We start from the raw sequence: 102,401 nt of genomic DNA on the forward strand, positions 1-102,401 counted from the left end.
AAAGTTAAAAATTTTGAGAAAAAGGCTCTTTTAATATACAATAAGCTAAAACATCATGTGATGAGATTGCAAAACTTTTAGTTATTGATATTATTTATCAACTGAACTTTAAATCATATTGAAAAAAACGAGTTCAATAGTATTGTAAAGCTTCAACAACTGAACGTGATGTTCGTAAGTGAATTTGTTACAAAATTAAATACATTTTTTTTCAATTTTGTTCTTTTTTTTCGTTTTACGTGGCATTTTTCAGAAAAAGAAAAAATCTAAATCAGAAAAAAAATGAGAAAAAGGGCTTAACTATATATAAACGTAAACTACGTTGGTACGGATGATAAACTACATTTTATAGCTACAGTTCCATCGCTGAAAAATATTTGTATATGTAACATGACCATTAAATGTTTTGAAATTTAAAAAAAAATTACGATCATGTCTGAATGACATAATTAGATTCAAAATGTATTTTATATGGCTAACATTGCAGATGTACATAGAAATTGACTATCAATTGAATTATGATAAAAACCCTTTTAAATAATTATCTGATGTTTGATGTAATCTTCTACCTGGTGGTTTTATATTGACGGATTAGTGATTGCCTTACTCCACATCTACACAAAAAGGCTACTGATCGCTACTTCGCGGCGATAATGGTTTAAAAAATATGCTAAATAACGATAGTTGAAAATATCTGAACTCTATAGAATTGTACTGACTGTAAGTGCACTGTTTTAATACGTTTGTCTCGTGACTTTATATATTTTCTCCGTTTTTTTTTATGATTACCTGTTGAAATAATTAATATGGGGACGAAGTCCCCTATTACAGTGGAAAATTCAATAAAAAAAAATAAAAAAAAAAAAATCGGGAAAATTTCCAGAATTTTTCATTGTACTAATGAACTCAAAATCGTTCAATTTTTTTTTTTTTGTCGCGTTTTTTAATTTCCGGATCTGCGCAGAACACATAACTCTACTTCCTTCTTCCGGTCTTGTTGTCGTGAGACTTTGATAAGTCTAGTAAAATATAAGAACTCAAGGAACACAATGCCAATATTTCATTTTTAATCATTCTTTGTCTTTGATATGAATAAACGTTAGGCCTACAGTACCTAATGCATTGCGTTTCTATGTTTACATTGAACATGACGTCATAACTTAAATAACGTCACAAGTAAAATCCCTAACAACAGAACCAAAATCGGAAACGTTACGGTATTTCCGTATCTTTTTTTTAACAAATATTTAAATTACAAAAAAAATAATTTAAACAAACTTCGTCCCCATTCACAGGTAATGCCTGCCTCATATTAAGCTGCATTTTTATGCTTATCAATTTTTGATCGAACTGTAGTAAGAAAACTTCTGTAAAATATATTTATTTATCGATTATATGTATTTCCCTTATAAATAATTGTGAACTATAACCAGTTCTACGCTCTAAAGATTTTAACATTAAAAAGGTAGTTCAATACAATGGGACTGTTTTTCCATGTGATAAATCATGTGAGCTTTTAAATTGTAAAAATGGCGATTCACTGGTTGTTGATATTCTTTTGTTGCATAGGATTACATTTTAGTAGTGCAAAATATACTCCTGATTGGGAGTCTTTGGATTCAAGACCTTTACCTAAATGGTATGACGAAACCAAATTTGGAATTTTCATAACTTGGGGTGTTTTTGCTGTTCCAAGTTTCTCCTCTGAATGGTTTTGGCCACACTGGAAGTCAAAAAACCCAAATCATGATATTGTAAATTTCATGAAAAGGAATTACCGACCTGATTTTACGTATGCTGACTTTGCTGCAGACTTCACAGCAGAATTTTTCGATCCAGATGAATGGGCAGATATATTCAAAGCATCTGGAGCAGGGTAAGACGTAATCTCATAATGTGGGAAATACAGAAATATCATCGACTTAATAGGCATGAAAAAACCGCTATCAGTTGTATAGCATATACATTTAAAGTACAGCTTAACTGGGCATCAACAACATGTAAAAGAGGATATGAAAAAAAAAGTTTTTGAAATTTTGAATAACTTTCTCAAACTTGTATTCTGTATTTCATCCAAACTTGGACACAAAAAAGGCAACAGTAGTATACCGCTGTTCGAAAGTCATAAATCGCTTGATAGAAAACAAATCCGGGTTACAAAATAAAACTGAGGTAAACACATCAAATATAAAAGGAAAACAACGAAACAACAGAAACACTTAAGTGCAACAAAAAATCAAAGCGACAGAAGCTTGTTTATGATCATAAGATAGTACCCAGAAGTAAAGTAAAACAAAATATCCTGTATATCCGTATTTTACTTATAAATGGACTTTTTCTGCAATTAATTAACATTATCGCTATTTTACGAAATTGCCTTTGATCTTACAGACTTATAACTTTCTTTCTCATTACAGTTGAGTGATATGAAAAATTATTGCTTGAAACTAAGGGAGCATGTGCCCGTTGTCAATGAAAAGTAAAATCACAAAAATACTGAACTTAGAGGAAAATCAATTCGGAAAGTTCATAATAGCATGGCAAAATCATATAACAAAACGCATCTAAAACGAATGGACAAGAACTGTCATATTCCTGACTTGGAAAATGCATTTTCAAATGTAGAAAATGGTGGATTAAACCTGGTTTTATAGCGCTAACCCTCTCACTTTAACAACGTCGTCATATGTAAAATAGCGATAAACAGATTTTTATTGTTCATCTCAACTCGGTTGCTTATCTTACTTTCGCCGTACCGACTCAAGGAAATTACTGTATCTAGAGGAATATTTTTAATAACATTCCCCCCATTTTTGTTGAGCCTGCGACTAAAAGCAAAAGTAGGCGAGACACTGGGTCTTTCGGAACCTTTACACATTTCTTTTTTTACTGTTTTTACAAAACTTCAACTTATAACCAACTTCCAACGCCATGGATCAAAAAAAAGAAAAAGACCTACAGTACACAAAACACTAAATACTGATCAAAACAAACCCCATCAAATATTTGGCGGGATTGTAGTAACGAGATTTGGAAAATATCCGTCGTGGCCGTTGATTTGAAAAAAGATTTAAATACTATGTTGTTTAAATCTATGGTAAAAATGTATTTTTTGCGATTTTTAGATATGTTGTTTTTACAACTAAACATGGTGGAGGATTCCCCAACTGGCCATCGTCTCATTCTTTTAACTGGAATGCAAAAGCAGTAGGACCAAACAGAGACATTGTTGGTAGGAAAACGCTTCTTTATGGTATAACCAGAAGACATGTCAATATATCTAGTAGATATAAGAAGATGTTGTATGAGTACCAATGAAACAAACAACTCTCCATTCAAGTCACAATTTGTAAAAGAAAAACAATTATAGGTCAAAGTACGGTCTTCAACACGGAGTCTTGGCTCACACCGACCAGTAAGCTATAAAGGGCTCCAAAATATGACTAGTGTAAAACCATTCAAACAAGAAAACCGGTGTCCTAAATAGATACCGACCTTTACCCTTACCCGAAACAATAGTGTAACAGTACAACATATAAAGACACACTATAAATATCAATTGAAAAGGCTTAACTCAATTAAAAGACATATAAACTAAGTGAACGTACACTTAATGAATAAACTTGATCTATGACACAAGGTAAATACAAAATCAATAAAGAAAGGGGTGGATAGATAAAGGCAACAGTAGTATACCGCTGTGAAAAGTTAGATGATTACAAAAAGTAAACCATTACCTTGAACAAATAACCTTGCCGCCATATAGAAAATTGTAAGCAGGTTAAAGAAAATAATTTTGTTGTCAGGTGGAGCACGAAAAATATTTTGTATCTATTACAAAATAAATAATTTTGTTGTTCATAGTACGAGAAGCAGAAGTTTGTATGTCCCACATGTTGTATCTTCACATTAAGCTGTAATCAGGTTAGAAGAGCCTGCGTCGATAATTATTTGATAGAGGGCAATTCCAATTACACCAAAACAAAAGGCCGGATAACAAAGTTATAAATTTAGGCTATAGGTATCCTTCAATGCATTATTGTTTACGAAAAATTACATAATGTTCATAACTGCATCAACATAGTCTTCAAACGCAATGTATAGCGTATAATAACATTTTGATTTAATGGTTATGTGTAAAGTTGTTGATAAATTTTTCAATTATACCATAAAGACTCTTTATATATTCAAACTGCATTCGGTTCAGCAATAGGAGAAATAGGTCCAAACTCTTTCACTGAAATTAACAATCAAATGTTATCGTATGTTGTTACTAGAATACGAATCCAATACAAAAAAAGCGTTAAGTTATTATGTCCGACCTAAGTGCATTATGTTTTGGTCTGTGCGTACGTTCATTGGTTCGTCCGTCCATTCGTCCGTCTGTTCATCCGTCAGTCCGTCTATCCTCCTATTTTTTTATGAGTCCAATCAAATTGAAACTTAGTACACATATTCCCTATGATATGATAGATTTTTGACGGTCCACTGAAAATATGAAATGATAGAGCGAGTACGACATCCGTGTACTATAGACACATTCTTTTTTTTATATGTTTTTTACATTCAGGAAATTGGTGAAGATGGCATATCTTTGATACCACACCTTAATACCGACTATCGGTTCTGCAGCTGCAATAGGTAACACAGATGAACATCTGATGACAAGATTTGAAAATGTATTGCTTAACAATATTAATCAGAACAGCCGAAAACTAACTTGATGTACACGATAAAACTATCTATTGTTTTAATGGCAATCGGAATCACAGTTCCTATATATTTTTTTCCAAAATTTAAATAGTATAACCCTTAATTATAAGGTATAAAGTCTACAGCTGACATGTGATTTCTAGCGCTGCAGATATAAAGTATAACGCTTACAACAGGAGATATTTAAAGAATATAATTGTTATTTTCAGGCGATTTGGCTGAAGCGATAAGAAACAGAACGGATATAAAGTTTGGAACATACTATTGTCTTTCAGAATGGTTTAATCCACTCTATCTAAAAGATAGGGATTCAAATTTCACTACCACGGATTTTGTAAAGGTATATTATATTATTGTGTCTTTATGTAAGTGGTTATCTTAGGTACAAGGATTGTAATTTAATAAGCCAGACGCGCGTTTCGTCTACACAAGAGTCATCAGTGACTCTCAGATACAATAGTTATAAAGCCAAACAAGTACAAAGTTGAAGAGCATATATAAGATTTATGTTTCATATAACAAAACAATAAGCGTGTATGAAGGGCATACAACGAATGTACAAATTCCCTTAAGCATGATTATACATTTATATGGGTTGCTAAACCAAGTAATGTTGCATTTCGACCATCAAGCTCTCTATTAAAATTCAGTCTGAAAACTTGGTATCATAATGACTCCATTCTGCATGGGCATGTGATTTGTTTCAGTACCTTTTTAAAAAGCATACGCCCCCCAATGGTTTAAAGTTCAAGCAAATCAAGTCATTCTGTAATTATTCAGGGCAATATTAACCTTTGTGTTTTATTTTATAAAACTATTCATCTTATCAAACTAATCTTTTATACTTTTTTTTAAGACAAAAGCCATGCCAGACCTTTATGAATTAGTAAGCAAATATAAGCCAGAAATTGTATGGGCAGACACGGTGGATAATTTAGGACCTGCCTCATACTGGACATCAAAAGAATTTCTTGCTTGGTTGTACAACGAAAGGTAATCTTAAAATCTTGACTCCTCATTGGTTATTATGAAATGTGTTTACGCTTGGTTTATAATGACCATTCATTCTTATGTTTCACCTCATTTAACCTTGGCTATGCAGATAAATGTGATAATATAGCTCTTAACTTTTCAACGTATTTATTCATACATTACTTTCAAATATTTGGATTTTAACGTTCCTTTTAAAGGTAAACATAGAAAAATGCGTCGGACGCAATACATTTTAAATTTATTTCCATTTGTTATAATGACCATAACAAAAGTAAAAACAAATATGTTGTATTGGGAAGGTATAAATCATACTCTATAAAACTGATTCAACCAACAATTCTATTTGAAACTCACAAAATCATTTGTAACCGAAATTTGAAAAAATGACTGGGACAGTTTGCTATTACGATGAATGTTCTTGTATTGAAGATACAAAGATGTCTGAAACCGCATAAATGTCATTTAAACATTTACGCCATCAGTGATTTACTTTTTTATTTGATATTCAAAAGGGGCGTGTGTGCAGACCATAAATTGATTAACCCCCTTTTTCCATGTCTGTACGTAGTAAATCAAGTCTGGTTCATTGTTGATGTTTCTTGTTCGTACTAAAAAAATTCCAGATGATTCCGGGTGGTTGTGGTGGTTGTTGTTGTCTGTGGTATTGTCAATACTGCTTTGGATCCCTTTTTTCAATTTTTCACTCGTTTATCTTATCGAATTTGATGCGACTGTCATACGAGTAAGAGGTTCAGCTAGCTGTAAAACCAAGTTATCCCACCATTTTCTACTTTTGAAAATGCCTGTACCACGTCAGGAATATGACAGTTATTGTCCATTCGTTTGGTGTGTTTTATCATTTGATTTTGCCCTTTGATTAGGGACTTTCCGTTTTGAATTTTCCTCGGAGTTCAGTATTTTTGTGATTTTACTTTTTACTTACAGTCCAGTTAAGGATACTGTTGTTACAAATGACCGATGGTGTCAAGAATGTTTTTGTAAACATGGAGGCTTCAAGACCTGTTCAGATAGATTCAATCCAGGTTAGTGTTTATATGGTAATTGTGACTGTTTTATCTCAGTTTTTTGGCAGATAGTATCGGTACACATGTATCATGGTGCTACGAGTGTAAATTCCAACTAGAAATGTTGCCGTTCGGTAGGATTGCACTGCAAAAACATAATATTTTGTCAATGAGGGGTGAGTGGTGTTTAAATATTTGACAAAAGGAAACGAAATATGGAATCCAATAGCTTTCTTCAATACCAACAGCAATAGTGATATTGAAGAATAAAAAAAACGCAGGTAGGAAAAATGCATTTTTAATTTTAGTTTCTTGTGTATAATTCGGAGTTTAGTATGACGTCCATTATCACTTTACTAGTATACATATTTTTAAGGGGCCAGCTGAAAACCGCCTCCTGGTGCGGGAGTTTCTCGCTACATTAAAGACCCATTGGTGGCCTTCGGCTGTTGCCTGCTCTATGGTCGGGTTGTTGTCGCTTTGACACATTCTCCATTTCCTTTCTCAATTTTATATCGTATAGTCGGCTATAAAAGGCCCGACTTAACAATACTTTTTTCCTGTTTTGTATAAATTATCTTACGAAACATAAGTATAAGTTGTTGCAATTTCTGTTTTTCGATGTTACTAAAAGAGGGGCGAATAAACCTAGAGAGACAGTCAAACTAACATATAATTAGATATAGATAAATACAAAGAACTAATTATAATGCACCGTATACAAATTAATTGAATATGGTCATTTTAAAATTTTCTTTTGTTCAACTTTTAGGTGTTTTACAGAAATTCAAATGGGAAAATTGTATGACAATAGACACACACTCATGGGGATACCGCAGAAATTCTAACATCGATGCCTATCTGAGTGTTCATGATATCATTTCAACTTTTGCATCAACAATCAGGCAAGTAAAATATCTCCATGGCCAGATTGTAAGCAATTGTTCACTTGTGAAAACTAAATGTTTGCGGTTGATTAAAGATGCATTTACTAGTTATCTGGACTCCGCTCACCATTACTTTTTTATTAGCGGTTCTAACGAGTGTAGTCTATGGACAAACTTTGTAACAAATGGAAACCAGATAAACTTAAGGCTCACAGATGTCGACATAGGCGGGTTATCATGAAAGTACTGATTCAATGAAATACAACGTCTTAACTCACATTTTAAAAGGTTTTTAACACTTGTCCATTAATAGGCATTCATTTAAACACAACCATAATCATAGACAAAGCGTGTCGCTGTGCAAAAACTCATCGACATATTTGAGAATATATATTCATATATTGTACGACGCTAGATTAAAACTGACGAGGAAAGGTAACACACAGCCACCGAAAGCTTAAGAATAAAAAATTTGCGAAAGCAAATTTACAGATCTAACATTGTTGGGTTGATGTTTAGACGATTTGTATATACATATATTTATACAGTCATATAAGTCCTCATAGTTGTGATATTTGAATTAGAAGAGTTATAACAAAAATACTTAATGCAATAGTTGTTAGCAAAATAAACATCACTTTTGTTAACCTTAAACACCAGCCGTAGAACTCAAAATAACACAATTGTACATTCATCAACAGACTTTCGATATAACCAACATTTATAAACTGACCATTGTTAATTAAAGCTCATAAATATAACAACGTCCCACCATTGATAAATGTTAGATTAGTCTTTTCCGTTCTAAGTATTTATTTTGGGTTCCTTGGTGGTGATGTTGCATTTATTACTTTTCCAGAGATATTAGTTCTTATTTTGTACGATATATTTGACAGAAGCATCTCAGAATTCAAGTATCATTATAGTCGTTACTGCTTTTAGCTTTAATGTTTATCATTGACCTTCTATTTGTGTGTGATCAGGGAAACATATGGGAAATAACATGGATAGGAACAAATAGAACATCGTCATAATCAATGCGAAATGGGAAAGCATATGACGCAGCATTTTTTAAAATTCTATCGTGTTACCGTATTCGAATTTTATCATTCGCATCTTATATTTCATTATTTAATACATTTTATAATGTATAAGTATTTTTTTCAATTAAAAAATATCTCTGATTTCCTTTAATGATAGTTGTGGTGGTAACATGCTGATGAATGTAGGACCAACAAAAGAAGGGAAAATCATGCCAATATTTGAAGAAAGACTACGTCAGTTTGGCCAATGGCTGAAGGTCAATGGAGAGGGAGTTTATAGTACGGTCCCATGGAGTCATCAGAAAGATACAGTAACCAAAAATATTTGGTATAAGTATTATCAAATTTCACTACACAAAAATAAAAAAAGCGTCATATTAAATATAAATTTTACTGGTTTGTTCCTACTTTTATGGCACCCAAATGATTGTTTAAATTGAAAAAAAAAATATATATTCAATTAATTGTAAAAAAAACCACAGCAGGATAAAAGCGATTGTTTTGTAAAGTAGTATAAAAATAAATGAGTAGAAAGTAAAATCACAAAAATACTGAACTCAGAGGAAAATCCAATCGTAAAGTCCATAATCACATGGCAAAATCAAATGACAAAACACATAAAAAACGAATGGACAAGAACTGTCATATTCCTGACTTGGTACAGGCATTTTCGAATGTAGAAAATGGTGGATTGAACCTGGTTTATAGTAGATTATTGGTGCTCTGTATAAATAAAATACTTGATATTTGATTAAACGAATCTCTTAAATATGTTACTTTTACAGGTATACTAAACGGACAATGGAGAGTGAGGGAACTGTGGTTTATGCATTTCTTCTTTCTTGGCCTACAGACGCACTTCTAAATTTAGGGGCACCGATCCCACCACAACAAACAGAAGTCAGCATGCTCGGTTACCCAGACAAATTTATCTGGAAAGCTGGTCCAGGAGGCAAAGGAATTCATGTCACCATACCAATTATACCGTGGAATAAACTACCGTGCGAATGGGCATGGGTACTTAAACTAACACATATATCAAATTAGACTTTAAATTTATTTGATGATTGATTTGAAAAGGTCTAATCATAACTTTAATCTAGAAGCGTGTGTGAACATTGGGTGCAGGTCACTCTTACATTGTTAACCGAAGATACCTTTGGGTTACCATTTTTAATCTCGGATATATCATACCAAATGTACCCTCAGCATGCTGATCACATATGTGCGCACAAACCTCAAAGTGTATTTGTTTTCATGATCAGAGTGTCTTCTTCAGCAAAACACTGCAAAGCTACTTCCAGAAATTTTTCAATTTAGTTACATGTCTGACTCGTCATATCAATTCAAATTGCACTAAATCTTTTCAACGTAGATCTGCTGATTTTAATTTAAAAAAATGACATCAAATCTGAAGTGGTGGCGATGGAAGTAATGAAATAATGGCGATATAATATAATATCCTAGTGTTTTTGGTATTTACAAATAATTTTGTTCTATCTGTAAAATTTGCTCTAGGTCCGTTTCGTCTAATGAAGAAATATTAAGATCAAATTTTTGTTTTTTTTGTTTTTTGTTTTTTTGTTGTTTTTTTTTGTTGTTAAAAAAAAAAAAAAAAGATCAAAATTCGAAAAAAAACAAACTTTGAGAGCATACATAACAGATTGAATTTAAAAAATAAATGATATAAACAAGTCTGTTTACAACCTTCAACAATGTGAAAAAAACTACTGTTTAGTCAGCTTCAAATGTGAAACGTTTCAATTTATGAAAAAACAAATATGAAAGAGAGGCGAACGATACCAAAGGAACATTAAAACGCTTAGTTAAAAATAAACTGACAACGCCATTACAAAAATAGAAAAACAGGCAAACAGACAAACAACAGTACACAAAACACAAAACTCAACATAGGAAACTAAGACTAAATAACACGAATTTAACCCCACTAATCACTGGAGGTGATCTCAGGTGCTCATGCAGGACAAACAGATCCTGCTCACCATGTGGCAGAACGTGTTGCTCATGTTAGTACAAACCGGTAATAAGTCTATATCGGCAAATCACATTCTGGGATAATGGAACGGGATTGTAGTTACAACATGTGGAATATATTCGCTATTATCTGTGAAACGGATATTATATAACGGTCAACCAACTGATGATGGCGGCTGTACAATTTGCGATGATAAATATAACAGACATGAACCAACGATAAACACTAAATTACAGGCTCATTACTTAGCACAGACACCTACAGAATTTGGCGGGGTTGAACACAAAATAAGAACATAAGTTACTAAAGAATTAATTCACTAGATCGGTACTTAGCACGGAGAAAAAGACAATAGATACAACCACCGACATATTATTGTACTAGCAATTACTACAAGCTAGTTCAAAGTCAATTACAACTTATAAGTAAATCATGTAAGTTTCAATCTAAAGTATCAACCAGTACACATCTTACAGATTAAGTGCAAAGCTATCAAAAACTGTCTGAGAAAGGCATGAGCGTGTGTAATGTCACACTATATTTAAGTAGACAGTAGACTAGTATACAGGATATAATGAAGGGTAAAAAAGCAATGCGTTATATTGATCAGCCTTAGGAAAAAACGTATTCATTGGAGCAATCAGTTTATGTATACTTAAAAGGTTTGAGACGAAGCCTGTTTGTAATATACAGTCAGCTGACAGATTATGTGATGAGATTATCAAATTTTGGAGTATTGATATTGATTATCAACTTAATTTTAGTCACCATAATAAAAAAAAAAAACGTTTATTGTAAAGATTCTCTCCAACTGTACTGATCTGAATGTTCGAAAGTGTATTGGTTGATATATTACGAAATTAAATTATTTTATTTCATCTCAATCTAAATTTTTAGCTTTTTGCGCAGAATTATTTTGCAACAATAGCGCTTCTAATTTGTAATAATGCGGAAAGGGCTTAACAATTTATAAACGAAGATTCGTTACGTATGATTAACTACATGAAAGAGATACAGTTCCATCAATGAATGTTAGACCCATGGGTAGCATGCCTGTTGAATGGTTTCAAATTTCTTTTAGCGTGTTACCATTTAGTTGTATACAAAGATTGTAAATATTTACTGACACTGCAGATATGCCTAGATCTTGAACATCAACTTATTATAAGAACTCTTTTAAATATTCAGCAGGGGTTTTATGGAATCATCTACCTGGAGATTTTAGAAAAAATGCTTTTATACGATAGTCAAAAATATTTTAAACTATGGAATAGTATTTACTGCAAGTGCAATGTTTTTGCAGCTTATTAATAATTTTTGTTAAATTCATATCTATTAAGATCATATCAATCATAAATCTTTATCATTTTTTCACTTTTAATCAGCTTTCTAATCATGATTAGCTGCAAAATAAATATTTGGTTTTGATTTAATATTTAGCTTATTTCTAATTAATATTAACATGGTGAATCTAAATACGTCATGTGTTTTGTTTAACTTATTTCATTTGATTGTATTGTTGAGCCTTGTATGTCGATTAAAAGATCAGAAGAGCTTGTATTTATCATATGAGTACACCTTTTTGTAGACTAAACGCGCGTCTGGCGTATATACAAAATTGAGTCCTGCTATCTATGATGAGTTTATTTACTACCACTGGGTCGATGCCACTGCTGGTGGAGATTTATTTCCCCGAGGGTATCACCAGCCCAGTAGTCAGCACTTTTTGTGATGACATGAATTATCATTGATATGGTTTTTACAAAATTTAGAATTTTTGAAATACTAAGGCTTTTCTTTCTCAGGCATAGATTACCTTAGCTGGATTTGGCAAAACTTTTAGGAATTTTGATCCTCAGTGCTCTTCAATTTCGTACTTTATTTGGCCTTTTTAACTTTTTCGGATTCGAGCGTCACTGATGAGTCTTTTGTAGACGAAACGCGCGTCTGGCGTATATACAAAATTTAGTCCTGGTATCTATGATGAGTTTATTTACAAACATTCTATACACGAAATATGTTTATTCAAAATGTTTTTGTACCTGAGAAACAGACGTAACCATGACACGTAACATTGACTAATAAACCCTGAATATAATGTCAAAGCCATACGAACCCTGCCAGACCAATATGTCAAATATGCCATCAATCAAAAATGGTTGTTTTGATAGTATGACGTCAATTATCACTGAAGGGGCCAGCTGTAGCACGCCTCCGTGTGTGGGATTATCGCGCTGTGTTGAAGGCGTATTGGTTGTTTGGTCAGGTTGTTGTCTCTTTGACACATTCCCCATTTCCATTCTCGCTTTAGTTTACCTATTGCTTCTCGTATCAGATAAAAGAACAAAACCCATGAAAGCTTAACATTGACCAATGAGTCATGAAAACGAGGTTAAGGTCTGATAAAAGCTACCAGACAGTACATGGTAATTGGATAAATAGTATGCAATTGTATGGTATCTTTCGCCCCTCTTACATAGTTCTACTTATTTTTAAAGAATTAACTCTCTTAGGTGTTCTGTTGCGTCTTCTTGTCAATTTCGTCGCTCATGTGGGTAGCATTGCAATGAACAATGAAAATGAGGTTAAAATCAGATGAACCATACCATACCTGATAGACATGTACATCTTACAATCGATCTATGCATTAAATATATATTTGACCTATTGCTTATAGTATCGACTGAACAAACTAAACTATGAAAAAGTTAACATTAAACATGAAAATGAGGTCACGATCAGATGATACCTGCCAGACATACCTTCTTGCACATCTTGCAATCCCTCCATACAATAAATAAAGTTGACCTATTGCTTATAGTTTAATAAAAAACAAGAATGTGTCCCTAGTACACGGATGCCCCATCCGCACTATCATTTTCTATGTTCAGTGGACCATGAAAATGGGGTTAAATCTCTAATTTGGAATTAAAATTAGAAAGATCATATCATACAGAACATATATACTAAGTTTCAAGTTGATTAGACTTCAACTTCATCAAAAACTACCTCGACCAAAAACTTTAACCTGAAGCGGGACAGACGGACGAACGGACGAACGAACGAACAGACGGACGGACGCACAGACCAGAAAACATAATGCCCATAAATGGGGCATAAAAAAGACCAAAAACACATAAAATCAACGCTGAGCAATGCACCGTGAAAATGAGGTCAAGGTTTAATAAAATATGCGAGACTGACAAGTACATCATAAAATATTTCCACACATTAAATATATATGAACTATTATATAGTATTAAAAAAAATCAAAATACAAAAACTATTCAGTATATGGATATGGATAGTAAACTGTACATTGATAATTATTCATTAAACAGATATGGATAGTAAACTCCAAATTGCTAGAAATAAAAGAAATAGTAATGCCAATATTAGAAATGTTAATAATGTTATACAAATAGACAGGAAATACGAAACAGATTTGAACAATAATTATAAACAAAGTTTTAATCTGCTAAGTCAAACTGAGTTCTTGTAATTAACCATGGATAACGCCGCCGGACAAATTCTATTCAGTATACGGATATGGATAGTAAACTGCAAATTGATAATTATTCATTATACAGATATGGATAGTAAATTGCTCATTGCTAGAAATAAAAGAAATATTAATGTCAATATTAGAAATGTTAATAATCAAAACAACCTTAAAAACAGTATTGTCGAGATATGGAGACACCTTCTTTTATTTAATTTAGTAACTAATACATTTAGACAATATACAATAATGTACAGACAAATATTTATGCACTAACAACATAGATTAATTTCACAAAGAAAATATATAAACTGAGATTCAAATGCGTCAATTCATCACAGACAAATTGTTTCAAGTATACATGGTGCACGGAAAAGAATGAATGGAATAAATATTGGCAGGGCAAAAACACAAAATAAGTGCAACAATGAAACATTATAACTAGATGTGTCAAAGCGACACGAATGGCCCCGTCCCAAAAAGTTGAAAAATCTGCAATTTCACTATTAACACATGTGGACACAAACATGATGGTAGTCTCACAAAAATCAGATCAAAATCTGGAGGCGTATAGAAAAAAAATCTGTATAACGGTGATTTTCAATAATTTATCAAAGTCCAAAGCCCGTAATTTCAGCAAAAATTAGCGGAACGGAACGAAAATTAAACTTGACCTGTAACATCATGGTTAACTCACATACCAAAAATCATCACAATATCTGAAGGTGTTTAGAAAAAAAGTCCGTATATCTGTGATTTTCAAAAATTTCTCAAAGTTCAAAGCCTGTATTTTCGTCAAAAGTTAGTGGAGCGGAATGAAACTTAAACTTGACCTGTAACTCATCATGGTTAACTCACATACTAAAAATCATACCAATATCTGAAGGCGTTTAGAAAAAAACGCCGTATAATGGTTTGTTGCGGAATGGCGGAATGACGGGGCCATAAAAATATATTCAACATCATGGTTTAAAAAGAAAATATGTTATCCATTTTACTTTTCAATCGAAAAAGTTTTGTAATCTTGATGTGACAAAAGAGTTTCATGAAAGCACTATGGTAAACAAAGTCATGATTTAAAGACTTGTATTATGCTCTTATGGCAATTGTTGTTTATGGCACACGTACATTGACATGATTACACATATCCTAACCAAGCATCATACACACCTTATAGTTTAATTTGTTATGTGAGTTAGCTTAAGAAGCCATGCCCATCCGCATGGTAGTTTGTTCCACGGTATAATTGGTATAGTGACAATAATTCCTTGGCCTGCTGTGCCAGCTTTCCAGATAAATTTGTCTGGGTAACCGAGCATGCTGACCTCTGTCTGTTGTGAAGGGATCGGTGCTCCTAATTTCAAAACTTCGTCTGTTGGCCAAGAAAGAAGAAATACATAAACTACAGTTCCCTCACTCTCCATTTCCCGTTTAGTATACCTGTAAAAGCAACATATCTAAGAGATTCATTCAATCATAAATCAAGTGTATCATTCATGCAGAGACAAAAGATTTACTCATTTATTTTTTAGTATTTTACGATGCGCATGCAATTGCTTTTTTTAAACACTATTCAAAATATTTTAATTCAACAATCATTTGGTTGCCAGCAGGGAAGGAATAAACCAGTAAAAAATATATTCAACATCTCGAAATATAAAAAAGAAAGGCTTTTAATAGAAGACATATATACCACAACAGGCGTGGAGGAACTTTGATTGCGACGTCGGAATTGGGCTTTTGATTTTAAGGGAATTCGCGGTTTACACTTATCGGGTCTCTGAAATAAATGATGTTTTTTTCTTGAGGATCCGGAAAGAATGATTTTTTTCCGGGAAGTCTGGATTCAGCTATTCTTTATTTTTCTTTCAGGAATTCGGAATGGTAACTGCTCCCGCTATATATATCGATCCTCTAATTTCCCCCATTTTACAGTTCTGTTACTCCTTTTTGTCTTGCTAAAATTGATCAATGTATTCCAATGAATATTCAAGTCGTTAATTTGTCTTTTGTATTTCTTGTTCTCTTTTATGTAGTACAATTTAATAATACTTATACCATATATTTTTGGTTACTGTATCATTCTGATGACTCCATGGAACCGTTCCGTAAACTCCCTCTCCATTTATCTTCAACCATTGGCCAAACTGACGGAGTCTTTCTTCAAATATTGGCATGATTTTACCTTCTTTTGTTGGCCCTACATTCATCAGCATGTTACCACCGCAACTACCACAAAAGGAAGATTTAGTCATTTTATAAAATTGAAAAATTACTTCCAAAAGATCATTACAAAACGTCTCATTTAACGAGGTTAAAAGTGCAGATAACAACAGCTGAAGGCAGTATAACATGACAGACTTTTTTTCATAAAACCCATGATGGTAATGATGATGTTCGTTTGTTCCTATCTTTGGTGTTTAAATTTCTCATTGAATTCCTTAAGCACACTTGTAAAAAAAACCGCTTCAGCCAAACAAGCATTACAAATTAAAGTAAGATATATAAAAAACTAAAATAAGTGCCCCATGACCATCAAGACACTCAAATCAAATAAATGGATAGGAAAAGTCACTCGCTTTAGTTCAACATTCATCAAAAGTTCTAATAGTTATCAGTGGAAAAGAATGGCTGAAAACTATTGCAGTATATGCAATCATAAATTTGTTAAAACGTATACTTTATAATTTCAAATATCACAATTATGAGGACTTCTTCTGGAAGTATTATTCAAAAAAGCAGATACTGTTGATAATAAATTGAAAAAAGATGAGAACCTGCCATTTATATATACTCTTTAACATGTCGGTGTGATTTTCAACAACCAAACATTCTCCATGACTGTCGTTGTTTTTAATTGTTTATTATTTAAAGGTCAGATGTAAAAAAAAAAAACTTAAAAATATGATTAAAGATCTTGTATTTTATATAATCAGTAATTTCATAATTGCCTGTCAATTTGTCTTCATATGGACATGTGCGCCTTATGTATATTTGGTTTTCTATTGTTATAAAGTTTATGGTCCAAAGACTACATTTTGAAACATATAAGAAATAGTAAATGGTAATCGGAGTCCAGATAAGTAGTAACAGTCTAGTCATGGTGATATTTTACTTGCCTGATTGTAGACGCAAAAGTTGAAATGATATCATGAACACTCAGATAGTCTTCGATGTTGGAATTTCTGCGATATCCCCAAGACCTTCTGTCTATTGTCATGCAATTTTCCCATTTAAATTTCTGTAATACACCTGAAAGTTGAATAAGAGAGCTTAAAAAAAATACCGGAATCATTGAATTAGTTTTATGCTTGATATTTAGTTGTTTATATCTATTAATCTCTAATAAGAAGGATTGCAACACAGACATTGCAACAACTTATATTAATCCTTTATATTTCATTATTTGTCTGCTACATTAAGATGTTAAGATTGGACTTAAAGAAACAAATCTAACTACTCCACAGACTCAACATTAACCAATGAATCAATAAACAAGTATACGGTCATGTGAGTGCCTTTTATAGTCGACTGTACTGTATGGGTTTGTTTCATTGTTGAGGGCCGTACGATCGCCTATTATTGCATATCTAAACTTCTTTTGAGTTCATAATTGCTGTACCCATATTTTTACTATTTTATTTATTATGTCTGTTTAGTTCACGCATCATTGTAAATATAACGGAATTTGATGAGACTATCATCAAAGTGAGAAGGTTAGCGCTATAAAACCGGGTTTAATCCACCATTTTCTACATTTGAAAATGTCTGTACCAAGTCAGGAATATGACAGTTATTGTCCATTCGTTTTTGATGTGTTTTGTTATTTGATTTTGCCATGTGATTATGGACTTTCCGATTAGATTTTCCTCTAAGTTCAGTATTTTTGTGAATTTACTTTTTTTTATATAAGTTTCCATAACTACACGTTATACCATAAAAGCAATAACCCTGTGAATCGATAAGTCATTTGCATCAGGCTAGGAAAATTGTCCTTGAAATTGAAGCAGCAATATTACAATCGAGGAAATAACCATACACACTAAAACAAGAGTGCACACGCTGAAATGTCTCGGCTTCTTTACTAATCATTGATATTATGTTGATAGACCTAAATATAAAGCTTTATTACAACTGTCACATAAACTCAACATTAACCAAGAAAACAAAACATTGATCAATGAACCATGAAAATGAGGTCAAGGTCAGATGAACCATGCCAGCAGGCAGACATGTACAGCTAACAATTCTTCAATACAACAAATATAGTTGACTTATTGCTTATAAATTAAGAAAAACAGAGCAAAACACAAACACTTAACACTTAGCAATGGACCGTGAAAATGAGGTCAAGGTCAAATAAAACCTGCGTAACAGACATATAGATCAAAAAATATTTCCATACACCAAATATAGTTGACCTAATGCATAAAGTATTTGAAAAATAGACCAAAACTCAAAAACTTAACTTTGACCACTGAACCATGAAAATGAGGTCAAGGTCAGATGACACCTGTCAGTTAGACATGTACACCTTACAATCATTCCATACACCAAATATAGAAGACCTATTGCATAAAGTATAAGAAAAACAGACCAAAACACAAAAACTTAACTATAACCACTGAACCATGAAAATGAGGTCAAGGTCAAATGACACCTGCCATTTGGACATGTACACCTTACAGTCCTTCCATACACCGAATATACTAGCCCTATTGCTTATAGTATCTGAGATATGGACTTGACCACCAAAACTTAACCTTGTTCACTGATCCATGAAATGAGGTCGAGGTCAAGTGAAAACTGTCTGACGGGCATGAGGACCTTGCAAGGTACGCACATACCAAATATAGTTATCCAATTACTTATAATAAGAGAGAAATTAACATTACAAAAAATCTGAACTTTTTTTTCAAGTAGTCACTGAACCATGAAAATGAGGTCAAGGACATTGGACATGTGACTGACGGAAAGTTCGTAACATGAGGCATCTATATACAAAGTATGAAGCATACAGGTCTTCTAACTTCTAAAATATAAAGTTTTTAAGAAGTTAGCTAACGCCGCCGCCGTAGCCGCCGCCGCCGGATCACTATCCCTATGTCGAGCTTTCTGCAACAAAAGTTGCAGGCTCGACAAAAAGGACGAAAAGACGAACAAGTAATAAAACACTACCGTTTGGTCTCTTCTGCTTCCCTTTTCAATATATCATTAAGAATATTTTCAATTTTTTTTATGGGATCCGCAAATGTTACATTGATGAGGTTGATCTTGTATCAAATGATACTCTCTCACTTTATTAAAAGAGGGGCGAAAGATACCAGAGGGACAGTCAAACTCGTAAATCTAAAATAAACTGACAACACCATGGCTTAAAAAGAAAAAAGACAAGCAGACAAATAATAGTACACAAGACACAACATAGAAAACTTAAGACTAAGCAACACGAACGTCAGTACTTGCCGTCAGATAAGGGTCACGCGAACTTGGTTGACCTTGACTATGATAATTCAAATAAAAAGCGAAATTTTCGTCATATATATCATCCGTATTATAAGTATGCGAACTTAACTAGTTTAAATATATCATCCTTGTGAACCAGATATGTCCACGCAAATCAATTTAACGGATGTCTTACAATACATTTACTCAATGAGTTATGATATATAAGCTCTTTTTAAAAGTTAGAAATTTTCAAATAGTTTGGTCTAGAGCATCACTGAAGTGACATTTATTGTCGGAATGCGCTTCTGTTGCAGGCAAATTGGTACCGTAATGTTATAAGTTTTTTGTTTAAACAAAAGACATATTTACAATACGTTGATTAATGATATAGCAGCCAAAACAACACACACCCAAATATATCTAGGGATCAACATTGTGTGCTCAACGATAGAAACAGTGTTTATATCATATTTTAAGTTCTGAATTGCCTTGCTTTGGGATTGCCTAGGTCAGTATCTCAACAACTATGTAATGGTCACGTTTGCTTAAGAACTGTAGAGAACAAACTCGTCTGGAAGGAGTCATCTTATTGTAGTCTCATTTGCATAAAACTGGAATTTAAAGTATTTTAATTTAGTACCTGTCAGTTTCCTGGTTTGTTTATCAAGAATTAATAATAATAGTTGTTGATATGAAGAATTTTATTTTCTTGACCTTTAGACTTCTCATACTTATTGCGTTGTGTTCTGTATGCTAACTAATGAATGTCTTCTGGTTTGTATTATGAAGATGCTTTGTTAATTACGGAGAGTATGGGAGGAATTATTATTTTGTATTTTTATAATTTCAAATTTCATTTATGAGTTCGACAGCCTCCCATGCTACGATTACAATGTCTTATATTTATCAAATATTAGTTTTTGTCAACTTGATATGAAGAAAACGGTTTTCCATTTCGAGATTTTTCTGACGATGTTTCCACTGATGAGTCTTATGTAGACGAAACGCAAGACTGGCGTATTAAATTATAATCCTGGTACCTTTGATAACTATTTCGACAACATCTTAAACGTTTTTGATTCAATATCATCATTGCTGTTGGTGTTCGAAATCCTATTGAATTTCAAATTCTATTTCCTTTTGTCAGATGTGCATCCCCTCCTCTCAAATTATTTAATAGAAACTAATTGCTTTTGCAATGCACGCATACCAAACAACAGCATTTTTAGTTGCAATTACTCTGATTATCCATGTGTAACGATGCTCTGCCAATGAAAATGAAATATCTGTCCTCATCATCATTGTCTACTAACCTGGATTGAATTTATCTGTACATGTCTTGTAGCTACCATGTTTGCATTTACAATCTGGGCCCCATCGATCATTTGTAACAACAGTATCCTTCATTGGACTGTAAGTAAATAAGTAGAAAATAGATAACAGAAATCTCAAGAAATATTGACAATACTATTGACTACACAAACCACCGCAGGAACGATGAAACCGAAATATTTGAAGAAATATTGCTCATCATAGATACCAGGTATAAAATTTTGTGCTCCACTTGCGCGTTGAGAAGATGGGGATGATCTCATTAATCTGCAAAATCAAGGTTAAAAACGGTGATGCAGTAAAATGAATTATCAGCAGAAAATAATTGGACACAAATATTTCACAATAACCAATGAGAAGTAAAGAATAAACATTACCTTTCATTGAACAACCAAGCAAGAAATTCTTTAGCAGTCCAGTATGAGGAAGGTCCCATATCATCAACCATATCAGCCCATACAATGTCTGGTTTATAATTACGTACTAGTTCATACAGGTCTGGCATGGTCTTTGTCTTAAAACACATGAAAGATTGGCTTGATATAACCATAAGTTTTATAATTGAAACAAAAAGATTGATATTGACTTTATTAACACACAACGGCTTTTCTTATGTTCGCATTTTAATCTTAATGAGAAAAAAATCGAAGTTATATGATTTAGGTAGAGAAAGTGAGAAACAATTGACATGCCAGTATGGAAGCATTATTATGAAGCCAATGTTTCAGACTGCAAATTTGTGGAGAGCTTGCCTTTTTCGGTCCCAGTACTTAAAATCGTATAATAGATTAACAATGAATGAGGTTGTTAAATTTGATTCATGCCTTTTTGTGCTTCCTTGTTACATATTTTTTATAGTGATTTTATATAACACAATATTCACTGGTGTACACTTATTTTTTTTACATTTTTGCCTACTATGTCTGTTTGTTTTGTTAACGCATTGTCATTAAAATGGAATTTGATTCGACTGTCATACAAGTGAGAGGTTTAGCTAGCTATAAAACAGTTCATTCCAAAATTTCCTACATAAGAAAATGCCTGTACCAATTCAGGAATATGACAGCTGTTATCCATTCTTTTGATGTGTTTGAGCTTTTGATTTTGCCATTTGATTAGGGACTTTCCGTTTTGAATTTTCCTCGGAGTTCAGTATTTTTATGATTTTTCTTTTTGCTGGTAGAAATGCAAATTTGCTTGGTTTAGCAACCCATATAGATGCTATATCTTGCTGAATAGAATATGCACCTACGTTGTATGCACTTTATTAACTAACGCTTATTGTATAAAACATCAATCTTATATCCACAAGTCAAACAATACTGGAACATACCTTTACAAAATTCTGGGTGGTGAAATTCGACTCCTTATCTTTGAGATAAAGTGGATTAAACCATTCTGATAGACAGTAGTATGTTCCAAACTTTATATCCGTTCTGTTTCGTATCGCTTCAGCCAAATCGCCTAAAAATAACAAATAAAGTCTTAGTGGCAGCGTAATACTTTATTTTGCACATGAGTTTTCATCTTTAGTGCTATAGTTTACATTTTAAGATTTATACTTTACATCTTCAGCGTTGGACTTGACATCTGTATGGGGTTAATATCCCCTAATATACAAATACTCTTTCTACAACAATATGGCTTCTTTTGTGAACACACCGGAGATAACTAAGTAAATATCCAGGATTAAGTGATCTACATGTAACTAACGGCTGGGTATTGTTAATTCCATCATATGTGTATTTCAGTGGAACAATGGGAATTGCAATTCGAGAATCTACATAACACTCCCTGTGGTTGGAGTTACCTTCTTTGAATAAAAAGTTTTGAATAAAGCCACCACTATATAACCTGCATTAATGGTATAGTGAATCTAGTAGTTGTATGGTTTGAAAAAATTAGACAAAAACCAAACGACATAAATTTTCAAAAGACATTTATAAATAAATGTATGAAATATGGCAATTTCTTCCTCGGCCCGTTTAGAAAATGTTTTGAATGATTTGTTCAAACACTATTACCGTCTATCACTACGGCAGAAACAATAGGATATGCGATTATTAAAAGGAGGTTTCCAATCCCGGATAAATTTGGGCTTCCAACCCCCGGCCCCCTTCCCAACTTGATACGCTTCTGCATCTGCAGTACCGAAAGCCGATAATAGGGTATGGTATCAAAAATCTGACATCGCCACCAATTTCCTAAATTAAGTCAAAAACAAAAAAAAGATTAAATAAACGCTTTTTATCTTGGATTTATATTCTCGTAATAAAATACAATATCATTCGAATGTGTACTGTTTTTGAACCGAATGCATTTTGATTATATAAAGATTATTTATGGTGCTATTGAAACATTAATCAACAACTTTACAGATACCCATTAAATCAAAATATTATTGTCCGCTATATATATATGTTGCTTTTGAAGACTATGCAACTTTGAACATTATGTAAGTTTTAGTGAAAAAAAATGTATAGAAGGACACCTTCAGCCAAAATGAATAACTTTGTAGTGAAAACGGTGAAGGGAAAACATCTCGGATTATTGTTTGGTTTAATTGGAATAGTCCTTTGTCAATGTTATTCCAAACTCATGCTCTTCAAACGGGATTCCTGCGATGTGAAGATACTACTTATGGGATACTAGTATTTTATAGATTTATAGAAATGTTTTCTGGTTTTACAATAAGATCCGTTTAAATACCTACCTACAATGTCTCTGTTAGGTCCAACTGCTTTTGCATTCCAGTTAAACGAATGAGAGGATGGCCAGTTTGGGAATCCTCCACCATGTTTAGTTGTAAAAACAATATATCTAAAAATTGAAAAAGGGCATTTTTACTTTAGATTTAAACAATATAGTATTTCAATCTTTTTTTCAAATTAACGTCCACGACGGATATGTTCCAATTGTCGTTACAACAATGTGGTCCCAATTCCCCCGAATGTGACCTATAGCGTTAGATTTATCGCCTGGTTTGTTGTTACACAAGTAACACGACTGATGCCACCAGTAGAGCAGGGTCTGTTCAACCTTTTGGAGCACCTGAGATCACCCCAAATGGTGCTCGTATTGATCAGTCTTTGTTTGCTATGTTGTATCATGTATACTGTTGGTCTTTTTTCTTTTATAGCAATGGCGTTGTCAGTTTTCTACCTTAATAATTTGCAGTTTAGTAATAAACAGTAGGAAACTGTAAAAAAAAAATAGTGGATTGCCAATGAAGATCTATGCGCAAAATACCTAAGAACCCATAAATCGGTTAACAAAAGGTTGAACATTTCAACCGAGATAATTTAATAACGATATTGACTTTAGTCGAGTATATTTCTGTATTTCCCACATTATGAGATTACATCTTACCCTGCTCCTGATGCTTTAAATATATCTGCCCATTCATCTGGATTGAAAAATTCTGCAGTGAAATCTGCAGCAAAGTCAGCATAGGTAAAATCAGGTCGGTAATTCCTTTTCATGAAATTTACAATATCTCGATTTGGGTGTTTTGCCTTCCAGTGTGGCCAAAACCATTCAGAGGAGAAACTTGGAACAGCAAAAACACCCCATGTTATGAAAATTCCAAATTTGGTTTCGTCATACCATTTTGGTAACGGTCTTGAATCCAAAGAGGCCCAATCAGGAGTATATTTTGCACTACTACAATGTAATCCTATGCAACAAATGAATATCAACAACCAGTGAATCGCCATTTTTTACAATTTAAAAGCTCACATGATTTATCACATGCAAAACAGTCCCTTTATATCGTACTACCTTTTTTATTTAAAAATCTATAGAGCGTAGAATTGGTTATATTTCAATCACATTTTTGTACGGGAAGAAACTAATCGATAAATAAATGTATTTTAAAATATTTTCCTTAATACAGTTTGATCAAACATTGATAAGTATGTAACATGCAACATGATTCCTTATTTCTAAAGATAATTATAAAGAAAACCGGAGAAAATTTGGCTTGATATAACCATCATAAGTTTTATAATTGAAACAAAAAGATTGATATTGACTTTATTAACACACTTGGTTGTTCAATGAAAGGTAATGTTTATTCTTTAAAGTCATGAGACAAACGCATTCAAATAATATAAATACTAATAATGAATGATTATAATTAAGCTTTATTTATAGTCGACATAGTTTAGAACTTGTATTTTATCTGGCAAGACTAAACTGACCGTAACCTTATTTCTATGGTTCATTGGTCAATATTCAATATTCGTAATATGCTTTGATACTCTTATCAAATTGGCTCAGTAACACTATTAGGTGTATGGTATTAGCATGATTGTAAAATGTACATGTGCATGTCTGTCTAGCAGGGTTTTATCCGACAGTGGCCTTATTTTCTGGCTCATTGATAATGTATATGTGATATTTACAGTAAAACCTTCATATTCATACTTTAGACAAAAATCCAATCGTCGAAGAAGGCGAGACATGTCAGCGTGTGCACTTTTGGTATAATGATAGCGTGATATTTGTAGAAAATCTTTAAATTACAGACTTCAATCATGTTTCAATCATTGATGCACGCGAGACATGCCAGCGTGTGATCTCTTGGTAAATAGTTATCAAAGGTACCAGGCTTATAATTTAATCATGACGCCAGACGCGCGTTTCGTCTACATAAGACTCATCAGTGACGATCAGATCAAAATAGTTATAAAACAAAACAAGTAAAGTTGATGTGCATTGAGGACACAAAATTCCAAAATTTGTGAAAAATACGGCTAAGGTAATTTATGCCTGGGATAAGGTAACTGTTTATGTGATATTTGTAGTAAAATCTTTATAGACTTCAATCATATTTCAATTATTGAAGCACGCAAGACATGTCAGCGTATGTGTGAGCCAAAATTTGATCCTGTGAAAAAAGTTCCAGTGGAACTAATATCACAGGAAATATGTTCTGGGAGAACTTTTTTCACAGATGATTTTTATATAATTTGTTCCATCTCTATGAAATAAGTTCCACACTTTACTGTGAAATAAGAACCAGGTTGGTGAAATTTGTTCCTAACCTAGTGAAATAAGTTCCGGAATTATGAGATTTGTTGCTTACCTGGTGAAATAAATTCTTGGTTTGTGAGATTTGTTCCTCACCTTGTGAAATAAGTTCCTTTTCTGTGAAATATGTTTCACTGGTAAAACAAGTTATCTTATATACTGAGTATTTGTCATCAGTGAGCTTAAAGTTATTAGTGCATAATAAAAATAAGTAGTATATTAATAATATAATAAGTAAAAAGTGAAATCATCTATTTTGGGTCCTGTGGAATAGGTTTGAGCGGAACTCATTCATTGATTTCTATACAATGTTCTTTTAAAACTAATATTACAGGAACTTATTTAACATTTTTTAAAACTCTAAAATTGTATAGTCTAAATACAATCTAATTAAAAACCGATCTCTCATCGCTCCCGTATTCTGATATGTCGCGTTGGAGATCGGTTTTTAATTAGATTGGTCTAAATATTATTGGAACAAAATTCATGGAGCTATCATTTTTGATCTGGAACTTATTTCACATTTGGGCATAAAATTAGTTCTGGAACAAATTTTACATTGCTGGAACATATTTTCCGTGAAATAAATTCCGGCGGAACATATTTCCTATGAACAAATGTCACCGGCGCCGGAACATGTTTTTTGGTTACATATGCACTCTTGTTGTACAAGTAGACCCAAAACACGGTTAACAAATCATTCCTTTTTCATTAATCCTTGTACTATTTTTCCAAAGGAATAAGTGCAGATACATTTTTTCTAGATCGAAACTATTGTAAAATTGCAATTCAATCATACGAATGTAACAATAATAGCTCAAATGACAATAAGTAGTATTGAAATTTTGTGTACTATTTGTGTTATTTTGGTTTTATACTCGTGTTCGTTCGTTAACGTTCTTAAATTTCGATTATCATATTTTTATTAGTGTACAAATAGAACGAAATTCAAAACAGTGTAGCTGTGGCCATTGATTGACACATTAAATTCATCCATTGACTGGGACAATTTACATGAACGTTTATCTGTAACGACCACTGTTCACGACGTACCTACGATAGACATTTAAACTGTGGGGTCACCAAAGGTTTCTTAACGCCTTTAATTATAAAATAATTCAAAAAATTAATCAGGAATAACCTTTATGTTTTGATTTATATAATTGATATAAATCAAAACACCGTGTTATTTCTGATTAGTTTTTCGAATTACTTTATTAAGGTGTTGAGAACCTTTGGTGACCCCATAGTTTAAGTGTCTTTAAAAAGTACATAGTGAGCAGTGGTCGTTACATACAAACGTTCCCCTAAATTGTCCCAGTCAATGGATTAATTTAATGTGTCAATCAATGGCCACAGCCACACTGTTTTGAATTTCATTCTAGAAATGTTTTGAGAGTGCGGATTGATAGATATAATACCTATTGATATTCTTTTTATTACTAAAAATAAAAGAATAAAAAAGGGGGACGGTATATGATTTTAATATAACAACACATTAAAAGGCATCTCTAAAATACAACAAAATAACATAAATTCTAATATGTATAGCCTACGTCTCTTAATCAATAAAATATTTGAAAATGATCAGAATTTCCATTTCATTGATAATGTATTCTTTTGGTTTATTCTAAAGAAATCGATGCCGAGACAGAAGTAGGCATGATCCTTCTCGAAAACGGCAGCCTGCATGTTTATTTAGAAGAAGGGTACGAGTATTCTTGCTCTTAAAACCCCGTTTATATCGAATTACCGGTCAAATAAAGTGTTCTCAATATGCCTAGTATTTTTGACCATCAAAACAATTTTGGATTCGTCTACTCAGTCTCAAAATATTGTCAGACACAAAGACAACCCACGGGCACGGGTACTTGTTTTCTATCCATGACAAGATCTTCTATCCCTATATACTCGTAACATATAGGGATATATAATCAAATTTAAGATCTTATAAATATGTATCGTCCAATATTGGTTTATATCAGTAGGCAAAAGCCAGACTATCCCATCCCGGAATAGAAAATGCCTGAAATGTTCAGAATACCTTATTACTGTTGACACGACATGTACAATATATTATTTGTAAATACATAAAGCAACTTTCGATTTGACAATAAAATTATACATCTAGTCGAGTATATAAAAGATCACAATATGGGTTTCACCTGATCTCACCTGTAAAGTTTAAATACTTGATTTCTCGAGCTTGATTTATACGTTATTTTATATCAAACAATTTTATTGTTATGACTGTGTGCATTTTAGTGTAGAATTACAACGAAATATTCATGTGAAGTTTTATTGGATTGTTACATGTAATTTATACGTGTGTATCGGTAATGCTATTTATACTTAAAGATGGTTAATGCTGTTTACAAATAAACGGATCGTGATCATCTTTACATATTCTCAGGGATGTCGTTAAAACAATTGGCAATTTACATATTTTGTATACAAGCTTATTCTGCAAAATACACACCGAACTGGAAATCTTTAGATTCTAGACCTTTACCGCCATGGTACGATGAAGCTAAATTTGGTATATTTATCCATTGGGGTGTATTTTCAGTTCCAAGTTTTCATTCGGAATGGTTTTGGAATTATTGGAAACTGCAGAAAATACCAGATGTGGTATCTTATATGGACAAGAATTATTCACCGGATTTTACATATGCTGACTTTGCTTCACAGTTTACTGTGGAGTTTTTCAACCCACGGGAGTGGGCGGATATTTTACAGGCCTCGGGCGCACGGTAAGTCAGCCCATGACAAATTAAAAAAACCAAAACAAGATGATTATGATATCAATATTAAATTTCAAGTGTTAACTTAAACCATACTTACCCTTCATATTAATGACAAGACATGTAGCCCGATTATGCATGTAATATTTGCCACTGGACGTTTAGCAATCAACAATCTATCGATCGTCCTGAATGGACAAAATGAATTGTATTTGTTTTATATTGGACACTCAGAGAGGTGGGTTCAATGGATTAATTTAAATAAATTAATAATAGTTCTTTCAATCTTGGGCTTTATAAATATTTTGATATGAGCGTCACTGATGAGTCTTATGTAGACGAAACGAGCGTCTGGCGTACTAAATTATAATCCTGGTACCTTTGATAACTATTGACCAAGACTTTACAATATCTCAACTCCTTGTGGGTACTTTTAAAGTTATATCGATCATTTGACGCTATAAAGACATATTAAAATATGAAATTAAATACGAAAATACAATTAAATTAAATAAGCTAGCTTCAAGCATCTTTTTATCATGCAGTTTATTTTTATTTTTAGTTATTATATATGACGGCAGAACTTATTTATTAGTATATTTTTTCAGATATGTTGTCCTTACCAGCAAACACTGCGAAGGTTTTACTAACTGGCCATCAAACTATTCTTTTAACTGGAACTCCAATGCCACGGGTCCTAATAGAGATTTAGTTGGTAAGCGAACTTTTAAGCTCCTCCATTACAAGCCAATTGTTAATAAGCAGTAATCAATGTTAATATAAAAAAGAAGATGTGGTATGATTGCCAATGAGACAACACTTCACACTTAAGAGACCAATTGACACAGAAATTAACAGCTATAGAACAACGTACGGCCTTCAACAATGAGCAACGCCCATACCGGAGGGTCAGCTTTTAAACGTCCCGAAATCACTAATTTAAAACAATTTAAACGTACAAATGCATACAAACAAACAACTATTCAACAACAGGAAAATGTAAGATTTGTTTGCACTGTTGATCAGTTATTGTACATGTAATCCGGTTATAGCTTGATAAAAACACCCAGACGACAATTTATGCATTGAATTGTTTCCATTTCAGGCGAATTTTCAAGTGCCATTCGAGAAAAAACGAATTTGAAATTAGGATTATACCACTGTCTTTCTGAATGGTTTAATCCACTTTACCTCAGTGACAAGGAAGCCAATTTTACAACAAACGATTTTGTGAAGGTATTTTTCTCATTCTTATAGAGTTATGTGTGGTAAGATGCTATAAACTAAGTATGTAACCTACACACTCATGTGTTAAGTTATACAAATAAAATGTTTGTCTCTCTGTACCACCTCAATGAGATGAATCTCTACCTGACATTTCTTACACATATATATTTTCCTCTTACATTCTCATAAAAAGCAAAATACTTCATTTTTTTTTTTTACAAACGTGCAGGTTCTATCAACATGCTTCATTATTTATAACAAGTTTTATTTGGCGAAAGACAATCACATTGGAACCTTTTATAGCTGACAATGAAAGCAAGTCTAGTAACCGCTATTTATATACTGTCCGTCCAAAATATTTTGAACAGTACACTTTCGTCAAAGTTTGCTTGGCTTCTATGAAAAGGAACGTTTTTATATTTGATCTGGTGCTTTATAATGATGAGTTGTAACAATTTTTAGAAATGCCGTGTAGTAGCTACTTCCTGCTTTGCCAATTCTTTGAAATTTTGCAACACTCATTGTAGACGGATATTTATATTTGGTCTAGAGCTTGATAAGATTGAGTTATAGCGTGTAAGCAATTCTTACATCTGCTTTACATCTACTTCCTGTTTGCTGATATATATAGTTTGAAATTTTACAACACTCATTACATTGTGCATGGAATATTTTCGTCAACCATTTCTCGGCTTCTATGGAAGCGAATAATTTCATATTTGCCCATTAGGATCATGTAAATTCTGTTCCATATAAGACCATACAGAGGCGGATTTAGGGGGGGGCAGGGGGCCCGGCCCCCCCTTTTGGGAAAAAATTTGGTTGCTTATATAGGGAATCATTGAAGCGTGACTGGAGCGGGCCCCCTCTTAGGTCAGTCAGTGGGCCCCCACTTATGTAAATTTCTGGATCCGCAACTGCCATATAATGATCCATTTCTTTTAGTGCAGAAGTTTATTTTTCTCATTTGTTTAATTTAGTTTAAGATCATGCCCGAGCTTTATGAACTGGTCAGTAAATATAAACCAGAGTTGCTTTGGTCTGATTTATGTGAGAAAAAAGGGCCTGCATCCTATTGGACATCAAGGGAATTTCTTACATGGCTGTACAACGAAAGGTGAGAGCTAAAGTCTAAATATGTTAATGTAATCAATAATGGGGTTTTACTGATCTTATGTTTATATTTTACGATTTGAAATGCATGCATGAATGTTAAATATTTCTTTCCTCTCTATTGTGTAATATTCATTAATTGCACATTCAAACAGGATGCTCTATTTTGTTTGCAGTGCAACTGATGAGTCTTATTTAGACAGACAGTTCCTAAGGAATAAAACTAACCTTTTCTTGAAATATATCAAGTAACGCTTATTTGGATTTGGATCCTATTCATCTGTATTATAGTGCAGCGTTCAATTTTTTTAACTTGACATATCACTGAAGTTAACATGTAATTTAACATGTGAAAACTCAAAGCTACTTTAGTATATAACACAGTAAGTGTATCAGTAAATAAAGGCAACAGTAGTTTCGAGAGTAGTATACCGGAGTTTAAAAGTCATAAATCGATTGAGTGAAGAAAACAAATCATAGGTTACAAACTAAAACCGAGGGAGCTCATTAATTATAAGAGGAAAACAAAGGAACAACATGAACACTGAAGTGCAACAAAAAACAAACACAAACACACATAGAAAAGAACTATTTGAAAACAACGGTCATATCCCTGACTAGGTTCAGGACATATTAAGAAAAATTGGCGGGTTGAATTTTATTTTATGGCTAGCCAAACCTCCCGCTTAACTAAACGTGCTATTATTCCTTTAATTGGTTTTAGTGGATACATTTTTGCAGGGTGATAAAAATGTGTAAAAAAACCATGATTAATTTTAAAACAATGTTTTTTTTTAAAATAAACTGTTTCAGTCCAGTGAAAGAGACAGTTGTAACTAATGACCGTTGGTGTGATGTTTGTTTGTGTAAACATGGCGGATATCACACCTGCACAGACAGATACAATCCAGGTGTGTACTATAAATCATGTTTTAATCTACATCACTTTGAAACAGCCCCAACCATACCCCCCCCCCCCACCCCCCCCCCCCCACCCCCTGTAAACATGGCGGATGTCACACCTGCACAGACGGATACAACCTAGGTGTGAACTATAAACCATATATATGAATCCACATCACTTTGAAACAGCCCCAACAATACCCCCCCCCCCCCACCCTGTAAACATGGCGGATGCCACACATGCACAGACAGATATAACCCAGGTGTGTACCATAATGAAGAGATTTATTTTATATAGTATATGTATTTTTTTTTTTTTGCTTAAAGATGTATAGTAAAATTTTCATCACTTGTCGTCCGTCGTCCGTCGTCTGTTGTCCGTCGTCGTTAACTTTTACAAAAATCTTCTCCTCTGAAACTACTGGGCAAAATTTAACCAAATTTGTCCACAATCATCATTGGGTATCTATATTAAAAAAATGTGTCCGGTGACCCGGCCAAACAACCAAGATGGCCATCATGGCTAAAAGTAGAACATAGGGATAAAATGTAGATTTTGACTTATATCTCTGAAACCAAAGCATTTAGAGCAAATCTGACAGGGGAAAATTGTTTTTCAGGTTAATATCTATATGCCCTGCAATTTTTCAGATGAATCGGACAACTTGTTGTTTGGTTGCTGTCCCTGAATTGGTAATTTTAAGAAAATTTTGCAGCTTTTGGTTATTATCTTGAATATGATTATAGATAGAGATAAACTGCAAACAGCAATAATGTACAGCAAAGTTAGACCAAAATATAAGCAACATCACCTTAAGGAGTTATTGCCCTTTATAGTAATTGTTTACAATTTTCAAAAATTTTTACAAGATATTTTGCACTGTAACTACTGGGCCAAGTTCATTTTAGATAGAGAAAATTGTTAGCAGCAAGAATTTCAATAAAGTACGATCTACAACCATATCACCATCACCAAAAAACAATTTTGTTATGAATCCATCTGTATCCTTTGTTTAAAATGCACATAGACCAAGATGAGCGACACAGGCTCTTTATAGTCTCTAGTTCTTTTAACAGTATATATACAAGAAATTTCCCTTTTCCATTAATTTTGTGTCATTTTTATGCTTAAACACGTACTGTATAAATCTGAAAGCTGTCAACAAAGAATTCTTGACCTGTCGCCATTTTTTTCGAACTATTTAAACTTTCAAATAATTAAAAAACAACAACAAAAGAGTGCATCTTATGAATATAGATTTAAAGTTATATGATTTAAAGTTATATATACCTACTTAGAAAAACATTCATTCTTCTGCATACTTAAACATGTAAACGCATCTCATCATTATAACAAATATTTAACCTAACATAAGTAGTCCCCTACCGACGAAGTCGAAGTGGACTTGAGGTTTGCACTCCGTCTGTCTGTCCGTCTGTCTGTCTGTCTATCCATCCGTCAGTCCGGCAAATCAGTTTTCCACACTTTTATTCTTCGTCCTTGAAGATATTGTTTATTTTTGAAAGCTTAGTTTGTCCTAATGTAATTACAGGTACATTGCAGAAGCATAAATGGGAGAACTGTATGACAATAGATCAGAGGTCATGGGGATATCGTAGAAATGCAAATATTGAAGATTACCTATCTGTGCATGAGATTATTACAACTTTCGCATCGACAATCAGGTAATTATTAATCTAATCTGGCCTTTACAAATAATAATTACAAAAAAGTATTGTAGACAACTGCATTTTATAGACTACACTTTGATTATAACTTTTATTATATCATCTTGCTGTTAAATTCTTTTTTTAAAAACAAAATGTATGATACAAAAAAAGTGCATGTCTTTTTAAGTGTATTTTTTAAGAGTACGCACAACAAAGGTAACGTGTTTATATGCAGGATGTGGAGAAGGGTTTAAATACTCATTGATGTAGATACCATATATCAAACAGCATAGAACGTAAAATGAGTACCATTATAAATAATCATAGATACCAGGATGGCAATTTTATATGTGCACAAGACGCGCGTTTCGTCTACAAAAGACTTGTAAGTGCCGCTCGAATAAAAAAAATGTAAAAAGGCCAAATAAAGATCAAAATTGAAGAGCATTGAGGACCAAAATTTCCTAAAAATTTTGCCAAATACAGTTTAGCTAATATTTTTCTGAGGTAGAAAAGCCTTTAAGTTAGTTTTTCAAAAATTCAATGCTTTGAAAACAGTTAATTTATAATTATGAACATATCAATGATAACTCAAGTCAATACAAAAGCGCTGGGCTGGACTGGTGATACCCTCAGGAAATTAAAACCTAGATACCAGGACTGAAATTTTATATTTGCGCCTGACGATAAAAGAGATAATACAAACACACGCTGATTACCCCCCCCCCCCCCCCCAAGATGAACAGAGGCACTATTCCAAAGTGCAAGTGCAAACAGATAACACATATAATAAGACAGATACTGAAAATGGATAAAAACAAAAAACACACAAATGTACCCTGGAGAAATAAATCAAAAGACATATGTATTTTTAGTTGTGGTGGTAACATGTTAATGAATATTGGTCCAACCAAAGATGGAATAATTATGCCAATATTTGAAGAAAGACTTCGACAGTTTGGTAGCTGGCTGAAAGTTAATGAGGAGGCTGTATATGGAACTGTGCCATGGAGTCATCAGAAGGATAGTTTGACCAAAGATATTTGGTATGGTAGAACGTGTTCATTATCAATGATGAATATACGTATTCATTGTTCATTTTAAACTATGTAATTTAGGATTCAGTGAAAATTAGGTGTTATCAATTTTGGAATATCACGATATGTAAAAAAAGTGGGTTAAATAAACTCATCATAGATACCAGGACTAAGTTTTGTATATATGTCAGACGCGCGTTTCGTCTACAAAAGACCCATCAGTGACGCTCGAATCCAAAAAAGTTAAAAAGGCCAAATAAAGTACGAAGTTGAAGAGCATTGAGGACCAAAATACATGTTGACAGCATACCTGACACTAGACGGAGTGACTACGGATCGCTTTGAAAATATATGAAATATTGATAGATAGTCGTCTCCGTCTCATCTTCTACCAATCAGTCAATAAATTTGATTATATTGAATTATCAGTTATAATTCATAAAAAAATATCAAATTAAAATTAAGACAACAACGTGTTGAAGATATGATATCTATCCGATTGAATTCAAAATTCAGTACATTAGTTAAGCCTCGGTCACACCTTACCGGATAGCTCGAACGGACGCCTAACGGATAACTTTTTTTCAATCCGTTAGACGTCCGTCCATATCCGTTGCATGTCCGTTAAGCGTCCGTTTTATCCGTTGCATGTCCGTTAAGCGTCCGTTTTATCCGTCGACGTCCGTTCTGTCCGGTGGAAAATTTTGAGCATGTTCAAAACTTTGAACGGACGTCTAACGGATAAAATGTCCGTTGAACGTCCGTTAGACGTCCGTTAGACGTCCGTTTTGTACGGTACTCGTCCGTTTCGTTTCCGTTTTGTATCCGTTACGTGTCCGTTATACATCCGTTGGAGGTCTGGCAGATAAATTCACCAACGGACTTCTAACGGACGTCTAACGGATAAAACGGATGAGAAACGGACTTCTAACGGACGTATAACGGACATAACGGATGATGAACGGATCTGAAACGGATAAAATTGATGCCAATTGAAAATTTCTCGTCAGAAATGCCAAAAATATTTCTTAAGGTTCATGAATTCTTATTATTCATAATCGATCCTAGAGTAAGGGCACATCTTCACAATCAATCAGCTGTTAAACTTATTCAGGTCAGACACTACCCTTTAGCGGCATTTTGAAGAACAAACAAAAACCAGTTACACAGAACTTTGACAAATAGATTTGCTTTCATTATATTGCATGTTTTTTCAGTTTTGTTTGGTAGGATTTGCATGATTTTTTATGTGATAGTCGGTTAAAAAGTTCATCAGAGCTCATGTTTTGTCTGTTATTATGTATATATATGCCGACTCGAAATAAAATCAACTTACTTAATTACTTAACTAGAACATTTTCAATATTAATGCGATTGACATGTATTATTATTGTCGCCTTTAATTTTTTCGTATATCTTGTTTATCCGTTTTATCCGGTACGCTTCCGTTAGGTGTCCGTTTTATGCGGTACTCGTCCGTTGGATGTACGTTCGACATCCGTTCTGTCCGTTACGTCTCCGTTTCTCGTCCGTTGCATATCCGTTGCATGTCCGTTATGCATTCGTTAGGCGTCCGTTTTAGTTGGTCAGTACATCAACGGACGCCCAACGGATAACAATTTTGTCAACGGACAACTTTTATTTTCATCCGTTAGGCGTCCGTTCGTCTTATCCGGTAAGGTGTGACCGAGGCTTTAAAAATAATGACGTTCCATAGCTTATTACTAAATTCAGCATTTAGTACTGATGATGAATCTCGGTTATCGGATTTCATGTCATTCAACTAAATAATTTATGCCATCATATTTCAGCTTCACACATAACTATATTTCAACTATATTTTCGAATGTTGAAGTTGATGCGTTCGGGAACATTTTTCGAATTAAACGTAGGCAAGAAAATTAGACAAAAGCTATTCTCGAAATTCTGGAAATTCTAGATTAATATATGACCTTTCCGATATTCTCCGAACTTTGTTACAGAAGATATATTTTCTCTATTCCCAGTCAGATTTTCTTTAAAGCATGTTTTAGTACCCATTTAAGACATTTAAGTTCCTTACAAAATTAATCCTATTATGATTAAACCAGTCAACTTACACGAAGCAGGTAACTTTGAAAATCAATAGATATTATTTTTCACAGGTATACAATGCGGAAAACTGATAATGAAGGAACTGTTGTTTATGCAATAGTGTTGTCATGGCCAGTACAGTCTGTGTTGAGTTTATTTGAGCCTTTAGCAACGCCAGTCACACAAGTAACAATGCTTGGTTATCAGGGAGAATTTAGTTGGATTGCTGCTGAATATCAAGGAATTTATATAGATGTGCCAATTATATCATGGAATAAACTGCCTTCTCGGTGGGCATGGATATTCAAATTGACTTTTATAGACAATTAGTCCTTTTATTAACAAATAATTTAACAGGACTCTGTCTCCAGTAACCATCAGTCTCTGTACGTAGGAATCAGCCAGCTATGCAACTTATTATATCAACTATTGAAAATGTCTTAAAGGAAAGAAGAACTGGTGTGTGACAGATATATGTCCTGGCAAGCACTATTTCTGTACGTATTTGCTAGTGGCAAAGCAGGGAAGGATCTCTTATCAATTGATAAAACCATCATCTTATCAATCACATTTTCCCAAAATTTTGCAGGTTTGCAATGGATTTAAAACGCGAGAAAAAATATCAATTCGTAAAATAGAAGAATATGTGAAGAATTACGAAACATGCTGAAAGTAAAACCAGCTATATGCAGTACATTGATCTACAAAATTACAATGAATAAAAACTTACGAGCATCCCATAATTTCTTTGATATATTTTCTGTATTACTATATCATTTAATGGAGTTCTGAAGGAAACATCCATTCAATCACTTTTTACCTCAACATTCCATTCTTAGATACAAACACACTTTGTTGTCCACATTTCCGTTTCTAACTGTTTATCTTTGTGTTTTGTATCCACAGTGATATAATTAGATAAGTAACGGCTTTAAATCCATCATGCAATGAAGCCATTTCGACGACTAAGACTTGCCAGATTTTTACACAAGTTTCATAATTAGTTTTTATAGTGGGACTGGAAATACAACTCTATAAATTCATCTCCTGTTTTCTTGGACTATGTTCCATCTTTTGTTTATATGTAGTGTTAAGTTTTAGCTTGCATTTGTCTTGTCGTTTTTCATTTCTTTTAATTTATGGCTTACGATAGCACCTAGATGTTTTCACCTTTCAACATCACGAACATATTTAATAGTAAAATATGTGATTAACTTGGCAGATTAAAAATATGGAATGCATTCCTAGCACTCTTTATCGACACCTTATACTACTTCTTAAACTATTATTGTCTGATTATACTCCTGAATACAAAAAATGAAAATATCTATACAAGAACACTGGCGGATCTAGAAATTTTCATAAGTGGGGGCCCACTGACTGACCTAAGAGGGGGCCCGCTCCAGTCACGCTTCAGTGATTCCCTATATAAGCAACCAAATTTTTTCCCAAAAAGGGGGGGCTCGGGCCCCCTGGGCCCCCCCCCCCTAAATCCGCCTCTGAAGAACCAATTTGACAATATATTGGAAACTCTTTTAGTATTATAATTTTCACGTTATGATGGTTGTAAACTTGGATACTATTGATGATGAGTTTCATTATCTATTTCTATGTACATTTCTTAAAGGTACCAAGTGATCTCTGTTGATTAAAATCCACCTTTAATATCGATACGCATGACAATACTTTAACCGGCTGTAAAAGGTTGTAAAATTTTGTTATTTGTTGTTAGTTATTCATTCTTGCCTGTATCCTATAATTTGTTTATTTTACTTAGACAATTTGATGTTTTGAAAATTTAATGTTAATTATTTTGTATATATGTTTTTGTTAATAAAAATTTAAAAAACTTTTTGGTTAATTTGTGCCGATCACTAGACTGGTAAGTAAAGGTACTGTGTTAGTTAATCAAGGTAAGTAAAGGTACTGTGTTAGTTAATCAATCATAATTACGGAATGTCTTGAGTATTTTGGTGTGTATTAGCTCCTTATTCTCAACCTGATTACGGTTTTTTTACCCTCGAAAGGCTGAAAATTATGGGAGAAACTTACCAGTTTTCTTGTAATGTACAATATTTTAGCACTCTTGTATAGTTAAATTTCGGATTTAATGGTCGCTATAGGATTTTGAATCCAGTAACAGTGAATTAGAAAGGACGTTATCAACGTGCAGCAGAGAGAAACCTATTACTTATTCCTTGGGTACCGTTAATTTAAAATTGTTATTGTAGTTTATGTTGTTTCACATCTTATTGTTCGAGAATTATATCAAATTCAAAATTTAAATGCATCAGTTTTGCATTTGGAAAATATCTTCAATGATAATCGAGACTATAAGAATTGGATGGCTGGTACGTAAAACGATCGTTGAATAGAAAACATTGAAAAGAAGGGGTGCTGTTGCTCTTTGAATTGAAAAATCGAAAATGCACATCCTGCTTGAATATCTTTATGCGAGTTATGTTCCATTTTTTATTTTAAGCATTTTAAATTTATGATTTTGCCTATTTTTGCCATTATACTAATTGTATTGTTATTCTGAAGCAGGTCAGGAATATGATAGTTGTTGTACATTCGTTTGATGTGTTTTGTCGTTTGATTTTGCCATATGATTAGGGACTTTCCGAATGAATTTTCCTCGAGGTTCAGTATTTTTGTAATTTTACTTTTGATGAATGTTTCAAAACACAATCAATGTATATATTAACTAAAAAGATTCAATTTTATGCTTTTAATATCAAATGTTTTAAACAAATTTGAAGTAAATGTCATTTCGACCCTTCATTTACCTTACCAGTTGAAGCAAGATCCATATTAGGGTTGGTAGCACAAACAAAAATTGACGTCCAAAGTACCTGGGCTCTTCTATAATTGACCTCATTTTTCATGAAGTGTTTTATTTCTTCACAATGAGTATACAATATGTTAGTATTTACTGTGCTTTAGCTTTTTCAATGAGTGTACCGATTGGAAATGATTGTTTAATGTGTATTGTGTACAGAGATGATTGGAACATGTTCTATCTAAAATTTCAAATTCAATTTTAAAAAAATGCATTTATTTTGAATTATTTGCGCCAATGGCTTATAGCATCAGTTATCTATATGGAAATATTAGGACAAAAGATATACTAGTACACAATTGAAGATTATGTAAATGCTAAGAAATAACTTCAATTGATTTGCTAATGTAAATAGGTTGTGAAAGTTGATTGACAAAGTAAAAGGCAGCGCAGATGGAACATATACGAGTTTAAACTTTCATTTAAAAAAAGACAATCATTTGTTTTAATTACAATACAAGATTTAAGTCGTTAGCATTGTACCTCGCATTTATCTTAGATCATAATCTGATTGAAATACAAATCATATCTGTCCGCCCTTTTCTTATAAGCATTTGCCAGATGACCTATAGTAGTCAAACTCCAAAAAACTTCCCGAGTCGTCAATTTGAGTCAATTTCTATTAAAAAAATAATGAAATACCGAAGTCCAAGGAAAATTCAAATCGGAAGGTCCCTTATCACATGGCAAAATCAAAAGCTCAAACACATCAAACGAATGGAAAACAACTGTCATATCCTGACTTGGTATAGACATTTCCTTATGTAAAAAAGTGGACAAATTCTGGTTAAAAACAAAGAAATAACATGACCTTACAGTTTTAGTTTGTAACCCGGATTTGTTTTTTTTTTCTCAATCGATATATAAAATTCGAACAGCGGTATACTACTGTTGCCTTTACTTACATTCACTGTTGTATCTTTCCCTTTAAGTTTTTATGGATATAAAAGGTGTGAATACAGTGATGTTTCGTAATACTTTAACGACATCGTAATGCAGTGACGACTCAACATGGTATCGTTGTTATATTACTACTTAGAAATGTAAAGGTTGCATCAACGCAGAATATAACAGACATTTAAAATATAACAGGTTACTGGGCAAGAAGGCTATGTCAGTGTTACGTTCGGGTTTTTTACTACTAGTTTATACTGGATGCAATAGTTCGATATGACGCATACTAAATCATTACTTTGAATTCGATAACTTAATATTGTTAAAAAAAATTTTGTGTACTACAAATGTTATCAAAACTATATTTAAGCGCCACATTTCAATCAGTTTCGCTTCGACTTCTAAATTTTGAAATACTAAATATTTGCGGAAATGAAAGTTTAAAATATACACTGAAAATTATGATTAATAGTACAAAATGTTCATTGAATAATAGATCAAAGAAACTCAACCGCTTATCTAGAAAAAGTAAAAAGTGAAATAACAAAAATACCGAACTCCTAGAAAGATTCAATACGAAAAGTACTTTGTCAATGTCAAATGTCAAAACAAAAAGCTCAAGCACCCCAAACCAATGGAAAAAGTAAGAAACTGGATTTAAATAGGTCTTAAATGTAGCAAAATAACTGCTCAAGAAACTATTTCAATATAAATGCAACAAAAGTACAAAAAATAACACTGGTTGATAACACAGGCAAATTTCATTCACATCAATTTCGCCCGACTTTAAATTCATGTGAATCTCACATGAATTTCACCTCAAACTAACTTATACGTGAAATCGCGCGAAATCTGTTTATGTGAGTTTCACATGAATTTTATGTGACATTCACATAAAATTCACATGAAAATCACATGAATTTTGTTCACGTGAAATTCACATGAATTTTGTTCACGTGAAATTCACATGAATTTTTTAGTGTTGTCAGCGGTTAACCGGTTAACCGTTCGAACGATCGAATACCGAATACCAAAAAAGCTAACCGGTTAACCGGACTTTTTTTCAATTTAAATAGATTTCATATAAATGTGTATTGAAATCATTAAATAGTAGTGTTTTCTTTAAAAAATGTTGTCGTGGTAATTAATTTGACGGATCAACTGTCCAGTATACTGATTGGTATTGTTAATCCAAAAATATAAAATTAATCAAAAATGTGTCTCTCAGCTCGGGGCAAGATCTTAAGAAAACATAATTAGTTTCATGTTTTTTTAACAATAATTTTTAATCAGTAATACGATTAAATTTTACGATTTACTTCATTATTTCACTTTTGATCTCATATTGTGTAGACCTACATCTGAATGTGCGTCGTGCAGGTCTTTGTCATAACTAAATACTAAATCAAAAACTGTAAAAAGCAAACCAACGTGAATGTAATCATAGATGTATAACATCTATGATGTAATCAATGTATCAGGATTAATCAATTTCAAGATCAAGACGTTTTCTTTATTTTTCAATTTGAAGTTAGTACAAACGCCATAATTGATACCGTGTATTTGATTATTAAAAGTCAAACTTCGACAGGAATCTTCACAGACAAGCATTATAAAACCAAAGGCCAAACTTCCATTCATCGTATTATAAAAACGTAAATGTATGACTTGGATGGAATGTAGTCACATTGACACTCATACCACATTTTCTTACATCGATGTGTAGGGTACTTTAGATGAGGCCTTCAAACATTAACTTCGTCCTGAATAGGCATGAAATATTTGCCACTGGACGTTAAGTAACCAACAATCAATCAATCAAACATTAACTTAAACTACCGGTTAACCGGTTAATCGGTCGAACGATTATACGAGTAACCGGTTAGACAAAAGTGTACGATTTGACAACACTAGAATTTTTTAAATAAATTAATTCAAACAACGTCTAAATTTTCAAATTTAAGTAAAATCATGATAAATACCAATTTATTTGTTGAAAAGTCTTGTGAAATTCATGTGAAATTTTTTTTTTGTTTTCACATGAAAATTTTCACGTGAGTTTCATGTATAAGCTCGTTTGAGGTGAATCTAACGTCAAATTTTTCATGTGAATTTCATGTGAGATTCATGTGAAATTCACGTGAGCATATTTTGCCTGTGTAGCTTCTGGGAAGGTCGATAAAATGACACTGAAGAAATATACCAGTCATAGATGGAAAATCCAGGCAAAAGATACGAAAGGGACATTCAAACTTACAAGTCGAAGATAAACTGACAACGCCACGACAAAAAAAGACCAACAAACGACCAATAGTACACACAAGAGTGCACACACTGAAATGTCTCGCCTTCTTTACTAATCACTGATATTATGTTGATACTCCTAAATATAAAGCTTTATTACGACTGTCACATAAACTTAACATGAACCATGAAAATGAGGTCAAGGTCAGTTGAACCATATGCCAGGCAGACATGTATAGCTAACAATGCTTCCATACAACAAATATAGTTGACCTATTGCTTATAGTTTAAGAAAATAGACCAAAACACAAAAACTTAACACTGAGCGATGAACCGTGAAAACCAGGTCAAGGTCAAATAAAACCTGCACGACTGACATATAGATGTATAGATCATAAAATATTTCCCTACACCAAATATAGTTGACCTATGGCATATAGTATTAGATAAATAGACCAAAACTCAAAAACTTAACTTTGACCACTGAACCATGAAAATGAGGTCAAGGTCACATGACATCTGCCCGCTAGACATGTACACCTTACAATCATTCCATACAACAAATATAGTAGACCTATTGCATATAGTATGAAAAAAACAGACCAAAACACAAAAATTTAACTATAACCACTGAACCATGAAAATGAGGTCAAGGTCACATGACATCTGCCGGCTAGACATGTACACCTTACAATCATTCCATACAACAAATACAGTAGACCTATTGCATATAGTATGAAAAAACAGACCAAAACACAAAAATTTAACTATAACCACTGAACCATGAAAATGAGGTCAAGGTCAGATGACACCTGCCAGTTGGACATGTACACCTTACAGTCCTTCCATACACCGAATATACAAGCCCTATTGCTTATAGTATCTGAGATACGGACTTGACCACCAAAACTTAACCTTGTTCACTGAATCATGAAATGAGGTCGAGGTCAAGTGAAAACTGTCTGACAGACATGAGGACCTTGCAAGGTACGCACATATCAAATATAGTTATCCTATTACTTATAATAAGAGATAATTCAACATTACAAAAAATCTGAACTTTTTTTTCAAGTGGTCACTGAACCATGAAAATGAGGTCAAGGACATTGGACATGTGACTGACAGAAACTTCGTAACATGAAGCACATGAAGCATCTATATACAAAGTATGAAGCATCCAGGTCTTCCACTTTCTAAAATATAAAGCTTTTAAGAAGTTAGCTAACACCGCCGCCGCCGCCGCCGTAGCCGCCGCCGCCGCCGTAGCCGCCGCCGCCGCCGGATCACTATCCCTATGTCGAGCTTTCTGCAACAAAAGTTGCAGGCTCGACAAAAACACTACATAGAAAATTACAGACTAAGCAACATGAAACCCGCCAAAAACTTGGTATGAGCTCAGCTGCCCCGGAAGGGTAAGCAGATTCTGCTTCACATGTAGCACCCGTCATGTTGCTTATGATAGTACAACCCCGGGGATAAGGAGTATATCCGTTACTATCTGTAAATCGGATATACCATAATGGTCAACCAACTTGCGATGGCGTCCTTAAAAATAGGCAAAAGTAGTATACCGCTGTTCAGAAGTCATAATTCGATTAAACAGATGGAAAAATGGGTAACAAACTAAAACCGAAGAAAACACATCACTCATTTGAGGAAACCTACAGAGTAACAGACAAAAGCAACCACCGACAAGAATAGAAATGGACTGTTATATATACTGCCATATTCCATAAATAAATAATATCATAGTATATTACATGTAAAATATAGAATAACAACGGACACCTTACATGAATCTACAACAGCACATCAGGACACCACAAACGAAATATACATTAAGCGTCACATGAATGGATCTATGTAACAAAATTGACGTATTTTTGTGACTTTATATTATCATAGGTATGTGCATGTAATTGTGTTATTATTAGTATTTTCTAACCATGTCCGGTTTTTTTTTAAATCACAACTGTGCATAAACCAAAAAATTCTGTGCATATATTTGCTTCATACTTATAAATGAAAACATATAGTAAATGAGGTAGCTTATTTTTATCTTAAAATTTACAAAGGGGTGGTTTCAACTCCAACACTGGGAACTCTTGGTTTAATAGCTACCTTGTGAGAAGCAACCCTCCATTAAGGAAATCATGGTAGGAAATACGATTTCTGGAATATCGTATCAGCTGGGAGATATATACTATATGTATACAAGGCTGGCGGAATGTTGTTACATGAAATATAAAGTTCACAATTGGGAACAGTGGCGGATCCAGCCATTTTAAAAGGGGGGTTCCCAACCCAGAGTAAAGGGGGTTCCAACTATATGCTCCCATTCAAATGCAGTGATCGTCCAAAAAAAGGGGGTCCAACCCCCGGAGCCCCCCCCCCCCCCCTGGATCCGCCACTGGGGAAGCTGATATCATCTCTTTCGGCAGTTCTTCGTTTCTATTATGTATTTCGGGATTTGTTTTTGTTGCATTTTAGTGTTTCTGTTGTTCCATTGTTTCCCTCATATAGTTGATGTGTTTCATTCGGTTTCAGTTAGTAGCCCGGATTTGTTTTTTCTCAATCGATTTGTGACTTTTTCAATTTAAGATGCAATTCAAGATATGTGTTGTATCCTTTATCTCAAGTTCGATGGGATAGATGCATTCAACATAGTCACCAAATTTGAATTATTCAGTGAGAGAACATCAGCTATATAGCGGAAAGTAAAAGTTAAAGGATACTGCTAACCTCCTTTTAGAAGTAACGTGTTTAAAGATCTTTTCAAAAACGAACACACCTGATGAAGAGGAAATTAAAGTGAAAAATACAGCAATACCATATTCTTCTTTCTTAAGTTAAAATAAAATACTGTGTCATTGATTTTTGAAAGGACAACACATGTACGTTGTAGGAAAATATTGAAAACGGATAAGGTGTAAGAGAAGACTAAAACATATTTTGAGAGTGTGTTGTCCTGTAGACGTACCGATTTAATGCAGTGTCATCGTGCCAGCTATACTCAGTCTAAATTGAAAAATGCCTAAAATTGAGCATTACACATTATTTTTATTTTTTGCTAATCACTGTATTGCGTGGATTAGTTCAGAAAGATAGGACCTAATGAGACCAGAAATACTTCCATTATGGCAATAAAACTTACAGATGTATAAACCCATCTAAAATACACCTTCTGCCAAGATACGAGAAAAAAAGGTTGAAATTATCACGTAATAAGCTCCATGATTTCTATTATAGATTATTTTATTTCCCATAGTATTTTTAAAAGTGTCATAAATAATGAAAGACATCGTAAATCCATAACGCAATTGAAGTCCCTCTGACATGATACATGGTACTATGTATTGTCAAGTTCCTTGCCTTGCTACTTGTAACTTATATGGAAATTCATGATTGGCAATTGCAATGAATGAATATTAAACAGGATGCTTAACCTCTTGGACTGCCAAATTTCTGTTTGGAGTTTGTTATTCCTACTGCTGTCAATTGTGTTTTAGAATCTGTCACCTTTATTCAACTGACATCATTGTACTGTAAAATGTTTAAGCCACTGCGGTAATAATCGACATTTACTGACATGGTGTAAAATTATGAGAACACAACAGTTGGATATTCTTATTGTTTCAAACATTGATGGCATAATGCTATGACTGCATAAGGAAAATTATGCTGAGAGAAATCAAATGTCTGAATTGTTACTTGACTTGTCTAAGCCTCTTACACTGTGTCTAAACCACATCGGCAAAATTTGTTCGGACTCGATGGTATCTAACATCGGGCACAATGACGGAACATCAATAGACAGAAGAAAGATAGATTTCTCCTTATTTTCTTATTTTTTTCATGATATCAAAGAATATATATACATATACAACTATTTTCTATTGTGATATGCAATAATTTCTACAACTGTTCTATATTAACGGAGAAATAAGTAAAAATGCATGTCAAAATGACGAATTGAGTGAACCTTGCCTCGAAATTGTTTAATTTCTCGTTAAATTGTTCACATTGTACGGAAAGAAAGGTACGGGAAGATAGATATTGACCCGAAGATTGCAAATTTAGTTATTATGAGCATCTCAATACTTGTATTTCTGTGTATGGAACGAAAGAAAAGGGTCATGTCAAATTAACATAAACCGGTTTCGTCAATGTTGTTTACTACACAATCACCCGGTTTCGTCTATATATATCACCCGGGTTTTTTTTTTTTTTTTTTAAACAAACAAATTAATAAAAAGCAACGTTGACACGGATCTGAATATTGTCTTTCGAGAATTTAGATATATATTTATTGTAAAGTAAACTTGGCGTGTTAAAATCTATTTTAAACGGGCACGTTTGGACATAGGTAATTATGGTAATACACATTTTTTTTCCTAATGAAAGGTGTATCCCTTATTTCACTTAACTTCAAACTAATTTTAAATTTGTCAAAGAGGGGAATTTTGTACCATAATTGGCAATAAACAGCTGCGCCATGACCGCATGATACGCCCGTCGTTTTATGAGTGAAGTTGTATGCAATTTCAGAAATAGTTTCTGAGATAGGGCGCACCATGTGAAAACCTCTATTCTTTTTAAAAAAAAAACTCAATAACTCTAAAATAAAAGTTTGAATCATCACCAAAAAGTATAGAGATCTTAAGATTAATATTAATAAGAAGTGAGTAAAATTTAAACAATAATCATAAATAGGTTTTGAGATACATCGCAATAAGTGACCCCCCCTTTTTGTTTTACAAAAAAAAAATCAATTACTCTATTAAACCAAAATTTTAAACATCACCAAAAAGTAAACAGAAGTTTAAAAGATTTATATAACTAAGAAGTATGTAAAGTTTGATGTAGTTATAATACTTCGTTTTTGAGATATGGAGCGACATGTTAAAAAACCCACATTCCTGTTTCACTTACATTTCCTGTAACTCAAAAAGATTTAATTTGATTTTCACTAAAAGGTTTACAGATCGTTTGACCATTATAAGAAATAACTATGTTAAATTTTAAGAAATAAGATAAGCTGTCCTCAAGTTACGGTGCGACATGTGTATGCTGGACAGACGGATAGACGGATAGAAAGACGGACGGACGGACGGACCGAATGACTGATAGATGGAGGAACGGACGGATGAAAGGACGGACGGACAGGTGGGCGGACAGACGGACAGACGGATGTATACAATAATACGTCCTGTCAAAATTGTTACGGGAGTGTAGAAATGGAAAAAAAACTCGTAATTAAAGGTCAATAAGTTTTATTAGGATGTCGGCCAAGTCGACTTATTTGTATATTTTGTCTTCCTTATTATTTTTGCTATATAACTTTTATATATATTTGAAAAAAAATGTATAGAAATCGATAAAAAGAACTTGAAATTCGTCACTTATCTCATAAAGTGTATACCGAATTAAAATATTGTAAGAAATAAGAAAACAGGAACATCCACGAAATCGGATTATGTGAGTTGGATTATGTTTATTATAAACAAGAAAGAAATCTTTAGATCTGTGTACCATACTTGTATATGTTCCAGTCAAACCTTCTAACATTTGACATATGCAGCTTTATACAAATAGTTCAAAACGCTATGAATTCGAATCACTATGTCTCGCTTGTTTAAAAATATCAAGGAGAATGTTTATAATAAACATAATCCAACTCACATAATCCGATTTCCCGGGTGTCCCTGTTTTCTCATTTCTTACAATATTTTAATTCGGTATACACTTTATAAGATAAATGGCGCATCTGGAAGACGTATAGGTTGCACGCCCCCGACCCCACCTTTGGTTGCCAAAACTATATTGATTCATGTACTTAACGATTTTGTAAAGCAAAAAATAATCAAAATATTGTTCAACTCGGCGGTTTATAAAAGCTGTTCGAATAACGTCCACTTTGAAATAAACTGAATCCGTCTGTCCGTATATATTGTCAAAATATATTGACCAACGTCAGTGTACGATCATCATAACACAATGGCGACAGTACAGACCCTTTTTTTTTTTAGTAATGTTAACAAAATAATTATTATTGAATTTTGTCGATGACCTGAGCAGTTTATACTAATTTGTACATAGCAGTATAGTTACAATTAGTGATGAATAAATTTTATTTCAATGCATGGTAGTTGTAATCCTACATTCATTTTCTGTGTCGATTATGCATGCATATACATTTGTCTTAATTTCAACGTTTATCCTTTAGAAGATTTATTTTTAACGATGATAGAAAAGATTACATACATAGAATGATTAGATTACTTATAAAGGTGCCCATCCGAGGCTTTTGTGCGAGAAAATCACATATCAATTGTGTGTTTCGATTTTTAAGACCGTAAACTTTAATTTCAAGTTTAAACTTGTTCAACATATTTTCCCATAACTCATATAGAAAACGCATATTTAGAGAGCTTTAACCTCAATCTCCTGTTAAAAAATTTCGGAATGCAAAGTAAAATTAAAATATTTGTGTTCTATAAGAGTAGGAATTCAATTGTTTGCTTATTATTTATTTGAATCTAAGACTCATATAAATAATAAGCCGTTGTCCGGTGAAAGAAGTTGTTTTCCAACAACCCACAAAACTCCTTTTCAACGCTGAAGTTAAATAATCAATTATAATGTAATGGGGTTATGCATTGTGAAATCTATGACGAAACCGGGTGGTAAACATTGACGAAACCGGCCAGTTCCATTTTGACATGACCCTTTTCTTTCGTTCCATACACGGAGATACAAGTATTGAGATGCTCATAATGACTAGTTTTGCCATCTCCGTGTCAGTATCTATCTTCCCGTACCTTTCTTTTCGTACAATGTGAACAATTTAACAAGAAATTAAACAATTTCGAGGCAAGGTTCACTCAATTCGTTATTTTGACATGCATTTTTACTTATTTCTCCGTTAATATAGAACAGTTGTAGAAATTAGTGCATATCACAATAGAAAATAGTTGTATATGTATATATATTCTTTGATATCATGAAAAAATAAGAAAATAGGGAGAAATCTATCTTTCTTCTGTCTATTGATGTTCCGTCATTGTGCCCGATGTTAGATACCATCGAGTCCGAACAAATTTTGCCGGTGTGGTTTAGACACAGTGTCTTATAGTTCAGGTTTTCTGAACTTCTAAATTGTTCATGTACGCATACTACAAGCATGCATCTTATTTTTTACTTTTTTTTATTTCATGACTTAGTATTTGAAACTAAATTGCTAAAAAAACAAAAATCTCAAGTTGCTAACATTTATTTTAATAAAAATTAGGATTTCAATAAAATACAAAAATGTAAAGTAGTATATAGAACAATAAATAATGACAGAAATGTCATTGGAATGTATAATTATGCACATGCATTTACACAAGATTGGTTAACAGTATTGATTTGAGTTACTCATGATGATTTTATAACTACCATCTCCATAGTCATGTTGTTTTTGCACCTATAATGCAGACTAAAATGGCATAGAATTTCATCAAAATTACATTGATTAGCAAAATTGAAAAGGTCAATACTAATCTTTCCATTTGTTGATTGTTATATTTTATCACAGTAGGGTGCTATGTTACTTACATTTTTGTCATTTGTAACATCCAATGTTTACGAGATGAACGGAATTAAACAACTAATAAAAACTTGAGCTACCAAGCTGAATCAGATCCCTCACAACTATTTATACATATTTTCAGATACACCTCCCATTTATTTCAACCAACATATTTTGGACATAATTTGTTGAGAGTTTTATTTTAACATTTTAGTGATATAAAATATCAGAAATCTATATGAAAAATCTTGCTGCATAAACAAATAATAGTTCTAGTTATTTCATTTATCTCTTTCTCAGTCTTAAAACCTATAAGGCTGTGCTACACATACCATCAATGCCAAAGATCAAGAAATATTAAGATTTTGGGCAGATGACTTAAAAGAGTCAAAATATTCTATATTCACACAGAAATATAAGAATTTTTATATCTTTTGTTTTTATATATTTCTTCTGCATCAATTATGTTGGAAAATTCAAAGCACTAAATATCATATATTCATAAACATTGTATATTGCACTTTTCAATACAAATGTGTATCCACATTATTATGAGCATTAATAATATCAAACCAAATTTCACACTCTATTCATACATACAGTCTAGTATCAATTTTTTTGACTAAGTAACAAATATTCCCTTGATATGTAATCACATAAAAAAGACACTAAATAATAATAAATTCCACCATATCACACATTTTTGATAATATTATTACATTAAACAATTCTGTTAAGATCTAAAAAAAACCAAACAAAACAATTGCAATAATATTAAATGGTATATCCCACATTTTTCATTAACTAAAAGGGATACATTTTTAGACATGGTTTAAGGTTTAATCATCCCTTATTTGAATTTTGAAGATAAGCAATAGACATCAAAGCAGAAGTATAAACCAGGAAGAGTGTTATATCCATACATTAATGCTTATATCATATTGTAAACTATAAAATAATTATCTTTCTACACGATTGAAAATATTTCTTCCTACAAGATTTCAAACCATCCACATATATTTCAATTTTAACTACACATATAGGAATTCCTGCATAAAATTGTCTCTTACATTTTTACAGGTCTCTGTCCGTTTTGAAGTTTACCAATATTGCTGGGAAAAAAGAAACACAATTCTGATTAATTCTGTAAACCTGTCATTTTAAATGTCCACGCCCATTCACATGGCATTGTTTCCACAGACAATGGTGGTATCTGTATATTGATTCCCTTCCCACCAGCTCCAGCTTTCCATGTCACTTTGTCAGGATATCCCAACATACTGACAGTTGTGTCCTTTGATGTTATAGGAGCTCCAAGTTTTACCAAGTTACTGTCTGGCCATTCCAGCAGTATAGCATAAACATCAGTTTCTGTAGCTCCCTTCTTCATTGTATACCTAGAAAAAGATGTATTCAATATTATATACTACAAGAATTTTAAGATTACAAAAACCATGAGACAAGATGTCAGACATTGTCTAAAATACTATTTGATATACATAAAAATACTTACAATCCATCTAGATAACTCTTTTCAACTTGGTTATTTGATCAAAAGTGTAAGTAGCAAAAAAATCTACCTAGTAAATTATCTGCATTTTCCATTAACATCCCAGATACTTTTAAATAAATCATATGGCCTAATTTTTTTTTTTAATAAGATTGGATAAAATTAACCTTTATCACTGATCTATGAAATGAAATTGTGGTCAGATTAACCCTGTCTGACAGACATGTAGACCTGGCAAGGATCCAAACATCAAACATAAGTAGTTATCCTTTTATTCATAATTTAAAGCAAGTCAAGTTTTTGAAATGACAAAAAATATTCACTTTTTCTAGGAAATCACTGAACTAAGACGATTAGGTAAGGGACAATGGTCATATGACAGCAAAAACATTTTACTATAAGGCATCTTTATACAAGGTGTGGGGCATACACATTTGTTTGTACCTTCTAAAGTATGAAGCTCTAAAAAGATATTTTATGCTGCAGCTGCTGTGGGATTATCATTCTTATGTCTCGCATTTTGGGACTTTTGACCAAAATATAACTGTCTATAGGTTTAATCTGTTTACAAATAATTACTTAACAATTTTTTTTTTTTTTTTTTTTTTTTTTTTTATCTTAGTTTGAAATTAAACTAGGGAGACTGATTTATATAAGAGCACTACTCTTGTTTCCTAATCCCTATTATTGCATCTTTTGTATATTTTGTATTTATGCCTTTACCCTTGTAGCTATATATATATATAACGATTTCTTAATTGTATATCTATTTTTATTAAATCTTAATTATTAGTTGTACATCAGTGAACTATTTCTACATACCACACATTTTTAACAACAGTGTCATTCTGGTGAATCCAGGGTCTAGTTGCATAGATTCCATCTCCATTTACACGAAGCCATTGTCCCATCTGACGTAGTCTTTCTTCATAAATAGGACTGATCTTTCCATATTTTGTAGGACCAACATTCATCAGCATATTACCTCCGCAACTAATGCAAAAATTGAAAAATACATCATGTCTACAAAATGTATACTTGTTTGTTAAAAATAAAGTAAGTCCTATTAATGAACAAATAAAAAAAAGAACAATTGTTTTTTTTTAAATCCATCAAGGTTCTGATGTGTAAATCATGACAAAGCAGGGTTCTGTTGGTTGTTTTTTTCATTGGCAATCATACATCTCCTTATTCTATAGAGCCCACAAAAGACTATAGGATCCTACATCTCACTTAATGACTTATTTTCAAGGAGATAAAGTGGACTTAGTATAAAAACATTTATTTTGGAATGCCAAGTGCTTTCTTAATTACCTGACAGTAGAAATAAACTGTTTTAGAAGATCCTCTATTGTAAGGTAGTCTTCAAGCCTAGCGTTTCTACGGTATCCCCAGGAAAACTTGTCTATTGTCATAGCGTTTTCCCATTTGTGTTTCTGCAACTTGCCTTAAAACAAAAAATATATATATTCAATTAGGAAATAATAGATATAGGAAGATGTGGTGTGAGTGACAATGAGACAACTCTCCATCCAAATAACAATTTAAAAAAATTAAAGCATTATAGGTCAATGTACGGCCTTCAACACGGAGCCTTGGCTCACACCAAACAACAAGCTATAAAGGGCCCCAAAACTACTAGTGTAAAACCATTCAAACGGGAAGTTCATTTTCCACGTTCTATTTCTCTCAAGACATACTACGTACACAATATACATGTTTGACTGATATTGACCTTTAACCTTATTACATGTAATTACTTTTTCACCTGTTATATAAACAGTTTTAATAATTCAATGCTTTGTCGTACTTAATAATTCAAGTGAGTTTACTTAGCTTGTTTGCGTCCTGTCCATCAGAATCCAATAAACTTCTAATAATTATTAAAGGGAAACATGATTATATCTCTCTTGGTATGGGTAACTATCTGTTACAATCAGTACATCAAAAATGAAAAGAAATTAGATATGACTTGCATAGTACCCTCAGTAGTCAAAGTATAATCCCTTATGTATAATAAAAGTAATAAAAAGCATTAAGTTAGGGAGAAATAAGCATATAACATTGTAAATACCTGGATTATATCTGTCAGAACATGTATAAAATCCTCCATGTTTACAGGAACACCCAGATCCCCATCTATCATTGGTCACTACTGTATCTTTCACAGGACTGCAAAATTGAGAAAATTACTTAACATATTGTATAAATCTTACTGAGAACCTTTATAATTAATAACTCTTACCAATCTGGTGTGATTTTTTTATTTATTTTAAGTGTTAACTTTAGTTCTGAACTTGAGAAATACATAAAATAATCTAGAAAAAACCCAGTAGCGTATATATAAAAAAGAAGATGTGGTATGATTGCCAATGAGACAACTATCCACAAAATAATCTTCTTTATCTAATGTTTGTGAAAACAATTTATGAGAATAAATGATGGCAAGTTTCAGATACAATATCTTATATTCCTATAGGCGCAATAAACTCACTCTGAAATACTTTGACAAGGCCAAGGGTTTCATATACAAAAACATTAATGTTTCTCTGCTCAGCAGATTTAAGAATTCAATTTGCCTCAAAAACATCTTTAAAAACGAAAATGTTGATACCATGGGGCAATCTCAGACTCAATATACATTACACTTGACAATTTGCTTGATATGGTCAAAATCATTGCCAAACAAATTTTAAGAAAATGTTTAGAAGTTTTAAGTTCATCAAAATCGTGGTCAATTTGAACACAGATTTCAAACATTATAAATTTAAGGTTTCAGTCTGCTACTTTTTATATAATCTGCAGGTTGCTATTTTTGCAATTTGAAATGCATATGAAATATAACTAAAAACTTGAATATAGTGAAAAATTAAAGCCCTTTACCTGTTAAAACGTTCCATTCTGTAGTTACTCTTATAACTGAAGTTGATACTGACCTTTCATTATAAAGCCAAGCCAGGAAGTTGGTTGAATTCCAGTAGGCATCAGCAGCCTCCCAGTCTCCATCAGACCAAATAACTTCAGGCTTGTATGCATTCACCAGTTCATATAATTCAGGCATAGTCTTAGTCTGAAAAAGTAAATATAATCTAAAGATAACTTTTACAGATACCTATACCTTACTCATAATCAGAAGAAGATGCAGGATACAAATGTACATTTATTTACTGTAAACAACTTATTTTCTTGAGCATTTTATAAAGTATCCACAAAAGTAAGTTGGTTTACAGAATCCATGAATTCTGATGCTTAATCTCTGTTAAAAGTATAATATTACATTTCAGATAACTTTCAGTTTATAAAAATATATAAGTTAAACATCAAAGACTGCATCTTTGATAAATGTAAATAAAATTGCTTGACATATAGACATCCCAGTTGACAAAACAAAATAACTTATAAGTTTGTTACAAGAATGTGTCCAAAGTACACTGATGCCCCACTAGCCCTATCCTTTTCCATGTTCCATGGACAGTGAAATTGGGTAATTATCTAATTTGGCATTAAAATTAGAAAGATCATATCATAAGCAACAAGTGTACTAAGTTTCAAGTTGATTGGACTTCAGCTTCATCAAAAACTACCTTGACCAAAAACTTTAACCTGAAACTCCCACTTTCATTTTCTATGTTCAGTGGACCGTGAAATTGGGGTCAAAAGTCTAATCTGGCTTAAAAATTAGAAAGATCATCTCATAAACAACAAGTGTACTAAGTTTCAAGTTGATTGGACTTCAGCTTCATCCAAAAACTACCTTGACCAAAAACTTTAACCTGAACGGACGAACGGAACCACAGATGGGCGGACGGACGAACGGAGCCACAGACCAGAAAACATAATGCCCCTCTACTATCGTAGGTGGGGCATAAAAACATTACCCTGACAAAATCTTGTTTTTTAAATCCTGAGTCTTTGTCATCCAAATATCTTGGATTAAACCATTCAAACAGAGAGTGGTACAGTCCAAACTTCATCTGGGTTTTAGCTCTCACTGCAGCTGCTAACTCACCTGTAAACAATAAGAATTTAAAGCTAATATGTTTATATTATTTATGTTACATTAGATAAAGTGTTTAACTTAATTGTACCAAGTAATGAAAAATATTTATAATTTACATTTAAAGTTCATTTCAGAATTGAATGCCTCTTTTTGTAACTTCATTGGGGTGTAAAAGCGTTGACCGAAGTACATTTTGTATAAACCGTAGAAGCTGAGTGTAATAATTATTCATCAATAGATGCATACATGTATGTGACTATATTTTCAGGTGGACTTCTAACCACATCTCCCTTTATTCATATAACATGCAGTAAAGTAGTAATAAAATCTTACCAACAAGATCTCTGTTAGGACCAGTAGCATTAGAATTCCAGTTAAAGGAATACTTAGATGGCCAGTTGGTGTAACCTTCATGATGTTTACTTGTCAAAACAATATATCTATAAATGCAGTAAAATAACTGATTAAAAAAAATCAACATCAGAATGTATGATAATTTATCATTGATAAATTAATGTACATGTAGTGTGACGAGATTGCTTCCCTTAGAAAAACTTAGTAGATACTTAGTCAGCCGTAAGCTGTTGAGCTAAGGAAGTACTTCTTTAGCTCAATCCGTTAGCGCGCTGCCTTGTAACACAGAGATCCCGGGTTCGAGTCCCAGTGGAGACAAGCAATTTTGTAATGAAATTCATGCACTCTGGTTACATTGGCGCCCAACAATAATAACCCACGGTTAGAAGAATTACCTAGCCAGGTTAAAATTTAAATATAAAAAAGATGAAAATATCCTCATTATAGAGTATGACTCTTGAGGTGTGGGAAGTGTGACAGGATTGCTTCCCTTAGAAAAACTTAGTAGATACTTAGTAAGCGGTAAGTAGTTGAGCTAAGGAAGTACTTCTTTAGCTCAGTCGGTTAGCGCGCTGCCTTGTAACACAGAGGTCTCGGGTGCGAGTCCCAGAGTAGACAAGCAATTTTGTAATGAAATTCATGCTCTCTGGTTACAGTAGCAAGATAATGAAAAAATATTTAGCAAAAATGCTGAACAACTGGTTTTATATTGAAAAAAATGTAAAGGGTTCTGCAGAACTCTGTGTCTGACTCTCACTCTGGGATTGCTACTGTCAGTCTTAATGTGTAATGTTGACTTTTAATTAAAAATATGATTCTTTAATATGATGATTTGTAAACATTACAGAATTTATTTCCACACTTTTCTTCATTAGGACAGGAACAATTCTTACTTTGCACCAGAATCCTGAAACATTTCAGCCCATTCCTCTGGAACAAAAAACTCAGTTGTGAACATAGCTGCAAAATCTGCATAAGTAAAATCTGGACGGTAGTTTTTCTGCATGTAATCCAAAACAGCCGGCATTGGCTGGCCTTTCCATTGCCACCAAAACCACTCTGATGAAAAGGCTGGTACAGAAAATACACCCCAGTGAATAAATATACCAAGCTTAGCATCATCATACCATCCTGGAAGTGGTCTTGCATCTAAAGATTCCCATGTTGGGTCGTATTTCAATGAATTGACAAACGAAAATAGCAAAACAAAACAAACCAGGTAAGTGGCCATTTTGTTTTCACGTGATGAAAACAAAATTATGTCACATGATATGTACTCAGGTATGCAGACCAGAGGTTAAGCTTCAAGTCCGAGTCATGACAAAATATTGTACAAGTGATATATGTTAACACAGCAGAGCTATCAATTCGATGCTAAATATTCGTGACAAAGATGTTTTGTATATCCCTGTCGTTTTATCTACAAACCATACAGAAATAATTAATAGTATGCCACAACGGACGTTTAGACCACACACTCATCGAGCTCACCGAAATTAGACAAATACACAAATCTGCATGTAATTTTTTAACATTCAGTAAAGCCTTATACTTATCTTATTGTTGTTTGTTTGTCTATGGACTAATTCAATAATACTTTAATACCAAGAATGTTAAGGCATAATTGGAATGGACCCGGTTTTCCTATCTTTTACCAGCTCGTATTCAATTTCGTGATATTTTTTATATACAATATATATATATATAAAAAAAATCTCTCTCTCTTTGACTTAAAGTTTGATATGTCACCCTTGGTATTATCGCTTTTTTTACTGTTGACTGGTGATTCTTATTTCACTCATAGATCTACGTTTTTTTCTTTCTTATGGAAACAACCCAGCACGTGTATAAAGTTGACTTGATTTTATATTCATGTTAAGTAAAATTGTTATTAAGCCTTCTTAAAGATGAGAAAGAAAATTACACTGTAAAAAACATCTTTTCACTTTCATATACATTAACTTTGTCCGTTTACTCATTTTAAGTTCTTTCCATTAAGTATCATTTTTTTCAAATATGTCCTAGATTTAAGATTTAAAACTTATGATACTACATGGAAAAAAACAACTTTAACTAATTTATACCATTTTCTTTCACCTTGCAAACATCACGAGAACATACTCAGGAGCAGTCGTCCTTCCTTGCCCGTTTCAGTGCTGTTCCAGCATTAAAAATCAACATCAAAATGTGCACCTGCTCGGGTGATCGGTCTGAACTTGGAACTGGATGACTTACATGTACATTGCTCCCGGTATTTAGTTCTTGTAACTGCTGTACTTTCACTGAATGGTGTTTTATCAGAGCTGTTGTAAAAGTATCTCATCTTCATTCCATTATTCATACTTCTGTCCTAATGTTCATTAGTGATATATCTCCAGATCTCATCGCTTTTTCTCCATATCAACTGTGAAGACACTTCTGCTTGCCTACAGACTTATGAAATAATCTTCTTCCTCTATGCTCCCACAACTCATAAGGTCATGAGAGCTTGTCATACTGTCTGCCCTGCTGAGACCTTGCAAGCTTATTCAATCTTCAATCACCACGTCCTCCATTCCCGTTAATGACAATCCTCTACAAGCTGCTGGTATCCCATCCCATTTACCATCAGATGATGATCTTTCTTTCGTGGGCCTTATCCATCATTTCTTCCCAAGGGACTGTAAGTTCAAATAAGACTGTCTGCCTTGTCAGAGCACAATATCTTGTCTTAGCAATGTTGATGCTATTTCCGCTGAGAAGCACGTGCGTTACTGAATGTCGGCAGTCATATACCAGCAGTCTGTTGCTGTTGCAAGATCTTGCAAGGTTCCCCAGGCATTCTAGTGTTCTGTCTTTGTTCCGTTCAGCCGTCACAAAGTTTAACCAGATGCTCCGCAGGGCGTAGCTTTATACGACCGCAGAGGTTGAACCCTGAACGGTTGGGGCAAGTATGGACACAACATTCAAGCTGGATTCAGCTCTTAATTTGGATTGTGATTAAATAGTTGACACAGCATAGGTTTCTGACACAGAATGAATGTGTTCTAATGAACTTAAAATTTTTGTTTTCTCTTAGAGCAATTCACTATGCTGTTGAATATTAATCCTCTCAAAAAATGTTTGAAGAAATTTTCTTTTTTATTTATGAAATTTCAAATGAGAAAAATTGAACCCAATTTTTTTAATCACATCCCCCTTCCCCTTATTCCAAAACTAATCTCAATTAAAATTTCTAATGGAGTTTGCAACAATAACTACTCATTTAAATACATCATAAAATATTAAGATGTAAAAAAACTGCTTGTTATCACTGAATGGTAAAGATTATTTTAATTTATCAGTTGGTAGTAAAAAGTGAATATACATTGTATATTGTATATAACAAAGATTTAAGTTGATTCTGGACAAAGAAAGATAACTCCAATTAAAAAAAAATCTTGCTATTGCACAATATTTTGCAATTAGATATTTCTTGCTTACTATTCTGGACAAAGAAAGATAACTCTAATTAATTTTTATTTTTGCTATTTCACAATATTGTGCAATTAGATATTTCTTGCCATTGCGCAATACTGTGCAATTGAAAAGACTTGCTATTGCACAATACTTAATATAATAATTTTAGATCCTGATTTGGACCAACTTGAAAACTGGGCCCATAATAAAAAATCTAAGTACATTTTTGGATTGAGCATAGCAAAGAACCCTAAGATTTCAATTTTTGTTAAAATCAGACTAAGTTTAATTTTGGATCCTTTGGACTTTAGTGTAGACCAATTTGAAAACAGGACCAAAAATGAAGAATCTACATACACGGTTAGATTTGGTATTTGAAAGAACCCCATTTATTCAATTTTTGATGAAATCAAACAAAGTTTAATTTTGGACCCCGATTTGGACCAACTTGAAAACTGGGCCAATAATCAAGAATCTAAGTACATTTTTAGATTCAGCATATCAAAGAACCTAACTGATTCATTTTTTGTCAAAATCAAACTAAGTTTAATTTTGGACCCTTTGGACCTTAATGTAGACCAATTTGAAAACGGGACCAAAAGTTAAGAATCTACATACACAGTCATGACAGTTAGATTCGGCATATCAAAGAACCCCAATTATTCAATTTTGATGAAATCAAACAAAGTTTAATTTTGGACCCTTTGGGCCCCTTATTCTGTTGGGACCAAAACTCCCAAAATCAATACCAACCTTTCTTTTATGGTCATAAACCTTGTGTTTAAATTTCATAGATTTCTATTTACTTATACTAACGTTATTGTGCGAAAACCAAGAAAAATGCTTATTTGGGTCCCTTTTTGGCCCCTAATTCCTAAACTGTTGGGACCTAAACTCCCAAAATCAATACCAACCTTCCTTTTGTAGTCATCAACATTGTGTTTAAATTTCATTGATTTCTATTTACTTAAACTAAAGTTATTGTGCGAAAACCAAGAATAATGCTTATTTGGGCCCTTTTTTGGCCCCTAATTCCTTCACTGTTGAAACCAAAACTCCCAAAATCAATCCCAACCGTTCTTTTGTGGTCATAAACCTTGTGTCAAAATTTCATAGATTTCTATTAACTTAAACTAAAGTTATAGTGCGAAAACCAAGAAAATGCTTATTTGGGCCCTTTTTGGCCCCTAATTCCTAAAATGTTGGGACCAAAACTCCCAAAATCAATACCAACCTTCCTTTTGTGGTCATAAACCTTGTGTTAAAATTTCATAGATTTCCATTCACTTTTACTAAAGTTAGAGTGCGAAAACTAAAAGTATTCGGACGACGACGACGACGCAGACGACGACGACGCAGACGACGACGCCAACGTGATAGCAATATACGACGAAATTTTTTTTAAATTTTGCGGTCGTATAAAAAATATATTATCTTTATCTTCTTCCTCCTGATGATAATAATAAATACCCAACCTCGCTATTATTTTCAGTACACTATCATGTCTCCATGTGAATCTACAATTCTTTAGTGCCATTGGAAATCATAACAGCATACCATTTTTGTTTGTTCTTGCACAAGGTGCAGGGGCCTCAATGTCCGATTGGTATAAATAGTATAGCCTGTAAACACTAAGGTTTTCGTTCGAATCAAGCACGTGGTAGATGAGCTCCACTTCAATCTTAATTGTCTAAGATTGTCAGATTTCTTCTGAAAGTCGGGGGTTTCTTTTCAGCTTCCTTCACCATTAAATTTGACCACCTCAAATTATCTTAATGATGCTGAAAGTGGCGAAAAATATCAATGAATCAATTACAAGGTGCAGTTGGGTCTTCAATCAATCCCCATGTATAGAGCTCGAAGTTTAATGGAATGTGCAGGACATCATATACTGATCATAGTAGGACGCCCATGCGGTATCCCTCAATACTCAATATCTCGCTCCAGATCAAGGTCCTGTTTCAAGCTCCCTGTCAGCTCACAAAGCTACCTTACTATGTCATGCCTACTGCCTTTAAATTCCTGCTCTCTTCTTCTTTCTGATGTATCTCCTGCTGTACTAGATCTGGTCTCTTTTGTTTTCTATCTGCTGTGTCCAATCTTGGTTTTGATGTCAAACCAAATCCGTGTCTGTCCAATGCTGTAACACCAAAAAATACAGTGTATTAGTCTTGTCTCTGCTTCTTTCACGACTCCTTCTGCTTTCATTTTTCTTACTGTCCTGATATTAGCATTCTTCTATAACTTTACATGTTTGCTGTCCCTCAATACTGGTATTATAAATTTCTGTATGACTTTAAACTCTTAAAATTCAACGACCTTCGTGGTAATCGCTGTTTAGTGCCTGTACAATATAAGCCAATGCTGCTGAAATTCCTTGGTATACCAAAACCATCGTCTGAGACAAGCACGTCTATTTCCTCTAAAACCAACTTTCATATAACAATACTGATCATAATATCCTTTGCAAGACACGTGCACCATGTTGATATATCCAAGCATTAAATCTTCCTGGCAAGCAACCTTTTTCTATCTTCGACAGCCAATCTGCTAACTGCTTTTCTATTTATAATCGTTTGTGTTTCCTCTGGCCGCTTTTGTAGCATCGAACTTTTCCTCTAAGCCCTTCACTGGTCCATCCCCAACCATTAGTATCTTTCCCCTGCTAACTCAAAAGTTTCATCTTTTACCTTGCCTTTTCTCACATCCAAACCTCTTGATATATCGGGATTGATTTTCGTTCTGTTCCAAGTTCTCCCTCTATTAGTGTATTGGCTCTTACATTCAATCCCTCACTAATTGGTGGTTGTCTATACCTGATTAATCTCTACTGGAATTTTCCACGGACTTCACCAAGAGGTTCATGACTGGTGCAATTAATACCTTTGAACCAGTACACCCTGCTTTTTATATCCCTACTTCTTTGCTTATAAACTGAGGTGAAATTTCCTGCAGTGAATTTCATTTCAATATTATCGTAAGTAATCTTGCAGCACTACCCTGATTATGGTTGGAACATATGGTTACCCTTGTAAACTAATGGATTGCTAGTACGTTTTAATACATAACTGATTAGCCTATGACTGCTTATGTCTACTACATTTGAACTGAGACAGATAGTTATTTCATTGACAATTGTATCGTATTTCCTTATTTTAATATAGAGATATTTTAACTTTGTAATAGATCCAACAATGTTACATTTCCATTAAAGTATATCTGCCATTGTTACATGTATATCATCTTCTCAACTTTGCTATTTTCAACTGACTTTGGAATTATATTATGGAATATGAATTTGAATTTTGAGTAAGGAATCCTTACACATGTTGGTGCATTGGGTCGTACTCCTATTTGAAGTTGATTAATTCAATTGCTTTTACTTGTCTGTTTGGACGTAGCATATTGTTTCAACTGAAATGAGTTAGCTGACATTAAACTCTAAACTAGGAGCTTAACAATTTGAAAACACACATGCAATAAAATACACATTCTCAAATGATATAATTATGGAATAATTATGGAACCATAACTGTTTAATAAAGGCAACAGTAGTATACAGCTGTTCGAAATTCATAAATCGATAGAGAATAAACAAATCCGAGTTGCAAACTAAAACATTCTTCTTGGTTCAAACCTCAATATCAAGATGTTATGACTCCACACGGTAATTCATGCAGAAGAAACTTCAATTTTTGACTTGTTCTTTATCATCACAGACTTTTCAAAACCTCTTACACATGAAGTTTGTTTAACCTCTCGATTTTTTATGTTTGTTGTTACTACTGATTTTTTTTATTGTTTTTTAACTAATGATTGAAATGGTTAAACTAAGACCAATCAAATTTCATGTTTCTCATATACTATGTTGCTATTGTTTCGCTGATGATAATGCACATATAAGAATGTATTGACATTATAACAAACAGTCTTTCAGTTAAAACATTTATTTCAATAAAAAAAGGATTTCAGCAAAATAGAAAAATGTCAATTTGTAAAAAAAATCAATAAGGATTTCAGCATTATCATGATTATGCAATATAAATGTATAAATTAGAAAAAACAACCCAACAAGAAATCAATAATAACCCAGAAGTCGTTAGAATGTATAGTAATGGACATATATTAAAACAATAACCATCTATAGCCTAACATTCATCATGAAATCAATAATAACAGAAAAAATCTATGGAATGTATAGTAGTGTGCAATTATTAAAACAATAACAATCTCTATCATAATGTATGTTTTGCACTTACTTGAAATGATGCAGTCTCCGATGGTCAAAAATTTCATTCAATTTTTATTAGATAGCAAAATGTCAATGATTCATTCCTTAATATACTGCATATTAGTTACAACATATTTAGAATAAAGATATGTAACCTTTCAAACTTTTACTTGTTATAATTACATTTTAATTTGACAACATTGAATTTTTACAACATGAAAGAAAATAATTAATATAATTAAGCTACCAGGCTGAATAAGCATGATAAGATTCCTTTAGACAAATGATGTGCTTTTTTTCAGATACACACTTTATTTATTTCATCCAACATATTTTATCCAAACTTATAATTTTTCCATGGTTTTTGTTAATCTGTATATAAATATATATGATATTATTGGTATTTTACGAAATTTTCCTTTAATCTTGGTGACTGATAATTTCCTTTCTCAGCAGAGTCGAGCAAGGGGGCACTTGGCTTTGCTTATGAAATTGACAACGTTGTCATAGACATTAGACATTAGACATTATTTTATTATACCAATCATGGGCCCTTGTCGGGCAAGATACAAAAACATCATAATACAATGATTATATAAACATTAGTGAAATAGGTCATAGGTAAAATAGCGATAAACAGATAATCATTGGTCATCTCAACTCGATTGTCTGTCTCACTTTCGCCGTCCAGGCTCAAGCAAGAAATCCAATCTCGTTGAGATGATCAAAGATAATCTATAGTTATATATCATTAGCCTTTGTCTATCATGTCTATACAACAATCCTCCACAGCATCTATATACAATAGTCCTTAAAATGTATATTGCTGTACTGATAATACCATCAATATAAAAGATGAAAAAATATCAATGTTTGTTCATATCAATTATTAGTGTCATAATATTCTTCCTTTAGAATTTTGACATTATTTTTATCTAGCACTACAGATCATGAATTAACATAATATAAAATTAAATATGGCACTTTTCAATACAAATGTGTATACAAAAAAACTATACATATAATGAGTATAAATACAATAAAATAAAATGTTTACTCTCTATTTACACATTCTATAGTCCAGTATATAGTTTTATGACCCAGAAATAAGCATTATATGATATGTAATCTCATAAAAAAAAGTGTGGACACTTTAAAATGTCTCACCTGTGGTTCTCATCATATAATCATCATGATTGAATTAATGTTGAGTCTGTAATATGAAGATTTCACTTCAAGTATCACATACACTTAGCATTATAGCTAATCAATGCAAATGAGATCAAGATCAGATGAACCCTGTTTACAGAAATGTTCACCTTGCAATTGTATTATGCACAGTTAGCCTATTGCTTATCTTATCTGAGAAACAGACCTCATTAAAAAAGTTGATCACAAACCAATGAAATATTTAAATTAAAATGAGGTCAAAGGTAAGATGAACCATGTTTAACAACATGTAAACCATGCAATCATTTCTTTCAACTAATACAGTTGACCTATTGCTAATAGTATCTTAGAAACAGAGATAAACCTGTAAAACTAACATGACTAATGAACTATGAAAATGAAAGCAATATCAAAACAAACCATGTAGACCTTTTAATCATTCCATACACAAAATACATTTGATCTTATGGTTGAAGTATCTAAGATATAGATTTGACAATACAACTTACACTTGCTCACTGATTTATGAAATGAGTTCATTACGCTACTGCTTGATTGTAATCCCAAGTCTCACATTCTGCAACCTTTGATGCACACTAACAACAATATTAAATAGCATGTAACTTTTGTACTATAACATTTTTACATTACATGATTCTATTTAGCTATAAACAGCCCACTTCTTTTGCTTTTTGCTTCTAAGGAATGTCTTTAAACACCAATAAAATATCCAATTTTTACATATATAACCTTTTTTAGCATAGTGTGCAATGTGTTTTTATGGATCTGAATGTAGATAATTCTACTACAGTACAAAAAAGTAACTGCAAAAATATTACACAAGGAAAAGTGTGTCATTATGTATTAAATTCACACATTATTTGCTTACAAATTCAAAGGTGACTTTACTTGAAAATTGAATCAAAGGTTGCTGTTATATTTTTTTGAATAATCGATTAAAAATTTACAGCCAATTCACAATACTAAGATAGCTTTTTTTCTCTGTTCTTGATGAGCTTTTGAAATTTTAGTTTGAATGCTTAAGAAATGTCTTATCTTTGTCTCCTAATACAGTTTAAATCTATAATGGATACCATCCTAACAATCATTGTTTAATTCTGTAAACCTGTCATTTTAAATGTCCACGCCCATTTACATGGCATTGTTTTCACAGACAAGGGCGGTATCTGTATATTGATTCCTTTCCCACCAACTCCTGTTGTCCATGTCACTTTGTCAGGATATCCCAACATGTTGACAGTTGTATCACTAGATGTTATAGGTGCTCCAAGTTTTACCAAGTTATTGTCTGGCCATTCCAGCAGTATGGCATACACATCAGTTTCTGTTGCCCCCTTCTTCATTGTATACCTAGAAAAATGTATTGAGTATTGTATATAATTTGAATTTAAAGACTACAAATACTACTATGATAACAAGATGCAAGTTGATGTCTATAAAAATATTGAATACAGGAATAACAAACAACACCTCAAAACGTTTGTCTCACAATTTCAATTGTCATATTTTAGACATTGCAAGAGCAGATTTTGAGATTTACCTGTTTAATAGTAGGTAAGAGGCACATACGCAATTTCTCCAGTAAAGTGTGAGTTCCTAAGAACACCTAGATAACTTATGTGTAGTGTCGGAAATTTTTCAGAATAGTTATTTTAAATCAAATTGGTATATTCAAGACTCTATACCTCCCCTATGAAATAATCAAATAGTTATTTAGTAGGAAAAAAATCACTGTTTTAAGTCATATTTCACCTTGAATGTGTAATCTATGAATCTATTTACCAGTACATGAAAATAATGAATCAATTTAACTAATTCTTTATGATCTCTTGCTGAGATATTTTTTTACCCACGTGATCAGCTGTATATTATTGATTGTTCATCAGTATACTATTTCTACATACCACACATTTTTAACAACAGTGTCATTCTGGTGAACCCATGGTCTAGTTCCATAGATTCCATCTCCATTTACACGTAGCCATTGTCCCATCTGACGGAGTCTTTCTTGATATAGAGGACTAATAGTTCCATATTTTGTGGGACCAACACTCATCAACAAATTACCTCCACAGCTAAATACAGATATTTATATAATTGAAATATGTTACATAAATTTATACTCCATGTACTGATTTGAACTAAATAAGATATATGTAAAGGGCAAATGAATAAATCAAAATGATTGTGCAAATAAAAAGGTCAATACTTCAGTAAAATACAGAAAAAGCAAAACAAATATTTTGAAATTGTCTTCTCGAAGCTGTTGCTGGATTAGGAAAATACTTCTGTCCAAGTTTCCTTAAAATTCCATTAAGATTTGAAAAAGTCATTAGACTGGAACACTTTCCCCACAATCTGTACCTAACTGTTGACAATGCAGGTAACTCTGTTTACAGAACATACACCATGTCTGGCCTTCATCACTGTTTTCTAACAGGAATAAAATAATTGTACTTTTAAAATACTAGCATGAAAACATTTAAGGAAGACTTAGTGCTTTGTTTATTACCTGACAGTAGAAATAAGCTGGGATAGAAGCTGTTCTATTGTTAGGAAATCTTCAATCCTAGCATTTCTGCGGAATCCCCAGGAAAACTTGTCAATTGTCATTGCATTCTCCCATTTATGTTTCTGCAGCTTGCCTTTTAAATATCATAAAATACAAATATATTTAGTTTTAAAATGAACTTATGATTCACAGTCTTCTAAAAGTGAAACTGCATAAGATATTATACAATGTACATTCCTTCACTGCTATTCTTCTTTAACCTCATTCCATGCAATAAGTTTTACAGCTCAGTGTTAGATAAACATGATAAACAGTTACAATTTTTATTCAATGCTTAGCCATACTTTTTAGTTTAAGTGAGTTTACATAGTTTGTATGATTCCTGCCTTTAAAGGAAAAATTAAAATTGATTTCCAGTACCTAACAGATACATGTGTATAACTCTCTCAGCATTTCCAATTAAATATTGCATCATGAAGGAAAAGAAACTAAATTCAACTCTTTGAATAACACCCTTGGAGTGAAAGTAGTATCCTAGGAACAGTTAATAGGCAGAAGATACCAAGAGACATTCAAAACTAAGAAGTTGAGGAGTAATTGACAAAGCCATGGCAATATTAGGGGAAAAAATTGATGAAAGACCAAAAGTTCTCAAATTGCTATATAGAAAACTAAAACAAATAAGCATTGATTTCCCATTTGAATGGTTTTACACCCGTATTTTTTGGGGTCCGTTATAGCTTACTGTTTGGTGTGAGCCAAGGCTCTGTTTTGAAAACCTATAATTAGTTTACTTTTACAAATTGTACTTTATGACTTGGATGAAGAGTTATCTCATACCACATATTCTTATATTTATATTTCACACTAATATTGTATATACCTGGATTATATCTATCAGTACATGAAAAAAATCCACCATGTTTACAAGGACATCCATGTCCCCATCTATCATTGGCAACTATTGTATCCTTAACTGGACTGCAAAGTTCAATAAAATTATAGATTACATATTGTACAGTTTTTACACTGAAATTTACACAGGTTCTTAGAACAAACCAAATTATAAGGATGCCTACTTCTAAATAGTGTTGTGTGAAAATTTAAAAGATATAAATAAACCTCAATTAATTCTGGAATTGAGAAATGTTTCAATAAAATCTTGAAAATGAAGAAGTAACAAAATTGTGTATCTGATTCTTGTGAAAACATTTGTACGATAATAAGTAAAGGAAAATTTCATACACAATGTCTTATAAACATGATATGAGCAACAGCCTCACCAAAAAATGTACTTTGTTGAATGGAGGTCTCATACAAAAATGTTGATGTTAGTAAAATAGTCTCTATGGGTAAACCTGCTACTAAAATTTATAAAAGGATATTAAATGCTTGTTGAAATTTCCAATTTTGAATTAAACAGGTTGGGAACAACACTCCAAATGAGGGGAAACCCTCATTGGAAGAACATTACAACCCACTGTAAAAATGAGCACCTTTATATTCATATTATTTGATAAAACTTTTCATAAGAACTATGCATCTATCGAGTATTAAATGGACAAAACATGTCAAAAGAATTTTGTGATGTTTCTAACTTAAATATTCTTTATTAATTTGATCCCTCATTTAGAAAAGTTGTTCCAAATGAGTTTTCCCACTTTTGAGTTAAAAATAAAAAATCTTTAAAAAATTTCTTTCTTTATTTTTTCAACAGTAAAATGACCCCTTGTTTTAAGGACAGTCCCTCATTTAAGGGACACCACTCATAATGGGGGGGGGGGGTCGGGGGGTCCCGATCTGTTTGTTGATCTTTCATCACCGGAAGTAACTTGCACGAGAGGCACTATTATGGGTTTTGTGCACAAGATGCACCTGATATGGGTTATCAGCCCCGTGGAAAAATATGGCTTGTGAACTTCCGCTCATTACACATATGCAAAAGCTGTCATATCAATGCTAAGTATATGATAAAATATTTAATTGGCACAAACGCATTTACAATAAATGGTAATGACCGAAATGGATAAACAATTTGCAATACATGGTAGTAAAATACAAACAATTATATATATATATACCGGTATGTGAATAAACAATGAAAGGTATAATGAAAATCTATTGCAATATTATAGATTACTTCTTGCATTTACAATTTGTTACGTAAGAGGAAGATAATTTTAGTGCCGTATAAGATGTATTATTAAGTATAAGATTTATTATTAAGTATAAGATTAATTTTATTTTTATCGCACAATATGGTTATATTTTTTCCTGTAATTTTGAACATTTTTAATACAAAAGTCTCTCTAATACTGGAGTAACCTCTGCAGTGTAGCAGCATGTGCTGTTCATTTTCAATTTCGCAACTTTTACAGATTTCACAAATTCTTTGATTTCTGGGCACTTTTGAATATCTTATAAAACATGATTGACAAGAGTAAAGAGAATGAACGCAGTGCGAACGTACTATATGGGCGAAAGAACTCAGGACGAACAGATCAAGGGTGAACATGTAAAAATGTAAACAGGGCGAGTTGACCCGATACTACAAATATCTACATTAAAAACATCTGGTTACAAGTAAACAAATAACGTTCATCTAGATGAGATGAAATCTAATAATTTACATAAATAAAAGGGGATATATTTACGATAATGATTGTTTTTCAATCCTGATTTACAAATTAAATGATTCAGATGCTTAATCATGTGTCAAGAATTGGAAGTTGTTATGAAATTGTAATACACAGAAACGGATGCGGCATACGGATGTGGTAATGGTTCAATGATTTTACAGCCGGCACCATAGGCCTTCAGAAGACTTGAAGTCTTCTTCCACCAAAAAGGAGAGATACCATATAACAAAACTTACAATCCATTTTTAACATAAATAACAGAATGGGAGATAGACAATTGCCCCTATTTTTGTGATTTACAACATACTACAAAAATTCAGATACCTGAAAAATATGACCAATTGTAGCATACTATTCTGTACTTATAACTGAAGTTGATACTGACCTTTCATTATAAAGCCAAGCCAGAAAGTTAGTTGAATTCCAGTAAGTATCATTGGCCTCCCAGTCTCCATCAGACCATATAACTTCTGGCTGGTATGCATTCACAAGTTCATACAATTCAGGCATAGTCTTAGTCTGAAAAAAAAAGTAATTTCATTAAGGCAGCAACCATTTGATTTTCTGGGGGGGGCTATGTTTTTTTTTGGAAAAAAAAGTTTGTTTCCAGTTTTTGGAGAAAAAAAAAATTTGTTTTTGATTCTGAGAAAAAAAAATTGTTTGTTTCACCCTCAGCTGCCACTATATGTAATGCTAAAATTGAAAGAAAAAAATTGTTTTCGACTTGTCGCGAAAAAAATAGATTGTTTTTCGCCACAGGCGAAAAAAAAAGTTTGCACAGAAAAAAAAACCATAGCCCCCCCCAGAAAATCAAATGGTTGCTGCCTAAGAGACCAATTTTACAGATATTTACAGCTTACTCATATGTGTCATAAAATGTTTATAAAATTGAGAACAACAGGGGAAAGTGTCAAAGAGACAAAAATTCGACCAAAGAGCAGATCAAACCACAAATGGGTCTTCAACATAGCTAGGAAAATCCCACATCCAGATATGGGCTTTAGCTGGCCCCTAAACAAAAATGTTTACTGGTTCAGAAAAAAATAATATTTTTAGTTTACAATTTTTGCACTATACAAGGATATATATTGTATATATAAAACCCAGGGTCAGATCTAGCCATTTTAAAAGAGAGGGTTCCAAGTATATGTCCACATTCAAGAATGGGGGCACACAGCTTGTCTGTTTTGAAACATTTGGTTTGTCAATGCAATGAACATGTGTTTTAATTACAAAATGTATGTAATTTGATTTCCTAAACTTTTGACTTTAAGTTTGATGGGAAGTGTTATTTGAGAAATATTCACACAGAAATCAATGCTGCAGGGTTTTCCCTCTAAAAAAAACCAGCTAAACAATCAAAAAATCAAATATCTTTTTATGATTATACTATATAAATATAAAAAAAACACACAGAGGATTAATTTTAGTATATATTCTTGTAGTGGTTCAAAATAGAATAGTTACTAAAAACAATACCCTGACAAAGTCTTGTTTCTTAAATCCTGAGTCTTTATCATTCAAATATACTGGATTAAACCATTCAAACATTGAGTGGTATAATCCAAACTTCATCTGTGTTTTAGCTCTCACTGCAGCAGCTAACTCACCTGTAAAAATTTCTCAAATTTGTAATTGTTTACATTATATGATACAATACCTTATTTTTAGAACAGTTAACAAAAATATACCAGTTAAGAAAAACCTAAAGCTTGGGAATATATATAAACAAGAAGAAACTGGCAAAATTGCCAATATTGATCTTGACCCACATTTGTCATCAGTAACAACAACATATCATAAAATATGAAAAGCACTGGTTGCACTATTCTCAATTAAATGCACATGCAGAACATGCGCAGCAGAAAGAACACAATAAGCCATTTCCCATGCACTCAATAACCATAACTCCTGCAAGACAAATGTTAAATTTCTTCAATATCGAACTTGACCTCAATTTCATTATCAACAAAATTGGAAAAAAACCAGTGATAGAACAGTTTACAAGTTATTGCACTGAAACAGTTTGAGCTAAGTATATCTGCCTACCATACTACATCTTACTGTTTTTTCTAACAGAAAATAAGGTTAAAAATCTTGTCAAAAAAAAAAAAATCCTTTCAATTATAACTTCAGAATAAACAAAACTTACAATCCATTTTTATCATAAATAACAGAATGAGAGAAAGATAATTGCCCAATGGTGTTCAGCCAAAAATTACTTCATACATATGTACCAGTTGATCACTGCAGGTGCTTGGGTATATGATGCAGATATTTAACAAATCAAAGAGCTGAAGAGCTCTGAGGGAAAAGACGGTCATTGTTTCAATTTTTAGGGGGTATCTTTTGATAGTCTACATACAAAGAATGAGCAAAGAACAGCTAGAACATATAGAAAGGCTGACAATAATGAAACTAATTGTTGTTTATTGTTTTTTCATTTCCTTAGTCAAGAATTCATCATAGAGACAATTTGGACCAATGAGATCTACACCTTCTAAATCAAAACATTTGATTAAAGTTGGGAGTTAATTATCTAAAATTGAATTGAATTGAACTACTACAATATATTTTAGAATTTTAATTATGTACAACTGAACGGCAGGCTAAGACCATTCTCAATTTTTTTTGACAGTATTCTCAAGAAAGTGAGGACTGAAAAATCTATTCAGATTTAATTTTCCATTGATAAAGTTCCCAGTTACAACTCTCATCACAGGGATACATGTACTTATAAAATCAAATATGATTGATATAAGCTGTGTGAAGTTTGTTTCCAGATCCCACATTTTGATATATCTGTAAAATTCATGAATAAATAGCTTTAAACTACAAAAAGCAATATTTAAAAAAGAAATGAGAAAAAAAATGACCACTTCAATAATTATGTTGGTACGCAAAATTATTTTTTAATTGATGACTACTCATCATATATATACTTAATGTGACATTTTTAGTGTTCAGATACATTAACTTTCATTTTAGTGGGTAATTACTCATCAATTGAGGTGCTCCTTAATTGGAGAAAGATTCTAAAAACATAACTTTACAGAAAGAATGAAAACTGCAGTTGCTCTCCCCAATCTCAATAGGTATAAACTACAAAAAGCAACATTTTTTTTCATTTTTTTTTAACAGTTTAACCATTTCAATAATTATGTTAGTACACAATTTTTTTTTTATAAATAGAATACTTATCATATACTAAATGTCACATTTTAAGTGTTCAGAAACATTTACTTTGATTTTAGTGTATAATTACTCATCAATTGAGGTGCTCCTGAATGGGAGGAAGATTCTAAAAATAGAACTTTACAGAAACAATGAAAACTGCCGTTTCTCTCCCCAATCTCATGTATCCCCATTGACATTGTTTACCGTGAAAGTTGACCTACAAATTATCTGATTATAGCCTCAGATTAAAGCATTGCATGTTGGTGTGTGAATCATCTACACTACAGCAAACATCATTAGCTTACCTTTAGCAAATACGGATTTTAAATTAGTATACAAATACTGTGAATGATTTTTATAATGAATAAAGGATATCCCTGTGTAGTGTGGCATTCCAACAATGACGTCACTAGGTTAGATATATTTAGAATATTTCGTAATACTGATTTTTCCGGACTGTAAAAGAAACGTATATAGTGTAAGGGAAAGCTCAATATACGATAATTTCACGAGAAACAGAAGGGAAATGTGTAAACAATGTATTTCAAGTCAATTTGTTCTCCTTGTCATCAATTTCAGTATGACATTTTGAGGGGTTTTCCAAACTATCAAAACAAAATGATTGACGTGAGGGAATGATACTCTGGCCAACCCCATTAGGGAATTGATGGCTTGAAGCCGTCTTTCCCCAAAAAATATTTGTTGATTAAAATATCCAATTTTCTTTTTTTTCTCGTTTAAATCACTCGAAACTAGGTGAGACATGCACAGAAGGGATAGATATGTACTATAAATATAAAACATTGAATATTTTAATTAACAAAAAAAAAAAATAAAAAAAAAAATATCTGCATCATATCCCCAAGCGCCTGTGCAGTTAATAACATAAAATACCATATAATCAAGATTACGGATGGTGCCAAAAAATTTGCTAAAACTGACATGAAACAATTTGCTCTTGTATCAATAGCTTAATTTATAAAATTGAGAATGGAAATGGAGAATGTGTCAAAGAGACAATGACCCAACCATAGAATAGACAACAGCAGAAGGTCACAAACAGGTCTTCAATACAGGGAGAAATTCCCACACCCGGAGGCGTCCTTCAGCTGGCCCCTAAACAAATATATACTAGTTCAGTGATAATGAACATGCCATACTAAACTCCAAATTGTACATAAGAAACTAAAATTAAAAATAATACAAGACTAACACAGACTAGAGGCTGCTGACTTGGGACAGGCGCTGAAATGCGCAGGGTTAAACATGTTTATGAGATCCAAACCCTCCCCCTATACCTCTAGCCAATGTCGTCGGACAGTACATTCCATGATATTGGAATTCTCTATACTATTGTTGAACATGTTGAAGACTGTGTGTTGATCTCTACTACATTGTAACTAATTTTATTGCAAGGTGTTTAATTGACATCTACCCAGACTCAATCCTACATCTTAATCAATCATAATTCAGTGTTATAAAAAATCTTACCAACAAGATCTCTCTTAGGACCAGTTGCATTGGAATTCCAGTTAAAGGAATACTTAGATGGCCACATGGTGTAACCTTCATGATGTTTACTGCTTAATACAACATATCTATAATATAAAAGCAATAAATTCAAATTAACCTAGAATCATACATGTACATTGTACAACATCTTCTTATTTTTATATTTATTTACAATGTAAAATGTACCACAGTAAAAAGCATTTAGAGAGGGATTTATCAATTTTAAAATACATAAATGTTTTACGTGTAATTTTCAAAAATACTGAGGAGATTTAAAAAAGGTACACTTATCAGAAAACAATAGATGAAGTACATGTTCACTAAGTGGTGGTAAAAGCTCTTATTGGCCCTTTGAGACACTGACTTATTAAATGATTAATGTATCGCACTACAGACACTGACAGAGAATTGACCTGGTAGTCAGGATCATCGGACACATAATTTAAACTAGATACATTTGTGTACCTTAATGATGATTGTAGACAAGTTTGGTTGAATTTTGACCAGTTGTTTCATCAGAGAAGATTTTTGTAAAAGTTAACGACAACAGCAACCTTCAGGCCAGCTGAGCTAAAAAATAATTGTTGGATGACATCAATTATTCAATGGTCACAAAATATCAGCCCAAGTCTCATAGGTTCACAAACTGGGATATATATATACATCAGGCATGGGATTATTGTAATCAGTATTCATAATCAGCTGTAATCAATTACATTTTGTAGTGTAATCACATGTAATCAGAAACAATACAATTTCTAATTACAAGTCAATGTAACCGCAGATCAAGATTCTTTTTACAAAATCATCATTGTCTCCACAGGGACTCAAATTAAAACCAGGGACCTCTGTGTTACAAGGCAGTGTATACCTCAACTGAGCTAAAGAAGTTTAATCACTTAGGGCTGACTAAGTATCTACAACATTTACTAAGGGAAGCAATCCTGTCACACATGTAGCGTCCTGGAATCCATGACAAAACGCCCCACACCTACATTTGTAACCGCCCCACTTTTTCACCAACTCGACCCACTTGTGAAATGGGTTAAATCCCGTTAATATTACTCATGGTACTCCTGCCATGATAACAAATTGCTGTTACCGGTCATTGAAAACCTTCAATTATTATGATATATCGCATTATGATACAGTTAACCGGTTTCTTTTCAATTGTTATGCAAATAACATAAGCTTACAAGAATAAAGTTATTCTCCAACAATACGAAAATTATATATAGAATTATAATTTCAGAAAGATAAACATCATTTAATTTCATTTTTCTGTATTTTGCGTGTAGATTAATTTTCATTAAAGTGGGGCGAGTTGGCAGACATGAAAATCATAAATTAATCTATATATTACCCTTTTTATTAAGTGGGGCGAGTTTGCAGGAGTAATATTAACGGGATTTAACCCATTTCACAAGTGGGGCGATTTTTTTAAAAAGTGGGTCGACTTGGTAAACCAATTTAGGGCGATTTTTTTAAAAGTGGGTTGAGTTGCCAGTGGGGCGATTTGTCCTGCTTTCGCGTCCTGTTCATTGTACATGTTGTTTTCTTACTTTGCACCAGAATCCTGAAACATTTCAGCCCATTCCTCTGGATCATAAAATTCTGTTGTGAACATAGCTGCAAAATCTGCATAGGTAAAATCTGGACGGTAGTTTTTCTGCATGTAATCCACAACAGCCCGCATCGGTTGCCCTTTCCATTGCCACCAAAACCACTCTGATGAAAAGGCTGGTACTGAATAAATACCCCAGTTAACAAATACACCAAACTTAGCTTCATCGTACCATCCTGGAAGTGGTCTTGCATCTAAAGACTCCCATGTTGGATCATATTTTAATGAATTAACAAACGAAAACAGTAAAACAAAACAAACCAGGTAAGTGGCCATTTTGTTTTCACGCGATGATCACATGATATGTAAACTCGGGTACTGTATGCACTTCAGAGGCTGCACTGAAATTCATATGAGAGGGTCATGTCAAAAGATATTGTTCAAATAACATGTAACATTTGAACAAAAAAGATTTATAATCTGATGCTAAATATGCCTTGGCAAAGATGTTTTACGTGAACAACTAAACAATCCCTACCATTATGTCCATAGACCACAAAGGAGTCGTTAGCAGTATGCCACAACGGACGCTAGGACATCAAACACATATCGAGTTCACCGAAATGAGGCAAATGCACAAATCTGCAGAAAAAAGAGTTTTAAGACCCTCCCAACATTGATCATTTCACAAATAGCCTTATATCAATGTCACTTGATTTTAAATATATATCATATATACCATTATTAAATATAACACAATTTACCTATTATAAACTCAAAATTTTTAGAAATGTCACTGGTCGCTTACTTCCATTTTCCCCCCCGTTTTCACAGATGTCTATCTCACTGAAACTTGTTATGTGGTAAATCTACATCAGAATATCTAAAAAAAAATATGTATATCATACCTATTTCTGTTGTTAGAATCAATCAAAGCAGTCCTTCCAAGAAGGTAACCTTAATCTGTAAATTATTGTCCTGTCCTCAAGTACCAGTCTTCTTTAAGTTATCAATGACTTTGAGAGAAAGGCCATTCTGCCATATATAGCCTGCTTACTGGTAAAATCATTTATAATAATGTAAGACATTGACTTGTATTTCAGTATACAAAAAGTTCTGAAAACATCAGTGTTGAAATAGGAAGAAAATGGGTTTAAAAACATGGCTAGCTGCGATTATTGTCATCATAAGTGTGATATTTATCATGTATCCAGAATCAGACTTGACTCCTAAGGTGACAGCATGGAAAGAAGGAGGGAAGTATCTTCAATACAAAGGCTACCAGATATTTTACAGGGGTAATAACACTTACTGACCTTTTGTTCAGTTGAAAACTTTTAATTATTTCAAAGAAGGGCACCCAAAATATACAGTAGATGCAATATTGCCACCAATCCTCCTGTGCCCATCTAGATTGATTGTAAATTTTATATCTCTTATGTTATAAAAATGAATGTTACTTCAGAAATATAAACTTATTGTCTGACTTTGAAGAACAAGAATTTTTTTTATTTGAATTTATAAGAAGAAAAAAAATGGACGGGGATATGTGTGAAAACTCCTTTGAAAATAGAACAAAGTAGCAAGAAATCCAAGTAAATTTGTTCTAACTATAAAAAAACATCATCAAGCAAGCTGTGGGGGATGATTGTTTGGATATATATATTTATAAAAACTGAAACTTTATATTCTGAGGTTGGCTGGGAATCTCTTTTTGAAAGAAGAAGGAGAAGAAAATTACAGATGTTTTATAACATGAACCAAAAGCATGCACCAGAATATTTATGTAATCTTGTACCTCCTTGTGTACAAAGTACAACCAACTACCCGTTGCGAAATGGTCATGATATTATTGTTCCATTTTGTAGACTTTCCCTTACTACTGAATCGTTTATTCCCTCTACTATACATGAATGGAATAAACTTGATCCAAAAAATCGCAGTGTCGACTCTATTTCTAAATTTAAGAAAGAATTAAAAAACGATAGTCTATTATGTAAAATTGAAACGTTTTATTTGTACGGCCCAAGGAAATTAAATATAATATTAATGCAATTGTGATGTTCTGCTTCATTCTTAAACAATGACCTATTTAGAGCTAATATTATAGATGATCCTTCTTGCCATTGTGGATCCGATATTGAGGATGTCTACCATTACTTCTTTGTTTGCCCAAAATACACATTATGTAAAAAAACCTTATTCCATAACCTTAACTGGCTATCTGAAAACTTTGTTTTAGATACAAAAATATTAATTTGCAGACACTTGGAACTTTCGAACGAACAAAATATTCAAATTTTCAAAGATGTTCAAAATTTCATAAAAAGGTCAAACAGATTTCTTATGCCTTGATAGAGCGTTATTATTACTGACACGGAACGTCATCATTGTTATCAATTCACAAGTCATCGTCACAGAATTATACGACTTTTCAAACTTTCTTTTTCTCTTTTTACTTTCTATCCTCTTTGTTCACCTATCAAAACTAGTATTATATTGCACAAATTGTTTGTTTTATATGCATGTCCATTATATTATACTATTTATTGTAACTTTATATTGTATTATGGAGAAGACTTCATAAGTACGATTTACTTGTGTCTAATCCATTTTGCTTTAATTCAGCAAATAAAATATGTTTAAACTAATTGTTTGGAATGTGATTGTATAATACACGTAGTGCATAAGCTCAAATTAAAGGAATTTATAAATACTTGCAACAATGTCTAAACAAAGGGAGATAAGTCATCCTTTTTCATGTGCTTTGATCAAAATATTTTGATAATATTCATATTTTAGTATTAGGTCATCTTAATTCTCAATACAAATAGAAGGCTTTCCTTCCAATTTGGAAATGTTTTATTGTTTATGAGCACCATCCATTTATTTAGCCAATCATTAGTTATATTTATTTATAATGGTTTTTTTTACTTTTAATCTTTTTGACATCCAATGATAGACATCTAAATTCAGGATGATTATGCAACAGAAACTATGCAGATATTGTTTGATTCATTATTATTATCACCCAAAAGTCAGTTCAATTCTCTGTAATGGAAACAAAAAGTAAAAGTACTGAATTACTGAATACTCACAACAGATTAATCTAATTATCTTGTTTATGAAAACATATTAAATCTTAAGATTTTGACATTGTTAACTTTATGAATTGATGAAAAATATGTTTTTTGTGGAATCGTAAAATATGGGAATCTTGTGAAAATATTGATTTATAGTGATTTATACATGTACTTTTTTCAGTGGAAGATGGAGTGTCAAAGGATGGGAGAACCTTACTTTGTCTCCATGGTTATCCTACATCTAGTTACGATTGGATAAAGGTACCTTTAACCATTTGTCTGTCAAAAGTTTGATTATAATTTGATATCTACAAATCAGTCATCTTGACTTGTAAAAAATAAGAAGAACTTGGTATTATTGCCAATGCAATGAGATAACCCTCCACCAGGGACTTAATAAAATACAAGTTAGCATCTAAAGGTCATTGTATGACCTTCTTACTTTTTGCCTGACTAAACATTCCATAACTTGGTCCAATAAACTGATTTGTGTGAAGTGGACATAAAAATTTATATATACAGAATATTTTTTCTTGTTGAAGAACTTTTACTAGGGTTAATCAATCAGTTCACACAAACAAAAGAATAAAAAAAAAAACCCAGACCAAGATCAATAGTTGCAGAGCTTGCAATATTCCATTAGCCTTGGCCTTTTATTAAAGGTATATGAAGTTTCTAAGACCTCATTTACATCGATCAATGTTGATCATTGATAATGTTTATCTTATGTAAGACTGTTTCTCAAAAGACTTTTCAACATAGAATCAATCATAATCAGTAAAGCAGATGAGACATTTCAGTGTGTATGTCATGAAAAAAAATGAGACCTTCCATTGATAGACCAGTGGCGGATCCAGAATTTTTCATAAGTGGGGGCCCTCTGACTGACCTAAGAGGGGGCCTGCTCCAGTCATGCTTCAGTGATTCCCTATATAAGCAACCAATTTTTTTCCCCAAAAAGGGCCTGGGGGAGGGGGGGGGCCCTAAATCCGCCTCTGTAGACACACCCTGTTACCTTATGCACAATCTTTTATGATTCAAATGTAGAACTAAGGGTAAACCACTAGCTAAGTAACACATGTAAAACATGATATGATTTTAATGCCACACGTAGGGTCATTATGTATTTTGGTCTGTATTTCTGTCTTATTGTCTGTCTGTTCTGTTTAAGTTTAAGTTTTGGGTTAAGGTTTTTGGTCAAGATAATTTTTGATGAAGTTGAAGTCCAATCAACTTGAAACTTTGCATACATGTTCCCAATGATATGATCTTTTTAATTGTAATGGCAAATTAGAGTTTTGACCCAAATTTCATAGTCAACTGAACATAAAAAATGATAGTGCTGATAGGGCATCCATGTAATATGGACACATTCTAGTTTTACCATGTATTATAAGGGTTATGGTGGTACAAATGTACATCCTATTTCTAAAGTGAAATTTATAACTTTAGATTTTCATGCAAAACAAATCAATATGTAAACTCTAATTTCAGATATTGGGTGGTCTTAAAGAACAATTTTCCAAAATCATCATGTATGACTACATTGGATTTGGTTTTAGTGATAAACCTGTAAGTATATCATTGTGGTTAAAAAAATTTAATATTCACTAATAAATAAATTTGTTGTATTTACTGTCTTCTGATTGGTTAAAAGTATTACTTTTATTTTCAATGTTGTCAATTTTTATGGGGACAAGCTCACTCTGACGTTGTGTATTCATACGCAAACATGTGTGTATGTTGTTATTGTTAGTAAATATAGATAATATAATAAAAGTTCTTTGAGCCTTATTGTTGATAGAAATTTATCTATAATGAATGGCAATAATTTATTTTGAATTTATTGAACCAGAAAATTAATTTTTTACTCTTTAAATAGCTTTTATATAAATTTTTGAACTTTTGATTTTCAGGATAACCACACATATACTATAATGGAACAGGCAGATATAGGAGAGAGAATTTTAAAGGAACTTAAGGTCAATAAAGTTCATTTCTTAGCACATGACTATGGAGATACAGTTGCATTAGAATTACTAGCAAGGTATATACATATAAGGTCAAAGTTGCTAAATTTGCATTAAATTATTTAAATTTTGAGGCTCCTAAAACTCTGGGAAACTACTCAACTATATTTTTATTTTATTTAAAGATGCAATGTGCTAAAGAGAATTAAAATTATCAACCAAAATGCACCTTTTCTTTAGTATTAGCTTTCAGTTCACAACTCTATTTTTTTTTTTAAATTTGTATGGGGAGATAACTCAAGATAATTTAAATATAATAGATGAGAAATAGTAATCCTGCAGTTTGTTAATTTTCCAAAAGTATTGGATGTAAGCTATCATCTCTTACTTTATTTTAAAATTCTATCCTTTTAGTTTTATATCTTTTAACAGAATTATGTTTATCTACCATACTTTTTCTTGGAAACTGAACATGTTTCACAATTTGAAAGCAACATGTACATATAGTCATATAACTTTTATAACAGTTTTAAAATTTCATTATATCTTTATATATATTGATAAGGAAAACACTCTGATCATAATAAGGTTTAAACTATCTTATACACCAATAGAAACTTACTCTCAGTTTGTTGTAGATACATTGTACAAATTAATTGGTAGAGGGGAGACAACTCTGTTTAGCATATCTGCGATCTAGTAAATTATAGTCATTCCATGTAGTTTAAACATATGCATTGATCCAAATGGAAATTGGATCAGACATAAAGCTATAAGATCTTCTGCAAGTATTTGCTTGTGCTTTAACAGAAAATTTAAGTTTTTTAAAGTTTTTGTTTTGGGTGTTATAATATCTTTAATTCCTCAGTGGTTTTTGATTGTTTAATAAACTTAAATATATGTTTTCATAAATGAGCCAATGAGCCAATGAGCTCAAAGACTAAAAAAACATAAATTGGAAAAAACAATTAATTTTATTACATTTGTATTGCTGAAAACTTCTATTTTCACAAATCAAATTGAATAGACCACTTTCGAGTTCATCTGTCACCGGAAAAAACTCGTCAATTATACGCGCCTTTATGACGTCATTTACCAGATAGAGGGGGTCACCTGTATCCCTGCACTATTTACGTTCTTCAAGCGTCTTAGTGATCATCATTGTGCAGGATAAACTAGAAATAATGGTTGTTCTGTAGGTACTTAATGACAATTCCCTAATGACAGCAATGCTGATTGTCAATTTTGAGAATTCAATTTGCCGAATAATTCGTATAATATAGAGTTATGGTTTTCCAACCACTCACTCAACATTGGAACGGAAGTGACAAAGCCCCTAAATGACAAATGACGTTCACTAAAACCAGAGTTTTTGACGGAAATGCATCGAACTTGAAAGTTGTCTATTAGTGATATGTTTTTCATTTGGTACTATTGTCAAGTTTTTTAGCATAATTTCAGCAGTTTGATACAAAGACTAGAATGTTAATATAAAGATGCACTTAATTTTACAAAAATTAATGATAGGACATGTCATGGGAATACAGCTCTCTTTTTGTTACCTATATATTTAATTTTAGATACAATAATAAAGAAAACAAAGACAGAATTCCCGAAATACAGACACTTTGTCTGTCTAATGGAGGTAATGAAAAGATAATGTTTAATCAAGAGTACCATGAATTATTCATGGGAACCAATTTCTCAAAGATTAAAAAAAAAAAGTATATTTGTTGTATGTGATTTCAGGTTTTGTACTTCCTATGAACATTAAAATTTGCAGTTCAACAGTCCCATCAAATCAAAAAAAAAATGGAAACATTCGTTACATACCAATTTTCATGGGTTTCATGGGTACAGATGAACCACGATTTCAAATGTTCAACGAATATCATATTTTCAATAGGCTTTGTTATAATACAGAGATCGTCAAAACAATGAAATCTAAAATCCACAAATAGGCAAGTTTATTATCGATCCACGAAAATTGATACCCACAAAAATAAATGAATTCACAGTATACTGGATCTGCAGAATTTAAATGATTAATAGATTTTTGCTTTACATCAAATGATTAATGTTAAAAGATCATTTAAGCCAAAAAGATTGTTGGAAAATTGATTCAGGTGGAAACATTCTTTAGAAGAAACATTTGCCAGAAAATAAAAGATCTTTATTACATTAAATGTATACTGGTATTATATTTTCCAATTTGGTGTATATTTCTTATATATATATATTTTACTTTTAAGGTATCTTTCCAGAAACTAATTCCCCTAGACCTGTTCAGAAAGTAAGTACATTGTTTAATTAACACTTTCTTTCACCAATTTAAATAATGAATTATGTACTTTTATAGAATAAAATTGAGAATGGAAGAATACTTAGAAGTTGTTATCTGGAAGAGTTTCCTACTCTACAAATAAGTGTTCTGTCGAGGGGAGATTGGCGTTTAATCCACCAGCAACCTTAGTGTACAGTTACAAGTTCATACCTGCCAACTGTCACTATTTGTGGGGGATTTCACACATGGAGGCTTCCAAATTGAAATTTTGAAAGAGCAATTTTGTCCACAATTTTAAACAAAACAATTAATTTTACAATGACATTAGGCTTATATTAGTGTGAAGAAGCCAAAAAATAAAAATTAAAATGTATTTGAAGGCCCCCTTGAAGGTTTTTTTTAGGACTATGACATACATCTTGGACGCAAAACTCCAATGGGTGTTTTGAAAAGTTGGCAGGTATGCATGTTGCCTACTAACAATATGGTGTTTCTATATTTTTAGTTACTTTTGAATCCTTATGCGGGACCAATAGCATCAAGACTTATGTTCTTCTTCATATTTAAAAAAACGTGAGTAAATCTTTCATATAACAATATATTTCAAAGTACTGTAAATTCAGAAATTATTGCAATTTTTTATTTATGTGAATAATCTGACTGGATGAGTTTTGCAGTACATTGTAATAAGAACTCTTTATCTGATTTTGGTATGCAGATTTTCCTGAAATCACAACAAATTATCTCATATTTTAGTCTATTTATCAAATTTGCAACAATTTCTGAATTTACAGTTACAGGTAGTAAATAGCAGCAGTAGCATCTTTTCACAAAAGGTCCATATAAACTGAGACTACTATAACACAATTAACAAGAAAAACAGATGAATTTGTGTGCAAGTTTTCTCTAGAAGATATGAAATAAATAAAATATATATAACTTGAAATGTAAGTTTGAAAGGGAAAAAATGATACTGAAAAGGAAAGAAAACACCAAGAAGCTTTTATCATCAAATTGTCAGTGAAAATCAAAAACTGTAAAAAAAAAAAAAATAAAATAAAAAAACAATACAAAATTGGTGAACTATATTGTAAATGTGACTGTACATAAAGTTCCAGGTTACAGCATATGTTTATAAGAAAAAAACTTTATGACAGTGATTTTTCTTTTTATTTTAAATATCACTGTTGATGTCATATATTTGTTAATAAACAAAATCTTACTCATATTAATCAGTAAGTACTAGTGGTCCCTGCAATTATTATTTTACCTAAGTATTCACCCTTTTAATGTATCATATAAAATACACTTGCATGATCCCTTACAGAATTACACATCACCTTGAAAGTAAACGTTTCTCAAATTGATGTTATATGTAACCTCCATAAGCCTGGAAATGTCATGGTGATTACATATTTGCAAACCATTCTCATATAAAGGAATTATCCATTAAAGATTTTTTTAATTTTTTTTTAGCTTTGGTGAAATATTTGGACCTGAAACAATTCCATTGGAAGATGATTTGTGGGACTTCTTTGTAATTATAATGCACAAAAATGGTCATGTTATTAGTAACAGGTAATAACGTTTTTTCACAGTGGATATTGAATGACCACTTCCAAAGTATTTGAAAATGTTATTCAATGTGTGTTGGCAATGAAAAGTCATAATTTATATTTTTTGTATATAAGGGTCAGAATGTACCATTTACAAAATTTCACCTATGTTATAAATTTCCTTTTCAAATATTGTAATTTTGTGCACATAACCTTTCTCCTGTCTATTGTTAACCAGAAAATTAAAAACCATTGATGTACCTGAAACAATAACAGGAATTACCAAAAAACAGACTGACAGACTACATGATGACCAATACCCAACTCTTCCAACATAAATAGACTTTCAACAATGTATTTTAACAGAATACTGTTGCCTATAGATTTATTCCAACTTATTTTGATTGAAACCTACTCAGAGGTACAATGTATTAGAAAAAACTCATCTAAGATACAAGGCTATTAAACTGTACGCCAGATGCATGTTTTGTCTACAAAAGACTCATCAAGAACTCTTAAATAAAAAAAAATTGAAAGGCCAAATAAAGTTGATGAGCATTCATGAACCAAAGTGTATTTAATCAGATTTACTGCTAATAGTGTACATACAATGCAAATAATTATGTGTGGTAGTTGAGTACATGTTAAAAAAGTACATGGATTTCAAAGTACACTTAAAGACAGTTTATCATAACAGTATGTTGAAAATATGATTTATTCACTCAGCATATATGTATATGTTCATAAACCAATACTCATCTTGATAACCAGGACCCTGTGACATTAAAACATAACAAGTCTTTCTAAACAAAATCAGATATGATATGAGCAGCACAGATAGAAATTGATCTTATGCAAATGAATATAAATACACCTTTTAACCTATTTTGGGTTAAACTAAATCTCTATGGAAAGCCTGTAACTGTTTGAAAATTGAGCTGTTGTAAGAAAAATCTACACAACATACAAATTTCATCTTTTTTTCATATTTGAACATTCCAAAAACAATTGAAGTCTTAAACATGCACTTACATAAGGTCCATTACTATTGGACGCAGCTCATATAATGCATGATGTATACTTTGATACATTACCCTGCAAACGGTATGGATAAATAATTTTATACCAATAATTAACTCATTTATTTGTTTTATAGGCTAATGCAATATATAACTCAAAGAACAGAGTTCAATGACAGATGGGTTGGTGCCTTGAAAAATACACCAGTAAAAGGTATGACTAAAAGATAGATATATTTACTTTTCAATTCAAATGATGTTTCAGAAAACAGTTTAGAAATTAAAATACCTATATATAGTTATCAACCACACTAAAAAAACAATATGTAAAGTTCAATGGTGATACACATGTAATGGCATTTAATATTTAATATGTTAAGGTTCTAAACATTACTTTAATGTTAATTAAACCACTTCTAATGTGTCAAGATAAGAAATTAAAAAAAATAAATTTGATAGGTTAAAATTCTGTTAAAAGAAGTGGGATACATATAATGCAAAAGGGAGATAATCTTGGTTATACTTTTCATTGCCATTATATTTCCGTTAGTTTGCACTAAGTTTTCTTCCTTTAATGTGGTATGATAATTAAAAAAAAAAACACTCAGAAACACTCATTTAATAACTAGTTTTATTAAAAATAAATGGAAAAATTCACAATTCAATATTTGTTGTTTGAATTTTCAGAAAAAGTTTCTAACAAAATATTCAAATGAAATTGTCATAATGATTGAAGTCCTACCTTTTCTGTGCTAGTTTGATAATTATCTATAGGTTTTGGTTCTTTTCCTGCACATAAAAGATTGGCAAAAATAAATATCTAAGTTTGTAAAGATTTTTGAGTGATGATCTTTCTAATCTGTTTTGTTTTTTTCAGTTCATATGATTTATGGCCCTGCAGACCCAGTTAATCCAGATTCTTTTATTGACTTTTACAAGTGAGTATTTATATGTTTCTCAGAGACTTAAAAATGATTATATGATAAATAAAGATATGGAAAGATATGAACCCTAAAATACTAATAATCTTTTAAAAAGCAACAGAAAAGGATTTAAACCTCAATATGGCCTTCAACAATGTGCAAAACAATGCTTTTTATGCCCCTGCTATTTTGGAGGTCTGTCTGTTCGTCTGAAAGTCCACAAATTGATTTCCATTCTCTAATTTAAGTTTGCCTCAACCAAATGGTATGAAACATATACACAATCCTTATTACCACATAACAGATCAAGTTTGAATTTTTTGTGACATCGCGTTCACCATTCTATAGTGGTGCCCCTTAACAAAGGGAAAATTGCTAAATTTTTCGTTTTTGTTCTCTTACTTTAGTTTGCCTCAACCAAATGTTATGAAATTTATACACAATGCGTATAACCACAAAGCTCAGACCAATTACACATTTTGGTAGTGTCACATTTACCCTTCTTGAGTTATGTCCCTTAATAATGTTATATGCAAGCATGGGAATCATCTATGTCCTATAAATATTTGCCACTGGACGTTAAGCAACCAACAATCAATCAATCTATGTAATATGGAAACATTCCCAATTTATTTTTTATTAAGATATGAAAATCTGCATGCCAAAAAACAAGACATTGGTTTGATGTATGCCAATACATATTTAGTTATGTATTAATTTATTGATTTTCTGATGAAAAAAAAAGGTATTTATAGATGTAATAACAGTGTTTAATAGTATCTACTGAAGTCGATCACATTTTTGAAATGTATGTGTTTTACCCTAAGATATTATGAATGCATTCATTACCTTAATGACCTTTTAATATAATGTTCAACATACTATTTTCAGGAAATCAGTACCACATCATAGTATTACTGTTCTTGACCGTAATATAGGTCATTATCCACAATGGGAGACACCTACAGCATTTATTGAAGCTTATTCAACATTTATTATGAAATCCAAATCATGACAACCCTGATCATATCTGGGACTTCGATGATGTGATGGTGTTTTATACTTTTGTGCCATAATGAACAGCAATATATTTTCTATATTTGCATTCAAATATTGGACTGTGATATTTATTTGTTTTTTTTTACATTTCATAATAAATGATAAAATGTATCTATTTGTTTCTACTGTCTTTCCTACAATAAAGTCTATTATATTTTAGCCTAAAAAAATTGTAAGATGTACATATTATACATCTGAGAATGGTCAACTTATCAACAGGAATTAAAAAAAAATCTTGGACAGAACAAAATATGCATACCAAGCACAAATATAAAAAAAAGAAGATGTGGTATGATTGCCAATGAGACAACTGTCGACAAGAGATCAAAATGACAGACATGAACAACTATAGGTCACCTTACGGCCTTCAACAATGAGCAAAGCCCATACCGCATAGTCAGCTAAAAAGGCCCTGATATGACAATGTAAAACAATTCAAACGAGAAAGCTCACGACCTTATTTGTATAGATAAAATGAACGAAAAAACAAATATGTAACATAAACAAATGACAACCACTGAATTACAGGCTCCTGACTTGGGACAGGCACATACATAAATAATTTGGCAGGGTTAAACATGTTAGGGGGATCCCAACCCTACCCCTAACCTGGGACAGTGGTATAACAGTACAACATAAGAACAAACTATAACAAGAGGCTGTCACAACGACAGCAAACCGGATTTATTAATATTTATTTGTGTCCTGGCAATATCACAAGAACCATTACTGATGAATGGTGAAAGTGAAAATCGTCAATATCAAATTTGACCTCCATTTTGTCATCAGTATCAACATCTTAAAATTTGAAAAGCTTAGATTGAATGGTTCATGAGTAAATGCAACAACATGAATGGAAACGCCATTTCACAATCTTTCAAGAACCATAACTCCTGAACAGTAAAAGTCAAAATCGTCATAATTGAACTTGACTTTTAATTTGCCATCAGTAACAACATATAAAAATTTCAAAAGCTTTGGTTGAATGGTTCATGAGAAAATGCACGGACACGACTGGAAACACCATTTTTCAATCTTTCAAGAACCATAACTCCTGAACGGTAAAAGTCAAAATCGTCATTATTGAACTTGACCTCCATTTTGTCATCAGTAACAACATATTAAAATTTGGGAAGCTTAGGTAGAACAGTTCATGCGTAAATGCACGGACACGACTGGAAACTCCATTTTTCAATCTTTCAAGAACCATAACTCCTGAACAGTAAAAGTCAAAATCGCCATTATTGAATTTGACCTCCATTTTGTCATCAGTAACAACATATTAAAATTTGGGAAGCTTAGGTAGAACAGTTCATGCGTAAATGCATGGACACGACTGTAAACTCCATTTTTCAATCTTTCAAGAACCATAACTCCTGAACGGTAAAAGTCAAAATCGCCATTATTGAACTTGACCTTCATTTAGTTGTCAGTAACAACATATTAAAATTTTAAAAGCTTTGGTTGAACGGTTCATGAGTTAATGCACGGACAACATTTGATTCCCGCCCGCCCGCCCGCCCGACCGCCCGCCCGACCGACCGACCGCCCGCCCGCCGTACATCCCCAAATCAATAACCGACATTTTTGTCACAAAAATCCGGTTAAAAATCAGTTGAAAAAGGCTTAACTCATCAAATGGACAAAAATACAAGTGGACGTGGCCGGGTACTTGTACATCCCACCAACAAAAAGACACTAGGAACAGATCTGAGAGTACTCGCAGTTATCTGAAAGCTAGTTAAAGCCACAAACAACTAATAAAAAAATCATGCATCTAAGACTAAACTATCAATCCGTACCCATCCAACATCCAATAGATTTAGTGTAAAGACGTCATAAACAGTCAGAGAAAAACATGACTTTGTGCAATGCCAAGTTACAGGTATCGACAGATTGTAGATCCATGAATGTGTATATGTATATAACATACTAGTAATATTTAGTTTGCTTTTGATTTACTGATAACAAAATCAATATTTATACCAATAAAAACAATATTCAATGATCTTATTACAGTGTTGAGTTGGTAACCTTTTAGAATAAGTTTATTTAAAGGAGCGATGAGTTTATAAGGATCATTTCTAAATTTCCGGCACAATTAACAATATTTCCCTAAAAATGAGGATGTGCTATCCCGATTGAAATAAGTTTTTTACAGGTACAACCAAATTTCAAAACCAAAAATTTAGTAAAGGTTTTAAGTAATTTATGGTAAATTATCCCTGGTTTAATAATTTACCAGTAATACAAAGATTGTGTTCGTTAAAATAAAAAAAGTCACAACAGACACGGGCATAGCAAACGAGCTGTGAAATATAATTACCAATAGGGAACGAACAGAGTTTCCTGATTAAAACCAAAATATCTAAATCCAGGAAAGGACGGTTATTACCGTATAAATTTTATTAATTTAAAGTTAGTTTCTTGGAATAAATTTCAGCAGTATATTGAGAAAATTCTTGATTATTTAACGAAAAAAATATCATCAAGATAACGGTAAGTGATGTTGAATTTATCAATTAAATGCAATTTCGGCGAGTCTTTACTGAGTTCAGTCATAAACTGTGATTCGTAACAGTACAAACAAAAGTCTGCTATTAAAGGGGCACAATTAGTGCCTATGGGGATACCTACAACCTGTCGATAAACTTTGTTGCCGAAATGTACATAAATATTATCAAGGAGAAAAACAGCTTCAATCATCTCATCACACCTCCAATAGGTATATCTAGCATATTTACCTTTCTCATTAGAGAAGACCATTTAATTAATTAGGAAAACTTTTAGTGTGGAAGAGTAGTGTAAAGAGTAGAAAAATTAAAACTGTCGACAGAATTAAAAGGACCATCAAAAGTAAGTAATTCATCTAAAACATCCAAAGAATTTTTTACACTCCAAAAATAGTTTATACCACTATGTTCACATATTTTATTAGAATAGTTTATGTCATAACAAAATCATTTTTGTCTTACAAAACTATGTGATACAGACTTGTTTTATGAGAACTTCAATTTTGTGATGACAAAATTCATTTTTGTCATGACAAAATTCATTTTTGTCGACAAAATTTATTTTTGTAGACAAAATTTATTTTTGTCATGACAAAAGTCAATTTTGTCAAAAAGGTATGCAAATATAAACTTATTTGCATACAAAATTGACTTTTGTTACCTGATATGGAAATTAAAACACAAAAGTCAATTGTGTGAGACAATTAGTGCCTATGGGGATACCTACAACCTGTCGATAAACTTTGTTGCCGAAATGTACATAAATATTATCAAGGAGAAAAACAGCTTCAATCATCTCATCACACCTCCAATAGGTATATCTAGCATATTTACCTTTCTCATTAGAGAAGAAGGCTTTAAATGAGTTTCAGCAAATATATCTGCATTCAGCTTTACCAAACGACCATTTAATTAATTAGGAAAACTTTTGTTTAATAAGATAGTGTGGAAGAGTAGTGTAAAGAGTAGAAAAATTAAAACTGTCGACAGAATCAAAAGGACTATCAAAAGTAAGCAATTCATCTAAAATATCCAAAGAATTTTTTACACTCCAAAAATAGTTTATACCACTATGTTCACATATTTTATTACAATAGTTTATGATAAGCTCTTTAATAGCAGTTAATGAACTTGTTAAAAGCACTGAAAGATTAGTTGTAGGACACTTACTAGAGGGCTAGGTGAAACGATGTTTTTTGTGTAGTTTGGGTAGCCAATACATAGTAGGGACCTTCAAATGTTCAGAAGAAGCCTTATTAAGCTTTGATGACATCATGTGGTTGTGATATGTTTGTTTGCTATACGACTCTCTGTGGAGCGTATGGACTTGAATGTAGATGAATTTAAAATTTCATTCTTAAGATCGTCCGTGTAGTATTTATGGCATACCACCACCACATTGTTGGCTGCTTTGTCTGCCAGTACAAACACAAACCCCTTTGAAAGTTCTTGGAGTTTATTTCTTATTCTGGAAATAGGTGTAATATGTACTCTATTATTTACTTCAAATTATTTTCAAATGTGATATTCCCTTATCTACCACATTCATACATTTATTTAAATAAGCATCAAGAGATTTTTTATCAGATTTTTTCCTGTTTATACGGGGCGCCGAATGGGACTCTTGTGGTTTTGTACAAAATTCAATTCTGTCATAACAAAATCATTTTTGTCTTACAAAACTATGTGATACAGACTTGTTTTATGAGAACTTCAATTTTGTGATGACAAAATTCATTTTTGTGATGACAAAATTCATTTTTGTAGACAAAATTCATTTTTGTGGACAAAATTCATTTTTGTGGACAAAATTCATTTTTGTGGACAAAATTCATTTTTGTAGACAAAATTTATTTTTGTCATGACAAAAGTCAATTTTGTCAAAAAGGTATGCAACTATAAACTTATTTGCATACAAAATTGACTTTTGTTACCTGATATGGAAATTAAAACACAAGTCAATTGTGTGAGACAAAATTGACTTTTGTGAGACAAAATTCAATTTTGTCAGACAAAATTCAATTTTGTCAGACAAAATTCAATTTTGTGAGGCAAAAGTCAATTTTGTGAGACAAAATTCAATTTTGCGAGACAAAAGTCAATTTTGTGAGACAAAAGTCAATTTTGTATGCAAATTTGTTTAGTTTGGATTCTGTGAACTAATTTGAATACAAAATCGACTTTTGTGAGACAAAAGTCAATTTTGTATGCAAATTTGTTTAGTTTGGATTCTGTGAACTAATTTGAATACAAAATCGACTTTTGTGAGACAAAATTGACTTTTGTGAGACAAATTTGACAAAATTGAATTTTGTCTCACAAAATTGAGTTTTGTCTCACAAAAGTCAATTTTGTCTCACAAAAGTTAATCTTGTCTCACGAAAGTTAATTTTGTCTCACAAAAGTCAATTTTGTGACGCCAAATTCAATTTTGTGACGACAAAATTCAATTTTGTGACGACAAAATTCAATTTTGTGACAACAAAATTGACATTTGTGAGACAAAATTCAATTTTGTGAGACAAAATTGACTTTTGTGAGACAAAACTCAATTTTGTGAGACAAAATTCAATTTTGTGAGACAAACTTCAATTTTGTCAATTTTGTGTCACAAAAGTCAATTTTGTCTCACAAATGTCAATTTGACAAAATTCATTTTTGTAGACAAAATTCATTTTTGTAGACAAAATTCATTTTTGTAGACAAAATTTATTTTTGTCATGACAAAAGTCAATTTTGTCAAAAAGGTATGCAACTATAAACTTATTTGCATACAAAATTGACTTTTGTTACCTGATATGGAAATTAAAACACAAGTCAATTGTGTGAGACAAAATTGACTTTTGTGAGAAAAATTCAATTTTGTGAGACAAAAGTCAATTTTGTGAGACAAAAGTCAATTTTGTGAGACAAAAGTCAATTTTGTGAGACAATAGTCAATTTTGTATGCAAATTTGTTTAGTTTGGATTCTGTGAACTAATTTGAATACAAAATCCTTCTAAACTGTCCCAATTATCATCGAACTCGTGAAGCCCTCTTTGTTAACCTAGTTGGTACACTTAACATAGATACGTTACTATATGGGGATCCGAACATTACCGATATAGACAATAAAAAGAACTTTCTTATTGTCCAAGACTATATATTGAAAACTAAGAGATTCACATAATTATTCTTGTTGGCCCAACAACATGTCACCCAATATTAAAAATACTATCTGCATTATATTTTAATTTCCATTACATTTGATTTCTTTTTCCATGATATTACATTATATAGTTGTACATTTTCTGTCCATTGTAATTGATTTTGCCATTTAAAAGGAGAGGAATTTGTATAAGTGACTTGTCACTTGTTTTCCAATCCATTGTATTGTATTTATGTTCGCATTTATTTATCTGTTTCTGAATAAAATATTGTTTACACTAATACAAAATCGACTTTTGTGAGACAAAATTGACAAAATCGAATTTTGTCTCACAAAATTGAGTTTTGTCTCACAAAAGTCAATTTTGTCTCACAAAAGTTAATCTTGTCTCACGAAAGTTAATTTTGTCTCACAAAAGTCAATTTTGTGACGCCAAATTCAATTTTGTGACGACAAAATTCAATTTTGTGACAACAAAATTGACATTTGTGAGACAAAATTGCCTTTTGTGAGACAAAATTGACTTTTGTGAGACAAAACTCAATTTTGTGAGACAAAATTCAATTTTGTGAGACAACTTCAATTTTGTCTCACAAAAGTCAATTTTGTCTCACAAATGTCAATTTTAAGTCGATTTTGTATGCAAATTAGTTCACAGAATCCAAACTAAACAAATTTGCATACAAAATTGACTTTTGTGAGACAAGACAAAACTCAATTTTGTGAGACAAAATTCAATTTTGTCAATTTTGTCTCACAAAAGTCAATTTTGTCTCACAAATGTCAATTTTGTCTCACAAATGTCAATTTTGTCTCACAAAAGTAAATTTTGTCTCACAAAAGTAAATTTTGTCTCACAAAAGTAAATTTTGTCTCACAAAAGTCGATTTTGTATGCAAATTAGTTCACAGAATCCAAACTAAACAAATTTGCATACAAAATTGACTTTTGTCGCCCAATTTTCAAATTAGGTAACAAAAGTAAAGTCTGTGTTACAAAAATGAATTTTGTCATGACAAAAGTAACTTTTGTCCACTGAAAGATAATTTTGCATGACAAAATTTTAAATTTGTAGTATGCTACAAATTTTGTTAAACTGGACTAATTTTTGTTGAACAAAACTCACTTTTGTCCGTACAAAATCACAAGAGTCCAATTCGGCGCCCCGTAGTTTACACCACTTTTTACAAAACGAGGAAAGAGCATCTTTGGTGACTTGACGACACTGTTTCCAATCCATTTTAGATAAAGGACGATATTTTGGTCAAAAAGTTTCTAACCTCTCTGTCCTAGACAGGGGCGTAGCTAGGCAATTTTGATGTGTACGCAATGCCGGAGAAGGAAGTCATACGGCCGAGGGCGAAGCTCTGGGATAAATGGTGCAAAGTCCTGCATTCTCGCAATTTCTGAAGACTTAAAATGACCTCACAGAAATCTTACTTTCAGGAGAAACAAGTCAACTTTGGAAATAAATAATCAGAGAAAAACAAAGAAACTCGTACTGTTGGCTTAACAATTTGTTTTTTCTTTTGTAGTGGGTTAAAATGGCTTGATTAGGTATATTTTATTTGTTACGTAATCATGCTGAACCCACTTTACATTAGAAAACAAACTAATTTCTAAGCCAACATCGTGCAACTTAAATGGTATTTTTTTTTATTGAGAAAATACAAATAAAAATTCGAATCAGACACATATCTTTATGTTTTATTTTATGAGTGTTTTTCGGCTTTTTTTCTCTGTCAAAGTTAATTCTGAAAAATCAATGCCCATTTCCTTTCTTTTTTTTTCTACTAAAGATGTCCAAAACCGTGTCTACTTTTTTTTCTTTCTTAGTATATGTTCAAAAGACCGAGTCCAGATAAACGATTCGTTTTCATTGTATTTCTCAACTAGGTCTTCACTCAGGCTTCTCATGATACTTCTCATGATACTAAAGAACCGTTCTGCCCGCGTTGTCGTCGAGACCGGCATACATGCAAATAGATTAGTATCTGAAAGATTCCCGGATATCCTTGGTTATAACATTTAATGTTTCCTGCAGCTTGTTAGGAATGTTATCAAAATATCCAGTCCATTTTGCTAACCATCTCCGAATTTTGATCTTGAAATTCGTCTTTTGTAACATGGGCATCATCTGCATTTCATTACAGATTATGTCCCCAACAGCTAAAGTAAGTTGGTCAATGTTTTTTTGGGATTAATTTTTGTGCGACATAACGTGGCTCTGCTGTCAGAAGTCTTGTAATCAAATGATCGACGAAAGGTAGATACATGTTCAGTTTCATAAGAATGAATTGATGTCCATGGTCTCTTAAGAATGTCATATTTTATTTCATCAGTTATTTTGGAATTTTCAGAAAAGATGTCAGGGTGATGAGACGTGACAATTGTGTTTTGACACCCGGAGGACTCGGCCATTTTAAATTGTTTGTATCAGCAACAGAATCACGATGCTGATTTCGTAAATGAACAGGGAAGACTAGTTTTCGGAACGGAATATAGCTACAAAGTGATCATTAACATATTTGTATATATTTTTTTATAAACTTCATTACTTAAGTTAAATTCTGACTAGATTTACCATTTTTTTTTTATTTTTGTGAGCTTTTCGATGTGTACGCAACTGCGTTTTTGCGTACGGGTTGCTACGCGCCTTCTAGAATCAAAGGTATAGCCTCTGGTGGGTGCTAAATGATGTTCTTAAAGTTTGGGTTCTATCTCATTGAACTTGAAATAAAGAATACCACAGAATCACTTTCCTCTGCCTCATATTTTGGCTAATATATCTAGAAACTGAGGATCGTTTTTGAACAAAAAGGGATAATTTCATCATCCAAATTGTAAATTTTCCTTTTCAAGTTTTATTTGACGGGACGTATTATGGTATACAAATGTCCGGGGTCCGTCCGTCCGTCTGTCTGTCTGTCTGTCTGTCTGTCTGTCTGTCTGTCTGTCTGTCTGTCTGTCTGTCTGTCTGTCTGCCCTTCCGTCCGTCCGTCCGTCTGTCCCGCTTCAGGTTAAAGTTTTTGGTCAAGGTAGTTTTTGATGAAGTTGTAGTCAAATCAACTTGAAACTTAGACTAGTTAACATGTTCCACATGATATCATCTTTCTAATTTTAATGCCAAATTAAAGTCTTGACCCCAATTTCACAGTCCACTGAACATAGAAAATAATACTGCGAAGTTCAGGTAAACGTTTTTGTTAAAGTTTTAGTCAAGGTAGTTTTTGATGAATTTGAAGTCACATCAACTTGAAACTTAGTACACATGTTCCCCATGATATGATCTTTCTAATTTCAATGCCAAATTAAAGTTTTGATTTCAATTTCCCGGTCCGCTGAACATAGAAAATGATAGTGCGAAATTGAGGTAAAGTTTTTGGTCAAGGTAGTTTTTGATGAAGTTAAAGTCGCATCAACTTGAAACTTAGTATACGTGTTCCCTATGATATGATCTTTCTTATTTTAATTACAAATTAAAGTTTTGACCCCAATTTCACGGTCCACTGGAACACGGAAAATGAGAGTGCGAGTGGGGCATCCGTGTACTATGGACACATTCTTGTTCAATCTTTTTTATTTCAATTTTATCTACCCTTATTTTTTTTTTTTTTTTTTTTTTTTTTTTGTAAAGTTCAATACTTTACTTCTTTACATTTTAAACTTATTGTTGCGAATTTACATATTCTTTTTCTAATTTACAGTGTAAGCTTCATTATAATCTTGAAGATTACAAACATTTGACGGCATTTATTGATTGTTTTATTTGATCTAATAATTCGTATTTACACTTTTAATTTTTCTGATTACAAAATCTTTTATTATGTGAACATTTTTCATACCCCGGTACACTTTTTACTTTGTGTCATGATTGCAATCAAATTTTATGACTACGTAATGGTTTAAAAATCTTTGAGATTTAACAAATTCAATCAAAGGCTTTGATTGGCAATTAATCAAATAATTAACAAAAGCTTTACAAGGTGGACAACGAGTTGAACTCTGCTTACACAGTTTGAGTAATGAGCTGAGCAGGATTCCCAATTAGAGACCGAAATCACTTATTGTCAATTCAAAAATCTAATATAAAAAAAATCACAATTTTAAAAATTCAACATAAAACATTCAGATAGTAGAACCTGACAGTCAGAAATCACAGAACAACAATTATGCTTACCAAAAGGTTATTCGACACAGATTGTGACTTTGATACAATCTCAGACTCTGTATCAACTCTGAGTTTTGATTCTACTCCAGTAAAGGCCGATAATCTTATGTGTGTGATGACTCCAAACATCAAACGAAGTCTGTTTCCTGATGATGACGAGGATTCTGGTCTTGGTATGGATGATCATATTACTTTTACACCTAGCTTGACGAAATCTGCCAAGAGACAGCGTACAGAAGATGTCAACTCAACATGTTCAAAAAGACCAAAAGTTTGTACCGATATAAAAGCTGTGGTAACAAAACTTGAAGAGAACGAGGACTTGATTGCCGATGGAAGTAGATTGTATACTTTACCAACTGTTACTGGAAAGCATACTGATTTGAAAAGCATCACTCCACAAACACTTACTGATGTTTTAAACGGGGGCTACAATGACGTCATCAGTGACTACAAGATCATCGACTGTCGATACCCGTATGAATTTGAAGGTGGGCATATCAGAGGAGCAGAGAATATGTATTTGCACGAGACCATTTTAACTCTGCTTCAGCAACCAACGAAAGATAAACAGATCGTCATCTTCCACTGTGAGTTTTCGTCTGAAAGAGGTCCTAAAATGCTTCGATTCCTTAGAAGTAAAGACAGAGAACTCAACAAAGAAAACTATCCATCACTGAACTTTCCAGAAGTTTATTTATTAGACAGTGGTTACAAGGCATTCTTTAATGAACAATCAGATCTATGTGACCCAGTGAGCTATCGACCAATGCTTCATTCCGACCACTCAGAAGATTTGCGCCATTTCAGAGTCAAGTCAAAGTCATGGACAGCTGGAGAAAAGAGAAGATATGCAAGAAAAGCTATGAGATTTTAGAACTTTGATATACTGGTGAATTATAAATAGTGCTACGAATAATCTGTGATACAATACTTTCAGTGCTTTGTCATATTTAAACCTTGTTTTATGTTTTTTGTTATTTATATGAACATATTATTTATATATTAAAGGTTACATATATATATATTTATCTGCTTCATTTTTTCCTAACAAATGTGGACACAGATCAGTGTGGATAGTAATAGTCGTGGTTCTTTGGGACTTTCATACTGAAAGTGCAAAATACAAAAAGTAAAATAATATAGAGGTATATGTCCTCCGCATAAAACACATGAAAGCAATATGAATTATATATTAATAACCACACGCCTATAAGTGTATTTTTGATTGAATTAGTTGGCTTAACTACAATGAACATTTAGTACATGGTGTTCACCATCTTAGTATCATTTGTGCATTGTCTTGTTTAGCGAGTTATAAATGTGTTCTTAGGGGAGGAATAGTTTTGAAATGATTATCCTGGTCTTGTTACACCGAAATAATCTTTCCTAAAACAGGATTAATGAAAAGAAAAAATGATGCCCCACGTGTGATTTAATATAGCAGGCTAAACGAAGTGAAAAAAATATACCCCCCCCCCCTTTTTCACACACACACCCACTCCCAGAAAATCAAATGAACGTCTCCAATATTGATTTTAACCTACTTCGTCATAATGAAAATAGGGCTTATAACTGATAATGGCTATGACAGGACATAATAATAGCTAAAACATTATAATAAAGAGAGTAGATGATTTAATTGTGCATCATTCCTGCAATTTAGTTATGCTATAAATTAAACCTTTCATTATATATTCAAATACATAAGTATGTGATAAATATGAATCTAGAAAACAAACCACAAAGTTCACCGATCTATTGGATAGTATTCATTTAAATATCTTCTACCATTTACCGTTCCAACCTACTGTGGAAATATTAAAGCTCACAAGGTATCTGTAAAGTTTGAATATATGCTGTTTATTTATTTTTGGTGAACACACTTCAATTACACGAAAAGATCTTCAGTTTAGAAAAAAGAGAAATTTTAGATTTCGATTTATTGATAAATTCCTTAAAGTATAATACATAACTTATTTATTTTCATTATATTTGCTTTTAATCGTCAAAATATTTTCAAAGTACTAAGCCTTATATTATTATACACAAAAACATGTCCAGTACAAAAAAATGTGGTATAATTCTAAGAGTTTACAAGCCATAAGAGGTAAAACTTTAACAAGGTAAATGTACAAAGAAGTTAACTACAGTGTCCACAGTCGTTTTTCATACATTTTCGTTCAGTTTTCCAATGTTGAAACGTTGGTACCGCGTCATGCTGTTGTAATTCTTATTTTTACATTAGAGCTATTTTCCTATTGCTTGTTATTTTAAAGTTTGCGAAAGAAAGTCGAGAGATTCCGGAAATGTTTATTCAAACTCATAAGTCAACAGAAAACTGAAAACACTTGGGCGAGAAAACGAAAAACAAACAAAAGACAAACGACCGACCGTTTAAGAAAAAAACAAAACAAAATCGTTTCGTTAAACTTAATGGTAATTTTAATGTTCCAACATGTTTTATATTTTTTTTTTGTAACACAATAAATCCACAACTTGCGCACAAAATCTTTAATTATATTCATTGTTTAAAACTAATCATTTTAGATTATTTTTTATTCTGGAACATACTGATCATAAAGCAATGCAAATGCTATCACTCTGAAGTAGACATTGTACAAGTTATATACTGGTCATTGGTCGTGTGGTTATTAATAGAATCCTATTTTTTTCATATGTAGTACAGATTTTGAGGCTGACGGAACAGTTGATAACAGAAAAGTTTTAACCTGAAGAATGTGGCAATAGAATTTTTCTACCAATAATACTGCTTTGGTCGTATCATGGATATGATGGCACCATTTAGTTTCTTTCTGGCGATGTTGGCTGTAGTTCTGAACGTCTTATCATTTATAATTTTACTGCGATCGACGACCCTGCGCAAGAAACGATTTTACTGTCTGGCGTTATATCTAAGCATTAGTAATGCTGTTATTGGTTTAGAATTTCTCATGTTTATTATTGTTGAGGCATATTTAAAAAGCGCTCTTGCAGTCATCACATATACCAGTTTATGTACAATAGTGAAAGTATTATGTGCAGGTACAGTATTATTTTCAATTTATCAGAAATTGACGATATGCTTGGAACGGTTTAATGCCACGCTGCAAATTTCTAACAGAGTGTTGAAACAATTAACCAGTGGTAAGGCGATAACACTGGTTTTCGTTGTTGCACACATCTATCCAAGTATGGCGCCAATAACAGAACACATACGAAATGAAAATACTTGTGTTGTATTATCTTCTACAGTCAGAATACTGGCATTTGAAATCCCTGCCATGCTACTAACAATCCTTACTGTTGGTTTCTATTCTCTAACAATTGCACGTGTCATAAGGAGACATAACAAAAATCAAATTGCAATTGCACCAACATCTTCTAGTTCACAAAGTCAACAAGGTCCACAAGGTCAATCTGGCCATGGAAAGGAATCAACCAAACGAATGAAGCGAAATGTGTTTACTCTTGGTTTCATCATTGTGCTGGGTCTAGTTTCTATTCTTCCTATATGTTGTACATCCTTAATTGCTATTCTGAATGAAAATACCGCAAGTACCACTACAGCAATGAAGTATGGAAACCAGTTTCTGTTTATTAATGCAATATGTGATCCTATTGTATACACATTGAGAATCAGACAGTTTCGACAAAAACTGCAATGTTCATTTTGTATCCATTCAGTTCAATAGACTAGTCTTCATGGTTTTTATCTGTTGTAATTTGTAAACTCAATATGCTTTCATGCAGTGTTTGACATTTCATCATAAAAAAGTGAACTCAAAATCAGCTTTATAAACTTATAATATTACCCTCAATTAGAACATGGTGCGGAGGATTGACAATACTAGTGCCATGGACTTATAACATTTTTTTTTAAAAATCCAGTCCTTAGCAAGGAAGAAGAAGAAGAAAACGATATCTCCATGGTCAATGAGTTTCTCGTTCCTCTATTAGATTACCAAATTAGACAATAGATAAGTAGAGAATGGAAGTACGTAATGATTTAAAGAGACAACAACTCCACCAAAGAGCAGAAAACAGCCGGACGCCCCTTTTTGTGTCTGCAACGCAGCGAGAAAAAACCGCAACTGGAGGCGGGCTTCGGCTGGTTCATATACAATAATGTATACTAGTTCAGCAAAATGGACTAAACTCTAAAACACGTACAAATGAACCAAAATAGAAAATACCCACACAAGACTATAACAAGAACGGCAGTCGCAAAATGTGGCGATGTAATATGTCC

At 32.4% G+C, this 102,401-nt stretch overlaps 7 protein-coding genes across 8 annotated transcripts; 4 read left to right on the top strand and 3 right to left on the bottom strand.

Moving 5' to 3' along the window:
* Window positions 1-1,496: 1,496 nt before the first annotated feature.
* LOC143065422 (alpha-L-fucosidase-like) lies at window positions 1,497-10,169 on the top strand. The gene is made up of 8 exons (XM_076238983.1): window positions 1,497-1,876; window positions 3,126-3,232; window positions 4,923-5,053; window positions 5,570-5,706; window positions 6,652-6,749; window positions 7,504-7,636; window positions 8,819-8,989; window positions 9,447-10,169. The coding sequence occupies exons 1-8, from the start codon at window positions 1,530-1,532 to the stop codon at window positions 9,706-9,708; spliced, it is 1,386 nt and encodes a 461-aa protein (XP_076095098.1). The 5' UTR covers window positions 1,497-1,529; the 3' UTR covers window positions 9,709-10,169.
* Window positions 10,170-14,340: 4,171 nt separating this feature from the next.
* On the bottom strand, window positions 14,341-24,671 carry LOC143065437 (alpha-L-fucosidase-like). Its single transcript, XM_076239007.1, has 8 exons — window positions 24,309-24,671; window positions 23,653-23,759; window positions 22,273-22,403; window positions 21,317-21,453; window positions 20,921-21,018; window positions 17,279-17,411; window positions 16,218-16,388; window positions 14,341-15,599 (listed from the first exon to the last, which is right to left on the bottom strand). The coding sequence occupies exons 1-8, from the start codon at window positions 24,653-24,655 to the stop codon at window positions 15,338-15,340; spliced, it is 1,386 nt and encodes a 461-aa protein (XP_076095122.1). The 5' UTR covers window positions 24,656-24,671; the 3' UTR covers window positions 14,341-15,337.
* Window positions 24,672-28,227: 3,556 nt separating this feature from the next.
* On the top strand, window positions 28,228-37,908 carry LOC143065445 (alpha-L-fucosidase-like). Its single transcript, XM_076239021.1, has 8 exons — window positions 28,228-28,726; window positions 29,326-29,432; window positions 29,823-29,953; window positions 30,925-31,061; window positions 31,871-31,968; window positions 33,514-33,646; window positions 34,507-34,677; window positions 36,813-37,908. The coding sequence occupies exons 1-8, from the start codon at window positions 28,389-28,391 to the stop codon at window positions 37,069-37,071; spliced, it is 1,374 nt and encodes a 457-aa protein (XP_076095136.1). The 5' UTR covers window positions 28,228-28,388; the 3' UTR covers window positions 37,072-37,908.
* A 12,070-nt stretch (window positions 37,909-49,978) lies between these two features.
* Window positions 49,979-57,441, bottom strand: LOC143065453 (alpha-L-fucosidase-like). The gene is made up of 8 exons (XM_076239030.1): window positions 57,052-57,441; window positions 56,138-56,244; window positions 55,683-55,813; window positions 54,741-54,874; window positions 53,879-53,976; window positions 53,119-53,251; window positions 52,627-52,797; window positions 49,979-51,691 (listed from the first exon to the last, which is right to left on the bottom strand). Exons 1-8 carry the CDS (start codon window positions 57,387-57,389, stop codon window positions 51,433-51,435), a joined length of 1,371 nt encoding a protein of 456 aa, XP_076095145.1. The 5' UTR covers window positions 57,390-57,441; the 3' UTR covers window positions 49,979-51,432.
* A 6,086-nt stretch (window positions 57,442-63,527) lies between these two features.
* Window positions 63,528-76,899, bottom strand: LOC143065463 (alpha-L-fucosidase-like). The gene is made up of 8 exons (XM_076239042.1): window positions 76,421-76,899; window positions 74,838-74,944; window positions 71,649-71,779; window positions 70,555-70,688; window positions 68,414-68,511; window positions 67,531-67,663; window positions 66,923-67,093; window positions 63,528-66,368 (listed from the first exon to the last, which is right to left on the bottom strand). The coding sequence occupies exons 1-8, from the start codon at window positions 76,756-76,758 to the stop codon at window positions 66,110-66,112; spliced, it is 1,371 nt and encodes a 456-aa protein (XP_076095157.1). The 5' UTR covers window positions 76,759-76,899; the 3' UTR covers window positions 63,528-66,109.
* On the top strand, window positions 76,768-88,427 carry LOC143065469 (mesoderm-specific transcript protein-like). Of its 2 annotated transcripts, XM_076239060.1 has the most exons (12): window positions 76,768-76,797; window positions 77,526-77,720; window positions 79,687-79,766; window positions 81,000-81,077; window positions 81,422-81,552; window positions 83,056-83,120; window positions 83,728-83,768; window positions 84,265-84,332; window positions 85,236-85,337; window positions 86,472-86,548; window positions 87,212-87,272; window positions 88,149-88,427. In XM_076239060.1, exons 2-12 carry the CDS (start codon window positions 77,570-77,572, stop codon window positions 88,270-88,272), a joined length of 978 nt encoding a protein of 325 aa, XP_076095175.1. In that variant the 5' UTR covers window positions 76,768-76,797; window positions 77,526-77,569; the 3' UTR covers window positions 88,273-88,427. The 2 variants fall into 2 exon arrangements, with proteins under 2 accessions (XP_076095175.1, XP_076095167.1); XM_076239052.1 differs by lacking the exon at window positions 76,768-76,797 and having other exon boundaries at window positions 77,318-77,720.
* A 9,686-nt stretch (window positions 88,428-98,113) lies between these two features.
* On the top strand, window positions 98,114-99,156 carry LOC143070590 (M-phase inducer phosphatase-like). Its single transcript, XM_076244857.1, has one exon. The coding sequence runs from the start codon at window positions 98,151-98,153 to the stop codon at window positions 99,024-99,026; it is 876 nt and encodes a 291-aa protein (XP_076100972.1). The 5' UTR covers window positions 98,114-98,150; the 3' UTR covers window positions 99,027-99,156.
* The last annotated feature ends 3,245 nt before the right edge of the window (window positions 99,157-102,401 follow it).

This window comes from Mytilus galloprovincialis, chromosome 1, assembly GCF_965363235.1.
Source record: "Mytilus galloprovincialis chromosome 1, xbMytGall1.hap1.1, whole genome shotgun sequence".
NCBI lineage: Eukaryota > Metazoa > Mollusca > Bivalvia > Mytilida > Mytilidae > Mytilus > Mytilus galloprovincialis.

Bases quoted from the DNA above. Each gene is read 5' to 3' on its own strand.
- LOC143065463 (XM_076239042.1), bottom strand. From the start codon at position 76,758: ATGGCCACTTACCTGGTTTGTTTTGTTTTACTGTTTTCGTTTGTTAAT. The intron at 71,780-74,837 runs GTAAGATTTTTT...AAATTTTTACAG, and splicing joins TCCTAAGAGAGATCTTGTTG to GTGAGTTAGCTGCTGCAGTG. The intron at 67,664-68,413 runs GTATATACAATA...GATATTTAAAAG, and splicing joins TACTGATAGATATAATCCAG to GCAAGCTGCAGAAACATAAA.
- LOC143065469 (XM_076239060.1), top strand. From the start codon at position 77,570: ATGGGTTTAAAAACATGGCTAGCTGCGATTATTGTCATCATAAGTGTG. The intron at 81,553-83,055 runs GTATATACATAT...ATTTAATTTTAG, and splicing joins GCATTAGAATTACTAGCAAG to ATACAATAATAAAGAAAACA. The intron at 83,769-84,264 runs GTAAGTACATTG...CTATATTTTTAG, and splicing joins CCCCTAGACCTGTTCAGAAA to TTACTTTTGAATCCTTATGC.
- LOC143065422 (XM_076238983.1), top strand. From the start codon at position 1,530: ATGGCGATTCACTGGTTGTTGATATTCTTTTGTTGCATAGGATTACAT. The intron at 5,054-5,569 runs GTATATTATATT...CTTTTTTTTAAG, and splicing joins CTACCACGGATTTTGTAAAG to ACAAAAGCCATGCCAGACCT. The intron at 5,707-6,651 runs GTAATCTTAAAA...TTTTACTTACAG, and splicing joins GCTTGGTTGTACAACGAAAG to TCCAGTTAAGGATACTGTTG.
- LOC143065453 (XM_076239030.1), bottom strand. From the start codon at position 57,389: ATGGCCACTTACCTGGTTTGTTTTGTTTTGCTATTTTCGTTTGTCAAT. The intron at 56,245-57,051 runs GTAAGAATTGTT...CTGCATTTATAG, and splicing joins TTTCAGGATTCTGGTGCAAA to ATATATTGTTTTGACAAGTA. The intron at 55,814-56,137 runs GTAAGATTTTAT...TATTGTTTACAG, and splicing joins TCCTAACAGAGATCTTGTTG to GTGAGTTAGCAGCTGCAGTG.
- LOC143065445 (XM_076239021.1), top strand. From the start codon at position 28,389: ATGTCGTTAAAACAATTGGCAATTTACATATTTTGTATACAAGCTTAT. The intron at 29,954-30,924 runs GTATTTTTCTCA...TGTTTAATTTAG, and splicing joins CAACAAACGATTTTGTGAAG to TTTAAGATCATGCCCGAGCT. The intron at 31,062-31,870 runs GTGAGAGCTAAA...AAACTGTTTCAG, and splicing joins ACATGGCTGTACAACGAAAG to TCCAGTGAAAGAGACAGTTG.
- LOC143065437 (XM_076239007.1), bottom strand. From the start codon at position 24,655: ATGGCGATTCACTGGTTGTTGATATTCATTTGTTGCATAGGATTACAT. The intron at 17,412-20,920 runs GTTAGTAGACAA...TTCAACTTTCAG, and splicing joins TACAGATAAATTCAATCCAG to GTGTATTACAGAAATTTAAA. The intron at 15,600-16,217 runs GTATAAGTATTA...TTGCTTTTACAG, and splicing joins ACAGTAACCAAAAATATATG to GTATACTAAACGGGAAATGG.
- LOC143070590 (XM_076244857.1), top strand. From the start codon at position 98,151: ATGCTTACCAAAAGGTTATTCGACACAGATTGTGACTTTGATACAATC.